Raw genomic sequence first — 144,179 nt, 5'->3', positions numbered from 1 at the left:
CCAAAAATTTAAAAAGAGTTTTAAGTCTCAAATTCTCTTCTTCCCTCCCTCCCAATCCCCCATTCTCCTTGATATGGTAAGCACTCTCTTTTAGATTTTACATGTGCAATCATGTAAAACATTTCCCCATATTAATCTTTTTTGTATAAGAAAACTAATAGAAAAAAATTAAGAAAGTGAAAAAAGTTTGCTTTGGTTTGGATTTAAACTCCATTCTTTTTCTCTGGAAGTAGATTGAATTTATCACAAGTCCTTTGGGATAGTTTTGGATCATAATATTCCTGACAATAGTTGTTATTCACAATTGTTCATTGTAAAGTATTCCTGTCACCATACAAAGTGCTCCTGGTTCTGCTTGTTTCACTCTGTTTCAGTTTATTTATGCCTTTCCAGGTTTTTCCGAGATCTTCCTTCTTGTCATTTCTTGTAGCATAATAGCATTCCATCAAATCATATATTATAACTTACTCAGTCATTTCCAATTGATGTGTATCCTCTCACTTTCCAAATCTTTGTCCTGTTAAAAAGAGCTGCTTATTTTTTTTTTGTACATATAGGCCTCTCTCCCCCCCTTTTTTTTTTTGAGTCTCTTTGGGATACAAACCTAGTAATGGCATTGCTGGGTCAAAGGGCATTTACTGTTTTATAGTTCTTTGGGCATAGGTCCAAATTGCTCTCCTGAATGATTGAATAAGTTTACAACTCCCCCAACCATGCATTGGTGTCCCAGATTTCCCATATCCTCTGCATGCTTTGTCATTTTCCTTTTCTGAAATAATATCCAATCTCGTAGGTGTGGGGTGGTACCTCAGAGTTGTTTTAATTTGCATTTCTCTAATTAGTAGTAATTTAGAATATTTTCCCACAAATATAGTAAGCTTTAATTACTTGTTTGAGAATTGCCTGTTCATATCCTTTGGCCATTTATCAATTGAGGAATAACTTGTATTCTTATATATTCAAATCATTTCTCTATATATTTGAGAAATGAGGTCTTTATTACAGAGAATTGTAAATTCATTTGCATCATTATGATTACTGTGTATTACTTTCCATCCTGCTTATCCTTCTTGTTTCTGACCTCCACCTCCTCCAATTTGCCCTCTTTTCTATTAGCACCATCCCACTTTTCTTACTTTCTCTTCCTACTTTCCTGTAGGGTAAGAGCTTTCTATACCCAACTGACTTGTGTGCTCTTCCCTCATTGAGCCAATTGCTCTCTTCCCCACTTCTCCTACCTTTGCCTCCATTGTGAATGCTCTTTCATGCCTCTTTAAAGTGCAATAATTTACCCCATTCTATTTTTCTCTTCCCCCTCCTCTCAAAGTATTCCTTTTTCACATGCCTTAATTAATTTTTTTTATATCATCCCATTATATTCAACTCACATCCTTGCCTCTTTCTATGTATATTTCTTCTAACTGCCCAAATATGAAAAATTTCTTTGGAGTTAAAAGAATAATCTCCCCATGAAGGAATATACACTTTAACCATATTAATGTCTTTTGATTTCTTTCTTATTTACCTTTTTATGCTTCTTTTGAATATCTTGTACTTGATGGTCAAATTTCTCATTCATCAGGAATGTTTGAAAGTCCTCTGTTTCATTGAGTACCCATACCCCCTTTCCCCAAAGGATTATGCCCCGTTTGACTGGGTAAGTGATTCTTAATTGAAGTACTAGCTCCTTTGCCTCCTTTTGGAATATCATATTCTAGTCCACTGATTCTTTAATGTAGAAGCTGCTGAGTCTTGTTTTATCCTGACTGTGGCTCTATGATATTTAAATTGGTTTTTTTTGGCTGCTTGCAAGATTTTTGCCAGTGTTGATATGAACAGTACATGGTAGATTCTGACAATATATTTCTTCTGTTCTTATTGGGAAGTTTTTGCTTATGTTTTATTTTTTTTTGGATTTAATACACTTTCCTCTCTTTGTGAATCAAGTGAGGCTCATTTTGTCTTTTCAAAGAAGTAAGTTTTAATTTTATATGTGAGTTTTATAATCCTGTTGCTTTCCAATTTATAGATTTCTTTAATTTTTAAGATTTCCTCTTTTTTACTTATTTTTGTTTTTTTTTTTTGAGTTTCTAAATTTTTAAATGCATAGCTATTTCATTGTTTTTCTATTTTCTTACTGTATTTTATTCAGGAAATAATTTTTCCTCTGGTAAATATAGATAACATTTATATGTAAAATATATATAAATATAAAAATTTACCTGTAGAAATTTTTGTATGTTGTCCCACTATCATCACTTTCACATAATACTAACAAAAACAAAGGTAATGATTGATTAAAATAATAATGATGTTTATTATTATTTCTATGATTTGTTTTTTGAACCTTTGGTTATTTATGACAATTATTTAGACTTTAAGTCTATGACTTTTGTTTGTCCTCCCTGAAATGAAAACTTTTTATTTTTTGCTTCATGGTTTATAAAAGATGTAATTAGTGTTTCTGCCCTTTTATGATCATTTGCATTTCTCTGTGCCCTAATACATAGTCAAAAGTTGTAGAAATGCTGTGGGCCTGAAAAATATGTATATTCTTTAGTACTATGTGAGAGAAACAATAAAATTTTAGCTTTAAATTCTTCTACAATTTGTTCAGTTTTCTCTTTTCCCTGTTGCTTATCTTTGTTAGATTTGTTCATGTCTATAGGAAGATCATTAAAACCTCCTGCTCTTATTGTTACTGCCTTTATCTTTTGCAACTAATTTTCCCTTTACATATTCAGATGCAAAGCCATTTGGTGCTTATAAGTTTAATACTGATATTTGTTCATTGTTTATGTTTCTTTTAATCTTCATATATTTCATACCTTGCTTGTTTTTGCTGTCTGACAATGATTGCATCCTCTGCTTTAGTGGATTCAGCTAATGCATAGAAAATTTTGTTTCAGCCTCTCATTTTTATTCTACACATATCTTTGATTTACAAGTACATTTCTCATAAGCAACAGATTGTGCAGTTTTGTGTTCTTATCCAATGTGTCAATTTCTTGTTTGATTGGACTGCTTAATCCATTCACATTTAATGAAGAAAGTTAGGTTTTTTTCTTTTATTTGTGTCTCTAGAATTTTTATCAATTAGAATTCTTTTGTTCTCCAACCTCTTTAAGTTAAAACTTTGTCCCAACAATTAATTTTGCCTTTTCTTTAGTCCTCCCCACCAATTTGTCAACCCTTACCCTAGTTTTAGAGTTTTACTCATCTTACTGATTTCTTTCTCCATAGTTATCCAGTTCTTCCCCTCTTCTTCTGATACTCCTTACCCCTTTCAATGAAGTGATTACAGATAGATCTCCACTACATAAATTAGACTTTATATGTAAAGAATTCTAAAAGAAATATGCATTTCCTAAAAATCCCCACTCTTATTAACTTTCCTGTCCATTTGGGTGCCCACCCAAAACAAACAAACAAACAAAAACCCCTCCCAAGTAAAAGCAGAAGATGGAACTAGAGGAGAGACTATCATTTTCACCACTGCTAGGTCAGGGGCTTGGCTTGAGCACTGAGGGAGGAGACCTTTGTCCTGCTTTGCCCACCAGCCCCTCTGACTGAGGGTCTCCCATTCATCTTTGTTCTTTTACTAGGTTCTGGCCAAGACCAACTTGGTTGGCCCTACCTCTATGTATTCTTCTTCCTATTTCTTGCCTGCCTCTCTCCTTGGCTCCCTCTCATTCCCAAGACAAATTCACATTACAAAGAAGGCTTTAGAATGATCCCCTTACATAAAGCTAGAACTGCCCATTTGTAGTTCAAATCTCCCTTCTCTTGTTTTCTTTCAAATTCTTTCATATATTAGGTATTTTTTTTTCTAAAGAGCATTTATTTACTTTCTCTGCATTAATTCCCTTCTCTTTTTTTGTCTATCTTGAACATATATTCTTTAATTTGTGGTCCATATTCTTTTTTTTTATTCCTTCATATCTTTGGTTTCCTCATAGAATTTAAACTTTTAAAGTACCAAATCTGAGCTGCCTTTCCTAGCCAATTTAATGTTATTTCTTTTGTAGGTTTTTTTACAATTTTTTCAAATTGTATCTTGATTGCTTTTATTTTTCAAAATATATTTTTCCATTTCCTTCGATTGTTCTAAATGGATGCAATAGTCACTTATATTTTATTTGAGTTTCCTTTTTTTGGTAGTATTTGAAGTTAGTTTCTTGGAGTTTGAATTGTAGGATTTTCCCCCCTTAGAGACACTTAGAGACATTCTTTTAATTGGTATTTTATTTTCTGTATTCAAAAGTTATGAGCAGTTTTCTTGCATAATTTCTCATATTATGGCCTTCAGGTATTTGATTTTTCATGTTCTTCTGGGAGACTTTCAGTCTTTAATTTGTCTCTATGCATTCTGTTTTTGAGATCAATGTATTTTCCTTCTATGTGTTCTGTGAGCATTATTGCCTTTTTTCTTCTCTTCTATCAGATAGTTCTTAATTTCTGCATATTTGTCTCTTCTGCTCATTTATACACTTGTGTACTAGTTTTTAATTAAATTTTTTCTTTTGAAATCTTTTTTTAGCCTTTTCCTGAAACTTCCCCTTTCACTCATGAATTCTTTCCCTTTGATGAAGGGGATATATCCCCAAGGCTAGATGAAATCCTGCCTTTACCTTCACCAGTGTTGGGGAATTTACTTTCAAAGTCTTTGATCTACCTGTGTTCCAAACTGCTTCAGCTGGAGAAATAGAATGGACTCCAGGTTGATTTCTGTCCACTTTATCTCAAGCCCACTAAAGCCAGGTATGTTGGACCCATTCTCTCTATCACTTCTCTGGCTAGGTTAAACCAATATTTGCTGCTTTTGTCAAAGTTGTTGGAGGACAGAGTTTCTGTACTTTGTAGTTCTCTAACTTAAGTACCACCTCAATTTTAGGGAAACCAGAACCCTGCCCTCTTGATTCTCCTCCTTTTTCCTTTTGGATGTAGGCAGAGCCAATTTCTGCTGCTTAGTGCAATGGGATGAGGCCTTGGCAGACTGAAGTAGGAGCCTTTGGAGTCAGATTGCACATTGGTCATAGTGTAAAAGTTGGTGAATGCCTTTGTCAAAAGCAGCAGATACTGCTTCAACCCAGTCAGAGAACTGAAACAGAGAATTGAGGTAGGGTCCAACGTATGTGGTTTCAATGGGCCCAAGATAAAGTGGACTGAGATCAGTGTGAAGCCATTTCTACTCCCCTAGAAGCATCTTGGAGCAGGGATCAAGGGCTTAGAAAGTAAATTCCTCCCAACACAAGAGGTGATAAAGGCAGGCATTAGGGGGATGTTGACCCCAAGTAGGTGAAGATTTCCTTAACCCAGGTTAGGGAATTTAATAGGGTATCTCTGCTCCCTGACAGAATGGGCAGATGAGAAGAATTTGTTCCACTGACCATGAAGGTGGCTGAATCAGGTGCCATGGAGTTCTATAATATTGAAAAATTAATATTAAGCCAGGTATAATATGCAAAATTTAATATTTAGAAATTTGTTTAGAAATATAATATTAGTAAAAAAAGATTATTGTGGTCACTCTTTATAAAAATAATTAATCCTTAAGTCATGAGGATGATAGTAGCTTTTAACAATTTAATTTTAATATAAATTTAGTCTAAGAAAGAAATAGAGGGAAAGAAATAAAAAAAAATCCTAGCTGTTGTAAGGAAAGTGGTGACATTTGCAGAAAAGTGGCATGAGAACAGCAGAAGATTCTAGAACTTTGGAAGGTGTTTAGACTGAGACCAAGACAGTCAGTGGCCTCTCTGGAGAATCTTTGGAGGTGTCAGCTGCAGTTTTCTTGGTGGCTATCCTTTCCTGATTCCTGTTTGCTCTTTTCCATTGAGGCAGTTCCTGGTGAACCTGATCCAGCTAAAGAGACTATGAGATCAAATCTGATCCTTTGGGATCTAAGACCTTCCCTGGCCTTAGCAAAGCCTTACACAAAACCTTTCCTTAATTCAAACAAAGCAGGGTTTAGTTGAGCATTTTAGTTAAAATTAGGGATTGCAGATTTAGGTTAGGGAGAAGTAGAGTAGGAAGTTCTCTAAGATGAAATTCCTGTTTTTTTAGATTATTAGATCTGGTGGGGATAGATAAAATTTAATTTAGATGATCCTAAATCCCCTTTTCACCTTTCCTTATTTATGAAACCCAAATTATCCTGTGATTATATATTGTCTGTGTTTATTAGCTCAGGGTCCGGCTCTGCCTGCCCTGGGTTTGTCTCCAATTCCCAAACTAGATTACTGGCCCTAAAATATTATACCTGAATCTAAAAGTTAACTCAGATAGCATATATAAGTGGAAAAACAGTTATATCATAGCCTACCAGCCCATAGGAGGATCTTCTGCCTCAGTCACTAATCTTCAGAGAGAGGGAGAGTCCAGCCCAGAACACCAGTCCAAAAGGTCCCTTTTCTCCACATCACTTCCTTCCACTGTGGGCTGCTTTAACACATCTCAGGAACCAATCAAAGTCTCTCTGATGACTTGTAACTCTATGTTCCAGGTCATGCTCCTAGGGCTTGCTCTGACAAGTAGAAAGTTCACAAAGAGGAAAGGGTACCTTTTACACAAACCCCCCTGTGATTCTTTGGAAGACAAGCATGTTGAAATCTCCCAGATTTCCATACAGTGTCTCCCCAATGAATCATTTCACATAATAGCTTATATCTTTAAAGATCTCTTACTAGGGGTGCATACAATATTGCACTTTCTAAGAAGAAATTACAATAATTTAGGGATCAGAGGGAAATAAAAGAGAAAGAGAGCAAAACCAATGCCTGGCAGGCGCACTGACAAAAAGCCAATTAGGAGGCAGCTCCCTTTGTCATAATAGTTTACATTCAAAATAAATATGTTCAATCCTTTTCTGTTTGATTCATTATATCCCAAAGTTCATTCTGGATCTTTTGATGCAGTGTGTGGTTTCTGCAGGCTTCTTTATGGCACCTTCTTCAAAAAGTTTACTTTCTTGATTCGGGGAATTAGTGATCCTTTCCTGAAATTTCTCTCAAATTTTTTTTAATTTTTAATTTTACAAAAATTATACAATGACACAATAATGATTTATTATGAATATGTAATACATTATAATAAATTTGCTTATCCAAAAGAAACAAATTCTCACATTAACTATGTCCAAAAATCTATCTCATTCTTTCCTCATAGAGCTAACACTGGACCCCCCCAAAGCTAAATAATTCGAGCACAAACCTTGGTAGGAAGGAACAATTTGGAAAGGTTTACAATAATGATCTGTAAAGGATCAGCCTCATTAATCTCAGAAGAAAGTCATCATCAGAATGGTGATCTCAGCACATTTTTTTTTCCAGTAAAACCTCATGACCCCCTAATGCATTTGAGTCAATTTAGGGAGTACCTACAATGATGAAGTCATAGAGTATGGGATCATTAATATAGAGTTGGCAGAGACCATAGAGGTCATCTAACCTAATTTCTTAATTTTACAGATGAAAAAGATGAGCCTGGGAGAGGCTAAGCAATTTGTCCAATATCACACATACTTTAAGTATTTGTTGCTTAATATATTCAAATTAATTCCAAAGAAGAAGTATCTTATATTTCTATTTTATTCTATCATACTAGTACATATGTTTCTGCTTTTCTTCAAATAATGAATGTATTAAAATGATTAACTTGTTCATTCTGAATGTGATAAACTTTTCTTAACAAATTAGAAAAATCCAATTCCACTATTTCCCAACTTCTCTTTGGATAAAAACAATGAAAATATCATTAGATATGAAAAAAATTCTATTCAAAAGATTTCTGGATGGAGATGCTGAAATACAAGACTTAGGGCTCTAGGGATGGTAAACTTTTAGAAGAAGAGCTTTGTTGTAGGGATCCAACAATTGTTTTCAAGTATTTGTTGTTCAGTTGTAGCTGAATCTTTGTGACCCCACATGATGTTTTCTTGACAAAGATCTGGAATGATTTTGCCATTTCTTTCTTTAGCTCACTTTACTGAAACAAACATGGTTAAGTGACTTACCTATGGTCCCACAGGTAGTAGGTGTATCTGGCTGGATTTGAAGTGATGAAGAGTCTTTCTGATTTGAAGCCCACTGCTCTATTTGAGGCCACCTAGCTACTCACATTCAGTCATTTTTAAAGGGCTATTATTTGTATTGAGGGATTGGACTTGTTCTGATTGGCCTCAGAAAGAAGAAGTAGCAGGAATAAATGGAATAAATGGAGATTGAAGAAAGGGAAATTTGGGGTTAATTTAAGGAAAAAAATCCTAATAATTGGAGCCATCCAAGAGTAGAGTAGTCTGTCTACTAGAGAGGCAGAATGATATAGCGGATGGAATTCAGGAAAATCTCAGTTTAAATACCTCTGTTGCTATTTATCAGCTTTGTAACAATAGGCAATGTGACTTCTCTGAGCTTGTTTCTGAACCACAAAAATGAGGGTACTAGTAGTTATAGTACCTACCTCATAGGGCTGTTAGGAGGCACAGACAAAACAATACGTGGAAAGTATTTTTCAAAAATAAATGTCATTTGTATGCTGAAAGAGGATTCTTGTTTAGGTAGGGATTATGGGTTAGACCAAGTGATCTCTAAAGTGTCTTCCAATTCTGTGATTACATGAAATTCCATGAAATATAGCAATGAGGAAAGGGAAACACTGGATCAGATAGAGTGTAAGCTCATATTTTAGGCAGTAATCACCTTGAGAACAGAGATTTTTTTCTTTTTTCTTTATGTTTTTGTATTTCCAATGTGATCCCAGTGTCTGGCACTGTTAACAAATGCATGTTGGTTGATTGGTTAAATTACTTGTTCCAGGTCACATAGTCAGTAAGTGGTAGAACTAGACCAAGAACCTGGGTCTGTTGACTTCTGATACTAAATATTTTCCTCTACAATGCTGGGTCCCAATGGTTTTTTGTTATAAAAACATTTTTTAAAACAAAAACAATCACAATATTAACAAAATGTGTTGGGAACTCCCAGGATAATTCAATATACTGCTCACAATTCTGCATTATTTACTTTTTTTTTGGGGGGGGGGATTCTTTTTTTTTTTTAATATATTTTATTTGATCATTTCCAAGCATTATTCGTTAAAGACATAGATCATTTTCTTTTCCTCCCCCCCACCCCCCATAGCCGACGCGTAAGTCCACTGGGCATTAGATGTTTTCTTGATTTGAACCCATTGCTTTGTTGATAGTATTTGCATTAGAGTGTTCATTTAGAGTCTATCCTCTGTCATGTCCCCTCAACCTCTGTATTCAGGCAGTTGCTTTTTCTCGGCGTTTCCACTCCCATAGTTTATCCTTTGCTTATGAATGGTGTTTTTTTCTCCTGGGTCTCTGCAAGTTGTTCAGGGACATTACACCGCCACTAATGGAGAAGTCCATTACGTTCGATTATACCACAGTGTATTAGTCTCTGTGTACAATGTTCTCCTGGTTCTGCTCCTCTCGCTCTGCATCACTTCCTGGAGGTTGTTCCAGTCTCCATGGAACTTCTCCACTTTATTATTCCTTTGAGCACAATAGTATTCCATCACCAACATATACCACAGTTTGTTCAGCCATTCCCCAATTGATGGGCATCCCCTCGTTTTCCAGTTTTGGGCCACCACAAAGAGCGCAGCTATGAATATTTTTGTACAAGTCTTTGTGTCCATTATCTCTTTGGGGTACAGACCCAGCAGTGCTATGGCTGGGTCAAAGGGTAGATATTCTTTTGTCGCCCTTTGGGCATAGTTCCAAATTGCCCTCCAGAATGGTTGGATCAGTTCACAACTCCACCAGCAATGAATTAATGTCCCTACTTTGCCACATCCCCTCCAGCATTCATTACTTTCCTTTGCTGTTATGTTAGCCAATCTGCTAGGTGTGAGGTGATACCTCAGAGTTGTTTTGATTTGCATCTCTCTGATTATAAGAGATGTAGAACACTTCTTCATGTGCTTGTTAATAGTTTTGATTTCTTTATCTGAGAACTGCCTATCCATTTCCCTTGTCCATTTATCAATTGGAGAATGGCTTGATTTTTTGTACAATTGATTTAGCTCATTATAAATATGAGTAATTAAACCTTTGTCAGAGGTTTCTATGAAGATTTTTTCCCAATTTGTTGTTTCCCTTCTGATTTTAGTTATATTGGTTTTGTTTGTACAAAAGCTTTTTAGTTTGATGTAGTCAAAATTATTTATTTTACATTTTGTGATTCTTTCTATATCTTGCTTGGTTTTAAAGCCTTTCCCCTCCCAAAGGTCTGACATGTATACTATTCTGTGTTTACCCAATTTACTTATGGTTTCCTTCTTTATGTTTAAGTCACTCACCCATTTTGAATTTATCTTGGTGTAGGGTGTGAGGTGTTGATCTATTCCTAGTCTCTCCCACACTGTCTTCCAATTTTCCCAGCAGTTTTTATCGAATAGTGGATTTTTGTCCCAAAAGCTGGGATCTTTGGGTTTATCGTATACTGTCTTGCTGAGGTCATTTCCCCCCAGTCTATTCCACTGATCTTCCTTTCTGTTTCTTAGCCAGTACCAAATTGTTTTGATGACTGCTGCTTTGTAATATAGTTTGAGGTCTGGGACTGCAAGGCCCCCATCATATGTGTTTTTTTTTCATTATTTCCCTGGATATCCTTGATCTTTTGTTCTTCCAAATGAACTTTGTTATGGTTTTTTCTAAATCAGTGAAGAAGTATTTTGGTAGTTCAATGGGTATGGCACTAAATAGATAAATAAGTTTGGGTAGGATGGTCATTTTTATTATATTGGCTCGTCCTATCCATGAGCAGTTAATGTTTTTCCAATTGTTCAAGTCTAGTTTTAGTTGTGTGGCGAGTGTTTTGTAGTTGTGTTCATATAGTTCCTGTGTTTGTCTTGGGAGATAGATTCCTAGGTATTTTATTTTGTCTAAGGTGATTTTGAATGGGATTTCTCTTTCTAGTTCTTGCTGCTGAGCTGTGTTGGAGATATATAGAAAAGCTGATGATTTATGTGGGTTTATTTTGTATCCTGCAACTTTGCTAAAGTTGTTGATTATTTCAATTAGCTTTTTGGTTGAATCTCTAGGATTCTTTAAGTAGACCATCATGTCATCCGCAAAGAGTGATAACTTGGTCTCCTCCTTGCCTATTCTGATACCTTCAATTTCTTTATCTTCTCTAATTGCTACTGCTAGTGTTTCTAGTACAATGTCAAATAGTAGGGGTGATAATGGGCATCCTTGTTTCACTCCTGATCTTATTGGGAATGCATCTAGTTTATCCCCATTGCAGATGATATTAGCTGTTGGTTTTAGATATATACTGTTTATTATTTTTAGGAATGACCCTTCTATTCCTATGCTTTCTAGTGTTTTTAATAGGAATGGGTGTTGTATTTTATCAAAGGCTTTTTCTGCATCTATTGAGATAATCATGTGGTTCTTGCTAGTTTGCTTGTTGATGTGGTCAATTATGTGGATGGTTTTCCTAATGTTGAACCAGCCCTGCATCCCTGGTATGAATCCTACTTGATCATGGTGAATGATCCTTCTGATCACTTGCTGGAGTCTTTTTGCTAGTATCCTATTTAAAATTTTTGCATCTATATTCATTAGGGAGATTGGTCTATAGTTTTCTTTCTCTGTTTTTGACCTGCCTGGTTTTGGAATCAGTACCATGTTTGTGTCGTAAAAGGAGTTTGGTAGAACTCCCTCTTTGCTTATTATGTCAAATAGTTTGTATAGTATTGGGGTTAACTGTTCTCTGAATGTTTGATAGAATTCACAGGTGAATCCATCAGGCCCTGGGGATTTTTTCTTAGGAAGTTCTTTGATGGCTTGATGGATTTCAATTTCTGATATGGGATTATTTAAGAATTCTATTTCCTCTTCTGTTAGTCTAGGCAGTTTGTATTTTTGTATATATTCATCCATTTCTCCTAAATTGGTGTATTTATTGCCATATAATTGGGCAAAGTAATTTCTAATGATTGCCTTAATTTCCTCCTCATTGGAGGTGCTGTCCCCCTTTTCATCTTTAATGCTGTGAATTTGCTTTTCTTCCTTCCTTTTTTTAATTAGATTGACCAGTACTTTGTCTATTTTGTTTGTTTTTTCAAAGTACCAGCTTCTTGTCTTATTTATTAAATCAATAGTTCTATCACTTTCGATTTTATTAATTTCTCCCTTAATTTTTAGGATTTCTAATTTGGTTTTCTGCTGGGGGTTTTTAATTTGATCGCTTTCGAGTTTTTTCAATTGCATTTCCAATTGATTGATCTCTGCTCTCCCTTGTTTGTTAATATGAGCTTTCAGGGATATGAATTTGCCTCTGATTACCGCTTTGGCTGCATCCCAAAAGGTTTGAAAGGATGTTTCGCCATTGTCATTTTCCTTGATGAAATTATTAATTGTTTCTATGATTTCTTCTTTAGCTAAACGGTTTTGGAGTATCATATTGTTTAATTTCCAATTGGTTTTAGATTTGGTTTTCCATGTACCATTACTAATCATTATTTTTATTGCCTTGTGATCTGAGAAGGCTGCATTCATTATTTCTGCTTTTTTGCATTTGTGTGCTATGTTTCTGTGACCTAATGTATGGTCAATTTTTGTGAATGTGCCATGTGGTGCTGAGAAGAAGGTGTATTCCTTTTTATCCCTATTTATTTTTCTCCATATGTCTATTAATTCTAATTTTTCTAAGATTTCATTCACTTCTTTTACCTCTTTCTTATTTATTTTTTGATTTGATTTATCTAAATTTGATAATGGTTGGTTTAAGTCTCCCACTAGTATGGTTTTATTGTCTATTTCTTCCTTCAATTCTCCTAGTTTCTCCATTAGAAATTTGGGTGCTATATTATTTGGTGCATACATGTTGATTAATGATATTTCCTCATTGTCTAGAGTCCCTTTTAACAAAATATAATTACCTTCCCTATCCCTTTTGATCAGGTCTATTTTTGCATTGGCTTTATCAGATATCATGATTACCACTCCTGCCTTCTTTCTATCAGTTGAGGCCCAGAAGGTCTTACTCCATCCTTTAATTCTGACCTTGTGGGTGTCAACCCGCCTCATGTGTGTTTCTTGAAGACAACATATGGTAGGGTTTTGGATTCTAATCCATTCAGCTATTCGTCTACGTTTTATGGGTGAGTTCATCCCATTCACGTTCAAAGTTATGATTGTCATTTGTGGACTCCCTGGCATTTTGATTGCCTTCCCTAATTCTAACCTTTTCTTCTTCGGCTCTACCTTTTAGTCCAGTGATTTACTTTGAATCAGTCCCCCTTGTCCCCTCCCTTGATGTTTCCCTTTTTAGTCCCTCCCTTTTTGTTCCCTCCCCCTCCCCCCTCTCTTTCCCTCCCTTTTTGTTCTCCCTCTCCCCCTCCCCCCCTTGGTTTTCCCTTCTCCTTACCCTTGTTGGGTAAGATAGAATTCAAGATCCCAATGGATCTGGATGTTTTTCCCTCTCAGAGTTGATTTCCCTGAGATTGAGGTTTAAGTAAACCCCCCCCCCCCCTCTCTTCCTCTCCTTCTTATAGGAGTTTTCTTCCCCTCCCCTTCCCCTGTGAATCTTTGTGTGAGAACCATTATTCTATTTGGTCTTTCTTTACCCCCTATTTATACATTACATTTTCCCCACATATTAGTATACATAGGTTGGTATAAATGTAGTCCTTATAGAAGAGAGTTTGAGTAAAAGAAGATAACATTTTTCCCCTTTCCTTAATATTTACCTTTTCAGGTATTCCTTGCTCTTTGATTTTCGGTATCAAACTTTCCACAGAGCTCTGGTCTTTTCTTTGCAAAAAGTTGGAAGTCTTCTATTTTGTTGAATGCCCATACTTTCCCTTGGAAGTATATAGTCAGTTTTGCTGGGTAGCTGATTCTTGGTTGGAGACCCAGCTCTCTGGCCTTTCTGAAGATCATGTTCCATGCCTTACGATCATTCAGAGTAGAACTTGCAAGGTCTTGGGTGACCCTGATTGGCATTCCTTTATATCTAAATTGTCTTTTTCTGGCTTCCTGTAGGATTTTTTCTTTTGTTTGATAGCTTTGGAATTTGGCAATTACATTCCTGGGAGTTGTCTTTTGGGGGTTTAGTGTAGAAGGTGTTCTGTGAGCTCTGTCAGTGGATGTATTGCCCCCTTGTTCTAGAATCTCTGGGCAATTTTCTTTGATTATATCTTGTATCACCATGTCCAGTTTGGTGTTTATTTCTGGCTTTTCTGGGAGTCCAATTATTCTTAAATTTTCTCTTCTCCCCCTGTTTTCCAGATCTATCACCTTGGTGAGATATTTTATGTTCTCTTCTAATTTCTTGGTGTTTTGGCTTTGCTTTATTAGTTCTTGCTTTAAAGCCTAGTTTTCTTTTACAGTTTGGTCAAACTGGTTTTGTAGATGCGTGAATTTCTTTTGCATCATTTCCCACTTTTCCTCCCAGAGGGCTTCCATCTTTTTGGTCCTTTCTGATTCAAATTCTTCATGGGTTTGTGGAGAGTTTCTATTTCCTTTGGAAGATTTTGGAGAATTTTCTTGTATATCTTCTTCTATCTGCTCTGTATTTTGTATTTTGGCTCCATAGAATGTGTCCAGAGTCGCCCCTTTCTTCTTATTTTTCTTGGTATTTTGGGGCTTCGGTGCTTCTGTGGAGTTTGTCATCTCTGAACGTGGAGGATTGGCTTTTCTTGTCTTTGTCTGGTGATCAGAGGCTTTAGTCCTGGGCAGATGTTGGTTCTATGAGCGTTCCCTGGGTTAAACTGAATATGCCTCACTGGAACTGGAATGGAAGGGTTGGACCACGAGGCCACACTCTCCCCCTGGCTCGATTTCCGGAAGTTGCCTTCAGAATCGCTGGCCGTGAGGCTGTTTCGTTGGCCTGCGGGGGGATGGGCTGCCGCTTCCCCAAGCTCCGAGAGCACAGACTTTCACTGAGACTTGGATAGCAGGATCCAGCCCGTGAGGCTGTCTTGCCCGCCCTGAGGGTTGCTGTTGTTTTGACCAGCTCTCTGCAGCGGAGGCCCCAGGCAGTAACTTTCACCCGGACCGACAGGCTCTCTGCAGCGGAAGCCCCAGGCAGTAACTTTCACCCGGACTGGGACTTGGGTAGAAGACCCTGAGGGTTGTTGTTCCTCAGACCCTGCTCTCTGAGCCCGGCCCGGCTGCCGCTTCCGGGAGCCTTGGACTCTGCGCTCCTACCCCTGAGGTCCGAGGGATCTTGGGTTCTGGCTTTTAAGGGGAGCTGTACCTTTTGAACCGGGTCCAGGTCCAGGAGGAGGGTTCCCAGGGTCTGTGCTGTTGATCGTTTTGAATTTCGGCGCCTTAGGAGCTTCTAGTTTGAGATCGGTCGGGAAGGGTTTTCAGGAGATCTGAACTTCAGCTTTCTCTAAGCCGCCATCTTAACCCTATTTACTTTTTTTTTAAGCTCTTATCTTCTGTCTTGGAATCAATACTGGGTATTGGTTCCAAGGCAGAAGAGTGGTAAGAGCTAGGCAATAGGGGTTAAGTGACTTGCCCAGGGTCACACAGCTGGGAAATGTCTGAGACCAGATTTGAACCGAGGACCTCCTGTCTCTAGATCTAGCTCTCAATCCACTGAGCTACCCCGCTGCCCCCAATTATTTACTTCTTAATGAACATTATAGTTTTTTAGTGTATATTCCTTGGACCATTGTTGTGAATCCCCAATGGGTTTGTAAACTCCTTAATGGAACTCTAGACTACAAAACTTCCCTTTAAAAAGAGTGATAAGGGGAAGCTAGGTGGCTCAATGGACAGAGAACCAGATGAGAGTTCCTGGGTTCAAATTTGTCCTCAGATACTTAGCTGTGTGGCTGGGGTAATTCCACTTGCCTAGCCCTTATCACTCTTCTGCCTTGGAAACAATTCTTAGCATTGATCATAAGATAAAAGATAAGGGTTTAAAAAAGAAAAAAAAGTAGTCATGAATTTTAGCATTTGACTTGGGAAAATCAACTAGCACAGCTCTATTCTCACTGAAGCCCTGTGAGCTCCAAATTTTAAAAGCCAATATGTTTTTATTATAAATATGTTTATAATAAGTGATTTTTAAACTTGATTTTAAATTAAGTTTATTGAGAAGTTTGATGAATTTTGGATATTGTTTCTGGCTTTCAGGGAAATAATTCCTGGGCTACAGGAATATTTTGTAACTCTCAATTATTTTTTCTTTTTTAATTCTATAAAAGTTTGCACAAACAATATATCCCACAGGAGAAACTTGTGCCAGATCCCAGATGTCCAACACATTTGCTTCAGATATTAGAGTTCATGACCTCTTGTGTTTCTAAAACCATAATGTAAGCCCAAGGAAATGATTTTTAATAACAAAAAGTGCTGTGAGGTCTGCTGGGATTTTTGGCAATCAATGACTTCACACTCTTACTGAGACAGGCTTTTTATGGTTGGTGTTTTTAAAAATTTGATCAGAGTGTTCAATTGGTAAAAATTTTATTTTTGACCAAATTTTAGCTCCAAATATAATGATTCCACATAGGAATGCCTGGCAGCTCCAAACCTACTAATTCCTCACTTAGGCTGTCCAGAGACTGTCAGTCATTTACACTGCTTGAATAGCTGCCAGGTACCAAAGTTCCTCCCCATCTTAGGCTCATAGATCTGGAAGAGACTTCAGAGAGCATCTAGTCTAGAGCTGTCAAACACAGGACCCAAAATACCAAGGCTAGAACTAATTAAATGTAATTGGGATTAAATTAAAATTAAATTTAAAACATTTTAATTGCCTAATTAAAATTAAATTATAATGTAATTGGGAAATATTTAACCAAATAAATAACAATACAACAAAATTTAGATTATGTTAATACATTGCTTTCTAAGTCATTATGCACTTGAAGGGCAGCCTTATGTATAGTTTAGTGATTCTTTTTTATGTTCAAATTTGACACCAATCTAATACCCTCATCTTATATATATATGGAAACCGAGGTGCTGGGTGTGTGTGAAATGGTTTGCCCAGGGGTTACAGGAATAATAAGTGTCAGGGTTGAGATTTGAACACAAATCTTCTGACTACATGACCAATTCTATCTGAGTTTGACACTTACTTGTAAAAGAGGTTGATTTTTAATGCTGGGACAGGAGAAGTAGGAAGAAATGAGAACTTGAGTTTTATGATCACAAATAGGTCATGGAAAACTAATATTGCTTAATTTTAAAACAGGTGCTAGACTAACAGACCAGGGCAATACTATAGGTTTTAGGCAAGAGTTTGACAAAATTTCTCATAGTATTCTTCTAGAAAAGATAAAGTGATATAGTTATGGTTATTCAAAGAGAACTAGCACCTCTGGTGTGAGGGTTTGATGAGCTCTTTTCAGGGTTACTCATCGACTGTCGATGTCCAACTGGCTCTCAATGCTCACCTGTGACTCCAAGAAACTAGTGTGCACAGTGGCACATCCTGGTAAACAATCTTGGCGGATGGGCTAAACCAAGTTGAGAGTAACTGATGAACCACAAACCCATCAGTGAATCAGGGAGCTGTCTACCCCAAGCATTTGAAGACTTCCCCTGGTGGAATGGATAGCTGAGAACAATTTTTCCAATGGCCATGAAGGTGGATGAAGCAGACACTGTAGAGCTTTTAGATCTTGGTAAGAAATCAAAGAAACCAAAGTCATCCCCTGCATCCAGTCATCACCAAGAATCCTGACTTTTGTCTTGGCACTAGACTTTGATGACTGGAAGAAAAAGTGAGGCTGATGACTTTGTGCAACTTTGCTATATTTGAATACAATTTATGCACAAGTCATCACCCCTTGGTGCCATTGGTTCTCTTTGAAAATGAAAGACAAACAACATAAATTAGATGATAATACAATTAAGTGAATTCAGAAGTGGTTCAATGAATAATCCTCCCCCTCCAAGCTGGCCTACCCCCCCTCCAAATAATTATTACAGGATCTGTATTAATTTGGGAGATGTCTAGAAGAGTGCTCTAAGGATCTGTCCTATTTAACATTTTTATTAATGACTTGGATATACATATATATAACATGTTTATCTAATTTTTAGAAGAGGCAAAGCTGGGAAGAATCACTAACCCTCTGGAAGACAGCCCAGGTTCAAAAACATCAACAAAAGCTAGACTATTACACCTAAACTAATAAGTTTACATTTAATATTAAATAAATATAAAACCTTAAACTTGGATTGAAAAAAATCTCAGCTATGGAAGAGCAACATGGGTTAGACAACAGTTGTATTGAAAAAAGAATGTGGGAATTTTAGTGAAGGAAAAATCAATATTAGTCAAAAGTGCCATGAGGAAGCCAAGAAAACAAACACAATCTAAGGCTCCACAGAGAGTTACAGTGTCTAGGGCAAGGCAAAGAATAATCCCATTTTACTGTGCTGGAGTCTGAACAAAAGTGGAAGACTTGGATGCCATATTTCAGTAAAAAACATTGGCAACCTGCAGTGAGTACCCAGAAGAAGATGATAAGAAAGACAAAGGGCTTCAGTATTTTTTACTTTGAGGATCAGTTGAAGAAACTAGAGGTGTTTAGCATGGAGAAAAGGAAAATTAAGCAAGACATGAGAGTCATCTTCAAATGTTCAAAGAGCAGGCATATGTGAGAAGAATTAGATATATTCTGCTTTGCTCCAGAGAGAGACAAAGATTAGGAACCTGGAGAAGAAGATTCAAGGAGTCAGATTTAGTTTCAATGGAAGGAAAAAAACACTTCCTTTCAAGGAAAGCTACCTAAAGGTGGAAATGGCTGCCTTAAGAGATGGCTGGTTTCCCTCATTGGAGGTCACTAAGCAAAGTGCAGATGATCATTTGTTAAGTGTGTTTCCTCCCTCCCTTCCTTCCTTCCTTTCCTTCCTTCCTTCCTTCCTTCCTTCCTTCCTTCCTTCCTTCCTTCCTTCCTTCCTTCCTTCCTTCCTTCCTTCCTTCCTTCCTTCCTTCCTTCCTTCCTTCCTTCCTTCCTTCCTCCCTTCCTTCCTTCCTCCCTTCCTTTTCTCTCTGTCTCTGTCTCTGTTTCTGTCTCTCTCTGTCTCTCTCTCTGTCTCTCTCTGTCTCTCTCTCTGTCTTTCTCTCTGTCTCTTTCTCTGTCTCACTCTCTCTCTGTCTCTCTCTGTCTCTCTGTCTCTCTCTGTCTCTCTGTCTCTGTCTCTGTCTCTGTCTCTGTCTCTGTCTCTGTCTCTCTCTCTCTCTCTCTCTCTCTCTCTCTCTCTCTCTCTCTGTGTGTGTGTCTCTCTCTCTCTCTCTGTGTCTCTCTCTCTATTTCTCCTTCCCTCACCTTTGATCTTAGAATCAATACTGTATATTGTTTCCAAGGCAGAAGAGCAGTAAGGGCTAGACAACCGAGATTGAGTGATTTGCACAGGGTCACATAGCTAGAAAGTGTCTGAGGTCATATTAGAATTTAGAACTTCCCATCTCTAGACCTGTCTCTTTATCCACTGAGCCACTTCTAATTCTATAATCTTTTAATTTTGACTATGGATATGATTATAGGCTCACTGAATAATACTCCAGGAGTCTGCCATAGCCTGGATAAAATATCTTTCAAATGCTTCCAGTTCCAATCCATTAAAAAACTAATGTGTCTACTATATGCAAGGTAGTACACATTGTACTGAACCGTGGATATAAAGATGAAAAGAAAAGAAGATCCTATCCTCAAGGAGCTTATTATATTTTAATGGTAAGTTAAAACTTGAGAACAGATAAGAATGAATATGATAAATTAAATAAATATTATATAAAATATTAGGGAAACTAAAAACATAACAGATAACATTAACAGCAAGATGACATAAAATTACACAATTATATCAATACATGCAGAAAAAGCTTTTGACCAAATCAAGCACACATTCATGTTAAATTCATTAAAAAGTATAGAAATAAATGGATTTTTCCTTACTATCCTAAATTCTACCCATCTAAAACTAAGAGTTAGTATTATTTGTAATGGAGAAATTCTAGAGGATTTTCCAATAAAAACAGGGGTAAGGTTAGGATATCTATTATTTGACATAGTTGAATATTAGTGATAGAAACAAGATAAGAGGAAAGATATTAAGGGAATAGAATAGTCAAAGAAAAAAATAAGTATTGGGTTTTTTGCCAATAATTATAATGATCTATTTAAAGAATCCTAGAGGTTCAGCTAGAGACAATAACTTTAGCAAAATATATTTTAAGATATTAAATATAAACATGGATATAAAAACATCTGTTAGCCTTCTTATAGATTTCCAGAAAAAGCCAGAAGAAATAGATTAAAAATAGAAAATCTATTCAGAATAACTACAGCATATATAAATGTCTATCGATTAGGACACACACAAGAATCATGAGTACAATTATAAAACTATTTATAGAAATAAAGACCTAAGTGACCAGAAAGATAACTGTTCACATTGAGCCATGCCAATATAACATAAATGACAATCTTACCTAAATCAACTAACTTGTTCGGCATAATCAAACTACACAAAGGTTATTTTATAAAACTAGAAAAACAATAAATAATTAATCTGAAGGAACTAAAGGTTAAGAATCCAAAAGGAAATAACAAAAAAGGTGACCCACCATGTCTTAAATTACAAAACAGTCATCATTAAAACTACAATATTTGGTACTAGTTGTAAAATTAAAAGGTTCATTAGTGAACAGATTATTAGGGCAAATAAACATAGCAGTAGAGTGTTTGATAAACACAAGAACCACAACTATTGGGGTAAATACTCCTTATTTAACAACTACTAGTAGGGAAACTGGGAAAAAACCTGGCAGAAATTAGATTTAGATTAATAGCTCACATCTTATACCAGGATCAGAGTCTAAGAGATAAATGACTTTATTTTAAGTTATCATTTCATAAAGAAATTAGAGAAATGAGATTTTATAGTGATGGAAAGGGGGGAAGAGTTCTTACTAACAATGAAAAGAATCACAAGAGATAAAATGGACAACTGTTTTCATATAAAATTGAAAAACTGCTGCATAAAAATCAATTAAATTTGGAAGGGAAATATTTTTTATCTAAGGAAAATCTTCATAGTAAGTTTTTCTGATAAAGGTCTAAAGTGTTAAGATATATAGGAAACTGGTTCAAACATGTAAGGACAAGAATTATTCCCCAAAAGATAAATGCTCAAAAAATAGGAATAGATGTTATCTAAGATATTTACAATATGAAAACTGCTTCCATACTACTAATAAGAAAAATAAGAACTAAAACAACTGAATTTTCTCATCATCAGACTGGCAAAATTGTCTGATTTTATATCATGTGGTTATTAATATTATCTATTGTGCTTTTAGTTTTCCTAACATTTAATTTAATTTTTTGACTGTAATCTTGGTAGAAATTCAAAATAGTTATATGTTGCCTCTTGATTGCTATTTTATTAAATAAGTTTGTGTCAATGTGCATTAGGGCTATTTCTTTCTCTGCTTTATTTCTTCCTGATATCAAGGACCTACTTGTTTCATAGAAGGCAAGGAACATCCCCCCTCATTTTCCTATTTCTCTCCTCTTCAACAGGTCTTCCATACAGTTGTCAAAATAATCTTCCTAAAGCATAATTCTATCTAAGTATGTCACTTTAATTCTGAAGAACTTTTAGGGGTTCATTATTGATTCTAGGATAAAGTCTGATCTCTTTAGGCTGACCTTTAAAGCTTTTTACAATCTTATTTTTCTTTTCGTGATAACAAGATATTGCATATGACAAGTTTATAAAAGCCCTAGCAAATACGCTCACTCTTTTCTTGCTTCCCTTTCACTAACAAACAGGACAGAGCTGAGATATTAAATAGTTAAGATAACCCTTCTTTATCTCTTGTGAGCTCCATTTCCCCAGGAAGTAGTATTTTCCAGACATTTGATAAATGGATAGATAAACTGGCAGAGCAGTTGTTAAGTACTAGCTACTATGTACTAGCTATTATACTAAGTGCAATGTTCTAAATTGTGTTCCTCCTCTCCCACCTACAAAATGGGAAAACATTTGTGATCATCAGCATTTAAGCAATTTATGCCCCTTGGTGGGTTCCCCCTTATCCAGGGATTTATAGAGTCTACCTGACATAGTTTTACCTTGGAATTAAAGCCCCTTTGTTAAGTAAAAGCAGCCAAGATCAATTCAGTTATTGTCTTTCCTTGAACCTCCATATGGGAAGTAAAACAGTACCCCTCAACAGGGGTGTATGGGGTTTTCAGGAAAGATAAATACCCCCATGTGTAAGGTCTTGCTGAGCCCTTTTCAGGGCTGCTTATCCTTCCTTTGGTGTCCAACCTTTTACCCAACTCTTACCATGGCTATTTTTTGACTGGCTTTTCTCTGGCTGACTTCTGTAATGAATGGCCAGTAAGAAGATCACACACACATACAATGGGAAACTGGAGAGAGGGAGAGAAAGGGTTGAGAGAATGAGGGGTAAAAGAGGTTGATCTTCTCTCTTCCCCTTGGGGAAAGTAACCTGGCTTTGTCTCCTTGAGGAACAGAGTAAGTCTCTTCAGAGTGGTTCTGGAAGGTGGAGGTTAACTTAAGAGTCAAGAGCTTCGGTAAAATGACTCACTGCCTCCCTTTTGATCTCAGCTATTGTAGAGAGGCTGGATAGACTTTCCTGCCTCTGGGTCCTTCCAGTACCCCACCTGTCACTTCTTCCCCTTAAGACTTGATGTTACTCCTCAGTCCAGGGGAGAAGATTGCTCTTTGGATCTAGTTGTTGGATCCATAGGATCCTGAACTAACCTTCCTCCTTGGGGAGAGGTATGGTTCTCCCCATATCTTCAGTCCCCTTCTTTAGTGTCAGAAACTAGGTTGGCCTGATCTAAGTAGTAACACTGTATTTGGGATCACTCAGGGAAGGGAGAGATGGGGATATCAGGTGAGGAAAGTGGGTAGCAGGAGTTCCTATTGATTGGCAGACTGACCCCTACCCCCCAAATCTTGGGAGTCCAGGCTCTCAACCTTGCCCCCTCTTCTGGTCAACAGCTGGCTTGGTCCTTACTCCTGATCTGATCTAGTTAGAGTAATGGAGTTCAGGACAAGTTGGGGAGAGAGATGGAGAATAATCTTTAGAGAAGAGTTTTCTCAGTAGACAGTTTTCTTTGAGGTCCCAGTCTATGATGTCTCAAGCTGAGTAAGAGATTTCAGGGCTTCACTGGGAAGCAGTTGATGTCCAGAGGGACCCCCAGCCTCAGAGATCCTCTTTTCAGGCTCTCAGCTGGAGGATGGAGGTGATCTGGCAGTTTCTGAGTTCTCTCAGCTCCTGTTCTCTCACTGGAATCTTGAGTTTTTTCCTTCTGCCCTTTCCCCACGTGGGCTGCTCCTTGCACCACTAGATCTGATTTCTCTCGTTTACAAGTTCTTTTCTTATACCTCTCAGGTGTTTTTCTGATGCTTTTCTTCTTTTTTAAAGACTAAGGCCAAGGATAAAGTTCAAATGTAAGAACTGTCTTTGAATCAATCAAGATGGTGTCAATATGGCAGCCCAGGACAGGACTAGGAATTTACAGCTAACCAATAATTACTTTTTACCTTATACAGGGAAACATGCAAAGCTAGAACAAAGTCCTCATCAGAAAGGGGCAATGAAGGTTTGGGGTAATCCATAAGCATATCTATTATTTATTTTTATTCTTTCCATTTTTACAGATTAGAAAAATGAGACTCAGAAACACCTAATTGATTTGATGTTGGCCACACAAGCTATTAAATGTTAGACTTTCTTACTCCATATTCAGTCTGCTTTCCACTGTACTACTAGGCATTGTGAATATACAGCTGAAATGTATGATATGATTATGGTCATGGCTTTTGAAAAGCATAGAGCTGGGAGCAGCTAGGTGCCTCAGGGGATGGAGAGCCAGGCCTAGAGATGAGAGGACCTGGGTTCAAATTTGACCTCAGACACTTCCTAGCTGTATAATCCTGGGCAAATTATTTAATCCCCATTGCTTAACCTTTATCACTCTTCTTCCTTGGAACCAATACACAGTGTTGATTTTAAGGAAGAAGGTATGGTTTTCTTTTTTAAAGCATAGATAAAATTCTTACAAATGAGATAATTAGGAATAATACAAAATAGTCTCTAAATTTTAAATAATATTACATTCCGTAACTACTGTAGTAACAGAGAATACAGAAACCGATAAAGGTTAGAGTAGCTTAAGGTTTTATGGAGGAGGTTGAACTTGAGGGAAGAGTTGGATTTGGATAAGAAAAAGGAAAAAGGTGGGCATTTACCTGGAACTCAAAAGAATAATAAGATTACTGATGGTGGTAGTGGTAATGTTCATTTTCATTGTAGTTCCTATAGTTTCCTAAAATTCCTTACCCCTATTTGCCTCAATTTTTCATCCATAAAATGAGCCAGAGAAGGAACTGCCAAACCCTTTCCAGTATCTTTGCCAAGAAAACCCCCCCAAAATAAGGTCACAAAGAGTCAGACAAGACTGAAATGCCTCAGTAGCAACAACAGGTGATAAAATGGATAAAGTACTGGACTTGTAGGCACAAAGGTCTGAGTTCATTTGATGCTCAGATTTTTTTAGCTATGTGACCTTGGAAAATTGACATTCCTTTTCTCAGCCCTACTTTTTTCATTGATAAAACAGGAATAATAATTGCATTATCTCACAGAATTACTGCCAGGATTAAAGAAAATAACAGAAGTAAAATTCTTTGCAAACCTTAAAGCACTCTATAAATGCTATCATTATATGTACATTTACATTTTGTGTGCACATATGAGTTTAAAGAAGGATTTTTGACAGGGTTGTTTTTTCAGTTTGTTTTTTTCTCTCTTCCTATTAAGCTATGTTCAGTTTGTCCTCAGATGTGAGTTATTATCATTAGTCAGTCATGTGGTATGAGACGAACAGGGGTGATGAGTTCCTTCTGCTGACAAATGAGTTCTTGCTTTGCAGGAAACATTAAATTCTTTGCCAAGGAACAGTATCTAGGGAGAATGTTTTTCAGCAATGTAGTGGGTACACTTCACCCGCCTTTGCTGTCACAACTTTGCTACCCTCCAGCTCTGCTGTCACCTCAGGGATGAAAATGGAAGTCCTTAGTGAGTCATTTCTTTGGAGTTGTTGTACAGCTGTATTGGCATCAATTTTCATACTCCCCAACCCCATTCCAGTAATGTAATCCATAACTACAAGGCATTGGATTTTGAACCTCCCACATTGCCTCAACCCTCCTCTACTCCCACTCAGTATTATCATCTTCCCATTTCTCTCCCCCTCAAAACAACAGCAAAACCCCAAACACAATCAAAACTCAGTCCTCGGAGGAAAGGGAAAGGGATGTCTGAAAGATGACTTTAAAATTTAATTTTTTAAGGATTTCAATGAATGTTACTGATTTGATTGGTGACATGATGGAAAATATAACAGGCCAGGAGTAAGAATCCTGGATTTTTCTATTGGCTCTGATATTAACTAGCCCTGTTACCTGGGACAAGTCACTTCACTTGTAAAGTGAGTCTGTTAGACAAATGGTCTCACATGAATCTCCTGTCTATAGTCATGTTGAAACTGTGATTAGGTCTAACGTTAAACTTGAAAATAAAATGCAAGGATTGTTTAGTTCACACAAAACAAAATTCTTTGGCTCATCGACTAATTGTGTTTACTTATCAATCTTCCTTATTAATTTGGAACAGATTAAAGCAGGGGTGGAGTGTAGTTGGGAAGTTCTGGAATTAAAACTTTATAAGTTTTATGTAGAGTCCAGAAGTTTTCCTGAAATACTGATGAAAACAAAATATGAGATGATATGTTTCAAATTTCATTTCAGATTGTGTTTTTGAGTATTATTTTCAAAACAACACATGATATTCAAAACAAGCATGTAATCAGTCAGTAAGAGCTCCTCCAAAGGGTTTTAAAAAGAAAGTTTTCTTTCTCTAAAATGACACATATTTGGATTTTACATTTATTTCAAGGCAGAGCAGATGCCAGATGATACTTATTGTGGAAAGCATATTGCATGTAGGGAATAAGTGGCTAGAATAATGAATTCATAGTCATATGGATTATTAGATACTATTTCTTTTGTAGAGGGCTCCTTGTGGATGGATGTGTCCAGAATGTTAGGCCCCGAACCAATTTTTGGGGACAGGTTTATAAACAGAGACTAGCCCAACTTGGTAAAATAAGATTGAGAAAATCTGGTTTCCAGTCCTCATTATCATTTACTGTGTAGCTTTGGGCAAGTTAGTTTTTTGTTTCTTAGAACCCAAGGCTCCATCTTTAAAGTAGTAGTGATGCTTATACCAAGGCAGCATTGGTTTAAAATATAAGATGATTTTCTAAATGCTATGCAGATAGCATGGCAAAGAGGATAGAGGGCTGCCCTTAGAATCCTGAGGTCCTATGATACAAGATCTATTTTTAGCACAAACTTGCCCTACTATCTTGGGCTAGCTATTTAATCCTTTGGTGACCTCGGAAAACTGTCTAAGACCAAGGATAGGCAAACTACAATCCAGGCTTTAAAATTTAATTTTTTAAGGATTTCAATGAATGTGACTGACTGATTTGTGGCATTATGGAAACTATAATGGGTTGGGAATCAGAAATCCTGGATTTTTCTATTAACTGAGCCATGTTACCTGGGACAAGTCACTTCATTTGTAAAGTGAGTCTGTTGGACTTGATGGTCTCAAAGGAACCTTCTGACTGCAGTCTTGTTGAAACTGTGATTAGGTCTAACTTTAAACTGGAAAATAAAATATAAAGATATTTAGTACCATTTTTTGTATGACTGGAATTTCTACTTACAAATATAAAAACAAACAAACCCATTTTTACTATACAAAAAAAGGCAGCAGACTGGCTTTGCTTCAGTGTTGTAGTGTGCCTGACCGCTGTCTGCTCTAAGGATTTAAGTTACAGATGAATTGATCATTTCCATCAATGATGACTATTTCCATACATTGATATAACTGTTTGGTTTCAGGGGATGGTAATTTTGGCCAGTAACCTGGTTTGGGAAGGGCAGGAAGAGACGGTCTCTGATCTTAACGAAAACCCTCAACTAAACCCCCCCTTTGTCAGATTTAAGGAAAGGGTCTGTATAAGGCTTTGCTAGGGCCAGGGAAGGTATTAGATACAAAAAGGATCCAGAATCCATTTCACAATTTCTGTAGATGGATCAGGTTCACCAGGAACTGCCTCGATGAAATATAGCAATCAGGAATCTGGAAAGGCAGGATTAGCCACCAAGGAAATTTGCAGCTAATCTCTCCAGAGGTTCTCCAGAGAGAGCCAGCTAACAGTCTTGGTTTCAGCCCTAAATCCCTTCAAAGTTCCAGAATCTTCCTGCTTTTTCTCTGCAAACGTCAACACTTTCCTTACAACATGAAGTTCTCAAACAATGAAACCACAGGTTTGGACCAGGTAAACCAATATCAGACTAGCAAGCAAACTAAATAAACTAACACAGATAAAGAACAGATCAGATAACATCAGATCATGAGCAAAAATTGCCTCCCCAAAGAGTGTATATCAGCCCATTCTCTGAACTACTTTCTAACTTGGACTCATCAGCTGTGCTCCTTTGGGGATGACTATTCTGGTTAAAGGTACTCCAGAGGTCTGGATTCCTAAAAGAATTCATATAGTTTCTTTTCTTAGTTTGCTGATACAATTAGTTCAAACCAAGGACATTTATTGAAATAATATAGTAAAAGCAGTAATTATAGACCATTCCCCCTTATAATCCTGGGGCACACTCTCCCACAAATACAGTCAGCATCAGTGGAAAGAGTGGTTGTGTATGCATAGAGTATACTAGTAGAGAGGCAAAAATATAGGGAACATGTGTGGCCAGGCTAACTCACACCTGGAGCACTGCAAAGTCCTGGCTTTTTTCTTCTTGTGGAATCCCCCTGAAGTTCCCTCTGGGGACAGTTTATCGCTCTGCTGGGGCTACTCTGCTCTACAACTCAACTGGAAGACTGGATTTTTTTGAGTCTACTCTGCCGGGCATGCATCTCCTACAGGGTGGGTTGACAATGAGAAGGAAGAGAGAAATTTCCTCTTCCCAGTCTCCATCCCAACTCTGGAAGAGACACAAACAAATTTTTTCCCACTTAGCTGTCCCTCTTGTGGACTGCCAGGGATGAATCTCTTCTCAAAGAGATTCAAAACTCATGAATTTTGAAGGCTACCAGAAATATGACATTCCTTAACCAGCTCATGCCTAACTGCCCTAACAAAGTTTCCCCTGCACCCTTTATATTAGTAGTATCAAACTCAATTAGAAATGGGGGCCATTTAATCTATATAGAGAGGCAGCTAGGTGGCTCAGTGGATAAAATGCTGGACCTGGAGTCAGAAAGACCCTGGATTCAAATCTGGCCTCAAGGCACATTAGTTGAGTGACCTTGGGTAAGGCACTTAACTCTGTTTGCTTCAGTGTCCTCATTTGTGAAATGAGCTGGAGAATGAAATGGGAAACCACTCTAGTATATTTCCCAAGGAAACCCTGAGGGGTCAATTGAATAAAAACAAAGGAAAAAATGTCAAGGAACTACATTTTTTTGGCAGTGAGATTTGCTGAGGTTTTGAATGCCCCCTAGTAGTCAGAGGGGATATTGCAGTCGATTATAAGGGGGAGATGTCCAGGCAGTAAAATTGGGGCAATCTGATGGCTAATTCAGTTATTGCATTCAGAGGTAATTCAAACCTCTTGATTGAATTTTTACTGTTACAGTACCAACCACCCAAACCTAAATACCTTTATCCCAAGCAGATATCACATCAGTCTACTGTTGAAAGATTACCAGCAATTTTAAAGGGAATTCAGAAAAATATTTGAGTACCACCAGGATGCTGTTATAGAAGGGCTGGGTATCAAAAATAATGCCTCATTTTTACCTGGTCCCCTCTGGCATTTCTAAGGGAGTTCAGGGACTTGAGAACTGTTTTGGATGAAGTCTTGAAGGGAAGGTTGAGGGGTGAGCTCTAAGAGTGCTTCATAGTGCCTTTACCCTGCCTCTGACAATCTGATAGACCTAACAACATGCTTGTCTAGTTAGAGAGGGCAACCAAGGAGAGAAAGAGAATTGTATCCTTAGACCATCACAATTATTCATAATCTATACTGAGGGAGGAGCTACGTATTATTCACAAGTAAATTTTAGTAGGTACTTTATACATAGCTCATATGATTTCCTATGTTATCTGTGGGGAGTCTTTTAGTCCATTAGTGTTTGGGGGTTTAGTCCATTAGTCCATATGGAAGATGAGCTCCTATGGAGAAGAAACTAGAAATGTTCGTGATGGGTAGGACAAAATTTTAAGTTCCCTAGGATGTAGTCATGTAAGATTGTTGCATATTTTTGATGTCAGGGGTTAGAGTACTTCACTTTCTAATATGAGCAATGTTTTTGTTGTTATTGTTCATTTGTTCAGTTGTGTCTGATTCTTTGTGATCCCATGGAGTATAGCATGTCATACCCATCTCTCCTCTATTTTATCCCAAAGTTTATCCAAGCTCATGTTCATTGCTTTCATGACACTGTCTATCCATCTCATCCTTTGCTATCCTCTTCTATTTTTGCCTTCAAGCTTTCCCAACATCAGGGTCTTTTCCAATTGGTCCTATCTTCTCATTATGTGACCAAAGTATTTAAGCTTTATTGAGTATTTACTCTTCTAACGAGTAGTCTGAATTAATTTCTTTAAGTATTTTCTGATTTGATCTCCTTCTTATCCCAGGGACTCATAGAAGTCTTCTCCAGAACCAAAATTTGAAAGCATTTATTCTGTGGCACTCAGTTTTCCTCATAGTCCAACTCTTAGCCATACAAGACTACTAGAAAAATGATAGATTCAACTATACTGGTTTTTGTCAGCAAGGTGGTGTCTCTGCTTTTTAGGATACCGTCCAGATTTGCCAAGACTTTCCTTCCATGGAACAAGCATTTTTAAGTTTCTTGGCTGCAGGCACTGTCTGCAGTGATCTTTGAGCTCAGGAATATGAAATCTGACATTGATTCCATGTCTTCTTCCTCTATTTTCTGAAAGTGATGGGACCAGTTGCCTTGATCTTAGAATTTTTTTTTTAAGTTTAAGCTTCAAGTCATCTTTTACAGTCTCCTCTTTCACTCTCATTAAAAGGCTTCTTAAATCTTCACTTTCTGCCATCAGAGTGATATCATCTGCATATCCAAGATGTTTCTCCTGGAAACCTTAATTCTGTCTTTGGATTCATCAAGCCTGTCATTTTACATGATGTACTCTGCATATAAGTTAAATAAACAAGGTGACAATATATGTCCTTGTGGCATTCTTTCCCAATCTTAAACCAATCAATTGCTCTATGTTTGGTTCTGTTGCTTCTTGACCCATGTACAGGTTACTGAGGAGACAAGTAAAATAATCTGGTATTCCCATCTCTTTAAGGGACTACTACATTTTATTGTGATCCACAGAGTCAAAGGCTTCAATGTAGTCAATGAAGCAGAAATAGATATTTTTTCTGAAACTCCTTTGCTTTTTGCATAATCCAGGAAATGTTGGCAATTTGGTCTCTAGTTTCTCAGCCTCTGAATTTTCAGTTCACATATTGATGAAGTCTGTCTTGTAGAATCTTACATAATATTGTTGTCATGTGAAATGAGCACAGTTTGGTCATTTGAACCTTCTTTGGCACTATTCTTCTTTAGAATTGGGGTGCAAACTAATCTTTTCCAATCCAGGGTCCACTGTTGAATTTTTCAAATTTCCTGGCATAATGAGTGTAACTCTTTAATAACATTATCTTTCAATATTTTAAATAGCTCAACAAGAATTCTGTCACCTCCAATAGCCTTATTGTTAGCAGAGCTTCCTAAGGTCCACTTGGATTCAATCTCCAGCATGTCTGGTTCTAACTCACTAACCACATAGTGGTTATTGGCTATGTTAAGATCTTTCTTGCAGAGTTCTTCTTGCCACCTCTTCTTAATCTCTTTTACTTCTGTTAAGTCTAGGTTTTGTTTTAACTGACTATATAGAGCTTCTCCATCTTTGACTGCAAATATATAATCAATCTGATTTCTACACTGATTATTAGGATTTGGATTTGGATTTGAACAAATATCATTATATCATTTTTGAGATTATACCCCAGTTTTTCTCACCCTTTTATCAATAATGAAGGATACTTCATTATTCTTCATATTCATTTCTTCCAAAGCATTTTTGCTCATAATAGTAATGATCACCTGAATTAAATTTACTCATTCCTATCCATTTAAGTTCATCAGTACCCAAGATGTTGACTTTTAATGTATCCATCCTGTTTTGTCACATCCAGTTTATTTTTATTATAGTCCCATTCCAAGTTTTCCCTATAACACTATGAAATATTGATCTTTACTATTGATCTTTATAGCATTGAACTTTCCTTTTGTCACAATACACATATGTAACTGAGCTTTTTTTTGGCTTTGGTCCAGGAACTTCATTTTATCTGGAGCTACTTGTAGTTGTTCTTTGATTTTCCCCAGAAACTTGTTGGACACCTTCCAACCTAAATGGCTCATCCAGTATCATATCATGTTAATACTGTTCATGGGGTATTTTTGGTAAAGATACTGGAGTGGTTTGCCATTTTCTTCTCCTGTGGATCACCTTTTGCCAGAACTCCACTATTCCAATCTAATAATACATTTTTAGGTTTGTATCCTGAAGAGACAAAAAAACAAAAATGGGAAGGACTTATATGTACAAAAATATTTAAAGCAACTTTTTGGGGGCAAATAATTGGAAAGTGAGGGGAACCTCTTTAATTGTCGAATGGCTGAGTAAGTTGTAGTATATTATTTATTTTTCCCCCCATTTGAATTAGTTTATTTAATCAATTTAGAACATCATTCCTTGGCTACAATAATCACATTATTTCCCTCCCTCCCCTCCACCCACTTTTCCCACAGCCAATGCCCAATTTCATTGGGTATTACTTGTTTCCTTGATCAGAACCTATTTACATGTTGTTGATGTTTGCACTAGGATGTTCATTTAGAGTCTACATCACCAACTATATCCCTTCGATCCATGTATTCAATCAGTTGTTTTTCTTCTGTTTCTACTCCCACAGAGTTTCCTCTGAATGTAGATAGTGGTTTTTCTCGTAGATTCCTCCAAGTTGTTCAGGATCACTGCATTGCCACTAATGTAGAAGTCCATTACATTCGATTGTATCAGTTTCTGTGTACAATGTTTTCTTGGATCTGCTCCTCTCACTCTGCATCAATTCCTGGAGGTTGTTCTAGTTCCCATGGAATTCCTCCACTTTATTATTCCTTTGAGCACAATAGGATTCCATCACCAGCATATACCACAATTTGTTCAGCCATTCCCCAATTGAAGGGCATCCCCTCATTTTCCAATTTTTTGACACACAAAGAGAGCAGCTATGAATATTTTTGTACATGTTTTTTTCTTTATTATCTCTTTGGGGTACAAACCCAGCAGTGCTATGGCTGGATCAAAGGGCAGACAGTCTTTTATCGCCCTTTGGGCATAGTTTCAAATTGTCCTCCAGAATGCTTGGATCAATTCACAACTACACCAGTAATGCATTAATGTCCCAACTTTGCCACATCTCCTCCAGCATTCATTACTTTCCTTTGCTGTCATGTTAGCCAATCTGCTAGGTGTGAAGTGATACCTCAGAGTTGTTTTGATTTGCATCTCTCTGATTATAAGAGATTTAGAACACTTTTCCATGAGCTTAATAGTTTTGATTTCTTTAACTGAAAATTGCCTATTCATGTCCTTTGCCCATTTATCAAATTGAAGTGGTTTGATTTTTTTGTACAATTGTTTAGCTCTTTATGAATTTGAGTAATTTGACATTTGTCAGAGGTTTTAGTAATGAAGATTATTTCCCAATTTCTTGCTTCCCTTCTAATTTTGGATGCATTAGTTTTGTTTGTACAAAAATTTTTTATTTTGATGTAATGGAAATTATTGATTTTACATTTTGTGATTTTTTTCTAGCTCTTCCTTGGTTTTAAAGTCTTTCCTTTCCCAAAGATCTGACAAGTATACTATTCTGTGTTCACCTAATTTGCTTATAGTTTCCTTCTTTATATGCAGGTCATTCACCCATTCTGAGTTTGTCTTGGTGTAGGGTGTGAGATGTTGATCCAAACATAATCTCTCCCATACTGTCTTCCAATTTTCTCAGCAGTTTTTATCAAAGAGTGTATTTTGGTCCCAAAACTTGGAACTTTGGGCTTATCATAGATTGTCTTGCTGAGTTCAATTACCCCAAGTCTATTCCACTGATCCTCCTTTCTGTCTCTTAGCCAGTACCAAATTGTTTTGATGACCACTGCTTTATAGTATAGTTTGAGATCTGGGACTGCAATTCCTCCTTCCTTTGCATTTTCTTTTTCATGATATCCCCGGACATCCTTGATCTTTTGTTCTTCCAAATGAACTTTGTTATGTTTTTTTTTTCTAATTCAGTAAAAAAGTTTTTGGTAGTTCAATGGCTATGACATTAAGTAAGTAAATTAATTTGGGTAGCATTGCCATTTTTATTATGTTAGCTTGTCCCACCCATGAGCAATTAATGTTTTTCCAATTGTTTAGATCTAGTTTTAATTGTGTGGAGAGTGTTTTGTAGTTGTGTTCATATAGTTCCTATGTTTGTCTCAGCAGATAGATTCCTAAGTATTTTATAATGTCTTGGGTGATTTTAAATGGAAATTATCTTTCTAATTCTTGCTGCTGAAATGGACTGGAGACATATAGACATGCTGAAGACTTCTGCAGGTTTATTTTGTATCCTGCTACTTTGCTAAAGTTGTTGATTATTTTAACTAGCTTTTTGGTTGATTCTCTAGGATTCTTTAAGTACACCATCATATCATCCACAAAGAGTGATAGCTTGGTCTCCTCATTGCCAATTTTAATACCTTCAATTTCTTTTTCTTCTCTAATTGCTACTGCTAGTGTTTCTAGTACAATGTTAAATAATAGAGGTGATAATGGGCATCCTTGTTTCACTCCTGATCTTATTGGGAAGGCTTCTAGTTTATACCCATTGCAAATGATGTTTGCTGATGGTTTTAGATATATACTGTTTATTCTTTTTAAGAAAGGCCCATCTACTCCTATGCTTTCTAGTGTTTTCAATAGGAATGGGTGTTGTATTTTATCACAGACTTTTTCTGCATCTATTGAGATAATCATATGATTTTTGTCAGTTTGCTTGTTATTATGGTCAATTATGTGGATGGTTTTCCTAATATTGAACCATCTTTGCATTCCTAGGATTCCATAGGATTATGAATCCTACCTGGCCATAGTGAATAACCCTTGTGATGACTTGCTGGAGTCTTTTTGCTAGTATCCTATTTAAGATTTTTGCATCTATATTCATTAAGGAGATTGGTCTATAGTTTTCTTTCTCTGTTTTTGACCTGCCTGGCTTTGGGATCAGTACCATATTTGTGTCATAAAAGGAATTTGGTAGAACTGCTTCTTTGCTTATTCTGTCAAATAGTTTGTATAATATTGGGATTAGTTGTTCTTTGAATGTTTGATAGAATTCATTTGTGAGCCCATCTAGACCTGGGGATTTTTTCTTAGGGAGTTCTTTGATGGTTTGTTCAATTTCCTTTTCTGATATGGTGTTGTTTAGGTAATTTATTCTTTCATCTGTTAGTCTAGGCAGTTTATATTTTTGTAAGTATTCATCCATATCACCTAAATTGCCATATTTGTTGCCATATAATTGGGCATAATAGTTTTTAATGATTGACTTAATTTCCACTTCATTAGACCTCAGTCTCCCTTTTCATCTTGGATACTGTCAATTTGGTTTTCTTCTTTCCTTTTTTAAATTAGACTGACCAGTACTTTGTCTATTTTATTTGTTTTTTCCCCCAAAGTACCAGCTTCTAGTCTTATTTATTAAATCAATAGTTCTTTGACTTTCAATTTTATTAATTTTTCCTTTGATTTTTAGGATCTCTAATTTAGTCTTCATCTGAGGATTTTTAATTTGTTCACTTTCTAATTTTTTAATTTGCATGCCCAATTCATTGACCTCTGCCCTCCTTAAATTGTTAATATATGAACTCAAGGATATAAATTTCCCCCTGAGTACTGCTTTGGCAGCATCCCATAGTATTTGAAAGGATGTCTCATCATTGTCATTTTCTTTAATGAAGTTATTAATTGTTTCTTTGATTTGTTCTTTAACTAACTGGCTTTGGAGAATCTTGTTGTTTAATTTCTAATTAATTTTTGATTTATCTCTCCATGTACCCTTACTAATTATGATTTTCATTGCATTGTGATCTGAGAAGATTGCATTTAGTATTTCTGCTCTTTTGCACTTATTTGTAATGCTTTGGTGCCCTAACACATGGCCAGTTTTTGTGAATGTACCATGTTCTGCTGAAAAGAAGATATATTCCTTTTTGTTCCTATTTATTTTTCTCCACATATCTACTAACTTTACTTTTTCTAATATTTCATTCACTTCTCTTACCTCTTTCTTATTTATTTTTTGGTTTGATTTATCTATTTCTGATAGAGGAAGGTTCAAGTCTCCCACTAGTATAGTTTTTCTATCTATTTCATCCTTGAACTCCACTAGTTTCTCCTTTAGAAATTTGGATGTTATGCCATTTGGTGCATACATGTTGAGTACTGATATTTCCTCATTGTCTATACTGCCTTTTATCAGGATGTAATTACCTTCCCTATCTCTTTTAAGTAGATTTAATTTTACTTTGGCTTTGTCAGATATCATGATTGTGACTCCTGCCTTCTTTGTATCAGTTGATGACCAATAGATTTGGCTTCATTCTCTTACTTTTGCACTATGTGTGTCTACATTCCTCATGTGAGTTTCTTTTAGACAGCATATGGTAGGGTTTTGAATTCTAATCCACTCTGCTATTCACTTGCATTTTATGGGTGAGTTCTTTCCATTCACATTCAGAGTTATGATTACCAGCTGTGTATTTCCCAGCATTTTGATTTCTACTCCTAGTCCTGTCTTTTCTTCTTTCACTATTTCCTTCTACACCAATGTTTGCTTTTAATCAGTCCCCCTAGTTTCCATGCTTATTTTACTTCCCTTTCTACCCACCTCCTTTCTTATGCCCCCCTTATTTTCCCTGCAGTCCTTTTAAAACTACCCCCCCTGCCTTTCCCTCCCTTGTACTGATTCCCTCCCCACCAGTCCATTTGTTAACCTACTCCCCTATAGGGCACAAATCTATTCTCTGCCCCAATGGATTGGATTGTTCTTCCCTCTTTGAGTCAATTTCAATGCATGTAAGAATTGAATATTCCCTATCTCCAACCTCTTTACCCTTCCAGTGTATTGATGTTCTCCCCCCTCCTACCACAAGCTTCTTTGTGACATAGAAATTTATCCCCTTTTGTTTCTTTTCCCATTTCTTTTAGTATTAACCTATTTTTTAACTCTAATTGTATATATATATACACACATATATATATATATGAATTTATGAATGCATATATCTATATACCTATCTATGTCATATCATTTCATCCTATACAGTTTGTCACTGTTCCCTCTAAGTGTAATTCTTCTAGCTGCCCAGGTGATAATAACATTTTTTAAGAGTTACCAATGACTTCTTTTCTTATCAGGATACAAAACATTTTAACTTATTGAGTCTCTTACAAAAAGGTTTTTTTTGTTTGTTTTGTTTTGTTTTTCTTTTTTCCCTCTTTTAAAATTACCTTTTGATGATTCTCTTGAGTTATGTGCTTGGGCATCAAATTTTCTGTTCAGGTCTGGCCTTTTCTTTACAAATTCTTGGAATTTTTCTATTTTGTTGAATGATCATACTTTGCTATGTATGAATATAGTCAGTTTTGCTGGGTAGTTGATGCTTGGTTGTAGACCTAGTTCCCTTGCTTTCCAGAATGTCACATTCCATGCCTTTCGGTCCTTCAGTGTGGATGCAGCCAGATCCTGCATTATCCTCACTGTGGTTCCATGGCATCTGAATGACTTCTTATTGGCAGATTATAATATCTTTTCTTTGGTCTGGTAGTTCTTGAATTTGGCTATAACATTCCTGGGTGTTGTCAGCTGGGGATTAAGTACAGGAAGTGATTCCACAGGAAGATCTGTGGATTCTTTCAATTTTCACTTTTCTCTCTTGTTCTAGAATATCGGGGCAGTTTTCTTGAATAATTTCCTGAAGTATTATGTCCAAGTTTTTTCTTTTGTCATGGTCTTCTGGTAGACTAATGATTCTTAAATTGTCTCTCCTCGAACAATTTTCTAAATCCTCTGTTTTGTGAATGAGATGCTTCATATTTTCCTCAATTTTTTCATTCTTTTTTTTTATAGTGTCCTGCTACCTTGTGAGGTCACTTAATTCTAGTTGTTGTATTCTGGATTTTAAAGATGATCTCATCCCTGGCTTTTGGTCATCATTCTCTTTCTGATCTGATTTTTTTTTGAGGTCATCTTTCATTCTCTTTACCTCACTTCTCATCTCCTTTGCCTCATCTCTCATCTCCTTTGCCTCATTTTCAAGTTGGTTGATTTTGGCTTTCAAGAAACTATTTTCTGTTTCCAGATGACTTATCTTAGTTTTTAAATTCTTTCCCCAATTGTCTTCAGCCTCTCTTAATTGTGTTTTGAATTGCATTTTGAGTTCTTCCAAAGCCTGTATCCAATTTGCTGGGATTTCTGATTTTTCCTTTGCCGATCCCTCCCCTCCTGTTTCGTTCGCTCTTTGCTCGTTACCTGTACAGAAGCTGTCTATTGTAATTTATTTCTTCTTTTTCTGTCGTTTGCTCATATTTACCCCTTCTTTTCTACCCATATTTGTCTGTGCTCTTGCTCCTCTCATTTTTTTGGTTTGGGGTCTTTCTGTCAGTTTCCCCTCTTGGAGCTTTGTCTGGAGATCTCTCCATACACTCTGGGAGTGGGTGGGAATTGGAGTCTGAGCTTCCCTATCCTTTGGAGGCTTTTGATTAGATTAAAGTCCAGCAGTCTGTGGGGCAGGGGTGTTGGAGCTTGAGGTTCCCTGACCTCTGAAGACTTTTGATGGGATTAAGTTCACCTGGATTGGACTGGATGTGCTCTGAGGCCAAAACCTCCTGGAAGGCTAGAGCAATATGGAGGGTCTTTGCAGCTCTGACCAGGCTGCCCGCTCTATGCTCCCTCTCCAACTCCTTCCCTGCCTCCTGTGTTTTGACACTCTGAGCCTGGCACAGCCCTGTCCACAAGGTACACCCTCCAGACCAGTGCCTTTGCCCACCCAGAGGTTTCCGCTGGTGCTGGAGGCTTATTGCTATAAGTGGGGAGTGGGAGGGGTCCTGTGACTTTCCTTCTTCCTTCCCCTTAAACCTGAGTGTTCTCAGATTCTGGCTTTTGGGGGGCATACCTTTTGAATTGAGTCCAGCAGGAGGGTTCCTTGGCTCTGTCTTGTTGTTAGGTTTGATTTTCAGTCTCCTAGGAGCAGTCAGTTTGTGATCGCTAAGGAAGGGTTTTCAGAGGTCTGAACTTTTGCTGCTTCTAAGCTGCCATCTTGACTCCACCTCTTCAGTTATAGTATATTTTTGTAGTGAAATACTACTATACTTTGAGAAATGACAAGCAAAAGAACTCAGAAAAACTTTGAAAGACTTACAAGAACTGAAACAGAGTAAAGTAAGCAGAACCAGGAAAACATTGTACACAGTGACAAGACTATACAATAAATACCTAGGAATAACCTAACTATCCTCAACCATATGTGTAGAGGGAGTTTCATCCCCATCCCCCTCCTGGATTGCCAACCGGATACATCCCATTTTTTACATGCCAGCACTGCATCCATGAAGTTAAATTGTATAAAAAGAGATTTTGAGCCTTTGGACTTCATCCCCCAGAAGTCCCCTTAGTATTTCTCAAATTTCCATTTTCCTGCATCCCCACATTTTGTGTGATTTTATTTAAGTGGCTATAACTCCTCCCTCATCCTCTTTTGAACCTGTGACTGGGCTGAAGTCAGGCAGTTCTTTTGCTTTATTTATTAATAAAACTTTATAAAATATAACATTTAGTTATTGATTATTAATTTAAAAACCCACAAAATAAAATGGTGTGTTTGGACTCCATCTGTCTCTACTTCCCTGAGCAGGCAGGTGAGACAGATGGAAAATCCTGCAGGATGAGTAACACATGGTCAGATTTAGAATAAGAAAGATACTTTAAATCTATGCTCATCTGCTTTCTCTATTTCAAGTGATTATTAATAACTTTTATGGATGATATGAACTTGGAAATATTAATTTCAATATAACACATACATTAATCCAAAACAATCCCAAAGGTCTCAAGATAAAAAAAAGGCCATTTACTTCCAGAGAAAGAATTGATGGAGTCTGAGTCCAGACTAGGTCAACTTTTTTTCACTTCTTTCTTAATTTTTTTGTTTGAGTTTTCCTCCTCAAAAGAATTAATATGGAAACATGTTTTACATAATTGCAATGTAAAATCTGTATCAGATTATGTACCCTTTTAGCAGGGGTTGGGGGAAGGGAGAGAAAGAGAGAATTTGAGCCAAAGTTCTTTTGAAAATGTTCGAAATTCTTTTTACATGTAATTATGGCAAACTGAAGAGAAAAGAAAAGAAAATCATCACCAATTACCTTTTGAAAGAGACCCTAAAATAAAACATCCCTGGTCTATTATGGTCAAATTAAAAAACAACAACAACAACAACTCTGATACTAAGGAATAATTACCGTAAGCAGCCAGAAGGAAAGAATTCAAACATTGTAGAACCACAGTCAGGATTACAGAAGACCTGCAGCTTCTATATCAACAGACAGGAAGTTATTGAATATGATATTCTGAAAGGGAAAGAATGTAAGATTGTTATAACAAAGAGTCACGTACTCTGCAAAACTGAACATAATCCTCAAAGTGGGAAAAATATTTAATGAAATAGGGGACTTCCAGGCATGCTTGACAAAAATAAAAAAGATGAAAAGAAAACTCATTGAGCAAATTAGACATCCAAAAGAAGCATAAAAAGGTAAAGAGAAGAGTGAAAACTTAAGGATTTCAATAAAGTTGCATTGAATACATTCATACTTGGGAATATTTGAGATACTTAAGATATCGATGATACTGGAAATACTAAAGTACTCAAGATGTATCAAGCATTTAAGATACTTAAGAGCTTTATCATTATTAGGGCAGTGAGAAGGAGAATACATAGAAGAAAGAAGGGAATAAGCTAAATAGGATAGGGTGATATCCAAAAATGATAATAATTAAGGGTTTAGAAAGAGGAACTTCCATAGAAAAAGAGAAAAGGAGAGATATAAGGGGGCAAATTATTTCACATAAAGAGGTGAATAAGAGTCTATAGAGTAGAGGACAAGATGAGGGGTGGAATGGTGGGCAATGCTTGAATTTTATTCTCACTGGAATTAGTTCAAAATATAAATAACACCCACAGTCCATCACTAATAGAAACCTCTTTTGGGAAGTATGAGGGAAGAGGAAATAAATAAAAGGGAAGGGAGAATGGAAAGGAGAGCAAATTCTCAAATTATATTACAAAATAGTAATCATCAAAACATTCTGGTACTGGTTAAGAAATAGAATAGTTGGTCTATGAAATAAGTTAGTTAATCAACACAGGGTAGTTAATGACCATAGTAACTTAATATTGAGAAAACCCAAAGATCCAAGCTTTTGGGGTAAGAACTCAGTATTTGCCAAAACCCACTAGGAAAACTGTAAAACAATACGGCAGAAACTAGTCAAAGATCATCATTTCACACATATAGTCAAACATAAAGTCAAAATAAATACTTATTCTAGAAATAAAGGATGATAACAAACAAATTAGGAGAACATGGAATAATTTATCTTAGGGACAAGGGGAAAAGTATGATGAAATAAGGACAATTATAAAATTGAAATAGATAATTTTGATTAAGTTTTTATACAAACAAAAACAATGCAACGAAGAAGGGAAATAATAAATTGGACATAAAATTTTTATTGCAAGTGTCTCTGACAAAGACCTTGTTTTTCAAATATATAGGGAACTGACTCAAATTTATTACTACAAAGAATTCCCCAATTTATAAGTGGTCAAAGGATGTGAACAGATAGTTCTCTGATGAAGAAATTGAAACTATTTTTAGTCACATGAAAAAATGCTCCAAATCACTATTGATTAGAGAAATGCAGATTAAAATAACTCTGAGATACTATCTTACACTTATCATATTGGCTAAACTGACCAAAAAGGAAAATGCTAAATGTTGGAATGGGATATGGGGAAATTGATGGAGTTCTGAACTCATACAATTATTCTGGAGAGTAATATGGAACCATGTCCAAAGGGACATAAAACTAGGCATACTCTTTGACTCAGCAATACAGCTACTGGGTCTATGTCCCAAAGAGATCAGAGATAGGGGAAAGGGACTTACTTGTTCAAGAATATTTTAGCAGCTCTTTTCGCAGTGGTAAAGAATTAGAAACTGAGGTGTTGTCCGTCACTTGGATAATGGTTGAACAAGTTGTGGTATATGGTTGTATTGGATATTATTGCACCATAAGGAATGATGAATAGGATGAGTTCAGAAAAACCTGGAAAGATATATATGAATTGATGTAAAGTGAAGTGAAACAGGAGAACCCTATATATAGTAACAGAAATATTATATAATGGTCAACTATGAAGGACTAAACTATTATCAGCAAAACAAAGTTCCAAGATAAACCCAAAGAACTCATGATGAAAAATATTATCCATAACCAAATAAGGAACTATTGGAGTATAATTGCAGATCAAAGCATGCCATTTTTTACTTTATTGCCTTCATGAGTTTTTTTTTAATTGTATGTGTGATATGTTTTTTCTTTCATGGCATGAGAAATTTGAAAGTATGTATTGCATGACAGTACTGGTTCAACTTTTTAAAAAAATTAATTTAATTGATTAATTAAGAATTTTTTCCATGGCTACTGTGAAAGAGAATTCTTTACTCTATTGTCTGTCCTCTGTTAATACCAACTTAGATACCTCACTAGATTGTGAAGACAGGATTAACTCTCTTTTGTCTACCTTTTGATTGAATCAACACAAACTTGAACTAGGTAGAGGAGATCACAAACCACTTAGTGAATTCACACCCTACTTAGTGTGAGGTGAGAAGACAGCAAGATACTTGGAGAACTCCATCCTTTTTTTTTTTAGCTCAAACAGCCAGAAACTTTTGAATTCTTTTAAGAGTTCACACCCTCAGAAATATGTGAATCCAAACTGGGTGACAACTCAAACATGTGAATCCTAGGAGGAAAGTTAACACCTTTTAGAGGTGAGAAGTCAATCCCATAGTCACTGCCCTTGAACAGTGCTAGACAATTTGGAAGTTGTGATTGAACCCTATGAAGAGGGGAGGAGACAAAAAGCCACTGAAAAAGGCCCTGAATTTCTGGGGCTAAGGAAGTTGACTCTAAGAAAAAAGTCAGCTTCAGGAAAAAGGTCCACTCAAGGGAAATAGTCAGTCACAAGAAGCACCTTCAGTTCCAGTCATTATTTTGACCTGCTTCTTGGAGGGAACTTGGTTGAGTGGATAGCTGGCTTTCCCTTCCTGTCTTCTGGAGAGAGTTTAATTCTAGTTGAAGGTTAATAAGTCCTGGCTGAACCAAGTACTAGAACAATATTTAGTTAGATAGTTTAATGTTTTCTCTACCCTTTTGTATTTCTCCACTTTCACTCTTTCCACCTCTTTTGTAAATAAAAGATTTATAATTTTCATATATTTAGCCAAACCATTAATCTTGACAGTTACATTACATGATTCATATTCTTTCCCTCCTTTCCTCCCTCCCGTAGCCAACAAGCTATTCCACTAGGTTTTACATGTATCATTGATCAATGCCTATTTCAATATTATTGATATTTTCACTAGGATGATCATTTAGAGTCTACATCCCCAATCATATCCCCACTGACCCATGTGATCAAGCAGTTCTGTGTTTCTATTATCACAGTTCTTTCTCTGGCTGTGGATAGTGTTCTTTCTCATAAGTCCCTCAGAAATGCCTTGGATCATTGCATTGCTGCTAGTAGAGAAGTCCATTATATTGAATTGTGCCACAGTGTATCCAGCTCTGTGTATAAGGTTTTCCTGATTCTGCTCCTTTCACTCTGCATTAATTCCTTGAGATCATTCCACTTCACATGGAATTCCTTCAGTTCATTATTCCTTTTAGCACAATAGTATTCCATCACCAACAGATACCACGATTTGTTTAGCCATTCCCCAATTGAAGGACAGCCCCTCATTTTCCAATTTTTTGCCACCACAAAGAGCGCAGCTTTAAATATTTTTGTACAAGTCTTTTTCCTCATTATCTCTTTGGGGGGGTATAAACCCAGCAGTGCTATGGCTGGATCAAAGGGCAGGCAGTCTTTTAAAGCTCTTTGGGCATAGTTCCAAATTACCCTCCAGAATGGTTGGACCAATTCACAATTCTACCAGCAATGCACCAATGTACCTATTTTGCCACATTCCCTCCAATATTTATTACTTTTCTTTGCTGTCATTTTGGCCACTCTGCTAGGAATGAAGTGGTACCTCAGAGTTGTTTTGATTTTCATTTTTCTAATTATAAGAGATTTAGAACACTTTTTCATGTGCTTATTGATAGTTTTGGTTTCTTTATCTGAAACTTGCTTATTTATGTCCTTTGCCCATTTATCAATTGGAGAATGGCTTGATTTTTTTATTGGTTTAATTGGTTTAGCTCTTTATGAATTTAAGTAATTAGGCCTTTGTCAGAGGGTTTTGTTATGAAGATTGTTTCCCAAGTTGTTGCTTCCCTTCTAATTTTGGTTGCATTTGTTTTGTTTGTACAAAACCTTTTTAATTTGATGTAATCAAAATTATTTATTTTACATTTTGTAATTTTTTCTAGCTCTTGCTTGGTCTTGAAATCTTTCCTTTCCCAAAGATCTGACAGTTATACTATTCTGTGTTCACCTAATTTACTTATAGTTTCCTTCTTTATATTCAAGTCATTCACCCATTCTGAGTTTATCTTGGTGTAGGGCATGAGATCCAAACCCAATCTCTTCCATACTGTCTTCCAATTTTCCCAGCAGTTTTTATCAAATAGTGGATTTTTGTCCCAAAAGCTGGGATCTTTGGATTTATCATAGACTGTCTTGATGAGGTCATTTACCCCTAGTCTATTCCACTGATCCTCCCTTCTGTCTTTTAACCAGTACCATATTGTTTTGATGACTGCTGCTTAATAGTACAGTTTAAGATCTGGTACTGCTAGGCCCCACTCCACATTTTTTTATTATTTCCCTTGATATTCTTAATCTTTTGTTCTTCCACATGAACTTTGTTATAGTTTTTTTCTAATTCAGTAAAAAAGTTTCTTGGTAGTTTGATAGGTATGACACTGAATAAGTAAATACTGGTTCAACTTTTATCAGATTATTTATTGCCTTGGAAAGGTGGGTGAGGGAGGAAAAAGGGGAAGGAATCTGTATCGCAAAATATCATATACTGATTGTCAAAATTATACATGTAATTAAAAAATAAAAAATATCAAATAAAAGATGTACATAAAATATTTGCAAATTTTAAAGCACTATATAAATGCTCTGCTACTATTACTATCACCACCACTATCATTATTTTTATTGTTACTATTACCATTATTAGTGTTAAAGTAAAAAGGGTAAGGTGTAAGAACACATTTTATTGTGGTATACCTGGAGAGCTGATCAAAAGCAAATGGGCTGTAGAGTATAGGGAAGAGCTGATTGTTTTTTTCTCCTTTCCCTTCTGCTCCCAGTGGATATGACTTGTGATTGTTTCTAGATATATTCCTTTATTCTGCTATAAATTTTATTTTGCATGATTAGTTTTACTTCTCATCAACTTCTGTGTTCCACCCAGATTATGTGTATTTCCTTGTGTCTGTTTCATAGCCTGAGTGTGTGTGTGAGGATGGCAGTTTTAGGTCCCCTGAGGAAATAATTGCTTTTCCTATCCCAGGGCTGACATTCCAACCTCCATTACAGTTTTGGAACACTGTGTTCCTGAAACTGTGGTCTGGGACCCTTCAGGGTAAGGTCCATCAGGTCAAAACATTTTTTATAATGATATGAAGATATTTTAATTTCCATGATGGTAAATATTGAATGATATAATCCACACGAACAAAAACTTTAAGATGCTCAAAAATATTTTAGGAGTGTAAGAGGTCCTGAGACCAAAAAGTTTGAGAATCTTTATTAGAGTATCTGTTTCATTCTTTTATTTATTTGGAGTGTAATAACAAGCCACTCATAGGTTTCTGAACTAAACTCCCAAGGGCAGAATACGAGCGAAGCCTTTCTTCCGTCTGTTCCATGACAGTGTGAATCTAACCTTTTGGGTTGCCATGTAACTCAAGTGTCTGATTTAATAAAAGTAGCACAAGCCCTAGTGCTCCACAGTGATACCTAGTATCACAGAAGTAATAATGGTGGATAGAAGATTGGGGCTGTGCCTACATGTGACTGCCATGATTCACAAATAGGACTAGACAAAATGCCCAGGGATAAAATAATGTGAGTTAAGGTGTTGGGTGATTTGAAACTGCTGACAGGATAAAGTTGTTACATGAGATTGTATGATTATGAATTGTAAAGGGCATTTTTGTACTAGGTTGGACTAGATGCCCTGCACCTTAAGATTCTGTCCCACATGATTCTTTGAACATTCAACCAAAACTCTGCTTCTATATCTCACAAGTGTCATCCTGATCTGCCATTCAGCTCAATTGATATTATCTAAATAACATTACATAAAATGAGCCTTTTAAAAATAGTACTGTTATAAATGATGTAAATGGTTCCATTTGCCCTTTTGATTTATTCCTTATGAAGTTCACAAGAAACCCATGGACTCCTGGGAATATGCTTTGTGAATGAAATGTTACAGATTTAATTCAAACTCAGTAAAGTGAACCTGGCAGGGAGAAATAAGCAGAGGTATGGGGTTTTTACTCAGCTCTCACTGACATGGGCACTGTACCCCAGAAACCCAGGCAAACTATTATCAGGGAAATTCCTTTGCTCCCTTACATCTTCATGACTCCTAGCCTAAAACATCCAATGACCCCTATAGGACCCTGACATGATTGTCCTCCTTTGATCCTCCTTTAGATTTAAGATGGACAGAGAGATGCACCTCCAGGCTACACCTTGATCCTATCAGGCTACATCTCAGACATCTGTCTGTTCCCTAAAACTAAGGAATCTTTATGAGGGTCATTCCCTATGTCTCCACTGTGAACCTTAAAAAATTCTTGGACCCTACTTCATAAGGTTAGGATTGTGAACCTTAAAAATTTCCAGACCCTACTTCATAAGGTTGGGTTAAGACCATTCCCCATTGGGACCATACCCCATTTGGGCAGTGAAGGTACTTAGATCAAGAATGTGAGAACTCTACTCCACCCCTACTTAAGTCTGCCCTAGGGGAAGATAAAGTTGTAAACTCTTTGCTGAACAATGAAAAGTACTTCAACCCATACTTATAGTAAGACAAAAAGTTCTTTAAGCCATGCCTATTTTAGGACTAATACAAAAGGGTGCTAAGTACCTATAAAGGTCAGGCAACTTGTGAACTTACAAGGAGCAAAGAGGTAAAAACTTACTCAGGGATTTTAGTCTACTCAGGTGTGAATTACTCAAAAGATTAGTCTACTCAAGTGAACTAAGAATGGTCTGTCCTTTGAAAAACGTCTACTGTGATTGGTAGATGTAAGAACTTAGGGGAGGTGACATAGGAGAAAATTCCCTTTAAAAGGAGACAAAAAGCTCTCTCTTGGGACAGTCAGCTGGGAAAGGCTGAATTGAAGGAGGCAGCTGGCCAAGGCTGCCTTGAAGGGTCTCTCTCGGGACTCTCTCAGGGACATTCTGAGACATTGAGATTCAGGATTGAGTTGGTGGAGTCATCTGAGATGAAGCTGGTCTGGTGTCACTAGAATCCTTGCTTGAACAAATCTTGTGGTGAGTGATTAAGGACTGACTGATCTTTCTTTTAAGGCTTAACTGGGTTGGCCAGGGCTGCCCTGGGCCGACCTATCCTTTTCTCATTATTTCCTTTTTCTCTCTTTCTCTTTTTCTTTAATTCCTCATTGTATTATTAATTAGATTCTCTATAAAACCCAGTTGACTTGGGTATATTCATAATTGGGAATATTTCCCTGGCAACCAACTTATATTTGATTTGAAACAACACACTGTAGTGAAAACATATTTTCTGCGGTCACAATTTACTCATCCACTCTTTTATCTACAATAATTTAATTCTTCCACTATTTTAATCACTACAGTTTATGACAACCAATTATTTTAACTATTATACCAGGCAGACCCCAGTCAGATGATCAACCCACCCCACCAAAGTGGGGGTGATACCTGAGTGATGACCACTCTAGAGTCATGTCCACACTATGATCAAGAGTATAAAATCCCCAGAATTGATGGGTTCTGGAAGCAGCCTTCCATCTTGCTGTTCTACTTTGCTATCCTCCTGGCCATTCTCAACATTATTTTCCTAAATTAATAAATTTCTCTTTTTATTTTTAAGCTAAGTTTTGGAGCCTTGCATTCTTGCAAAAGGTATCCTTCCCGAACCCCAGGGGTACACATCTGAACCCCATAACATTATCAATGGCACAAAGCCTAGGACTATCTCAGTTCAGTGGGCAAATAGCTTGTTTAGGGTTCCTGGTCCCTTTTCTCTTTCCTCCTCTCCCAGTAATTTTTTCCTCTGTTAATTCTTAGTAATATACCTAAGAAGAAAATTTGGCTTCATGTAAAATATCCTTAACAACTGATCTTGAAAATCTGGTGCCATGACTAACTGGTAGTAAGAACATTCTGGAGTAAGAACATACCTTGAGGCTATTTGGAGACAATACATATTGTGCCCAATGAAGTAATTTGTTGGTTGTAAATAGTTTTTATTTAAATATACCCAATAAAATTCAGAGAAAAGATTGCCTTTCTAAGAGCATCACATGAAATGGATTTAGATTGTGGTAAGGGGGAAGGAGCATTTTCCTGACTTAAGGATGGGTTCTGGACCCATTTCTGCTAAGAACTCACTCGTACAAATTTAAATATATATTTAATTTAAGTAAGTGAATACATTTAAATAAGTAAATAAAGCTTGTATTAATTATTTAATCTTCCAGAGTCTTAGTTTCCTAATTTATAAAGATATTTACCTTTGAATTCCTTCTCCTGCTCTTCTGGCTCTGTCAGTTTCCAAACTGAGGGTTCCCCAAAAACGTCCTTCCCTGCCCTTGCTTCTCAGAAACCAAATATTGCTGGATACTGTCATTCTGATTGGGTACCCCCAAAATATATCCTTTCTAGCTTCAATGGGGCCCTTAAAGTTCCCAGGTAATATTTTTATTTATCTCTTTAACTTCACAGAGACTGTTCCCAAGCCTGTTTTCTTTAGGTATTCAATTCAATTCTTGTTCTTCTCACCATTGGCAGATAACCTGCTTTTTTTCTTTATTCAGAGCATAAAGCCCTTGAAGGAAGAAACTAAGCCTTATTTATCTTTATCTGTTTCATCATCTATATGTGCATTGCATATAGTAGGTGCCTAATAATTGTTTGAATGAATTAGCTCACATTTATTTAGTGCTTCAAGGCTTTTAAAGGTCTTTCTTTGGCATAACTATGACAGGTTATCCCCATTTTACAGATGAGGAAATGAAATTATTTGCCCATGATCATAACTATTCAAACGCAGACCTACTTATTTCAAATACAATCCTTTTCCCACTATTCTTTGCCTCCCTTCAATGAATATTAGCACCTACTACCTTTTCAGTATCTCTATCTTTTAAAAACACTGTAGCTTTACCAATCCTTTCCTTCCTTCCAGACACAGACTATGTTTTATTCATAATGTTTTGCATATAAAACCTGTTTTTCTAATTGAATTGAATGATCTGTATTTCATTTTATGGTATAATATTGTCAGTCCTTGAGATTGATACACAAAATGACCTCTAAAAGGTTATATAGTCTGAATTTTCTGCCACCTAAAGTTGACCTCAGGGCTCAATATAAGACTAAATTGCTAAACTTGGTGTCAGGAAAAAAATAATGCTACCAGGATGTCATTACAAATGTTTTATTAAAAGAGATTCAAAACAATAGCACAAAGAAAGGTGTGCAAACTTCCTCCATTCATCTTAGGATAATGCAACTTTTGAAAGTACAAGAGGGAGGAGGGCAATTTCAATGGAAATTCAGTAAGTGATTTCTCAGTTGATTGTTTTCAAAGAACTACTTGTTTCAGGAAAGTTCTGAATGAGGTTCTTATAAGAAGTGTTCTGTTACCTGTAAGTGAAAGCAGGCTAAGTAGAATCTTGGGAGGTGTCTGCTCTTAGGATTTCAGTTTCAATGAACAACTTAGTGATCAATTACCAAGAAAGAATTCATTGGTCTTAATTCAATGAAAATATATTAAAGGAATATCTCTTCTAGGTTCTGTAGGATATTAAAGAGAAGTATAACACTGGGCATGACTATTTCCTCAAGGAACTTATAATTTAGTTGAGGAAATAAGTCTCAAACTCAAACAATAATAATTCATATTTGTATAGACCTTAAGATTTACAAAGAATTTTCCTCACAATCACTTGTAAGGTAGGTATTTATTGTTTTATTTATCGTTCTTACCTTATAGAGGAGGAAACTGAGAAGCTAAATGACTTCTGGCAAGTATCTGAGATAGGATTTGAATCCAGGTATCTTGGCATGAAGTTTATTACTGTACCTACTTTGATCTCCCACTGTAAAGTGAGAACAGTATTATTTTTTCCAGTTCATTTTTTCTTTTTTTTTTAATTTAAATTAATTTATTTAGTAAATTTAGAACGTTATTCCTTGATTACAAGAATCATATTATTTCCCTTCCTCCCCTCCCCCCACCCTTCCCGTAGCTGACACGCTAGTTCACTGGGTATTACATGTGTCCTTGATCAAAACCTATTTCCATGTTGTTGGTGTTTGCATTAGGATGTACATTTAGAGTCTACATCCCCAACCATATTCCCTTGACCCATGTAATCAAGCAGTTGCTTTTCCTCTGTTTCTACTCCCACGGTTTTTCCTCTGAATGTGGATAGTGTTTTTTCTCATAGATCACTACAAGTTGTTCAGGATCACTGCATTTCCACTAATGGAGAAGTCTGTTACATTTGATTCTACCACAGTGTATCAGTCTCTGTGTACAATGTTCCCCTGGTTCTGCTCCTCTCACTCTGCATCAATTCTTGGAGGTTGTTCCAGTTTATATGGAATTCCTTCACTTTATTATTCCTTTGAGCACAATAGGATTCCATCACCAACATATACCACAATTTGTTCAGCCATTCCCCAATTGAAGGGCATCCCCTGTGAATTTCAAAACTACTCCACCCTATTCAGACCATTCTTTAGAAGATCGGATTTTGCTATTTCCTGATCAATAAGAGTAGAGATACTTGGAATAACAGAATCAGGTCTTGGAAACTACATTCTCCACCCTACTCAGTGTAACAAGATTAGGAAGGGCTGCAGCAAACTCAAGATTAATTATTTGAGAACATAGCCTTCAACAGACATGTGCAAAAAAAGGACAGACTTCTGGGCGGTCCTAGGTCAAGCTAGAACCACCATTAGCACATGTGAGACGCAGGAAATAAGGTAGAGAACAGCCTCTGGAGTTCTCAGGACTTCCTGTGAGGAGGGCTAGAGTGCAGTTTGAGGCTGGTGCTTGAGGGTGGAGGAGCCCCTCAGACTGCTTTCCTTCAGATTGGTCATGTGAATGATAAGGACTTATCCCTTTCCCTGCCTTGGCTGCCAAGGCTTTAATGCCCGTTTTGGCTCAGCCTGAGTCAGAGTGGTTCTGAGTTAAACTTCTTTCCTTCTCTCCCTCTTTCCTTCTCTCTCTCTCTCTCTCTCTCTCTCTCTCTCTCTCTCTCTCTCTCTCTAATACTTTCTTCCTCCTGTTGTAATTAAAACACCATAAAATTTTGGCAGCTGACTTGAGTATTTCATTTAGAAATTATATAAGTGAATTCCTTGGCGATCTTAAATTAATATATATCAGTCTTTTACAGTGATTTCAATATCACACCCCTCAATTTCCAATTTTTTTGCCACCACAAAGAGAGCAGCTATGAATATTCTTGTACAAGACTTTTTCCTTATGATCTCTTTGGGGTACAATCCCAGCAGTGCTATGGCTGGATCAAAGGGCAGACAGTCTTTTAGCACCCTTTGGGCATAGTTCCAAATTGTCCTCCAGAATGTTTGGATCAATTCACAACTACACCAGCAATACATTCATGTCCCAAATTTGCCACATCTCCTCCAGCATTCATTACTTTCCTTTGCTGTCATATTAGCCAACTTGCTAGGTGTGAGGTGATACCTCAGAGTTGTTTTGATTTGCATCTCTCTGATTATAAGAGATTTAGAACACTTTTTCATGTGCTTATTAATAGTTTTGATTTCTTTAACTGAAAATTGCCTATTCATGTCCCTTGCCCATTTGTCAATTGGAGAATAGCTTGATTTTTTTGTACAATTGGTTTAGCTCTTTATGAATTTGATTAATTAGACCTTTGTCAGAGGGTTTTGTTATGAAGATTGTTTCCCAATTTGTTGCTTCCCTTCTAATTTTGGTTGCATTGGTTTTGTTTGTACAAAACCTTTTTAATTTGATGTAATCAAAATTATTGATTTTACATTTTGCAATTTTTTTTTCTAGCTGTTGCTTGGTTTTAAAGTCTTTCCTTTCCCAAAGATCTGACAGTTATACTATTCTGTGTTCACCTAATTTGCTTATAGTTTCCTTCTTTATATTCAGGTCATTCACCCACGCTGAGTTTATCTTGGTGTAGGGTATGAGATGTTGATCCAAACCGAATTTCTCCCATACTGTCTTCAAATTTTCCCAGCAGTTTTTATCAAATAGTGGATTTTGGTCCCAAAAGCTGGGATCTTGGGGCTTATCATAGACTGTCTTGCTGAGTTCACTTACCCCAAGTCTATTCCACTGATCCTCCTTTGTCTCTTAGCCAGTACCAAATTGTTTTGATGACCACTGTTTTATAGTATAGTTTGAGATGTGGGACTGCAAGGCTTCCTTCCTTCGCATTTATTTTTCATGATTTATATCTGGGACTTCAAGGCCTCCTTCCTTTGCATTTTTTCACATGATTTCCCTGGATATACTTGATCTTTTGTTCTTCCAACTGAACTTTGTTATGGTTTTTTCTAATTCAGTAAGAAAGTATTTTGGTAGTTCAATGGGTATGACACTAAATAAGTAAATTAATTTGGGTAGCATTGTCATTTTTATTATGCTAATTTGTCCTACTCATGAGCAATCAATGTTTTTCCAATTGTTTAGATCTAGTTTTAATTGTGTGGAGAGTGTTTTGTAGTTGTGTTCATATAGTTCTTGTGTTTGTTTCAGCAGATAGATTCCTAAGTATTTTATATTGTCTAGGGTGATTTTAAATGGAATTTCTCTTTCTAATTCTTGCTGCTGAGATGTGTTGGAGATATATAGAAATGCTAATGACTTATGTGAGTTTATTTTGTTCCCTGCAACTTTGCTAAAGTTGTTGATTATTTCAACTAGCTTTTTGGTTTATTCTCTAGAATTCTTTAAGTAGACCAGCATATCATCTTCTAAGAGTGATAGCTTGGTTTCCTCATTGCCTATTTTAATACCTTCAATTTCTTTTTCTTCTCTAATTGCTAGTGTTTCTAGTAAAATGTGTTACCGCAAAAATGTGTAAATGGCCAAACTGTAAGATTTTGGCCACACTGGTAAAGATAATTTTTAGCGTCTTGATTTTATATAAAAAATAAGTGGTAGCCATGTGAAAAATTCCCCAATATGAAATACCCAAGTCAGCTGGGTTTTTATTGAGATTTTCATTAATAAAAGTGAAGGAATTAAGGAAAGGGAAAGAGACAGAGTAAGAGGAAAAGGAAATAGTAGGAAAAGGCCGAGGCCAGCCTAGGCCTAAGCATTAAGAGAGACTAGTCAGTCTTTAATCACTCACCACAAGATCTTTCCAAGCACAACTCTAGTGTTCAGGGACCAGCAGCCTCCTCTGACTCCTGACCTCCAATTCAGCTATCAAAGCTGAATTCATTAGAACTAACTTGAACTGGTTCAGACAGCTCCTTTTAAAGAGAAATTTCTCTTGTGTCACCTCCCCTAATTTTTCACATCTACCAATCACAGTAGACACTTTTCCTAGGACAGAACATTCTTAGTTTTTAGTTCTCACCTCCTCTGGGTACATTATAACTTCTGAGTACTTCACACCTCTTTGTTAAGCTTGACCCTTGCAAGTTGCCTGACCTTTTAGTGATTAATTTGACCTTTATAGGTACTTAGCACCCATTTGTATTAGATCTAAAAATAGACCTAGCTTAAGATTTTGGCCTCACTATAAGTATGAGTTAAGTACCTTCATTGTTCACTAAGGAGTTTTACAACTTTATCTTTCCCTAAAGTATGCCTAAGTATGGGTGGAGTAATTTTAAAGTTCCCAATACATTCCTGACCAAGTACCTTCATTGTTTAAAATGGGGAATAGTCTTAACCAAATGTTCCAAGGTAGAATCTGATAAATTTTAAGATTCACAAATGTTAAATAATAAAGGTGATAATGGACATCCTTGTTTCACTCCTGATCTTATTGGGAAGGCTTCTAGTTTATCCCCATTGCAGATGATGTTGGTTGATGGTTTTAGATATATACTGTTTGTTATTTTTATCAAAGGCCCTTCTATTTCTATGCTGTCTAGAGTTTTCAATAGGAATGAATGTTGTATTTTGTCAGAGGCTTTTTCTGTATCTATTGAGATAATCATGTGATTTTTGTCAGTTTCCTTGTAAATATGGTCAATTATGTGGATGGTTTTCCTAATATTGAATCATCCTTGAATTTCTGGTATGAATCTTACCTGGTCATAGTGAATAACCCTTGTGATGACTTGCTGGAGTCTTTTTGCTAGTATCCTATTTAAGAGTTTTGCATCTATATTCATTAAGGAGATTGGTCTGGTCTATAGTTTTGTTTCTCTGTTTTTGACCTGCTCGGCTTTGGAATCAGTACCATATTTGTGTCATAAAAGGAATTTGGTAGAACTCCTTCTTTTCTTATTCTGTCAATTAGTTTGTATAATATTGGGATTAGTTTTTCTTTGAATGTTAGGCAGAATTCATTTGTGAATCCATCTGAACCTGGGTATTTTTTCTTAGGGAGTTCTTTGATGGCTTGTTCAACTTCTTTTTCTGATATGAGGTTGTTTAGGTAATTAGTCTAGGCAATTTATATTTTTGTAAGTATTCATCCACATATCATAGATTGCCATATTTGTTGCCATATAATTGGGCATAATAGTTTTTAATGATTGACTTAAATTCCTCTTCATCAGAGGTGAGGTCTCCCTTTTCGTATTGGATACTGTCAATTTGGTTTTCTTCTTTCCTTTTTTTAATTAGACTGACCAGTACTTTGTCTATTTTAGTTGTTTTTTCAAAGTACCAGCTTCTAGTCTTATTTATTAAATCAATAGTTCTTTGACTTTCAGTTTTATTAATTTCTCCTTTGATTTTTAGGATCTCTAATTTAGTCTTCATCTGAGGATTTTTAATTTGTCCACTTTTTAGTTTTTTAATTTGCATGCCCTCTGCCCTCTCTAATTTGGCATTGACCTCTACCCTCTCTAATTTGTTAATATATGAACTCAAGGATATAAATTTCTCCCTGAGTACTGCTTTGGCAGCATCCCATAGATTTTGAAGGGATGTCTCATCATTGTCACTTTCTTCAATGAAATTATTAATCATTTCTATGATTTGTTTTTTAACTGATTTTGAAGAATTGTATTGTTTTATTTCCAATTAATTTTTGATTTCCCTCTCTGTGTACCCTTACTAATTATTATTTTCATTGCATTGTGTTCTGAGAAGGTTGCATTTATTATTTCTACTCTTTTGATTTTGTTTGCAATGTTTTTATGCCCTAGTACATGGTCAATCTTTGTGAATGTACCATGAGCTGCTGAAAACATGTATTCCTTTTTGTCTCTATTTATTTTTCTCCACATATCTACTTACTCTAAATTTTCTAATATTTTATTAATTTCTGTTATCTCTTTGCTATTTATTTTTTCATTTGATGTATTTAGTTCTGATAGAGGAAGGTTCAGGTCTCCCACTAGTATAGTTTTTCTATCTTTTTCATCCTTGAAGTTTCTCCTTTTGAAATTTGGATGCTATGCCATTTTTTGGCGTATACATTTTGAGTACTGATATTTCCTCATTGTCTGTACTTACTTTTGTCAGGATGTAATTAGCCTCCCTATCTCTTTTGACTAGATCTATTTTTACTTTGGCTTTTTTAGATATAATGAGTGCATCTCCTGCCTTCTTTTTATCAGTTGATGCCCAATAGATTTGGCTCCATCCTCTTACTTTTACCCTCTGTGTGTCTACCTATCTCATGTGTGTTTCTTGTAGACAGCATATGGTAGGGTTTTGGATTCTAATCCACTCTGCTATTTGCTTGAGTTTTATGGGTGAGTTCATTCCATTCACATCCAGAGTTATGATTACCAGCTGTGTATTTCCCAGCATATTGATTTCCACTCCTAGTCCTGCCTTTTCTCCTTTCACTATTTCCTTCTATACCAATGTTTTGTTTTTAATCAGTCCCTCTAATTCCCACCTTTATTTTACTTCCCTTTCTGCCCCCTCCCTTATTATTCCCCCCTTATTTTCTTTACAGTCTTTTAAAACTACCTCCTCATCCTCTCCCTCTCTTGTATTACTTCCCTCCCCACCAGTCCACTTGTTACCCTTCTACTTCCCTATAGGGTACAAATCAATTCTCTGCCCCAATGGATCTGATTGTTCTTCCCTCTTTGAGTCAATTTCAATGCACATAAGAATTGAATATTCCCTATCTCCAACCTCTTTACCCTTCCAGTGTATTGATGTTCTCCCCCTTCCTGCCATGAGCTTCTTTGTGACATATAAATTTACCCCCTTTTGTTTCTTTTCCCATTTCTTTTTGAATTTACCTCTTTTTTAAGTTATAGTTATATATATGTATATATGCATATACACTTATATATGTATTTATGCAGACATATATCTATATACATATAGATATATGTCTTGGTATTTCATCCTATACAGTTTGTCACTGTTCCCTCTAAGTATAATTCTTCTAGCTTCCCAGGTGATGATAACAATTTTTAAGAGTTACCAATGACCTCTTTTCTTATAGAGATACATATCATTTTAACTTATTGGGACTCTTAAAAAAAGTTTTTTTGTTTTATTTTTCATTTTTCATTCTTTATTAATTACCTTTTGAAGATTCTCTTGACTTCTGAGCTTGGGCATCAGATTTTCTCTTCAGGTCTGGTCTTTTCTTTACAAATGCTTAGAATTCTTCTATTTTGTTAAATGACCATATTTTCCCCTGTAAGAATATAGTCGATTTTGCTGGGTAGTTGATTCTCGGTTGTAGACCTAGTTCCCTTGCTTTCAAGAATATCATATTCTATGCCTTTCAGTCCTTCAGTGTAAATGCAGCCAGATCCTGTGTTATACTCACTATGGTTCCATGGTATCTGAGTGACCTCTTCTTAGCAGCTTGTAATATTTTTTCCTTGGTCTGATAGTTCTTGAATTTGGCTATAACTTTCCTGGGTGTTGTCAGCTGGGGATTAAGTACAGGAAGTGATCTGTGGATTCTTTCAATCTCCACTTTTTCCTCTTGTTCTAGAATATCAGGGCAGTTTTCTTGGATAATTTCCTGTAATATGATTTCCAGGCTTTTTCTTTTGTCATGGTCTTTGGGTAGACCAATGATTCTTAAGTTGTCTCTCCTGGGATGATTTTATAAATCTTCTGTTTTGTGAATGAGGTGCTTCATATTTTCCTCAAATTTTTCATTTTTTGGATTTTCTTTTATATTGTCCTGCTGTCTTGTGAAGTCGCTTGTTTCTAGTTGTATTCTGGATTTTAAAGACTGGATTTCATCCCTGGCTTTTTGGTCATCCTTCTACTTCAGGTCTGATTTTCTTTAGAGGTCATCTTTCATCTCCTTTGCCTCATCTTTCATCTTCTTTGCCTCATCTTTCATCTCCTTTGCCTCATTTTCATGCTGGTTAATTTTGGCTTTTAAGACATTATTATTATTATTATTTAGTTCAAGTGCCTCTGTTTCCAGATGACTTATCTTACTTTTTATGTTCTTTTCCCAATTGTCTTTAGCCTCTCTTAATTGTGTTTTGAATTGTATTTTGAGTTCTTCCAGAGCTGGTATCCAATTTTCTGAGGCTTCTGATTTTTGTTTGGTGATCCCTCCTCCTTCTCTGTTCTGTTTGCTCTTTGTTCATTGCCCATATAGAAGCTGTCAATTGTAATTTCTTTTTATCTTTTCCTGTTGTGTATTCATATTTACCCCCTTCTTTACTCCCTGCAATTGCCTGTGTTCTTGCTTCTCTCTCTCTCTCTCTCTCTCTTTTTTTTGTTGTTGTTGTGGTTTTGGGCTTTACTTTTAGCCTTCACCCTTGGAGCTTTGTCTGCAAATCTCTCAGTGCAGTCTGTGATGGAGGGGTGTTGGAGCTTGAGCTTCCCTGCCCTCTGAAGGCTTTGATGGAATTAAATCCAGCTGGGTTGAGCTGGATGTGTCCTGAGGCCAAAACCTCGGGGGGGGGGGGTGTGATATGGAGAATCTCCCCTGTAGCAACTAGGCTGCCTGCTCTGAGCTCTGTGCTTCTTTTCTAATCGCTTTCCAATACCTGTTTTCAAAGCTCTGAGCCTGGCAAAGCTTTGCCCGCAGGGTCCCTCCAGACCAGCACCTTTGCCTGCCTAGAGGTTCCAGCTGCCTTGGAGGCATATAGATATAGGTGGGGGAGGGGTCCCAGGACCTTCCTTTTTACTTCCCCTTAAACCCAAGTGTTCTTGAATTTTGGCTTTTGGGGGCACACCTTTTAAGTTGAGTCCAGCAGGAGGGTTCCTTGGCTCTGTCTTGTTGTTAGATTTGATTTTCAGTCCCCTGGGAGCATTCAGTTTGTAATTGGTAAGGAAGGGTTTTCAGAGGTCTGAACTTTCCTGCCTCTGTGCCACCATCTTGACTCCACCTCTAGTCTTTTGCACCTGAGAACAGTATTATATAAGTGATTAAGTATGAACTCTGTTCTATTGTACCTCACTAAGGTGAATAAATCGGCCTTCAGAGGAGTGAATGAAATGATGTAGTTTGGAACCATTTCATGGAATAAATAGAAATGATTAGATGTTGCTGGATAGAGAAAAAGATACTGGAAATATTATAGATGATATTTTTAAAAATTAGAATAATTCCTGGGATAGAATCCTCTTCTCACACCTCCTTCCTAGATTAACCATCCCTTATAAGAAAGGAAAACAATTAGGCAAAAATACCCAATACAGTGATTACCTCTGATAATGTACACTCAATATTCTGATCTAGTAGACCCTCAACCCAGGATCTTAGAAGATAGAAGGAGAATGCAATGCTATTATCTGTTCTTCTGGACCATTACTGGTTTTTCATTTATTTTGAATATGCTTCTTGCTGGTGATATTTTAATTCATATCACTGAAGTTATTGAAGATATCGTTTGTTTGCTTCTGTTTATTTCACCCAGTATGACTGCATATGAATCTTGTCATGTCTTTTTGAATTTCTCAAATTCAAAAATTTCTTATTGTACAATACATTTGGACCCTGTATTTTTTCAACCATTTTTGAATCTCTGGGCATGAACTTTGTTCCAGCATTTTGAGAGGAAGATTTGTTTAATTTTTTTTTACTACATTCCTTGTGATCCTCAGGACAGTGTCTATAAATAATAGATGATTAACAAATGCTTGTTGATTGACTGAAATCATTGCTTTCCCAGAGTTTGTCTTTGAATATACTAGACCTTGGTTTCTGTCTTGGAGCATATGTTTAATAGTGAGGTTACTGGGTCAATGGACAGCTTATTATAGATAGTTTTGTCATTTTTCTTGCAGAATTCCTAACATTTGAATAGTTGTTGGAATCATTCATGGGTCCAGGAGCATTGGATTAAATGGCCTTGTCTTCAGATAGTCCTTCCAACGCAGATAAGTTTTTGTCACTTTTGTAAAGTCTGGGAGTTTTAATTTGTGGTTCTTTTACTATTAGTGAATTAGAGTCTGTTTTTATATGATAATTTATAATTTGCAATTCTTTTGAAAATTTTGTATCTTTATGTAGTTATCTATTGGAAGAATGACTTATTATACTATACATTGGTGATATTTGATGGGAGTAGTTTTTTCCACTCTATAAGCTGACTCTAGGGTCTGAGGAATACAGAAATATGTATTCAAATCCTGCCATTACAATTTTCTTCCTGTGGGACCATAAACAATTAGACTCTGTTAACTTCAGTTTTCCCCCTATGTAAAATGAAGCAGTTGGACTGGATGTCCTCTGAGGTATTTTTCTGGGACTGATTAATGATTCTTTGAAACGATTATTTTAATCATTATTTTGAAGGGAGTGTGGTTAAAGCTTTTGAATTTTATATAATTGAAATTTGACTTTTTAAATCTCCTATATGCCTTATTGACATAAGAATTCCCCCTCTAGTCAGTTATGAAAGGTTCCTTCTATCTCCTAATTTTCATGTTGTGATCTTTTACATTTTATACATGTGTCTACTTTAAGTTTATTATGCTATGTGCCTGGAATAAATGTTAGTCCAAATTTATTTATTCTGAATGATTTTTTAGTTTTTTTTTCCAGTAGTTCTTGTCAAAAAGGTGGTCCAGATCATAGTGATATATATTTGAGTGTATCAAACCTCTGCCTACTGGTTCTTACTGATTTGATTTTTTACTTATCTAGTTTTTTTAAGTTAATGATTTTACTGTTTTTGAATTAGATAACTTTGATGATTATTGCTTAAATAACACAGCTTGATGTCTGGAAACATATCTCCTTAAATCAAACTTTAAAAAATTATTTCCTTTAACCTTATAGACTTTTAGTTCTTCCAAATGAATTTATTATTTTGTTAAATAGTCCATTTTTTTTAGCCTAGCATTGTGTGTACATTCATTTAAGAGGTATCATCATTTAATTTTTGACATAATATAGCCCAAGCATGAGTAATGAATATCTTTGCAATTATTGAAGTCTCCTTTTAGTTCTGTATAGTATTATATATTATTATAGTATTATATAACTATTTAGTATAATCTTTGTGTCTTGGTAGATTAACTCTGAAATGCTTTATACATTTAGGAGTTATTTTGAAAAGATAATTTCATATTGTTTCTTCCTTTATTTTATTATCATAATTTAGAAATGCTGATGGTTTTTGTGAATTTATTTTGTATCTTACTGCCTTTCCAAAGCTAATGATTTAAATGAACTTTTCCCATAGATTCTCTGAATATTCTAGTATAACATCAAATTATATGCTTTGTTGTTGTAATTCAGTTGTTTCTGACTCTTCATGACACCATTTGGAGTTTTCTTGGCAAAGACACTGGAGTGGTTTGCTATTTTCTTTTTCCAGCTCATTTTACATACGAGGAAATGGGGACAAATTGGGTTTACCTTTGACAGAGTCATACTAAAGTAAATGTCTGAGGCCAGATTTGACCTCAAGAAGGTAAGTCTAGAACTCCAGAAGTGGCAGTAGCAAACAAAAATAATTCTATCTCCTCTTTGCTTATTATATTTTTAATTTTGTTTACATGTACTATTATTACTGTTAGATTTCTCAGATGATATAAAACAATAGTGGAAATAATAAGCAAATTTACTTTATACCTTTTGTTCTGGGGAAACTTCCAGTATTTCTCCATTGCAAATAATGCTAACTCATAGTTTTAAATGTGTCTTTTGGATACATAAAAAAGGATCCTTCTTTACTTATGCTTTTATTTTTTTTTAAACATAAATGAGTTTTATGTTTCTATCAAAAACTTTTTCTGTATCTGTTGAAATAATCGTCACTTTTATTACTTTCACAGTTCAGATGATTATATTGCTTTCCTGATGTTGAACTATCCTTGAATCACTCACATGAATCCAACTTGGTCAAGGAAAATTATTTTCTGACTATATTGCTATAATTTTTCATTATGAAGGCTTTACTTAAATTTTTTTGTTAATATTTGTTAGTGAGAATGGTCTATAGCTGTGATGGCGAACCTTTTAGAGATGGAGTTCTGGGCTTTACCCCAACTCTATCCCCCAGACCAAATGTCCCATCAACCCCCAAGTAATAAAATAAAAATACCCAAGGCAGTCTGAAATTTTATGGTGATTTAATTAATATAGTGGAAAGAAATTAAGAAGAAGGGAGAAGGAAAGGGTATAGGATTTCTCTCGCCTGACTTGTGCCAGGCAGGTAGATTAGGGGATCTAGAAAGTAAGATTTTGGAATGTGAAGGAGGAAGGAATCAGCCTGAACTCCAAGAGGACTCAGCCAAGATGCCTGAACCTGAATTAGCTCAAGGGCAAACTCACTGCCAAAACCCAGACAAATAGCTGCCACCACTCCACGATCTCAGAACACTTAGCACGCTGCCAGCCAGAGCCTCTTCTCTGGGGAAAAAGAGGCCAAAGAGAGCAAGTGACTTGCCCTAAATAGATGGTTTTATGTCACTTTCCTGCATCTTATCTGTACCAATGCTAGCTTAGCTTGACTTAGGATAGCCCAGGGGTCTGTCCGCTATTTCTGCACATGCCTGTTAAAGGCCATTTTCTCAAATACTTAATCCTTGAGTATGGTGCAGACATTCCTGACCTTGTTAAATTAAGTAGGGTGGAGAAATGTAGAGTTCCCAAAACTTGATTCTGTTAAGCCAAGTATCTCCATTGTTATTAATCAGGAGATAGCTAAATCAGATCTTCTAAAGTACAGTCTGAGTAAGGTGGAGTAGTTTTAAAATTCACAATATGTATGCCATTTAAAAGTTGGCATATATTGAATATGATTTTTCCAACATTTAGTTCAGTGCTGTAATTTCATTTTTAAGTATCTTTTTGTTAGATTTTATGAGCACCAAGAGAAAAACGCCAGTTTTCTACTATTATTATGGTATTAAAGTCTTTTACAATTGTTTTTCTCTATTAATTTATCTACTATGCCATTTGTTGTACATATAATTCATATTAGGAAATTTTCATTATGAAAGGAATATTTAAACAATGTAATTTCTCTTTTTTGACCTTATTAATTTCTTCATTGTCTTAAATGAGATAATGATAGCATCTCTTTTTCCATAATTCTCTGAAATGTAACAGATGCTCCTCAATATGCTCATTTTTTTACTGTTTTTGTTTTAAATGTACTCATTTTTCTTTTAAACCCATACCTTCCATCTTGGAGTCAATACTGTGTATTGGTCACACAGCTGGGAAGTATCTGAGGCCATATTTGAACCCAGGACCTCCTATCTCTAGGCCTGGCTCTCAATCTACTGAGCTACCTAGCTGCCCCCTGTACTAATTTTTTAAACACTTACCTTCTGTCTTAGAATCAATTATAAGAGAGGAACTTAGAAAAGAGAGAAATCAGATCTAGGGGTACAAGGAGCAGCCCACATGGGGGAAGGGCAGAAGGAAAAAACTCAAGATTCTAGTGAGAGAACAGGAGCTGAGAGAACTCAGAAACTGCCAGATCACCTCCATCCTCCAGCTGAGAGCCTGAAAAGAGGAATCTCTGAGGCTGGGGGTCCCTCTGGACATCAGCTGCTTCCCAGTGAAGCCCTGAAATCTCTTACTCAGCTAGAGACATCATAGACTTGTTCTTTGAAGAATAATCTATGGAGAAAGCTCTTCTCTAAAGATTATTCTCCACCTCTCTCTCCAACTTGTCCTGAACTTCTTTACTCTAACAAGATCAGATCAGGAGTAAGGACCAAGCCAGCTGTTGACCAGAAGAGGGGGCAAGGTTGAGAGCCTGGACTCCCAAGATTTGGGGGGTAGGGGTCAGTCTGCCAATCAATAGGAACTCCTGCTACCCACTTCCCTCACCTGATATCCCCATCTCTCCCTTCCCTGAGTGATCCCAAATACAGTGTTACTACTTAGATCAGGCCAACCTAGTTTCTGACACTAAAGAAGGGGACAGAAGATATGGGGAGAACCATACCTCTCCCCAAGGAGGAAGGTTAGTTCAGGATCCTATGTATCCAACAACTAGATCCAAAGAGCAATCTTCTCCCCTAGGCTGAGGAGTGACATCAAGTCTTAAGGGGAAGAAGTGACAGGTGGGATACTGGAAGGACCCAGAGGCAGGGAAGTCTATCCTGCCTCTCAACAATAGATGAGATCAAAAGGGAGGCAGTGAGTCATTTTACTGAAGCTCTTGACTCTTAAATTAACCTCCACCTTCCAGAACCACTCTATGAGGAGATTTACTCTGTCTCTTAAGGAAGCAAAGCCAGGTTACATTCCTCAAGGGAAAGAGAGGGGGAGGTCAACCTCTTCCCTGTCATTCCTTCAACCCTTTCTCTCCCTCTCTCTAGTTCCCCAGTGTATGTGTGAGTGATCTCTTACTGGCCATTCATTAACACAATGTATTATTTCCAAGGCAGCGAGGGGTAAGGTGAGACAATGGGGGTTAAAGTGACTTGCCCAGGGTCACAAAGCTAGGAAGTGTCTGAGGCCAGACTTGAACTCAGGATCTCTCATCTCTGGGCCTGACTCTTAATCCACTGAACCACCTAGTTGTTTCCTTAAATGTACTTTTTGTATACAACAAAGTGTTAAGTTTTTAATCTATTCCTCCATTTATTTCTCTTTATAGAAGAATTTAATCTTACAATTTTAAAATTTGTGTTTTTCTTTAGTTACACACATACATACACACACACACACACCCCACACCACACTTCCATCTTCTTTTAAATCAGCACTTCACTTCTATGGATTGCTTTGCTTACACTAATTTGATCCCAGATCTCTCTCCCCTTAACTGCCTTTTCTCCCATTATCTATCACAATGTCAAATTCCTTGAGTTTACTTTTATTATTCTTATTCTTTTTCTTTCTCTGTTTCATTCTTTCATGAAGTTTATTCTTCATTTCCTCAGTTTAGCTGAGTACCCATTCCTCTCTGTTCCTCCATTAATTCTTTTATTTCAATGGTTTCAATGTGTGATATCTCTTTTTAAGAAGTGCTATTTTTATTATACCCCCTTTCCTATTACTTTCTTTTTCTAGGATACTTTAGGATATTCCTAAAAATGTTATTAGAGATGGCAGAATAGAGTGAGAAGTTTTCTGTAATTTTATTATGAGGGCATGTTTATGTTTTGTCCTTTTTTCCATTTGGCTTATCCTTTTTGAGATTATACTATTAATCTTTGAACCTTGTTCACTTCTTTCCAAACTATCCATTCACTCTCTTACAGGCAAGATGGAATTTTTACTTAGACTCACAACTCCATTTTGTAGAAGCTCTTCTTCTGAAATCCAACCTTCATTCTCTCTAATCCATCCTCCCTAACTTCACTAAATAAAGTTTATTCCAGAACCTTCTCTCATTTATTCTCACCTCACCTTAGTCTCACCTTGTGGGACTGATTAATAACAGTGTCAGATAAATCCTTTCCTGCTAATGGCAGCCTTTGCCACTCTTCCTTCTATGATCTACCCCTTCAGTGTTCTACCCTTCCTCACCCACTCATGTATTTTTTTGATAGATTAAAAGCTTCAATCCACTTTTCTTCTTGTGTCTGAATAAAAATTTTCTTACACTCCCCCTTCCCATTTTCTCACACCATATCTGTATTATCCTAACACATATCTATGAATGAAAGAATTTATTTTCTCCCTTGAAATGTTCATTCATATCTTCTACTGCTTTGACTTTTTTCCAATTATATATTTATATATTTTGATTTTTAGATTTACTCCTAAACCCATTTTTTCTCTTCCTCCCTCCCTCCCTCCCTCCCTCCCTCCCTCCCTCCCCCCCCCCCTCTCTCTTTCTCTCTTTCTCTCTTTCTCTTTCTTTCTCTCTTTCTTTCTCTCTCTCTTTCTTTCTCTCTTTCTTTCTCTCTCTCTCTTTCTTTCTTTCTTTCTTTCTTTCTTTCTTTCTTTCTTTCTTTCTTTCTTTCTTTCTTTCTTTCTTTCTTTCTTTCTTTCTTTCTTTCTTTCTTTCTTTCTTTCTTTCTTTCTTTCTTTCTTTCTTTCTTTCTTTCTTTCTTTCTTTCTTTCTTTCTTTCTTTCTTCCTTTCTTAGAAAATTAAATGAACCAAACTCCCCGACACTACCTTCATGGGGGTGTTTCATTTCTCAGATTTTCATTACTATCTAGAAGTATTTAATGTTCTTCTTTTGAAGAATTTTGAAAGATTAATACTTGCTCACCTCCAGGTGTTTTATGAAATGATAATTTGAATTCTTTGATTTTTTGAATGTTTAATTATCATCTTTTATGTTTTAACAGAGTTTTTTCATGATGCTACTGTTGGAATTTTGTATATTCTTTCAATATGTATTCAAGATGTACCATCTATTTCCATGGAGAAGGAAGAACTTTCTGCATAGTTTCAAAACTAAAGTATTTAGATGTTCTTTTTCATTATTTTTTTCCCCCTGGGATGATTATATTCCTTCAATATTTTTCTTTGGATTCCATTTTCATGTTTTCTTGTTTTCTAGCCTTATAATGTCTTCTTCTGAATTTAAATTTAATTAAATTTATTTATTTAAAAATATATACTATTATTTTTTCCTTCTGCCTCTGCTGTTATTTCTGCTTTGTTTTTTAGAATTTATTCTTATGTAGTGCTCTTCTTTTCTTTTTTCTGATAGCTTTTTCAATGGCTTTATTTCTTCTTCTTTTTCCTTCTTTTATTGAGAGCTTCCTGGTGAAAAATTGCCTTCATAAATACAGATTGAAAATTTCTCTGCAGTTCCTAGTCTTAGAGATTTGCCAGTGACATTGGGGTTGAAAGATCCCCTTCATCCACCCTCAGAATCTTATTACTTTGTACTGTCTCTTTTAAGGATCTTTTCCTTTAAAATCCTAATTTCTTTGATAGTTTGAGTTAATTCTTTTTTTTTTTCAAATTTATTTTTAAAAATTTAATTAATTAATTTAGAATATTTTCCCACAATTCCATGATTCATGTTCTTTCCCTCCCCTCCTCCTTCTCCCCTCCTCTAGCCACATTTTCAGTTAATTCTTGGATTGCTAATAAATCATTCTCTAGATTCTTGGAACTGTTCAATTTTATTTCAGTCACACAAACTTTGTTGTAATGTCTTCTTCTTCCCCAATGGATTCTGACTTAATTTCCTTTTTCCCATGAAGTACTTGTCCTTTGACATAACTGTTTCCTTGAATGTATGTTCCTTCCTTCTATTCAGCTTTCTCCTGTCTTTATCAGACATTTGGATGACTTTTATATGGTATTTTGGATGTAAATATGATTCTCGCTCTTTGCTCACTGAAAGTGCCGCATTGTTGTATCCCTCTCCCAGTCCTGGTGTTTATATTATGTGCTATGACTTCTTTCAAGTCTCAGCTAAAACCCCACCTACTGCAAGAAATCTTTTTTTTTTTTTGGCTGAATTCATTTATTTTGAAAGAGAAAAGCAAAAGAAACAGGAGTCGAATCACCCAGGGATTAGAATCCTGCCCCCTCTTCCTTCCCCTGCATTGTGCCACCAATAAATAGTTTCCCCATTCCTCAAATAATTATTAGAACAGTGATCCATATTAAACGAAATTAAGACTCAGGCCTAGGAAGGGATAAACAGCCCTGTGGGGTGGGCATCAAGGGGCCCCACACTAACGTGTGCACCCCCCCACATCAAGGTGACCACCATTCCGTTGAGCCCGTCTAACTATTCTAGAGTTGGAGGTAGGGTGGGACAAAAGGTCTTGCTGCCCTTAGCTTAGAACCCAAGTCCACTTCTTCCTATCACCCTACCATGTTAATGTTTTCTTTCTGAGATTATCTCGAAATCATCTTGCATATATCTTAGTTATACATAATATTTTGCTTGCCCTCTCCCTTAGATAGAAATCTCCTTGAGGGTTGGAGCTATTTTTGCTTTTCTTTGTACTTCCAGTTCTTAGTATAATACCTTGCACCTAGAAGATGTTTAATAAATGCTCATTGCCTTTTAAAAATAATTATTTTTATTTTAAATTCGTGCCCATATTGTTCATTTTTGTAAGTAATCTTATAAAACAAAAGCCTAAAACATACACCCAAATAAAGAATTGAAAAATCATATACTTTAATCTTTATTCTGACACCAATAGTTCTTTCTCTGGAGGTGGGTAGTATTCTTTGTCCTAAGTCCCTCAGAGTTGTCCTGGATCTTTGTATTGCTGAGAGTGGTTAAGTCTATTCCAATTGATTGTTCCACAGTAAATGCTCATCATCTTGATTTGACTCTTTGATCATTGGTTGGATGGACTGTATAGGGTTTATAGTTCATAATGGGTGAGAATGACCAGGTAGTGATACTATTGCAGAGAGAGACTGCACAATTCTTGGGTCTATTCTTTGATTTTCCTCAATTCTACTTCTGGGCTCCCCTTTCCTCTCTGATACTCCTTCATTGTAATGGGATTGGCTGAGCTGGTCAGGAATGGGATGGGATGGAGGGTTTCTCTAGGAAACTGTTGGGAGGTCAGGATCAGAGATCTATTAATTAATCTGTTAATTTATTGAACTATCAATCAATAAATAACAAATTAAATCTCCAGTATGTACTAGGCAGTGGGCTAAGTGCTGGGGATAGAAATACAGTGAATGAAATCATCCAGGAGTTATATTCTAATGAATGAATAAAAACAGGGGATACAATTTCTTCACAACACCTAAGAATCCCTTCACACTGATTTGCTGACATTTTTATATTTGTAATAGCTATCTGAATTAAAAACTTGAATCTGCTTCCAAAATGAATGGGGCAAGGAGGAACACAAGAAATGGTGATCAGAGCAACCTTTTGCAGGATGGAGCACAATGGCAGCTCATGCTAGATGGAAATAGAAAAAGGAAGGAAAGGAGGGAGAACACTTTTCTTAAGCAAAAAAGGAGGCCTTAAGCACGTTGGACCTTATCTCATTTTTGATACTTTCATGCTATAAAGTCAAAGACAGAGAACTGGAAAGAACCTCAGAGATCACCTATTCCAAAAGTTCTTAATCTAGCGTCTCTGAATTTGCTTAAAAAAACTTAGATAATTGTATTTCAATTTCATTGGTTTCTTTTTTGTAATCCTATATACTTTATTTTATGAATTTGAAAATGTTTTTTCTTTGAATGGGTCTGTAGGCTTTACCAGCCTGCCAAAGGGGTCCATGGCACAAATAATTATATAGTTCAACTTCTTCATTTTACATATGAGAAAATTGAAGCTCTAAAAGAGATTAAGTGACTCACCACTAGCACCTGGCAGAGCTAGGATTCAGTTTTTTTTTTTCCAGTACTTTTTACATTATATTATGCTGGTAGGTTTCCTTAAATTTTTTTTTCAGTGAATGAGAAACTGTCTTTTAAAGTAATGCTTAGCAGAACCAGGAGAACATTGCATATGGTAAAAAAACAATAGTATGGAATGAGCAAGTGTGATAGACTTAGCTACTCTTAGCAATACAAATATCCAGGGCAATTCTGAGAGACTCATGAAAAAGAATGCTATCTACCTCCAGAGAATGAATTATTGGAGTAGGAATGCAGATCAAAGCATGCGATTTTTCACTTGTTTATTTGGGGTTTTGGTTTTATATAATTATTTAGATAATTATATAAAACCAAAACCCAAAATGAATAATATGAAAATTTGTTTTACATGATAATACATGTATAACCCAGACTGAATTGCCTGCCAGATTTGGGAAAGGGAAGGGAGGGAAGGAGGGGGACAATTTGGATCATATAACTTTGTAAAACTTATGTGGAAATTTATTACCTATAATTGGTAAAATAAAATATCTTTATAATAAAAAGATAAAGATGACCAAGGAGAAAAAATAAAGTAATGCTTAGAACACACACACACACACACATATATATGAATTCACTTAGCACGCCCTATACAATGAAATATTTATAGCAGCACTTTTTGTGGTACCAAAGAACTAAAACTAAAGAAGATATTCATTGATTGGGAAGTGCCTAAACAAGTTGTGGTACATAAATATAATGGAATATTACTGTGCTGTAAGAAACAGAGAAGTCAGCTGAGTGTCACAGTAGAGAGAGTTCTGGAGTCAAGAAGACTCATCTTCCTGATTTCAAATCTGACCTGAGATGAACTGTGTGACCCTGGGCAAAACATTTAGTACTGTTTGCCTTAGTTTCTTCATCTGTAAAATGAGCTGGAGAAGGAAATGGCAAACTACTCCAGTATATTTGCCAAGAAAAATCCTAAAATGGGGTCACAACGAGTTGGACAAGACTGAAACAAGTGAAAAACAAAGAAACAGGGAGCCGGATGAATACAGAGAAGCATCTAAAAAGTGACTCAGAACTAATTCAAAGTAAAGCAAACAGAGTCAGGAAAACAATATACACAATGACCATAACAGTGTCAATGGAAAGAACAATAACATAAAACAATTGAAACCACAGATTGTGAAATTTAAAAGAATAAGCTTCAACTCAACAGAGACATTTGAGAAGACATTATGATTATGAAATATTTCATCCATTATCAGATTTTTTTTGATAGGTTGATTGGTTTTGCTGAACTTTTTTCCCCCTTAAAAATGTCTGTTATAAGGTACAGTTTTCTTGGTGGGGACAAGATGATATAAGAACAAAAGAATATTAAAAACAAATATATGTAGAATCATAAGTTTAGAAATGACAGAATTATAGAATCAAAGTTGGACAGGTCATATAGACCAATCCTTACCTGACCAAGAATCCCTTTGCAACATATTTGTCATCTAGCCTTTGCTTCATGATTTTAATCTTCATATCTCTAGTCTTACACATACCATCTGCCACCTTACCCATACCATTTCCCACCTGGACTACATGGGAAAGAAGTGTAATACACCTGTTAGTCCCAGTGAAATCTTATCTGTTTCTCTCCAGGCAAGAAGGGTACACACAGAGGGGCAAACAGGTAGGGAAGAAGATGTAAAGAGGAAATGTATGAAGGAGGAGAAGAGGATATTGTGGGAAGAGGAGAATGTTGTCAGGAGGGTTGCTAATAAGATTGTTTTGTTCCAAATCATAAATTAATCATTTCAATCAACAGATTAGCACTTTAGACATTGGGATTTGTCAACTGGACAGTGATGAAGTAATGCTAGAAATTAATTCAGCAAATATTTACTTAACACATGTGTGAATCCTTATGCTACTGTTGGTGTTAGGTAAGATACAAAGAAGTATAATATTCAGTCTCTGCTTTCCAGATATTTACAATGTAGACATAAAGTTGTAAAAAGTAAAAAAAAAAAAAGCTTAAAACAATTCTAAGACTTTAACGAGGTAACATATGCTAAATGCCAAATGACAGATTCAAAAGGACTTTAGAAGTTTGCTGGACAGAGATTGTTTCCCTGGAGGTTGTTAGGGATTTATTAAAGAAGTAGATTTAAGGAAAGGGCTTGAAATTGGGTAGAATTTGAATTAGCAAAGAAGAGAAGCTATGAGACAATTAGGAGGGAGAAAGTCCTTGGCATATTTCACTTTGAACACACCAGCTTACCTTTTTAGGTTTAAAATAAAGACATAACTCTTCCATCAGTTCATGCTAATTTAGGCTAAAGTGATACGGAAGAGGGCAATTATGGCATAACGGAGAAAACCTGGTATTTGGAACTTTAAAATCTGGTTCAGATTATTATTCTGCTACCTCTATGATCTTGTGCAAGTCACAATTCTTTCTAACTCCTAGTATCCTCGTCTTTAAATGAGGGAGTTAGGGCTAGTGATCTTAAAGTTCCACTCAGCTTCAAATTTTGTGATCAGAAGTATGTTGTTCATAGGTTTGGGGGTTGGAGGGTTCAGAAGCGGGGAGGATTCAGATCTAAATTATAACTACTTAGAAGATCCTTTCCAGATCTCTACTAGAAACGAGCCCAGCGATAAAGGCTTCTCTTTTGACAGAACACATTTTCCGTCAGGAAAAGGATCTCTAGGTGGAAAGACACTTCCTCGTATTCGTAGAGCCCACTGAATAGCAAAGTGCTTAAAGCTTCAGTGACCCCAATCCCCTTTGAGTATCTTAGCATAGTAAAGGTTCTGTGTGTGTGGTTTGGGGAGTGGATGGCGGAGGGTGGACATTGGGGGTGGGGTAGGGAGAAAGGCAGAAAGGACGCAGGCGCAGCTTCAGGTAGACGACTGAGTTATTCTCAGTGATTCCTGGCCACACCTCCCTTAGGGGAGGGACCGGGAGGAGCCCTATGGGCGGGGTTCGTGGAGCTTTCGGCTCCTGGCTAGAGTAGGTGTGGTATTAGATTGTCCAGGCTCCTGAGGTGGAAGCATCAGGCTTGTGGTCTCCATCGAGCGAAGCAGGTAACTAACTGAAGTCGGTCCCGACTCGCGCTAGCCCAAGTATGAGGACTAATGCAGGTGGGACAAGAGGGGGACAAGACACCTCTGGGAGCAACGAGGACGCAGTCCAGAAGTCTAGTGAAGCAGGAGGGAGGAGGGGTTTGGGGTGCGGAAGCGTTCGCTATTCTAGCGAACTTTTCCTTAGAGGAGGCGAAAAAAGAAAAGAGGCACTCCCCACCCCTTATCCTCTCGGAAGCCTCCTAGTTTGAACCTGAATCTGTGGGCTCTTCCTCTGAAGATATTCTTCACCCCCCACCCCCAGCGAGGCGGGGCTCCTTTCTCCGCCCCTCTCCGCTACCTAGACTGGTATATTTCCTCAGGCGATTTTGTACGTGGAGTTTTAATCTTTGGAAGCCTCGAGGTCAGTCCCTGAGTTTTCCACTTTGGTCAGGAAATTTAGCCCTGATAGATGTTACGACGTAGGAAACCCGATCAGAGAGTAAAGAAGGGACTTGACCAAAGCTACATAGGCAATAAAGTAGCGTGGGCAGGGTTCGAATGCTGGATGTTTAACGCCAGATCCAGAGCTCTTAGGTCTACCTCACTTTATCACCTGTCAGCAATCACCTTTCACTTAGGCCTGGGGGAGGTGAACAACCCAGTCTGAGATTACAAGAGTAGGAACTTGTGGAGTCGCTAGCACCCAGAACCTGATTTCCTGCTGCCTGCTCGCAGCTCTCCAACTCTCTTTGACAGTGTTGACTTTTTACCCGCCCTCTGCCAACAACCTCTTCAGCATCTGCAATGTTTCGAGTAGCTCAAGATCCTAGACATCTGGGCGACTTCAGAACTCAGTCCAACTCCCTCACTTTACTGCTGAGGAAACTGACGTCCAAGGGAGGGGAACGGACTTTTCCCAAGGTCCCACAGCTAGAAACCAAGCAGGACTCACTTTCAGCCTAGTGCTCTTTCTAAATACACCTGACCTCAGCCACAAAAGTAGTGTACCTCATCAGTACTAGTCCTCAACTCAACCCTGGCTTTATTTTCATATCTTACAACTTGCTCATAGTCTATATCGTAATTTTCATTAATTTGGAGTTTTTTTAAAAGGGCAAAAGAAGTTTCGTGTTTACTATTTTTAAACTCATAAGAAATGAGTACTATGTATTATACTCTTCTATAGAGTCCTAAAACAACAACAACAAAAAAACGAGGAAATCCAGCTTCCACTTTCAATTATCACTGATTTGCTCCCTCAAGCTTAAATTGCATAAGCATAAATTTCTAAAGGATTCTTAGTTTTTGTTCTTTTCTTCAGCTGTAAAAGGCAGAGAATGATAATAGTTAGGCATTTTGCTAGGCTGTTTTGGGAAACTCAGAAGTAATAATAGAGGCAAAGTACCCCAAATCCCAAATGGAGTGAGGCAAAACCTGATGTGACTGAACAACAAGAAGCTTGAATTAGTAGAATTGGAATTTCTAAGCTATTAGAGATAATTTTGTCCAAACTCCTACTTAAGAGGAAATTACAACTTTCAGCATCCCTTTTTCCTTCATCCTTTTTTAATCTTGGTTTCTGCAAGGAAACAAATCAATATATCAGTACTGAGAACACAGCTTGAGCATTCTGAAACAGTTTCTGTATTAAGATGCTTTCTTTTAATAGCCTTGATATGGCATAGTCACTTGGGTTTTGTTTTCTGAATCACCTTACTGTAAGTACCACTTAATCAAAGTAACTGAATCACTAAATATTTTAAATAGATATCTAAGCCATCAAATCCTCAGTCATTTATAGAAGCCCCAAGAGAAAATATGCTTTAAATTGATATTTCTTAAAAATTATGTCTTGTTTAAAATTCTTTAAAAAATTAGTTTTTAGATTTAAGTTTCATAACAAGGTATAATTTTATTAGATAATATTGTTTGGTTAGGAATATGGTCAAAGTGACAGTATTTCATACCACTAACAGAAACAGAATATGTAGTTAGTTGAATTTTCTTCATTGTGCAATAACATTATTAACGTAAAGGTGAAATGAAATTAGTACTTTCTAAAATGCAAAGGCTTGCATTATTTACCTCTTTAATTGCATTGTTTTAATAATAAAACCATCAATTTGGAAAATTGTGATGTCTTCTGAAGGTCACTTCTAGAACCTGATTGTGTTGCTATTGACACATTTTGAATGTGACTATCCTATCATTTCTGTGTTAAGAATGATAAAAGTGTTGAAAGGGCATTGTTTTACATAAACTAAACTAGTAGTCTAGGTAAAAGTAGGAGATACAAGTGAATATTGTAATCATTCCTAGTTTTCTCTGTGCTCTTTCCTCCATGCCACCTCCCATAAGTGAGCTTCTGACCTGTCCTGTGGGAGAGGGGCAATCTTGGTGGTGATGGTATTTTTTTTTTATAGAAACGACTCATCAGAGAAACATAAATTGGAGTATTTGGTACCTATATTTTGTGTAAGTTGATCTGCTGAATGTGTTCCTGTTACATAGCATGAGTTATAGAAACAAGAATTGCTGGCACTAATGCTTGTTGAATAAATGATACTAGCTCAAGTATCCAATTTGTTCAGTCTAATATGTTTATGTCTGAGCCATTGATAATCTTTAAGAAGTTGGCATTTTTTCCCCTCACTTAACTATAAACAAGTATATAATAATAAAATCTTCAGCATATAAATATATTTTCTAAAATATGGTCAACACCTATTATTGCTGACTCCTCAATAATTGAAACATAACCAAACTGAACTTCTAAAAGAGCATGTATTACATTAGATTAGTGGTTCCCAACTAATGGTTCCACTATGTTTCTAGGGAATCAGGTTAAAAATTCTTTAATGGCACTTTAAGCAGTAAATAATTATAAAGAATATTATGAATAGTATAGTAAGTTACTCTGGAGGTTCATTATGCTTTATTTGGTTGTTGTTGAAAGGGGTTTGCAGGAAGAAAAGAAAAAATGGGGACCAGTGCATTAAGTAATGACTTCTTAGTCACTTCTCTCTAGTTTACTCTATAGTTGGAAACTCAGTGTTTCATTGTACTCCTAATAAAAAATGAGACTCTATCCTAGTATTTGAAATACCTTCTACTAAGAGCTCTATTACCTTTGGCTTTTATATAGTGTATATACATGATCATCAAATGGTGGTGTTTGTTTTTAATCTGCAACTAAATTTGAAAATAGTTTAAAGAATTTTGATCTCTAGAATTTTTGCAAACAGCACCCAGAAGTAAAGTTTCTTTGAACTGTGTAATTTACAGAAGTATTTTGTACTTTTCAGTTTATTCCACAGTAAACTTGAAGGTATTAACTGATTTTGACCAAATTTGTCATCATTAAATGATGTCAAGATGACTTGGTATAATTTCTTGCTCAGGCTATGATAAATTAGACAAATTCTTTTTTAATGAACAAATGTATACAATTAAATATTTAGATAGAGTTTATTATGATTACTATGACCAAGGTCTATAGTTCAGATCCACTTAATATAGAGTGATTGTGTGATTAAGTACATATATTATTGCAATATCTCTTTATTACTGATGTAAGATGTAGTTTACCCTTCCCCCAGAAGAGACTACACATTGTTTCTTATGTGTAATTAATGGATTGTAATAACATTTAATTAAGATTACATTTATTACAATATTGCATATTTCCTTAAATGAAACTTAAAAAGTTATGATACTGGTTTTTTATCAAAAGGTGCTTATTTAATATTAAGAGTTTCTTGATTTATTTGAGATTTAGCTTAAGTCCCATCTTTTTCAAGAGGACTGACTACTAATTTCTACAAGCTAATGCTTTCCCCTCTCAGATTGTCCTCCATTCTAAAAAAAGCTTTGTCATTGCAGAATCTATTTTTATCTATTTTTGTATCCCCAACACTATGCTAAATGCTTGATGAATATTATCTCATTAGAGCTTCCCTTAGCATGATGCTGAGAACATAATAAGGATTTAATAAATGTTCCTTCCAGTGGAGCCTAGACTTCATAGCTGTGCTTAGAGTCAGGAAGACCTGAGTTTAAATCCAGCCTCAGGCACTTAGTTGTATGGCCCTGAGCAAGTCACCTAACCCTGTTTGCCTTATTTTACTCATCTGTAAAATGAGCTGAAGCAGGAAGGGGCAAACCATTCCAGTATCTTTGTCAAGAAAACCGCAAAGAGAGTTAAGAAGAGTCAAATGTGACTAAATTGACCAAAGAACAGCAACAAAGTGCTTTTAGTAGAAAGAGCAATTCAGCACATTTGTAGGGAATAAAAATTCCCAATAACTAAGTAATTTCTGTGTGGGGTGCTTGTGATCTGCTTCTCAAACTTTTCATCTCTTTCCTCTTCCTGTCCAAGTGGTCTCTACTATTGTCCAAGAACAATATTGTTTTGGTTTCTATCCCATTCTTCTTTACCTTACTTAGTGTTCTATAGTAGAGGAATCAAACACACAGCCTCTGTGGAATCAGATTAAGTATACTTGGGAAATATTTAACGAAATAAAGATATGGTAGAACATAGCTAATATATACATATGTAGTTTTTTAAGTCAGTATGACTTGCAAGGATCCTTCTATAGGGTTAGTAGCCCTATTTCTATTTGAGGTCGTTTCCACTGTGACATCACTGCTCCATAGCATGTGAAATCATGACTACTCCTATCTCTGTTGCTGTTTTAAATTTGTCCTCTTGTTTAGGGTTCTCTACTAACTACCCTTGGAGGGTTGGGTGTATATAGTTATTGTCATTAATGCAAGACTACCACATATTCCTTCAATTTTAGAACCCCAATTCTATTTAACCTCCTAACAATTGTTAACTTTTACAAAAGAACATTTACTTCAAAAGGGTAAGAGGGTTAAACATAAACATTTCCTCGAACATCCATACACCCTCTAATCATTATTCACCCTCTAATCATTTGGTAAAGGGGGGCATTAGGTTCACATTTTAGCCCAGTTTTTATGAAACATTAATCCCACCAAATCTCTAGTGTCCTTGGGTTGCCTTGCTGTCCTGGAATTTTGACAGGGTCCAGTACTGTGGTCTCTACACTTAAAACTGAAAAGGACAAATGAAAAAAAAAAGTCAAAACCCAATTTTGTTTCTCCAGGCTTAAAGGGAGATAAAAGAGAAGGTGGACCGAGAAGGATCTGCCCCATTTAGTGCATTGTCCATGCTTTGGATAAAGAAAATTTGCACTACTGGAGGCTACCAGTATGTGAGAGAATGACTGTGCCTACAACTGATAGATGTAAACATAGATCCAGGTCTGACTACACAGTCAATGGAAAGAAGCTTCTCCTACTCATGTAGTAGGAGAATGCAAAAATGTTTTCTTGCTGAAGCAGGTGCTTGGTGTCTTCCACAGCATTGCTACCATGTAGTGAGCTGGTTATGCACCAAAGCCTAGTTACACCTGCTTCCCAGATTTCTTCACGTGAGAATATGTCCATAAAATATCACACCTCTTCCCCTCCTCTCTTTACTTATCCCTTTCTGTTTGAATAAGATATGCCTTTCCATAATTATATTTCATTTATATATCCTATCCTACATTATCAGTGATCCTTATCTAGGCAAATCAACTTCATTGCATTAGGGTCTCTAGTTCATCTTCCTTATTTGTACACATCCGTGTTTCCTTATACATTTGTATATAGACATTTGAGGCCAATGATTTTATTGCTGGTTCCTTTCTTGTTCTCTGGAGATTTCTAGGAATCTGTTGCCCTTTTTTTTTCTTTCCCCTTTTCTACATTCTAGGAACATTCTTTGTTATCAGGTTTGTTGAGCATACTTTGGCATTTTGCTCTCTCTCCCTAAGTCTTTTTTATATTTTTTCCCCAGTAATATTTTATTTTTAAAGTTTTTTTGGTTAAAATTTTAAGACTTTTAAGCAGATGTAGTTTTATTATATTTAATTAGATACATTTCTGGTCAAGAGATTCATAGTCCAGATATCCAAATCTATTCTCAACTACATCTGTTTAATCAGCTCTGGCTTTTGAAACTTAAAAAATTAAAAAAAAAGCTTAAAAACTGTTTTTCAGTTGTATAGCTTTTAATACTTAATAGTGCCTTCTTGATTTTTCTGGAATTTTCAATTGTGAATACATGAGTCAGCAGAAATAGCCTAAAGATTTGCTCTTTTATCCATGTACAGGTCAAGGTCCTAGTTCAAGCCTTTCATCACTTCTCACTTGTACTATTGAAATAGCTAATTTGTCTCTTCTCTTCTCCTATGAGCCGCCAAATTAATGCCCTATAGTACAGGTTTGACTATATCACTCTTTTGCTCAAGAAGCTCCATTGGCTATTACCTCTAGGCTAAAATACAAGCTTCTCAGTTTGACTTTATAAAACCTCCATGATCTGACTCCAACTTATCTTCCCAGGTGTACTGTACCTTACTCTTTTTTTACCCACTCTCTATTCTAACCAAACTGATTTTTTTTTTGCTGTTGCCCATACATGACATTACAATTGCATTCCACAAATTTGTAGCAACAGACAGTGATTCTGAACAATTTCTTGTTTGCTTTTGTTTCTTTACTCCCTAATAAGTTATCTATTGCATTATTTGTTACCAAATTAAAATGAGTAAAATTGGGATTTGAGAAAATTTCCATCTTGCCTTTTGAGATAATTAAAGGTATCTTAAGGTGTCGGGAAGAAACAAACTAATGCTCTGAATGTGTAGTTCATGGTTTGTGAAATGAGAAGGGATAGAGGAAATGGTGGAGCTTTTAGGGGAATAATGAAGACTTAAAAACCAAGCTGGAGGAGCTATTAGAGTCCTTCAGAGTTAATGTCCTGGGGATATGAATACCTCAAATATGTCCAATTGACTGACTTTTTGGACTCTGTGAATAAATAATATAAATGGGAGAAAAAAGCAAAAGCAAAGATATGGCTTACTTAGTTCCTTTAAGGGATGAGGGCCTGAACTATGGTGGTGGCTATGTGAATATAGACAAAATGCATTGTGGAGAAAGAATCACAGAGTTGACAAGTGATTGGATGTGAAGGTTCATGGAGAAAGAAATGTTGAGGTTTTGAACTTTGATTACCAGAAACATGGAGGTGAACCCAAAGAGAATAGGGAAGTTAAGAAGAGAGCCTTTGGACAGAAAGCTAATGATTAAAATAAAACAAAACAAAACTCAAAATATGTTGCCTTTGAAATGCCTATGGGTACAATTGATGCCCAGTAGACAGGTGGTTATATGGGGAGTAGAGTTCAGAATAAAGATGAACTCTCTCTCTCTCTCTCTCTCTCTCTCTCTCTCTCTCTCTCTCTCTCTCTCTCTCTCTCTCAGCTCTCTCTCTCTTTTTCTCTGTCTGTCTCTTTCTCTATCTAGGAATTGCTTGCATAGAGGTGCTACCTAACCTGTGGGATTTAATGAGATCATAGAAATAAAATATAAAGAGGGAAGAGAAGGTCCAGGACAGAGCCCAGTGATATATCCCACACATAAATAATAAGGCAAGGATAAAGATCCAGTTTAAGAAATTTAGGAATAACCAGACAAGCAGGAGGAGGATCAGGAAAAGAGCTGTGTCAGAATATCCTAGGGAGAAGAGATCTAAACAGATTCTTAATCTTTATTTATTTATCTATCTACCTGTCTATTTATTTGCTTGTTTTTTTGTTTATTTATTTATTTGTTTATTTTATGTCTTATCTCCCTTTGGCAGGCTATTAAAGCCTTTGCCACCCCTTCTGAAAATAATGTTTTTAAAAGCATAAAATAAATAGGATTGTAATTATATTGAAATAAAACATAAAATATATTTTCTAAAAAACATATTTTAAAGATTCTAGTTATGGAACTACTTCTAGGTAGAAGGAATAATCAAAAGTATTAAATGTTGCAGTAAAGTCAAGAAAGGTAAATATTGAGAAAAGACTATAGGATATGGCAAAAAAAGATCATAGGTGATGTTGAAAACAATCTTTCCTTTTTTTTGAAATTACTTTAGCTTCTTCTTTTTGAAGTTTTAAGGCTGAAGTTTTCCTTTGAGATTGAGGGAAGAGAGGGGAGTCAGTTAAAAAATATGCAGGGTATTTTTAATCAAAATAACCTGGGAAGCCTGAAAGTGTAATACTGAATTAAGTAAACACAATTTCTTTCTTCTTCTTGTAATTAAATTTTAACACCTCACTTTCAGGGAACAAAATTTTTAAAAGTTAATATTGATTTTGAGGAACATGGGATTATCACTACTTTAGATTCTCCAAAAAATGTTTAAAAGCAAATTTTAATTTACAAAACCAAGTGTATACTGAGGTCCCTTGTTCCAGTGTAGGTCAGTCATATCATTGATGAATAAAACTCCTGCTGGGGAGTCCTATCAATGTAGATAACACCTTCTGTTGAACTTGAGTGTTAGAGAGTTGCCTAGGGCAACAAAAAATTAAATGATTTACTCAGCTAATTTGCGTCAGATGTAAGACTTCCTGTTCTGTGATATTACCTCTATATCAAAAGGATATAGGTAGAGGAAGGTTTTTCATTAAATCAAAGAACAATAAAAAAATTAAATCAAAATGTTTCATTAAACCAAAATACAATGCTGTAAAACCACATTGTAGTGTCATTTAGCTTACTTGAATTCAGCTATACCTGTTCACCTGGAATGATGGCTCTCCCTGAAAAAGGGCCTGCCAACTTTGTTCTGTTTTTCTTGCCAGCTGCTGGGCTAACTAGCAGAGATAGCATGTTCATTTTTTGCCTTGGCAGTTTTTGGGGCTTTCTGTGTTCTTAATACTTTAATTTTTCTCTTTAACTGTTTTCTCTTTTACTCCTGCTTATAGTGCCAAGGACATTTTGGGTTTCTCTTATTTCCATAGCCTCTTTTGGAGGTTTTGTTATGGCTTGGGGTGGTGGTAAAAAAGAGAGAATGTCCAAACAAGGAAAAAGCAAACCTGGTTGCCATGGGGAGGAAGCCAACTTGTTGCTTACTTACTTGCGCTAGGGACAGAGGGGATGGGTGTGGGGTGTGTGTGTGTACACTGTTATTTGTTTTCAGAGTTGGGAAGACAGTCTTTTCATGAAATTTAACCCCTTCTTCAGCTCTTCATCCTCTTGAATATGTCTGTTGGATTATGGGGGGGGATTTCTCCTTTAAGATTTCATTTGAATAAAGTATTTACATTTCTAGCTAATTAAAAACTGTGAAAGCATTTGTGATGACTGAAGGGTATTAAATTTATTGTTGGATAACATGAACTATTACTGATGGCAACCTAGTACCTAAAAAAGCTATTGATCACTATGCCTTGCTTATACTAACTTCCACCCAAAATCAGCTTTCTCCAGAAGAAAGTTCTACTAAGAAAGAAACCAGTGAATTAAATGAATTTGGGCTTTTTATTATTTTTACTTTATGTGCTAACTTTACAACCTAACCTTTATGCAAGATCTAATTCTACTGTCAGGATAGAAACTGGACTTGTGATTTAATTCATATACAGAGCCCCAAGATAAAACTGCCTGTATCAAAGACATTTGGCATCTTCTCTGCAACTGATGGTCTTAGAAAGTTGTCTAGTACAGAGTGGTGTATCTTTGCCTAGAATCACACAATGAGTATATGTCTGAGGTAGGACTGATTTTGTGATCATTTAATATACTTTAAAAATTTGAATTTTAGATATATTTTGGAGGATAGTGAGTGCTGTCTATATTGTTGGGTAAAGGAATAGGAAAAGGGCATAACATTTTGGGAAGAATTTCAGTGGAAGTCTAATTCAGCAGATAAACCAGAGCTGTATCTGCTAGGGAAAACCATAGTGCTACTTTATACTGGTGAAACAATTTTTTCTGCTATAGAGAAACCTTGTCCTAAGCATTTTAACTAACGAGTTAATGAAAACAGAAGCAGGATAAAAGGTAGGCAGTAGAAGGAAGGAAAAAAGAACTGACAGTTGCTGATCTGAAAAGTAGCCAATCTACTAGCAAGTTGCAAATTAATTATAATCCTGTACAACTGTTATATCTTATTTGTCAATCAACTTAAATTTTTTCTTTATTTTTTTGATAGAATGGGCAGAATTAACTTCACTTCAAGAAAAGGAAGCATTGGTCCCTCTCTCTGGTAGGTTTTACTTCTGGTATCTAGAAATGTGTAGGAAAAAGGGGATCATTTCTATGTATTTCTGCTAAGGCTTTGTTATCTTTCCAGTTTGACCCTAGAAGTGGATTTAGGTTCAAATAGCTTTATAAAAGCAAGGAAGACAGAGTTTTCTCCCACTATTTTTTCAGTTTTAATATCTAGACATTTTGATGACTTTCAGTAAGTGAAACTATCCATAATTTATTAGGAAGAAAAGCTTATAGAATTCTAGAAGGGGCACAAAGAAAGTGCTTTTAATTTCTTAAAGGCATTGACCTTAAAATCTTCACCATGCTTCCAAAGTATAGATATGGTTTATTTAACAATAACCTTTGTGTATTTTATATATTAAAATGTTAGAATATAAACTCATTGCTAATAGGAGGGATTGTTCCATACTTTTGTACTTGTATTCTTAGTGTCTACCATCATCTTTGGCATATAATTGTCACTTAATAAATACTTATGGATGGACTGATGAATTAATAATTAAGTATTGTCATTTTGGTTTCTTCTTTATTTCTACCAACAGATACATTTACGTTTGGAACTTTGTTTTTATTGCTATGAGACTGGATTTTAAAAGTAATGGCAACAGAATTTCTAAAAAGCTGCTGCAGAGGCTGTTTCTATGGTGAGATGGAAAAATATAGCTATGAGTTACATATGCAGCTATAATTTATTATTAAGCTAAATATCAATTATTGCCAATACTAATTTGTATATATTACTAAGTACTAATATTATTAGTAAACAAATTAAGGTAGTCCTTTACTTTCAAACACTTGACTTAAGGACCTAGAATACATGAATATCAAAGGACTCACCTTGGCAGTTAACATGGCTAATATTCTCTTCTTTGGTTATGACTAGAAAATTCATTGCCCTTCCTGTATCAACTGTTATTGGAAACTATATATTTTTTTATTGCTAAAGTCTTCACAGGGCTTGTCACTGACAGAACCCCCAGGGGAACCACTGTTACCAGAAATGCTTTCCCTACATACTGGGGAGCCACCTATGGTGGACACAGATGTAAGGGAGCTTAAATGCTTTGCCTGTTGTCAATGGTTGATAGGGAGAGTCTTTGTGTGGGCTTTGCCTATTAAAGAAGTTTTGTTCCTGATAATCCCTACTGTGTAGAAGGCTTTTTCCATAGAAGCAATGCTATAAATTGAGTCTACATTTCATTGTATTATAGTTCAAGGTACTTTTTGCAATTTAAAAAGCTTTTTATGGACTGCATTGAGAAACCTAATGTTATTTCCTTTGGGTCCCAATTCTTGGTTCAAAATTCATGGATTCCTTTTGGAGAAGAAATTGAGAATAAAAGCATCTTAGATTCTCATTTATCTCAAGTTACTGTAGTTTTATTTATAATGTATCACTTATAGTAATTTTTTCCCTATGCAAAAATGTTTTGAATACTTAGGTTAGAATTGTGTGGTATAAATTATCTTAAAATCTTAAGTCATTATTAGTTACACAAAATTGGCATTTTATTTTATGTATATATATATTTTTTCAGTCTGAAACCATGGTTCTCAGACTTTTTTTTGCAGTGAAAGAATCCTTTATTTTATTTTTAAAAACGGTTACCTTCCATTTTAGAAATCATCTCAGAAAGCCATCCCATATTATAAATAGTACTTTTTAGAGAGAAAAAAAAAATCAGTACAACTGATCAGTACACGGAAAAAGTCCTAAGACATGTGCAATGTGTAACATCTGAGGACCTCCCACCCTCACAAAGGGGAGGGTTCACGTGTTTTCTCACATCTCTTAATTTAGGTCCTGCTTAATCTTAATAATGTTATTATATTTACTTTTGATTTTTTGGTATGCAATTCTTTTCATTTGCATTGCTTAGTTACTGCATAGATTATCTATAATATTATGCTATGAATATTATTTTCTTGACCCTGCTTACCTCAGAAACTTGACTTGTCCTTTTTATTCCCTGTAAAGAGATTAGCAGGAGGCTCAGAGCTACTACCCCTATCAAATACTGTTTGCTTGGCCTCATAACAAGCCCTTCCTGCTGGCTCTTTTCACACCAGGTGCTCCCTGGTGACGCCTGAGAATATTGAATTGAACAAACCAGGACAAGGTCACTGCAAAAACCCACTGTGCCTCTCCAGGGGAGATTACTCAGGACTATCATTAGGGAGTCTGGAGAAAAATGAATTGCAAGTGGCAAAGCTGTGCAGGAAGACTTTGGTGCATAGAATAAGGGAGACCTCTCCACCTTTGCACTCCATGCAGGAGCTAGGCAGAATTGAACATTTTCCATCAGAAAGAACTAGCTTCAGAGCTGCCTTTCTTGACATAAAGAAATAAGTTGAAATAAATAAAAACCAGTGTAGTATGTAGGGGAGTATGAGATTTGGGAATGTGGCCCATTAACAGGTATTCCTTGAGGTGTAAGGAGTCTCTGTTTCAAATAATGAAATCTTTGGTTCGAAGAGTATGGGCAGCTTAGTCACTTGAATTGCACAATTCCAAATTGCCTTATGAATTTTTTTCTTTTTTTACCAATTCAGAGCTCTACCAATAAGATATTTGTGTGCTTGTTCTACAATCCTTTCAATATTGACTGTTGCCATTTTGGGGGTCATTTTTGCCTTTTTTCAGGCTGTGAGATGAAATGTCAGGGTTGTTTTGATTTGCATTTCTCTTCTTAGTGATTTGAAGTGGAACCCTTTGTTTTTTTTTAAAACCTGTTAGAATTCTTGTAAATCTTCAAAAGTTATTTTAGAAATGCTTCTTGATAATGGTACCAGATAAAACTTTTGTTTCAAAGAGGCTATTGAATATTTTTCTTGACTCACAACCAGCTCCAAAAGAGTGGATGAATTTACAGTTATTTCTTCCTTTTCCTGTCCAATTCACTGAATCTTAGATCTGGAAAGGACTTCAGAGACTATCTAATTCAACCTGTAGTTAAGGAACATAATGATAATAGGTAGTATTTAAATAGTGTTCTAAGATTTGCAAAGTGCTTTACATATGCTTTTTCATTTTATCCTCATAACAAAACTGGGAGGTAGGTATTATTATTAGCCTTATTTTACAGATAAGGAAACTGAGGCAAATAGAGATTTTTTTTTTTAAAAGTGATTTGCCTACAGTCTGTGACTGCTACCTCTCTAACTACCATTAGTGTCTGAGACAGGATTTGAATTTAAGATTTCTGGACTTCAGGTTCAGCACTCTATCTACATATCTTGGTTACCTTAAAACATCCAACAAATGTCTTCATCTTGACAGTTTTCAATGAGGTGCATTTGCTACATCTTGAGGCAGCCTATTCTATTTAAAAAATTTTTAAAAAATTTTATTATTATTTTTTTTAAACCCTTACCTTCCATCTTGGAATCAATTCTCTGTATTGGTTCCAAAGCAGAAGAGTGGTAAGGGCTAGGCAATGGGGGTTAAGTGACTTGCCCAGGGTCACATAGCAGGGAAGTTTCTGAGGCTAGATTTGAACCTAGGACCTCCCGTCTCTAGGCCTGGCTCTCAATCCACTGAACTACCCAGCTTCCCCCTCCCCCATTCTATTTTTTTAGATAGCTGTAATTATTAAGAAGTTGTTTTTTTCCCCTTAAATGCGGCTTATACTTGCCTCTTTGTTACTTTCTACCTACTGTTCTTAGCTCCTTGGTTATGCATACACATAACAAATCAAATGTGTAACAATAAGTCAGTCAACAAACATTTAAGTGGCTACCATGTGCCAGGTTTTGTCCTAAATGCGCAATAAAATCTAAGTCTAATCCTTTTTCCTTATGGCAATCTCAAATATTTAGCGAAAATTATCTTTTCTGGGCTAACCATCCTTGATTCCTTCAATTGCTATTTATGGGGTCTGACTTGTCACTCTTCACTACATAATCTTCTATTTATCAATGTTGTTCCAAAAATATGCTATTTAGAACTGAACTGTATACTCCATGTATGATATAACCAGTTCAGAACAAAGTGACTGCTACCTCTCCAAATCTGGAGAATATCTTATTTACCGCAGTCTAAGAAATAATTTTGACTGCCATAAAAATATTGTTGATTTATTGCACTTGCAGCCCCCAGAGTGGAGGCTTTAAAAAGAATGATTTTGCTTCTCAGACCAACTTTAAAATGGGATCAATGGATGAATTAAATTGGGATGTATACCTAGATGGTCCTAAAACAGTATAAAATTGACACAAAGAAACCAATTTTCTTCTCTCTAAGAACCAATATAGGAGGAAAGTTATAGCAGATGAAGGTATATAAAAGTCTAAAAGAAACTTTCTTAAATTATAAATTTCTTCTCCAATTCTTTTAAGGCTACATGAGGTTACCTTTATAAGGTGACCATTTTTGCTGAACCAGGAATTGAGACATGTGATCTGACATAGGTCTATCACCTTCCATTTATAAATGACATAGAATATTTTAAGTTGGAGTAGTTTGAGGGAAAATATAAAATGTATGACTTCAGTCCCCATTGATCTTCTAATGAGGATGAGCAGATTGGCAGGAGGAAAAGTGAAACAATCTAAAAAAAAAGGAAAAATAATGAGGAATAGTGGGATTTGGAGAAAATGTAGAGTATTTCCAAATTGGAACAAGACTTTTTGGATTATGGTAATATGTAAAAGATCTATGAATAAGCATGGGGGAATTTGTTTACCAATTCCTATAGAGTTAGTAGGAATATGTATTTAGGGAGTTGTCTAAAACAAGTATGGATAAGTTTGCCTAGGGTAATATAATAATAAGATAATATCAGAAACAAGATTTGAACCCAGATCTTTCCATCTAAACCTAGCACTCTGTCCTCAATGTCTTAGATACTCTATACAACTTTTTATTATTACATATAAATACATGTATATTTATCATTTTTTTCTTTTTATCATCATTTTTATTATTTGCATACAGCTTCCCCAGAAAAAGACTCTAAAGCAGCAGCTCCAAATGGACAAAATATTACGTGTCTACCTCCAATGTCTTCAGTGTGTGTTAAACGTCAGGTTGGTTGTACTGAGGATTATCTCCTTTCTAAAATTCCATCGGATGGCAAAGAAGTGCCTTTTGTTGTGCCCAGATTTAAATTATCTTATATTCAACCCAAGCCTCAAGCAACTCCCTCACATATGGAGGAACTTCAAGGTAAATGGCAAAATAACATAAATTAGAAGTTCACAGTTAGGTGTGGATGTTGCTACTCTTTTTGCATTCCTAGGAGCACAGATCTAGAGCTGAGAAGGTCCTCAAAGGATGTTTAGTACAATCTGCCTATTTTCATATAAGGAAACAGATCTAAGGGGGTTGTATGCTTTTGAGGTGGAATTTGAACCTGTCTTATGACTACAGAGCCAGTTCTATCTCCATTTTACTGTACTACTTCCTTTAATTGTAAACCTTTTCCAGTGAAAATTTACCGAAAGAATAGCAATTTTGATTTGAGTGACTTTCAAGTTATATTTTAAAGATAATAGAAAATAGGAGAAGAATCACCATATTGGAGAAGAACAAATGCCCCAATTTAAAAAAAAAAGGTAGAACAGACTCTTCATTTGAAGAGGACAGTAAACTTAACTTATCCTGAGTAAATGTCCCAGTTTTCATATAAAGGAGGAGAACAGAATCCTACTTTTAATAGGTCAGTGAACTTGACTTCTGTTCTTATAATAAATCTAGAGTATTCTTAAATAATTAATATCTAACATGAGATAAAGTGACTACCAAGAGTCAGCACGACTTCCTTAAGAAAAGATGATCACATGACACGACTCATTAATTTTGCTTTTCATGGAATTATTAAACTAATAGATGAGAGAAATGTGGTGGTTATAGTTTGCTTTTTAGCAAAGCTTTTATTAAAATATCTCACCATTCTTGAGGAAAGGATGGAGAGATATGGACTAGATGATAATATAATTAAAATGGATTCTGAAATATTTGACTTGGAGAGTAGTTTCCTATAGTTCCAAGTCAGTATAGTAGATGGTTTCACCATAGGAATATGTGCTTTGCCTTATGCTGTCTAACTTCTTTTATCAATGATTTAGATAAAGGCATAAGTGACAGTCTCATTAAATTTGCAAATGATACAAATCGTGGAAGGATCACTAACATCCTAGATGACAGAATTATCAAGATCCAAAAAAGAACTTGACAGGCTAGAGCATTAGGTTGAATCTTATAAAATGACATTTAATAAGAATTAACCAGTCAGCAAATCAGTAAGTATTTATTAAATACCTACTATGTTCCATGGCTTGTGCCCTGGGGATACAAAGACAAAAAAGAAAATAATCCTTGCTCTCAAGGGTCTTAGACTTAGGTACAAAACAATCACCAATGTCACAAGTTTAAAGTTGGAGAGACATTTTTAAATAGAATTTGTTGTGGAGTTTTAGTGGACTATTAAGTCTGATATGAGTTAGCAATGTGAAGTGGCAACCAAAAAGACTAATGTGATCTTATGTGGTATTGATAGGCATAGCTTCCAAGATGGGAGGTAATAATGCCACTGTACTTCTCCCTTGCCAGACCTCATCTGAAATATTGTTGCCCAATAAGTATTTAGAGGGGGCAAATCAGGATACTGAATTGCCTGAAAGATTGGTGGAAGAAACTGGTGGCATTTAGTTTAGAAAGGCAAACAATTAAGGGGTAGTTGATAACTATTTTCAAGTTTTTGAAGAGCTGTCATGCAGGGAATGATTAGACTTGTTTTGTTTGACCTCTGAATGAGAAATGAGCAATGAGTGGAAGTCACAAAGTGGCAAATTCAGGCTAATGTCAGGAAAGCATATGAACAAAAGCTCTCAAAAAGTAGAATTGTCTGACTCAAAAGGTGGTAGGTTCCCTCCTTATTGGAGGTCATACATAACAGAGAACCTTTGATGAAGTCCAGGGCTAATCATCCTATCCCTGTTTTACAGATTAAAAAACCTCAAGCTCAGAAGATAATTTACTTACTCAACATCACCCTTAGTAGTGACTTTTGGGTGGTCATCAATGGCCTTGGCTAGATGTTGGGCTCTTTGTGGTATTTTAGAATCAAGTTAAGTTGAGAGCTCAGAATAAATATTTTCAGATAACTATTTTAACCCATCAATTTATTTTAACCTATAATTAAAATGAAGTCATTTCTCTGAGTATAACATTGTTTGTTAATAGGGGCATGCAATTTATTTATAAAGGATGGATTAATCACATCTAGTTCTGCGAAAGACCACAGAACAGGAAGTTGACAAATATGAGTTGTGTCTTCCTTCTGATTGGCCTGATAGTAAATAATTTGGACCTCTCCTGGCAGCCTGATTGGTGGATATTTTAAAGAGGAGATAGATTTAGAGATCTCAACTATTCCCCCATTACATCATCATAGGGAGGGGAAGGACTACTTTTCAGGTGAGTGGGTCCCTACAGCTTCACCAAGCTAGAGAAATGTGGCTGACCACTCTTCTGTGGTACTTGAAGAAATGGAATGTCAGCTAGTTCATGAAACCCAGCTTCCTCTAGCAAATTTTGGATAGAAAAATATGTTGTCTCAATTGAGTTTTCACTAATTCTTTCCCCTGTTGTAGACCAAATCACCCCACATCTAGATGAAAATCTGGCAAGGACAAAAGGGCATGTGCTTCCCAAGCCCTTGGGGAGTTTGGATTCTTTTTTTTTTTAATAAAGAATAGAGGTCTTTGCTGTGCCTTTAAAAAAAAGACAAACAAGGGTTTCTGACCAGTTAAATGCCTTGAGATATGAGAGTGATTGCCTTACTCAGTTAAGTCCTTGAGAGAAACTGCCTGACCCTCAGAGGCTAGAGTTTGAAGGAATGAATGAATTCATAGAAATATTGTTAATAAATATGATCTAACATTAATTTTCATCAGGTACAACCTTAGAATAATTCTACTTTCACTTTTCAAGTGGCTGAAAATTATTATAGCTCAGTGACCATTATGTTGGGTACCTCTCATATGAATTTCTATTTGGTAATTATATCAATATTCAATATATTGTAAATTTTTTGGAAGTCAAGAACTAGTCTTCTTTTTATCTCTATCAATAGCTTTTGCATGTAGTAGATGTAGTAAATGTTTGAATTGTATGATGAGAGGCAGCATGACATAGAAGATAGAGGGACATCCTTGCACGCAGGAAGATTTTGGTTCAAGTTCTACCTATAACAGATATTATGTGCCCATAGCCAGTTCCTTAACCTCTCGTTGCCTCAGCCAACTCTATTAGACTATATAAGAGAGTAGCTCAACTGCATTGTTGAAGTGAATTTCTACCCTAGGAATTTTCCTTAGTGAAGAAGATTGTTGGTTCCTAAGGATTTTTTCTTTTCTATCATTCTTGAAATTGATGATAATTAACTAGTCACAATTTTTAAAACTGATGAATAATTAGAGATTGACTTGTATTGTAACAAAAAATTCTACAAGCATCTACCTTTATAAAGTTACCAGGCTACTGTAATCTACCAGTGACTTAGTGCATTATATCGAAACCCTACTCTAAAGTCAAGGTTTCCTATTATATTAGTCATTTCCAACTCAACTGCTCAGCTTTGCTGCCTATTTTGAGTTTTTCTTTTCTTTTTTAACTTGGACTATTAAATATTAGAGAAATGCCAAGTACTTTATGTAAATATTTCACTGATAAACAGCTGCATTTATACGAGTCATGTTTTTGGCGTTTACAATAATCTAGCTGCTTCTGGAAACCACAGGAAAGGAGGAAAATGAGGAAGCTTCAAGTGGTTTACATTTATAGCCCAACTTTTGCAAGATAAAATTCACTGTACCACTGTTTCTTCTACTCCTATTTGAAAAAGGGGAGATCAGAATAATTTGTTTTTGAATTCCTAAGCTCCATTTCTGATCTCTCTCTTTCCCTACTCTGTTCTATGGTTCAGCACAATGGAGTTACATCATACATTATTTCATTCCACTTATTTAAATCCAACTTGAGGAAAACAGAGAGAGAAAAATAACAATTTCAATTGTTGCACTGTGTTCACTCAATAAACTTTTGCTTTGAAGTGAGAAAACACATATGAATCTGTGGCTCCCCCAGGCAAAATCTTAGAAATCCTTATGATGGGCACAGTGAGATACTAAGAAGGGCAACTTATCCTTGTTCTTTGTACTATTTTTTTTGAGCTCTAGAAGGGCCCCTCTAAGTATCTTTTGTTTTCATTGGTGAAACAAGAAGAAAAGACAGCTATGTAATGATATATATCATTATAATATGTATTATAATAATATAATTAGGTTTCCATGGTAGCTTTCCCTCTAATTTTCAGTTTTTCTGTTAGCTCTTGTTAAACATCTTTATTTGCATTCTTTTTACAAAAAGCATTATTCTGGTCTTATCATAAGGAATGCTTGAAAGTCCTATATTTCATTAAATATTCATTTCCCCCCTAAAGGATTATACTCAATTTTGATATGTTATTTTTTTCTTGGTTATAATCCTAGCCCCCTTGTCTTTTGGAATATCATATTCAAAGCCTTCTGTTCCTTTAATGTGGAAATTGCAGAATCTTGTTGGATTCTGAATGTGGCCCAACAATATTTGAATTTTTTTTCTGGGTGTTCAAAGTATTTGCTTTTCAATGTGGTTGCTCTGGAATTGGGCTATAATATTCTTAGGAGTTTTCAATTTGGTATCTCAGGAGGTGATCAGTGGATGTTTCCAATTTCTATTTTACCCTCTGAATTTAAGATATTGAGTCAATTTTTCTTAATACTTTGGTGAAAATGGTGTTTAGGGTCTTTCTTTGATTATGGCTTTGAGATAATCTAGTAATTCTTAGATTATCTCCTCTTGGCCTATTTTCTAGGTCAGTTGTTTTTCCAATGAGATATTTCACATTTTTTTCATTCTTTTGAATATTTTATTGTTTTTTGATATCCTGTGGAATCATTAGCTCCCATTTGCCCATTCTAATTTTTAAGAGATTATTTTCTTCAGTGAGATTTTGTATCTTTCTTTTCATTTAGCCAATTCTGTGTTTTTTTAAAGAATTTCCTTTCTTTAATGAATTTTTGTGCCTCTTTTACCAAGCTGTTAATTTTCTTTTCATAATTTTCTTGCCTCCCATTTTTTTTCATATGTTTTCCTTAATCACTCTACTCAACTCTTCCTTGAACTTTTCCAGAAATTCTTCTTGAGCTGCAGATCAATTAGCATTTTTCTTTGAGAGTTTTTGTATGTAGCAAATTTCCTTGATGCCTTCTAAATTTGTGCCTTGGTCTTCCCTGCCACTGTAGTATCTTTTTATGACCAAATTGTTGTTTTCTCATTTTTCTAATCTATTTCCTGACTTTGAAATTTATACTATCGTTGGGCTTTGTTCACCTGGGGAGTGGGGAAGCACTGCTCCAACCTTTAGGATTTTTCATGCTGCTATTTTCAGTTAGTTCGGGGTTTTGAAAGGTTTTGGTCTTCCAAGGTGTTATGATTTGGGGAGAGGTGTGCTCACTGCTCTCTTGACCTACTCTTATGTCTTTCCCCAAGAAGGGCTCCTGGACCTCTGAAGCCACAAGTGCTAGCACTTTTCTTTGCCTTGATATTGTGACTAGGGCCTCTGCTCCCTTTTGACTGACCCCTAGAATCCCTCGCCACCCTAGAACAGCAACCCAGAACTGCTTATAAGCTATAGTTGCTAATCAGTGCCAGTTGAATGCAATGCCAGCCAAGGATCCCCTATAATAATTTTCTGGCTAGTTGCTTGACCCCCCACTGTCTCTAGGCAGCTGTTGTTGCTCTGGGCACTGTTATTGCCACCACATATGTGAGCTCCAGACAGGCTTTCATCCTAGTGTCAAACTTCTGCTGATGTCCTGAATTTTCTCAGGTTAATAAATGTCTTACATGGACCCTTTATTGGTACTGATGCTCCAAAATTCGATTTGGTACTTTTATTTTAAAGCTGTTTGGAGGGGAATGTTGAGAGAGTTCAGCTGAGTTGCTTTTAATTCACTATTTTGGCTCTGCCCTCTACTAAGCTTTTTTTTTTTTAAACCCTTACCTTCCATCTTGGAGTCAATACTGTGTATTGGCTCCAAGGCAGAAGAGTGGTAAGGGTAGGCAATGGGGGTTAAGTGACTTGCCCAGGGTCACACAGCTGGGAAGTGTCTGAGGCCAGATTTGAACCTAGGACCTCCCATCTCTAGGCCTGACTCTCAATCCACTGAGCTACCCAGCTGCCCCCTACTAAGCTATTTTTAAGAGTAATTTTGACTATATCCTTAAAAAAAACTAATTATGTGAGCTTTAGACCTTAATCTCAAAATAAAATACAACCCCATGGCACTTTTTCATTGCTTTGTTCCCCTGGGAAGATGGATTATGACTTCCCCAACTGTGGTGGAGGACAAATGTACAAATAAACTAGTCAAGAAAAAATTCCTGAATTTTCCTTTCTTTCTACCTCTCTGTCTCATTCTACTCTTGTAAAGTTGTGTTTTTGAGGAACCAATGAATAATGTTTGATGGGGTGTGCCTATATATAGTTCTTTTAATGTTGTATATTTCTAAACATTGTGTTTTCCAGGTTCTGCCAGGGCCTCCTTTAGAGATCGAAAAACAGAACTTTGCAGTTCACCCTTGGATGGATCTAACTATGACATATATAATCCAGTCTTTATGCATCAACATGTTTCACCTGACTTAAGTAGGCGATTTCCTCCTAACTCTGAAGCTCTGAGGCTGTATGGGTCAGGTAGGAAGTAATATTCCACTATCTTTACTCTGTTCCTTCAACACATATAGAAACAAACTAAATCAGTACTATGCAGCAATATTCTTGTCATTGGAAATAAAGTTGAAAAAGTCATTATTGCTTGAGTGTAATTAAAATAGATGTTTTTATTTAGCAGTTTACTACTTTCAAGGTAGCATGGCAGTGTGGAAGATCCTAATGACTTTGGAACCAGAGGCCTTAGGGCTGGTTTTGCCATTTGCTACCAACTAGTCTCTATGATTTTTGATAAGTCTTTTTATTTCTTTGGAACTCAGTTCCTTCTGTAAAATCAGGTTGGTCTAGATGACCTCCAAGGTCCCTTCTAGCTCTAAATTTCTGATTCTGTGACATTCTTTATGTATGATAAGCCATGTAATATGGGCAAGCTTTAGTTAATTTTGATTTTCCTCAAGAGAAAGAATTTTGTTTTAATTTGTACATTCATTTACAAATCCTCCTGCAGAAATGTTAATGTTGTCTTTTTTCTTATGCAAGAAGAATGTTGCATAGCATGTTATAGTAGAAATGCCATCTGTTACATTTTGATTACTTTATAAACCTTTGGTTTGTGTAAACAAAGGTAGTAGATATTACATAATAGAGAATGGAAATTTTCCATTTTGTTTTTGTAAAGGTGAATTTTTGTAAAATGTAACCGTTGCTACTTAATTTCCTTTTATCGGTATTTGCCTTATTTATAAAATTCTAGCTTGTTTTCAAGGATGTATCAATCTATAACCTAATTATAATAATAGCAGACATTTAGCAATTTAAGGTTGCAAAGGCAGTTATATGCACATTATGTTTTAATCTCCAAAAATGTAAGCATTTACTCTTGTAAGGTTTGGAGTCAAGAGAATTGGATCCTGGTTTCAAATCTTCTTTCACATTTTCTAGCTATGGAACTATGGCACGTGGTTAAATTTGGGCACATGGCACAAGTCATTTAACTTCACTGAATCTCAGTTTTGACATGAAGTTGTCTTGTTTTGTAATTTGTCATTAATTTTGACTATTGTTCTCAGTGGTCATGGCTTTGCTTGCATACATACAGCTAATTAAAAAAATTGTTTCCACACCGGTAACCAGCACTTTTCTATCTGTTAATGTACAGTTGATTTCATTTTTTGGAGATTTTGTATTTTGCCATATCCAGTGCCTTTTCATTCTTTCATCAAAGCAAGTATTCATGTCATTCAGATGCAAGGCTTCCAATTAATATTATAAAACTTTGCTTTTTTTTTTGTTTTTACAGTTTTCATATCTCCTCATTTGCACACTATGAAGGGACTGTTTGCCAAGGTTTATGTTGACTGGGTTTGGAGAATCTTATCTAATCCTTCATGTTATTTTTTGCTACTTTGTTCTCTGCAACAGATGGTTCAATCAAATTAATCCAATAAACCCAGAAAAATAGCTTTTTCTGGAAGGGTCCATTTGTCAAGTCAGTAACAAAAAAGCCCATTTTTCCTTCATGAGATAAATAAAATTTTCTTTACTTCTCTTTACAGTTTGTGACTTAAGGAGTTCTAAAACTCCTGGTTCCCCTGGCCTAAGCAAATCTATGTTTGATCTTACTGGTTCATCACAGCGCTTCATGCAAGTAAGTTGTTAAAATGCACTAAATTTGTTCTAGTAATTGACTTTTAGACTCAAGAATTCCAGGAGTTTATATAGTATAGCAAACTGCAATGGGACAATATATCATGATGGAATCTTTCTTTGATGTTTTTTGTTTCAATGTAGGTGAATAAGCTCTTGAAACTATTAAGATATATCATTAGAAGAAGTTTTCTTTTTTTAAAAATTTAGAATATTTTTCCATGGTTACATGATTCATGATTTTTCCCTTCCTCCTCCTTAACCCCCTCTCAGAGCTGGCGAACAATTCCACTGGATTTTACATTTATCATTGTTCAAAACCTATTTCCATGTTATTCATATTTGCAATAGAGTGATTTTTTTGAATCCCAAACCCCAGTCACATCCCCATTGAACTGCCTGATTGATTATGTTTTTCTTCTGTTTCTATTCTCACAGTTCTTTCTGTGTATGTGGATAGAATTCTTTCTCATAAGTTCCTCTGGATTGTCCAGGGTCATTGCATTGCTGCTAGTAGAGATTATGTTTGATTATGTTTGATTGTGACAGTATATCAGTCTCTGTATACAATGTTCTCCTGGTTCTGCTCCTTTCACTCTGCATCAATTCCTGGAGGTCATTCCAGTTCACATGGAATTCCTCCTTTTCTTTATTCCTTTCAGCACAATAGTATTCCATCACCAACAGATACCCCAATTTGTTCAGCCATTCCCCAATTGATGGACACCCCCTCATTTTATAATGTTTTGCCACCACAAAGAGCATGGCTATAAATAATGAAGTTTTCAATTGACAACTAAAAATATTCTTATTTTCTTGGACCTTCCATTTCTTCTTTGGTATATACTTAGGGAAGTTTGAATTGCCTGGAATTTAAACCTTTGGCTGAAATTTCTTATCTCATTAACCTTTCATTCTTAAATATAATTATGGATAAAAAAGTCATTTCATTGGGTAAAGTATTTTTACTAGGTACCATTTTAGACACCAAGAAACAATATTGTTGTTGTATGCCAAAGATCTGAACAATTTCATTTTTCTTTTTGTTGTATATAGAGGCTACTTAAGATTATAAATTTCAGAGAACGTACATTGATACATTGCATTGATAAATGAATATTCATTACTGAAAACTCCCATCATAGATCAAAGTCTATTCTTTCCTCTGCCCCCTCCCCAAAAACCCTATACATTTATTTAAACAGAGAATAAGGTCCATTGTCTTAAAGTTACTGAATTTTATGCATGGCTAACTGAGTTTTAGAGTATTTTAGTACTTTGGAAGAAGTTTTGATTTTCTCTGCATTATTTGTTACATATTATTAATGGCTTTAGCTTAATTTTATTTCTTCCTGTGATAAAGCTGAACTAAACACAGAACATGTTTTTCCATTTAATAAAAATGAGAAACTGTTTTTGAGTACTGAACTTGGAGTCAGGAGAAATATAGGTCAAATTCTGTCTCTGACACTTGTTAGCTCTGTTCTGTGACCACAAGCAAGCAGCTTAATCTCTTTGAATCTCAGCTTCTTCATCTTTAAAATGAAATACTAATACATTACTCTCTCTAGCGTTGCTATAATGATCACAGGAAATAATGTATGCAAAAAGGTATTTGTAAACCTTAAAGTACTATGTAAATATTATCAATTATTAATCAATAATAAGTTATTTAGTAACAATGTAAATGTATCATTTTAGGTGAAGTGGTTTCTCCGAGTTTCTTCTGCCATAACTGAGTGATAAATTTGGTGAGGTAGTCCATTAGTGTTCCTAAAAGTATGAAATTCTGATTGGTGACTTCACAAATTAGTTTATTTGCAGCATGGAACGAGAAGCAAGTGACATTTTTTCTCTTTAGACTTTTAGAATTTGTTGAAGTTTATGAATAATGAAAATTTTTTCCTTGTAGCGATATGATTCCATGTCTAGCGTACCAAGCAGTTCATCTTCAAGGAAGAATTCTCAAGGCAGTACTCGAAGCCTGGGTAAGGAATATAACTTGATTTCTTATACCACTGGATAAGTTTCAGATAGTAGTAATTAAAAACTACTTGTGATGTAGTGGGGGTTGGGGAGGAAAGCTTTATATGTCTATACAATAATAGGAGTATCCCTAAGGTTATGGATGATCTTAAGAAATGCAGTTGCCCCAGAGAATCTATTCTGCCTTTAGACTCCTAACTCCTGCACTGATGCAACATCATCAAATGAATGTTTTTGCTGGTTGTGTTCTTTTTAATGGAGGTTCTGAACCATGAATTCTAGTGTCACAGAAATACTAAGTCAGAAGTTAATTCTTGATCCTTTCTAATATATTCCTTCCACTGCATTTTTAAGATATCCTTTTATATCTCCTTAACTTTTAAGTCTTTTGAAAACAAATTCTATTGTGTGAATTTAGTTTTCTGAATGACAGCTTTTTTTCTTTTTGAGATATCAAGAAAACAAGACAAAGGAACAAACATTTAATAAGGGTTTTCTATATGAGTATTAAAATGGGTTTTTAAAGAAAAGCAAAAGGAACAGACCTTTACATTTACAAATACAAAAAAAAATTAATTCCTCCCCTCTACGACCTTACTTTCTAATAGGGGAAGTACCTGCTCAGGAGTACTGGGTGGAAAATCAAAGTGGATAAAATCAGAGTTTATATAGCGTGAACTTTTGAATGGCATTTCAAACTTCATTTGTAGTTTCTCACTTCAGATACAATCACATTATCTGGAGATGAAAGAGATTTTGGAAGATTGAACATAAAATTGTTCTATAATTCTTCAGTAGAACAGATCTGGATCACAATTCTACAGGTAATTGAACATAGTTGATTTCCTGCCTTTGTTACAAAATGAATTCTGAGGTACTATAAATTATCCCCTTATGGTATTCTATTATAAAAATAACAGGTTCAGATGCCTATTTGTGGAAGTTATCTTTTTTCCTGATATGCTATAAAATATTCAAACTTTGTAAATTATTCTAGTTTCACTGTATTTATTTACTGTGGTATATGGTTGCTCTGTAGAACCATCATGGTGTAATAGACTGTTGAGCCTGGAGTTAGGAAGACCCGGGTTCAAATTTTGCCTCTGACATTTATTAACTCTGTGACCCATGGAATGTTATTTAATTTCAGTTAACTACTTATAATTCATCTACTGAGGCACATAGCCAGTGTTGGGGGAGGAAGTTCCCTGAACTGTTGAAATTGCAGATTCTTTGTGTTTTTTTTCCCCAATGTTTATATTTGTACTTCAGCAAGAATCTACTTCTTTATTGTTTTAATATGGAAAACATAAAAAATCCTTAGTTTGATTAATTTTGAATCTATTTTTCGTATAGTTATTGCTGTGACACAGAGTTAGGGTACTAAATATGAATTACACATTTATATTCTTAATGATTCCTAAAAAACTCCATTTTGAATGTTTTAGTGCAGAGATTTGATTTGGTCTTCCAGTTATGGAGAAAACCCTACTATTTCTATAAAAGGAATATTGACTTTGCCCAAACCAGTACATTTCAAATCTTCAGCCAAAGAAGGATCCAGTGTAAGTGGCAACCATGTTTGTTAAATTTCATTATTTTGTTATTCATGTTTTCTTCTGTTGCATTCATAATCAAATGTGGGAATAAGTGAAAGAGTAATTTGTAACCCATACTAGTTTAATGCTGTTCTGAAGAATATTAGATTTTAAATGTTCATTATAAAGGTGTCCTGGGAAAAATATGCAGTAATAAAACTTTTAATGAATTTCCAAATTATTATCTTTGAAATTTTTATTCAAAAGTGCTATGGATTACATATGAACAAAGTCAGTAAAGAACTCAATTGTCATGATTGTTTGATTATAATAATTTTAAATTCATACAACTCCTTCCAAAACTACAAATATATAATCTGTAGTTTTTTCTACCTATAAACCTCTATATTATTGTTGTTTCATTCAGTTGTCTTAAGGTTGTAGTATGGTTTAGTAGGACCATTATACCAGGAGTTGTAACATTGACTCTCTAATTTTGGCTTTATTACCTAGTTAGTAACTTAGTTACCTAGTTAGTTACCTAGTTAGTAACTTCTTTCAACCTTAGTTTTCTCATTAAAAAATATATATATAATTATATATTAATACTTGCCCTTCCTGTTAAGATTAAAATGAGATAATGTTTGTGATAGGTGTTTGTTGTAAAATGCTTTCCAAAAATAAAACAAGTATAACTGTTTTAATTTTTACTTTTCTAGGTTATTGAATTTATGGAGACTTTTGTATTTGCTATTAAACTCCAAAGTCTGAAAACTGTTAGGCTGGTTTTTAAGATCCAAACCCAAACTCCTCGGAAGAAAACCATTGGAGAATGCTCATTATCTCTCAGAGAGCTCAATGTACAGGAAAGGGATTACTGTTTGGATGTAACACCTCCCTCAAAAATCTCAGTAAGTAATAATATTACATAACTTGATAAGTATCTTATACTTCATGGATTTTGTAGGAGAGAATTAGCTAATCACAGACTTAACCATTCTTCCTGTTAAATAAGCTTTGCCTATTTAAATTATAAGTGGTTTACACTAAGAACCAGTAAGTTTTTTGGTTTCATATTTTATTTTTTTGAACATTATTTTATTTGGTCATTTTCAAACATTATTCATTGGAAAAAAAAAGATAATTTTCTCCCCCCCCCCCACCTCTCCCATAGCCGACACACGATTCCACTGGGTATCCACATGTGTCCTTGATTTGAACCCATTTCCATGTTGTTGGTATTTGCATTAGAGTGTTCATTTAGAGTCTCTCCTCAGTCATATCCCTTCAACCCCTGTAGTCAAGCAATTGCTTTTCCTCAGTGTTTTTACTCCCACAGTTTGTCCTCTGCTTGTGGATAGTGTGTTTTCTTCTAGATCCCTGCAGATTGTTCAGGGACATTACATTTCCACTAATGGAGAAGTCCATTATATTTGATTGTACCACAGTGTATCAGTCTCTGTGTACAATGTTTTCCTGGTTCTGCTCCTTTCGCTCTGCATCACTTCCTGGAGGTTGTTCCAGTCTCCATGGAACTCCTCCACTTTATTATTCCTTTGAGCACAATAATATTCCATCACCAACATATACCACAATTTGTTCAGCCATTCCCCAATTGAAGGGCAAACCCTCATTTTCCAATATTTTGCCACCACAAAGAGCGCAGCTATGAATATTCTTGTACATGTATTTTTCTTTATTATCTCTTTTGGGGTACAAACCCAGCAGTGCCATGGCTGGATCAAAGGGCAGACAGTCCTTTTATTGCCCTTTGGGCATAGTTCCAAATTGCCTTCCAGAATGGTTGGATCAATTCATAACTCCACCAGCAATGAATTCATGTCTACTTTGCCACATCCCCTCCAGCATTCATTACATTCCTTTGCTGTCATTCATGTTAGCCAGTCGACTAGGTGTGAGGTGATACCTCAGAGTTGTTTTGATTTACATCTCTCTGATTATAAGAGATTTAGAGCACTTTTTCCTGTGCTTATTAATAGTTTTGATTTCTTTGACTGAAAACTGCCTGTTCATGTCCCTTGCCCATTTATCAATTAGAGAATGGCTTGATTTTTTGTACAATTGATTTAGCTCTTTGTAAATTTGAGTAATTAAACCTTTGTCAGAGGTTTTTTGAAGATGGTTTCCTAATTTGTTGCTTTCCTTCTGATTTTAGTTACATTGGTTTTGTTTGTACAAAACCTTTTTAATTTGATGTAGTCAAAATTATTTATTTTACATTTTGTGACTCTTTCTAAGTATTGCTTGGTTTTAAAATCTTTCCCTTCCCAAAGGTCTGACATGTATACTATTCTGTGTTTGCCCAATTTACTTCTTTATGTTCAAGTCATTCACCCATTCTGAATTTATCTTGGTGTAGGGTGTGAGGTGTTGATCCAAACCTAATCTCTCCCACACTGTCTTCCAGTTTTCCCAGCACTTTTTATCAAATAGTGGATTTTTGTCCCAAAAACTGGGGTCTTTGGGTTTGTCATAGACTGGCTTGCTGAGGTCATTTACGCCAAGTCTATTCCACTGATCCTCCTTTATGTCTCTTAGCCAATACCAAATTGTTTTGATAACCACTGCTTTATAGTATAGTTTGAGATCTGGGACTCCAAATCCTCCTTCTTTTACATTTTTTTTTTATGATTTCCCGGGATATCCTTGATCTTTTTTTGTTCCAAATGAACTTAGTTATGTTTTTCTAATTCAGTAAAGAAGTGTTTTGGTAGTTCAGTGGGTATGGCACTAAATAAGTAAATTAATTTGGGTAGGATTATCATTTTTATTATGTTAGCTCATCCCACCCATGAGCAATCAATGTTTTTCCAATTGTTTAGATCTAGTTTTAACTGTAGAGAGTGTTTTGTAGTTTTGTTCATATAGTTCCTGTGTTTGTCTCGGCAGATAGATTCCTAAGTATTTTATATTGTCTAGGGTGATTTTAAATGGTATTTCTCTTTCTAATTCTTGCTGCTGAAATGGGTTAGAGATATATAGAAATGCTGATGACTTATATGGGTTTTCTTTTTTTTTTTTGTATCCTGCAACTTTGCTAAAGTTGTTGATTATTTTGAGTAACTTTTTGGTTGATTCTCTAGGATTCCTTAAGTAAACCATCATATCATCTGCAAAGAGTGACAGCTTGGTCTCCTCATTGCCAATTTTAATACCTCCAATTTCTTTTTCTTCTCTAATTGCTATTGCTAGTGTTTCTAGTACAATGTTAAATAATAGAGGTGATAATGGGCATCCTTGTTTTACTCCTGATCTTATTGGGAAGGCTTCTAGTTTATCTCCATTGCAGATGATGTTTGCTGATGGGTTTAGATATATACTGTTTATTATTTTTAGGAACGACCCTTCTATTCCTATGCTTTCTAGTGTTTTTAATAGGAATGGGTCTTGTATTTTATCAAATGCTTTTTCTGTGTCTATTGAGATAATCATGTGGTTCTTGCTAGTTTGCTTGTTAATATGGTCAATTATGTGGATGGTTTTCCTAATATTGAACCATCCTTGCATTCCTGGTATGAATCCTTCCTGGTCATAGTGGATGACCCTTGTGATGACTTGCTGGAGTCTTTTTGCTAGTATCCTATTTAAGATTTTTGCATCTATATTCATTAAGGAGATTGGTCTATAGTTTTCTTTCTCTGTTTCTGACCTGCCTGGCTTTGGGATCAGTACCATGTTTGTGTCATAAAATGAATTTGGTAGAACTCCTTCTTGGCTTATTCTGTCAAATATTTTGTTTAATATTGGGATTAGTTGTTCTTTGAATGCTTGATAGAATTCATTTGTGAGTCCATCTGGACCTGGGGATTTTTTCTTAGGGAGTTCTTTGATGGCTTGTTCAATTTCTTTTTCTGATATGGGGTTGTTTAGGTAATGTATTTTCCTCTTTTAGTCTAGGCAATTCATATTTTTGTAAGTATTTATCCATATCACCCAGATTGCCATATTTGTTGCCATATAATTGGGCATAGTAGTTTTTAATGATTGCCTTAATTTCCTCTTCATTAGAGGTGAGGTCTCCTTTTCCATTTTGTCAATTTGGTTTTCCATATTGTCAATTTGGTTTATTTCTTTCCTTTTTTTAAAATTAGACTCACTAGTACTTTGTCTATTTTATTTGTTTTTTCAAAGTATCAGCCTCTAGTCTTATTTATTAAATCAATAGGTCTTTGACTTTCAATTTTATTAATTTCTCCTTTGAGTTTTAGGATCTCTAATTTAGTCTTCATCTGAGGATTTTTAATTTGTTTGCTTTCTAATTTTTTAATTTGCATACCCAATTCATTGACCTCTGCCCTTCTTAATTTGTTAATATATGAACTCAAGGATATAAATTTCCCCCTGAGTACTGCTTTGGCTGCATCCCATAAGTTTCGAAAGGATGTCTCATCATTGTCATTTTCTTCAATGAAGTTATTAATGGTTTCTATAATTTGTTCTTTAACTGATTTTGGAGAATCATATTGTTTAATTTCCAATTAATTTTTTATTTATCTCTCCATGTTCCCTTACTAATTATTATTTTCATTGCATTGTGACCTGATAAAGTTGCAATTATTATTTCTGCTCTTTTGCACTTGTTTGCAATGTTTTTATGCCCTAATACATGGTCAACTTTTGTGAATGTACCATGTGCTGCAGAAAAGAAGGTATATTCCTTTTTGTTTCTATTTATTTTTCTCCACATGTCTACTAACTCTAATTTTTCTAAGATTTCATTCACTTCTCTTACCTCTTTCTTATTTAATTTTTGGTTTGATTTATCTAGTTCTGATAGAGGAAGGTTCCATTCTCCCACTAGTGTAGTTTTTCTATTTCGTCCTTGAGCTCCTCTAGTTTCTCCTTTAGAAATTTGGATGCTATGCCATTTGGTGCATCCATATTGAATACAGATATTTCCTCATTGTCTATACTGCCTTTTATCAGGATGTAATTACCTTCCCTATTTCTTTTAACTAGATTTATTTTTACTTTGGCTTTGCTGGATATCATGATTGTGACTCCTGCCTTCTTTTTATCAGTTGATGCCCAATAGATTTGCCTCCACCCTCTTACTTTCACCGTATGTGTATCTACATTCCTCATATGTGTTTCTACTAGAGAGTATATGGTAGGGTTTTGGATTTTAATCCACTCTGGTATTCGCTTGAGTTTTATGGGTGAGTTCATTCCATTCACATTCAGAGTTATGATTACTAGCTGTGTATTACCCAACATTTTGATTTCTACTCCTGTTCCTGCCTTTTCTTCTTTCACCATTTCCTTCTATACCAATGTTTGTTTTTAATCAGTCCCCCTAGTTTCCATGCTTATTTTACTTCCCTTTCTACCCCCTCCCTCCTTAATCCCCCCCTTATTTTCACTGTAGTCTTTCTAAAATTAACCCCTTCCCCCTCCCTCCCTTGTACTGCTTCCCTCCCCAGTAGTCTGTTTGTTACCCTTTTACTTTCCAATAGGGTGCAAATCTATTCTCTGCCCCCAATGGATTGGATTGTTTTTCCCTCTTTGAGTCAATTTCAGAGCACATAAAAATTGAGTATTTCCTGTCTCCGACCTCTTTACCCTTCCAGTGAGCTTCTTTGTGACATATAAATTTACCCCCATTTTTTTCTTTTCCCATTTCTTTTAATATTAACCTATTTTTAAGCTCTAGTTATATGTGTACACACACACACACACATATATATGTACACACATGTATATGTATTAATGCATGCATATATCTATATACCTATTTATGTCTTGTCCTTTCATCCTATACAGTTTGTCACTGTTCCCTCTATGTGTACTTCTTTTTGCTGCCCAGGTAATAACAGTTTTTAAGAGTTACCAATAACTTCTTTTCTTATAGGGATACATATCATTTTAACTTATTGAGTCTCTTAAAAATTTTTTTTTTGTTTTGTTTTTGTTTTGTTTTTCTTTTTTTCCTCTTTTTTAATCACCTTGTGATGATTCTCTTGAGTTCTGTGCTTGGAAATCAAATTTTCTGTTCAGGTCTGGTCTTTTCTTTATGAATTCTTGAAATTCTTCTATTTTGTTGAATGACCATACTTTCCCCTGTAAGAATATAGTCAGTTTTTCTGGGTAGTTGATTCTTGGTTGTAGACCTAGTTCCCTTACATTCCGGAATATCATATTCTATGCCTTTTGGTTTTTCAGTGTGGATGCAGCCAGATCCTGTGTTATCCTCACTGTGTTTCTGTGGTACCTGAATGGCTTCATCTTGGCAGCTTGTAATACCTTTTCTTTGGCTTGATAGTTCTTGAATTTGGCTATAACATTCCTGGGTGTTGTCAGTTGGGGATTAAGTACAGGAGGTGATCTGTGGATTCTTTCAATCTCCACTTTTCCCTCTTGTTCTAGGATATCGGGGCAGTTTTCTTGAATAATTTCCTGTAGTATGATGTCCAGGCTTTTTCTTTTGTCATGGTCTTCTAGTAGACCAATGGTTCTTAAATTGTCTCTCCTCAAATGACTTTCTAAATCCTCTGTTTTTTGAATGAGATGCTTCATGTTTTCTTCAATTTTTTCATTCTTTTGATTTTGTTTTATAGTGTCCTGCTGCCTTGTGAGGTCACTTAATTCTAGTTGTTGTATTCTGGTTCTTAAAGACTGGATTTCATCATTGGCTTTTTGGTCATCCTTTTCCTTTTGGTCTGATTTTATTTGGAGGTCATCTTTCATCCTCTTTACCTCATCTTTCATCTCCTTTTTCTCATCTTGCATCTTCTTCACCTCATCTTTCATCTCCTTTGCCTCATTTTCCAGCTGGTTGATTTTGGCTTTCAAGACATTATTTTCTGTTTCCAGATGATTTATCTTAGTTTTTAAGTTCTTTTCCCAATTGTCTTCAGCCTCTCTTAATTATGTTTTGAATTGCATTTTGAGTTCTTCCAAAGCCTGTATCCAATTCACTGGGATTTTTGATTTTTCCTTTGCGGAGCCCTCCTCCTCTGTTTCATTTCCTCTTTGCTCATTACTTGTACAGAAGCTGTCTATTGTAATTTCTTTCTTCTTTTTCTGTTGTTTGCTCCAGTTTACCCCTTCTTTGCTGCCCGTATTTGTCTGTGCACTTGCTCCTATCATTTTTTTTTTTGTTTTGGGCCTGTCAGTCTCCCCTCTTGGAGCTTTGTCAGATCTCTTGGGACAGTCTCTAAGGGAAGAATGTTAGCTTCCCTGTCCTCTGGAGGCTTTTGATCAGGTTAAGTTCAACTGGGTTGGGCTGTATGTGCTCTGAGGCCGAAGACTCGTGGAAAGCTGGAGCTGCCCAGGCTCTCTCCAGTTCTCTCCAGCTGCTTCTCAGCTGTTGGCAAGGTACACCAGTGCCTTTGCCCTCCCTGTGGTTCCTGTCCTTGTGGGAGGCCCTGCACCCTAGGGGGAGAGGGGTCCTGGCCTCCCTGAGCTCTGAGGAGTCCTGATGGGGTTATGTTAAACAGGGTTGGTCTGGATGTGCCCCGAGGCAAACACTTCTGGTGAGACTGGAGCCAGATGGAATGAAGCAGCCATGGGGCACCCTGGTCTCTCCCTGGCTGCCTCCCCACCGCTGGCACTGGATGCTCCAAACCCGGCACCCAGCTGCTCACAAGGTAGACCCTCCAAACCAGCTCCTTTTCCCGACCAGAGGTTCCCGCTGCTGCTGTGGGCTCAGCGCTCTGGGTTGTGGAGGAGGGGTCCTGGGACCTTCCTTCTGCCTTCTCCTTAGACCCGAGTGTTCTCTGATTTTGTCTTTTGGGGGGCTCACCTTTTGATTTGAGTCCAGAAGGAGGACCTCTGACCTGTTGTTAAGTTTGAATTTCATTCCCCTAGGAGCATTCAGTTTGTGATTGGTAAGGAAGGGTTTTCAGAGGTCTGAACTTTTTCTGCTTCTAAGTCACCATCTTGACTCCACCTCCTGGTTTCATATTTTAAGAGAAAGAAATCTATTGAATAAATTTACATTATAGCAACAGACAGCACTGGTTGCTTATGGAGAACAAGAATCATAAATGGCAGAGCCTAAATCAGAGATTGTTCTTTAGCTATCTTAAGCACTTTGATATAATTACCAGAAAATAGCACACCTGCCTATAAACCTGTTATAGTAAAATATTTCCTGGTTTCATAAATGACCTTCCCATAAGAAGTATAAATGTCAATAGTACTGATTGCTTTTAAGAATTATAATTTGCTTTCATTAACTTGACAGCCATATGTTGGTAATAAATTTTTACCAATCCATAAGGATTTAATTCAAGAGTGACTATGTAGACATGTCATTGACTTCTATAGGAGATAAACATACCCAAGGTCAAAACTTGGACAATTTAGCATTTATATCCCATCTCCAAAAAGATTTGAAGTTTATTACAATTTAAAAATTAGATAAAATTGGACAATTTGTGATAAAGGCAGAAATGAAACTATGTAAGAGCAACAAGAAATATTTGTGTACCTATTAAAAATTAAAAATTTAAGTTTCTTGGAAGCTAAGGCACTACCATCTTTCCCCTCTTCCTATCCTTCACTGCAAATGAACTCATTTTGGAGGCACTTTTTCCCCCATGGATTTAAGCTCAAACCTTTATCTTTTTTATGTATTTTATTACCAAGGTGCTTTTTAGAAAAGGGATTATTTAGTGAATAATATAGTAGATAGAACGAATTTAAAAGTTTTGTAAAAGTCAGAGCCATGTTTAAAAGGGATAACTCCTTTTCAAATTGCATTAAAAGCTGGGTCTTAACATAAATAAAAAATAGTAAAAGTTGTCTTGGTGGATTTAGTTGCTTGTAGTTCAGGTATTTTGTTTTTTGATGATCTAATGTAATTCAGTGGGAAAATTTGGGAAATCTATCTGAATAGGAAGTTAACATGTTTATTCAAATATGACTTATAAATGTCAGCTATCTTAAGTAACCATTTGGTAAATGTTGAACCCCAGAAAATTTATAATTTAATCCTCTAAAAAGCATCTGATCAGATATTAAAGTGAGAACCATATCCTTTAGGTTGTAGATAGGAGCAAAAGACAGTTGTAATTCTGTTGTTTTCTATGATTTCTGTTAAAAATTTGAGCCAGACTTGTGTTACTGTTTAGTCAGTAGGTCCTGTAACTCTTGCATGGGCTGAAAGGAGTTTTTCTCTGAAAACTGTCCCAAATCTTGATTTCCTTGCCTCAAAACTAGGGCACACTCTAAATCATCTTGTACTCATCTATAAAAGTGATTTTTTTAAGGAGTAAAAGGGTTTTGATCATGTCACTCTCCTACTTAGTGAACTTTAGTGGCTCTCAGTTCCCTCTAGAGCAAAAATAAATGCCGTTGTTTAGTTCTTTCAAATCTGGCTCCAACTTGCCTTGGAAGGCTTATTACACAGGTAGATCCTTAGGGATGATCCTTACAAATAACAACTGACATTATATAGTATGTGGGTAAAGAAAGTATAAGGAATTGAGAACAAACTGCTAATACTCTAACATAATTTGGAAGTCCTCTCTGGGTCCAATCAAATGGTTCTTCTGTTCCTTATAAAAGGCACTCCATTTCTGAATTCTCTGTCTTTGCATTAGTTGTTCCCAGGTCTAGACTGTATTCCCTTCTCATTTCTGCCTCTTAAGATACCCTACTTGTTTTTCCAAGACTCAGCTTAAGATTCACTTTCCACATATTCCAAAACGAAGTGTCTTCCCCTCCTTTCACTTTGAACCTTTTTTGAATCTATGTGAGAACATACTCAAATTGTCTCCTTCATAGAATGTAAGCTCTTCGAGGGTAAGGACTGAATTTTCTTTCTTTTAGTATTTTTGTTCTCAGTCTTTAACACAGTGCTAGCAAATTACTCTTCTGACCTTAGGAAGTAATGAAAGAAAGTGTTTTGAAAATGGTAGGGATCATGAGATTATGTTATATAATAAGAAGAAACCCTTCAAGATGATAAATGACCAAATACTTGCTAATTTCACAGGGCTGGACAAAATTGAAATAAAAGAAAACATATGCATTTTCTGCAGAAAATAAAAAAGATATTCAGAAAGATAGATAGGTAAGAGATATAGATAGATTAGATAGATGGATGGATGGATGGATAGATAAGAGAGACAGAGAGGCAGAGAGATAGATAGAAAAAGCATTAATAAGACATTATGTATCAGGCATTGATACCAAGCGCTGGAAATACAAACACAACTCAAATGAAAGATAGTTTACCTTATGCAGAAAATACATAAAAAGGACTCAAGAAGAGGAGTGCAAAGTGCTCATGTGAGGAGCAAGGTGGAGAAAGTCATCTGGGCGTCTGTGCTTGAAATGAGCATGACTTGTAGGGGAGCTTGGCTTAAGGACACTCTCTGGATATGAGAAAAACTGGAATTTTAGGAAAAAAGTGTTTTGAGACTTTCTCCTAATGTTACAGGGGTTTTAATTGAAGTGGTTATTATATGTAAATGAGATGCTTAATTACATTATAGTGGTCTATTTTAGAGTTAATACTGTTCTAAGCATATGGCTAAGTATTGCCAAACAACTTCTCTAAGACCTTTCATAAATATTTGCCAATAATAACCAGGAAGTTATAGTCACTCCTATGGAAACAGTACTCCTGGATTTACATTTTTAATAAGGGAAAATCTTAGAAAAGTAATTTTGGAGACATTGAGTTACCATAAACTAAAATATTATTATATAATATTTCTTCTTATGTGGGATCTTCTTAAGTTTGCAGAGGTTTGCCTAGATACATGTAATTACTTGATATATGAAGTTGGCTGTACTGTGAGTTACATAGAACTTTAGTTAACCTGAAAGTATAAAGATTTCTAGTTTCACTCTTCCCCCCTTATTTTTCCTATTCCTCTATATATACACATTTGTATATGAAAGTGCATCCTACTGGTTTCTTTTGTGACTTTGCTTTTATTATATCTTTTACTTAAATGGACAGTTCCCAGTTGGATGATAAAAATTTTGTGTGGTCATTATTTTGTGGTAATAAATAATAGTATAAACTGAAGCTTTATATGCAATTATGTAAATGCAATTAAATAAAAACTTTCTCTGAGTCATCAAATGTTTTAAAATTGTAACTATATTCTCTTCAGTCTGATTATCAAAGTAATAATCATTTATCCAGAATGGGTAAAATATGGGTCTGGACTCTTGAATGTACTGGTTAATTGAGATTACTATATAGAAATAATTATATTTCCAAGAACTAGAGCACAATGAAATACTTTTAATACTAAAACTCTCCTGAATATTATTTCTTTGTGGATTCAAATGGCACTTTGAAGTATTAAAGTGTCTTATGATTACCCTTCCAAAATCAACATTTACAGTATATAGATTTAAAAAGTCACAAGGAATTGAGAACAAACTGTACTATAACATAATTGGCAGTTGATTAAAAAAACAACCCTTCTATCAGCATGTTATTTGTCAGTTGTCTCTTTGGCATATAACTTCATTGGCAATGCATGTCTTTCTGACACTCTGTTAAAGATTGAAGTCAATTTTCTCTGCAGTCTTTTGTTTTCTTTGAGAGAATAGTCCTTACTGTCTTTTATGTCCTTTAACCTCTTAGCAATTAGAACCTTAGTAATACCATGTAACATTTAATCATCTTTTCAACTTCCAACCTGCATTTCTATATATTCAATACTATAAGACACACAAAAAAGTAATGATCTATCAGTGTCTTGTCTTGAGAAACATGCAGTTTAGCTAATGCTGTTGATTCCTGGAAGAAGTATATTTTTACTCTTGAGAATTATTTTTCAAAATGCTTATTACACTTTCAATAGAGATATGAAAATTAAAAATTAGCTCCATAATTGTATATAGCACTTTAAGGTTTAAAAATCTTTTGTTTCACAACAACCTCATCAACAAGGTAGTAAAGTGTGATATGATACATTTTTTAGATGAGCAAATCAAATCCCTAAAATTGTTAAAAAGCAAATCATTATGGGTATTTGAAGAAATTTGACTTGGTATTTTTTAAGTCTTGTAAGCAAGAAGGAATGCCATTGAACAATCCAAGAATTTGTGCTATGTTTTTTTTTAATTAGAAAAAGACACCTTTGCAAAAAAGTTTAGTTTTCCAGATTTTTGTTAAAATTTACCTCTGTCAAATTTTAGGCATGAACTCTTTAGTAATAATAAATTTTATTAGGAATGATCTCATATTTCTTTATATCTCAGGTGATATTGAAAAGCACTTAAATACACATAGATTAAATAAAATTGGATTTCTTTTGTTATGATTTTTAAAACTGTATGTTATCTGTATGACTGACCAATTTTCTTATAAAAGCTTTGATGTTAATAACCCTATATGCAATTCTCTCATTCACAAATAAAATCTACTAACATTGGCAGATAGGAATATAATTTTTAAAAAGTTTGAGAAGAAATGATTTGGAGTTTTTAGCTGTTTTTGTTTCTAAAATGTTCTTTCATTATAGGTATAAAATGTAAATATATATTATGTATATATACATAAAAATAAGAGATATAAAAATAAAACAAAACTAAGAAGTGAACATTTCTTTTATAGTTTACCTTATGCACTTAAAGGAACAAGTAATATGTATGGATTTTGAAAATTCTAGGGCCTTGCTGACCTGAACTGAATCTATGATTACACTACTATTAAAATGAAATCTCTTTGAAAGAAGAAAGTGATAGATTTACAATGAAAAATAATTTAGAAAAATTGCTATGAAGTTTTCTGATTTTAAAAATTTCTCATACTGCTTTGATTTTGAATATTTAGCCAGAAATAGGGTTACTTTCTTTACTGACTTTATGTAAGCATATGCATTGTTCAAAAATGATATTTTAATCTACTAGCAAATATTCTGAGAACCTATCCCTGATTTATAATGTGGACAGTCAATATTGTACTCTCATACCAAAATTTTCATATTACCATTTCCCCCCAGATGTATTATTTATTTTCTCTTATAATTTGTACATATATTTTTTAAAGTTTATTTTTCACTGGAGCTATTTTTGAAGCAGGGTGATGGGATGGCTTGTACTATATTCACACAATTGCATCTTAATTATTTCGGAGTTCCATGCTGACTTTTTCTTCTTGCTTCTATTTTCTCTCTATTACTTTCTTTGTGTATTCATTACTGCTCCCTGATTTTCCACTACTCTTTTTTCTTCTGCATCTTGCCTATATTTTTACATGAAATTTCTTCTCTTGTCTAGAAGTATTTCAGTTTTTCTAGTCTTTTCTATAGCCTTAAGTAATCTATATGTCATCAAGTGACTTCTTGATTTTCCATTCTTGGCAATAAATTCTCTCCTTGGTATATTCTTGGTAGGGGTGGGGGTGTGTGAGGAGAAGGGGATGACTGTTTGAACTTTCAGGTATTTTGGTTCTAAATCTAAATTATCTTTTATGTCCTTTGTAGAAAATCAGCTTTTAAAAAACTTGTTCCTTGCATTATATCCAAGTATATTATTTATCAAATGAAGATCATTCTGCATAACATTACTTAAGGATCATATTTCTTTTTTTTTCACACTGTAGATTAAATTATCCTTTCTCTCACTAATATAAGAAGAGATCTATTGTATTTATAGAAGCAGTAGAATTTAACTCCATAATCATTACAAGCAACTTTGGTTTTGAATATTTGTAGAAGTCAATGCTTTCTAGGTATACATATTTTAATTTTCTTCAAACCACACACACCTTAATTCCTAACTATAAAGAAACCCTCTTTTGTTACACAGATGTGTCATGCAGAACTTGAAGTGGGGACTTGTTTTCAAGCAGTCAACAGCAGGATTCAGTTGCAAATTCTTGAGGCACAACACCTTCCAAGCTCATCTACTCCTCTAACTTTGAGTAAGTTCAACATTTGGTAAAAGAATATTTGAAAAACTTTAAAATAAGAGACCTTTTATATTTGTAACATCTAGGATATAATGCTATTGTCTTATAATTTTTATGTTGATGTTTTAAAATAATCAGTTTAGAAATCTTGATCATGGTTCTCTTAGATTTTATCCTTCTTAACCCCCAATAGCTATGTTGGTGAACCTATGGCATGTGTGCTAGTGGGGGATGATTCCCTCTCCCTATTCCACACACACCTGAACACATTTCTGTCATCACCTGCCCCTCTGCCCAGCAGCCCAATGGGAGCACTTCCTCCCTTCCTTGTCTGGGTAAGGTGGTGGGCTTCATGTGGCATGAGGGTTGCTTTTGGGCACTCAGTCTCTTAAAGGTTCGCCATCACTACCATATAGTAATTGGCACCATTTTTTTTATGAGTTTCCAGTCTAGGTAATACTAAAGATGGATACTTTATACTTTCCATTTTTTCTGATTAACATGGAAGATTTGCTAATATCAGAAACTTAAATGTAAAAAACAGCCAATTCATTTCCCAACCATAGCCCTCCAAAATCCAATTTATTGAATTTTTCCACTACCTTTCCTATCTCCTATTTCAAAATTATAATCAGTCTTCTGACCTCTTTATCTCCCATATCCATTCTTTTACCAATTTCTTTAATCTTTCCTTAGAATAACTCTTGGATTCATCTTTTTTTTTTCTGTTTCCACAGCTAATCCTAGCCAATGGCTAACACTTATATTATACTTTAAGGTTTGTAAAGAGCTTTAGAAATTTCTCATTTTATCCTCACAACAACCTTGGGAAGCAGGTGCTATCATTACCCCTATTTTACAGAAGAGAAAAGTGAGGCAGAAAGCGATTAAGTGTCTTGCTCAGAGACACAGCTAATAAATGTTTGAGATCAGATTTGAACTCAGATCTTTCTTTTTGACTTCAAGTCCAGTCCTGTATTCATTGTTACCTACCTGCCTAGTTAGTCAATGCTAATTTTATCTGTGTTCCTAATCCTTTCAGAATAATAACTTGAATTTATAATGCACTTTATGATTTATAAAATATTTTCTCATATAATGGCACATTTGAGACTCAAAACAACTCTTATAAGGTAGGTAAGGCAGGGAATATTATCATTTAGATAATAGATAAGATTATAGAAAACAGATAAGGACACTTGAGCTCACAGATGTGTCATACTTCTTTTAGTTCCTGTTCTTGTCTCCTATTCTGTATACAGCTATTAGAAGATGATTCTTCTGACATAACTTTTATCATGTGGAAAAATTACTTTTAAAAATAACAATTTTAAATTCTCAACCTAGACTTCAAAGTTCTTCACTGAATGCTATGTCTTCTTATGAAGTCATCCCTTCTCCAGTCTCTTATCACAGGAAGCCCTCAATGTTCTACTCTAAGTGTCTTAATTTATTTCTAAGAAGTTGGAATATTTAAGTCATGCTCAATTTTTTGTATACAAGCTTAGCAACATATAAGGAATAATATGTTTGCAATAGTAAAAAAATTATAATGCCAGTAATTTTTTTAAAAGCAAGAAATATTAAACTGCTTGTAGGAAAAAATTAATTAGGAGTGGAAATAGTTGTAGAATTGTGAAGATTTTGAAGGAGGCTTGGATACTTTAATATATCAAAATTTAGTCAAAAATGTAATAAATGAAGCAGCTAGATAGCCCAGTGGATAGAGAGCATTGGACCTGGAGTCTCAAAATCTTGAGTTCAAATCCTGCCTCAGATATTTTATGGGACTCTGGACACATCCCTTCAACTCTGTTTGTTTCACTTTCCTCATCTGTTAAACTGAAATAATAGTAGTGCCTACTTTCCAAGATTGAAGTGAGAATAAAATGAGGCTAAAATGAGGATTAGGTAATTGCAGTTAAGTTATTTACCCAGGTTCACACAGCTAGGATGTGTCTGAACCCAGGATCTCCCTTCTCCAGACCTGGCTCTCTGTCCCCTGATCCACCTGGCTGCTTTGAAATAATAATTTTTTAAAAGGAAAAAACAAATAGTTAATTTTCTTTTGCTTGATTCAAATGGATTGCTAGCCTGATTCTTAAGCATTCTTAAAGACAGGATAATGTAATATAATGTAAAAAGAATTGGACCTTGGAGTCAGAAGATGTCTATTTGAGCCCTGGTTCTGTCAGTACACATTTTTGGGCAGGTTGCTTAAACTCTCTAAACTTCAGTTTCCTTGTAATTAAATTAGCATTATATTCCTTGGACTACCTTCTTCAGAGGACTGTTTGTGGCTGAAATGAAATAATGTAAAACTCTTTAACCATAAAGCAAAAAATAGATATCAGTCATTATAGTATTATTATGCTTGTTTTTTTTTTCTTTTGAGGGAGTGTGGCAGATGGGCTCACACATGAAAAAGATAAAGAAAGATGTTCCTTATATAATTTGGCAAGGTTTCAAAGAGAATAAGTTATAGAACAATTGTTGTTCTTTATTGGTAGAGGGAATTACCTGACTGGTATGCCAATCAAATCACAGGTGTGGACAGAAAAAGATTATTTTGGCTCAATGTAAAGGAAATTTCTCTAAAAAATTAGAGCTGGTTGAGGATGCAAAATTGGCCATCTGAGTAGATAATGAATTCACCATCACTAGAGGCAACAGTTTAACAACTAGCTCTCCAAAAATGCATGAAACATTCTTTAATAATCTGCATTATTAACCTTTCTCTATCACCTTTTAAAGTTTAGACAAGCAACAAAATAGTAAATCAAGTTCTAATTTGTTGATATTTGCCAGTTTCTGAGGTGGCAATGCTTACATTAAAAATATAACAACTAGTTCTCATTCTGGTTTGAGCCGACATATTGGATGGAGTGTTGGACTTGGTCCTTTCCAACTCTACTCATACTATTCAGAGGTGATATGAATTAGAGAGACCTTTCCAAATCTTGAGATTCTTTGATTCTGTGAAATCCCTATTTGGTATATCAGAATCTGAGTAGAAGTATAGATATTTACACATAAGGAAACCAGAGTCAACTTGATTGACTTGCCACCTGTTCTGCAGTTACTGTTCCCTTCTTCCCCACCTGGAACAGCAACCCCAGGACCAGACCTCTAGAGACCACGCTCCACTTTCTTAAGGAAGTTTATCTATTAAGCTTTGGAACTCTATCCTGGGATCTGAACTCTTCTGATAGGTTGGTGAGTTAGTGCAAATTTAATTAAGCTATTATATCCAGCTGGCTCTAGGTATTGCATATGATATCCACTAGGAAACTAGGGTTTTCTTCCTGGCCATCTTGTCTCTGCCTATCTCCCCTTCCATCTCTTTTTCTACCTCCTGGCCTGGGAACAATATGGAATTTAAAAAGGTTAGTTTTACCTTTTATGGTGTATTCTCTTCCTTGTTTGGTTAAACATTCTTCCTCAGCCATAGTAATCAAAAGGGCCTGATCTCATTCTCTTCTAGTTTTTTTTTTGTTGTTGTTATGGATTAGCCTTTTAATATTAATATCATATATTCATTTTGAGCTTACTGTAGAATACACTGTTAGAGGATCCACTTTGTATTTTTTCAGCAGTTCTTATTAAAAGAACAGTTCTTTCCTAGTAATTTGTGTTCTTGGATTTATCAACCACTATTGCTATTCAGTTGTTTTCTGGTGACCTTATTTGGGGTTTTCTTGGCAAAGATGCTAGAGTGGTCTGTCATTTCCTTCTGCAGATTACTATTATTATTATCTTTAATAGATAAAGAAACTGGGGCAAACATGGTTATTAAGTAAGTTGCTCAGGGGGTCAGATTTGAACTCAGGAACATGAATCTTCCTGACTCCAGGCCTGGAATGCTTATCTACTCATCAAACTCTAGACTATTGTTTTTGGTTATTTATGTTTTTTGCTTATCTACCTAGTCTGTTCATTAATTAAAACATTTTAAACCAATTTCAAATAGTTTTTATGACAACTGTCATGTATTGTCGTTTTAGATTTGGTAATGCCATGAACTCTTCATTTGGACTTTTTGCCTTACTCTTGAAAATTTAGATGCTTTGTTTTTTCTAAATGAAATTTCTCATTATATTGTCTAGTTCTAAAAAGTATCCCCTCAGTAATTTAATTTCTAATTCAATTTTAGAAAGTAATGTTTTAGCATAGCCCAGCCGTGAGTAGTAAACATCTCTATAATTGTTTATGCCTGTTTTTTTCCTCCTTTAGCCTTTCAGATTATCAGTATCCAGAAACCCAATGACTTATAGCATCACATCCCCCTCAAAAAAAAAACCAAACATAGTTATTATTGCATGTTAGATTTCATTCTTACCCATAATCCTGAACTCTGAAATTTCACTTTCTGATCATAACTTTTTGGTCCTCTATTTCCTCACTCTTTTGTATAATTTTGAACTCACTATGATGTTTAGTATTTTCATGGAGCATGTGACTTTAGAAGAGATATAAGGGAATGCCAGCCAAGTAAAGGATCAAAATAAAGGTGATTTGGGTGTATGTATATAAGTAGCATGAAAGGGAAGGACACTGGAGCCAGTAAATTGATTTTAAAAAAATTCTTATTTTTCTATTCTCCCAATCCATTACCTTTGTTATATTCTAACTTATTTCCCTTCACTGACTGGACTATAGTAAAGCAGTTCCATTATCCTGTATTTTTGAATCCCCTCTCTCTTGTCTTATTGTCTTGCCAAACCACAACTGTTGGAAATCCTGTTTGTCTCTTCTGCTCCTACTCCCCTATTACTGAATACTGCTGGAGGAAGTTACAAAACCTTGCTGATTTAGGTCCACTACAAATTTGTTATGTAAAATGCACCTGGATTTTCACTGATACATAATAATCCTTTTATTTATTTTTCTTACTGTGGCAGGTTTTTAAAACTTTGTTCTCCCTAAAGCCCTCTCTTCTGCTTCCCAGCAGATGATGTCAACTCCTAATTTTATTGAGAAAATAGAGGGCATGTCTTGGGAGCTCCTTTTTTCCCCTTTAGTTCATATTTCAAAGTTCTTTTTTTTTGTTGTTGTTGTTCCACTGTCTTATCTTTTACTCCATTCTCTGAGCAAGACAATCCTTTTTGTCCAAGGGCTTGTATTTGAGCCCTTGACCCTGTCTTTTTTTTTTTAACATTATTTTATTTGGTCATTTCCAAACATTATTCATTGGAAACAAAGATCATTTTCTCATCCCCTCCCCTGCCCCCCCCCCCCCCCCCCCCGCCCCACCTCTCCCATAGCCGATGTGTGATTCCACTGGGTATCACATGTGTCCTTGATTTGAACCCATTTCCATGTTATTGGTATTTGCATTAGAGTGTTCATTTAGAGTCTCTCCTCAGTCATATCTCCTCAACCCCTGTAGTCAAGCAGTTGTTTTTCATCGGTGTTTTTACTCCCACCCCTGTCTTTTCTAGGAGCTTTCCCCTTCAATTATTCTGTTTTGTTTTTTTAAATCAATTTACTGGCCCCAATGTTCTTCCCTTTCATGCTACATCTCCTTTACATGCCCAAATCTCCTTTATCTTAATCCTTTACTTGGCTGACATTCCCTTATATCTCTTCTAAAGTCACATGGCTTAAAAGATACTGCCTACACTCCTTGCCTACTACTTTCTGACCTTCTACTCACTAGCAGTTGCCTGACATTGTTTTCTACAACATTACCAATTATCTTTTTTAAAGTAAATTTTTATGTTGCTGTTTTTATATCACCTAGATTTCCCTTACATCCCTCCCTTTTTCTTCTTCCAGAGATCTATCTTATAATAGGTTTAAAAAAAATAAAAAAGGAAAACAAATAAAAAAAACTCAATAACACTAGCCAATATACCAACTTCTCATTCTTAAACGTTATATGCAATTTTGTTACTTTTTGGAGATATTTCGCTATAAGAATGGAAAATAATATTTCTACCCAGATATATATTTTATAAGGTTTATTGGAAAGGTAGACAATGTTCCTATAAGTAACCTCATCATGTGGTGCCTAGCCTGCTAGTCTCTTCCTCATTCCTTCCCTCACCTGCCTGCTTTGTTCCTGACTTCTCCATTCTCTCTCGATTCTCCCTCAATTCTCCTGCTCAGAAGCCAAAACCTTGACTTTTATTGATGTACCAAACATACATAGATGCAAACCTAGTGCAACTATGCTATGTCGTGATTGTTTGATAGACAGGTAAAGTTCCTCAGGAGGGGCAGGGGATAAACTTCCTTGACACATTTCTCCCTATGATCCCTTGGGAGACCCATCTCCCCAATGCATCATTTAAATATAACTATCTTATACTCTAAATACCTTCTAGCCAAAAGTACATAAAATATTGCATTTTTCTAAGAGGGAGTTGCAATAGTTAGAGATGGGAGTAAAATACAAAAACTTATTGATAGACACATTGACAAAATGTCAATTAGGGGACAGTCCCCTTTGTCATAAGAGTTTACATTCAGAATAAGTATGTTTAATCCCTTCAATTCAGTTCATTATATCCCAAAGTTCATTCTGGATCTTTTGATGTAGTGTCTTCAGGCATCTTTATAGCACCTTCTCCAAAAGGATTCACTTTCTTGAGTTAGAATGTTGGCAAGTTTCTTTTCCTGAAATTTCTCTGAAAATTTTAAACCTTGCTTTAGGATAATTACACTATCCCCCCTGCGGAGGGTGTTGACCAACACCAGAATCACACTGGGATACGTGACTGAGTTATGAGGTATATGAAACAATTGTCAAAAGAAAAACAAACAAACAAAAAAACAAACCAACCCAAAAAATCCCAAATAAAAGTAAAAAATGAAATTCTGTATAAAAATAAGAATACAGAAATGATAAAAAATAAAATAAAAATCTTATGTGTATAAAAGTCTGAGTAAAAAAAAATTAAACCTGTAATTGGTTCTTGAATCACAGGTAAGGTTCAATTAAAGTGACTTATCTCCCACAAGTCTGTAGGACAATAGCAGAAATAGAGTTCTTTACCCAGTTGCAGTCAGGACTACAGAAAATTGCCAAGCTATAAGAGAGAAAGGACTAAGTTTCAGCAGCAAATAGGAAAAATCATTCCCTGGTCTGATTTTACTGTCACTGTCAGAGATAGGGGGAGCCAGGATGATAGCCAATATGAGGCACTTGATGGAATATTGCACATGGGGTGTGGTTCAAGGAAGTCCTGCATCTTAGCATATGTCAAGTGCCACAACCTCGATTCGCACACTATGTTCAAGTCCTTTTGTATTGACATAGAAGTTCAATAATCTTCCCTGCTTTGGGTTTGGTCTATTTTGACCTTGTGCTACTTGGCAATGTATAGTGGCTCTTTTATTCCCTTCTCCTGGAATCAGACAAGATCATTAAACAAAGTCCCATAACATTTATCAATAAATGGCAGGTTTCCATAATTGAAAGCTTTTTGGGTATGCATATTACTAGGGCCAATGGATACTGTAAACTTATACTGTAAACTTTATCCTTCAGGTAAAAAAAAAAACCCATTAATACTGATTTTATGTACTTGAAGTATCACCAAAGTTAGGAAAAAAGAAAGAAGAAAAAAAATAAATATCCTATTACAAACATAAAGAGAAAAAAATAATTTAAAAAATCCTAATTTTACAGTTCACATTCCATGTGACAATGTGTTACCAAGCAGAGGCACAACCCAAAAGGTGCTCACTCAAAAATGAAATGTATATCACTCTTAACTTGGCCAGGATCCATAGTGTGAGTGAACATAATTTTTTCATCAGGTAAAAACCTTTTTAAAAAAGTAGCACAACAACTAATACAGATTCTAAAAAGTACCAAAATCCCCAAATTTGTAAGAGCCCATTTAATGATAACTGCAAACAAACCAACTATCATTATTAAGGTTTACATGAGTTTCTGCATGACATGTAAAAAAACTTTGGAATCATGAATACTTGTCACATATTCCACAGATTTAGCCAATCTTTCAACTTTGGCAAAGATATTTTTTTAACAAAGTCTATTATTACCATCATTCCAAAATTTGGTGGGAGAGAAGTCCAGAAAAAAAAAACCCCAACAACCTCTGTACAGTTGATGAAGAATTACAAAACACAATAAATCCATTTAGAAGCTAGTAGGCTTCACAGGAAAAAAATATCATTTCCACCTCCCAGATGAGATTATAATGCATTACAGGGTAACTAAGCCACTTGGGCACCTCCCTCCCCCTTGGTATGAGACTGTAACAGTATACCAGAACTGTCTTGAATATGTCCCAACCATTTGTACATGGAGCCTAGGACTAAAAAGCAAAAGTCACTGCAGACATGTCATCCATTACATTTACAATGAATGCAGAGATGGGAAATTACAACAATACCATTTCACTGTACTTCAACTACAAATAGATCCTTACCTCTTATTACAAACAACTCAAGAGGCAGGCAAATAATCAGTTAAATGTAAGTATGTTCACAGATAGCTAAAATCATGTCTGAATACTCGTTAAAATCAATTTAAATTATTAGACAATTAAATTCTTCAAAACTTGTATACAGGTTGAAACCAGTTCAATGTAGTTCATCCATCAGTTTTGTGTGACAATTAACAATAGCAAAAAAGGAACAAAATGTTGTTCATGGAATCTTACAAAAATATTCTATAGTACAATCATAGTCATAGGGGTGGTACAAATAAAGACAATGTAAAATAATATTTCAATTTTGATAATTTACAAATCGGTTAACATTAAATTACATACATCATGTATTTAGAATTGAGTTACAGAGATTTCTTCATTTTGGAGAGGGGAACAAACTGAAACAGTTAATATCAATAAGGCAATGAGGTCTGAAATGGCTTAAACATTCACCTCCAGACTCTTTGAGGTTCCTTCCCCTCCAAGTACCATTATTCATCATAATTTCTTTGTCCACACCTCTGGGGTCTCCCATACTGAGGGGAGTTCCTTTAATCTTCTTCATTTGAATAACTATTCCTCCTATTAATATTACTATTCCTAAAACTTCTATTCCTATTTTCCTGATTTCTCTTCTTACAGTTCATAATCACATGGCCAGCTTTTCCAAAAAAGTAACACGTTAGTGGTTGCTTTGTGGATTCTTGTAAGGGAGCTATGATCTCTCCTTGCTTTACCTTTACAACTGTTTCAGTTAATTCTTTTATTTTCTTCCTCAATGCCTCTACTAAAGTAGTATTCTCTTTATCCTTCTCACCCTGTTTAGAAGTCAATTCCTTTAATTCCTTCCTTAATGCTTCCACTAAATCAGTGTTCTCTTTCTTCTTTTCCTTATGTCTCTTAAAAGTATAAAGTGCTACTCTTTTCAATTCTTCAAGGTCCATAGTGAGCCAGTTTGGACAGCTAGTCATAAAATAATTCCTAACTACCTTACAACTGTTTTTTACAAATTGTATTCTGATTTGTCTAAGGTCCTGTTCCCTATCAAGATCAAGCTCAATATATCTTCCTCCCAGCTCAATAAGTCTATTCATAAGTTGGGCAGAATTTTCACTATCTTGTTGCTTAAGATTTTCAAATTTAGTTCATGTATTAGGCCTATCAGAACAGGCTCTCAGCTTTTATCAATGCATTTTGAGTCTGGCATAGTTGTAAGTAATCTTACTTTGAATTTGGGTCCCATTTGGGATTTTCAGTTGGCCAATGAGCTGTTCCCTCTCCTTAGGCCTGATTAACAAGAGAAAGAATCTTATTCCTTTCCTTTTCTATTAGCAAGGCCTAGAGAAAATCTACATCAAGCCATGTGGGATTATATGTGTGAAAAATGCTTTCAAACTTATTTATCACTCCACAGGCTCAACTTCATATGAAGGTGTTTTTTTTTTTAATCTCTCAATGTTCTGTGGAGAAAAAGGTGTATGATGTCTAATGTTTACTAAATCTCCACATCTCTTATATGTAGGGACAACTCTTAGAGGGAAAAGACCTTAATTTGAATCATCTGTGGCAACTGCTACTTGGTCTGTGTTCTGGAGTTCAATGGAGTGTTTTGTAGTGAGATTGGTAGGGGAAAGGGAAGGGGTGGTGGAATGGAGCTGGTCAGCAGGTGGGGAGGCAGAGCAAAAAGATTGGGGGTAGGCCTGGGGGTGGGGTGGAGAGGAACAGGGGAGGGGCTGGGGACAGGGTGGAGAGGAATGGGGAAGGAGCTGGGGGCAGGGTGGAGAGGAACAGGGAGGGGCTGGGGGCAGGGTGGAAAGGAACAGGGAGGGGTTTGGGGTAGGGTTGAGAGAGTAGGATGGGTGAGGTCGAGAGGAGTCATAGTAAGGTGGGTAGGAAGGAGGAAAAGCATTGAAGTAGGGATGGTATGGGTGGGGATATGGGAGATGAGTGGGCACTGGGTAGTTAGGGTAGAAAGGTGGATTGGAGGAAAGGGGATGGGAGGAGTATGGGATGAGCAAGGTATGAGAGGGAGAGGAGCTGAGGTGTTCAAGTCCTGGTTTTGGTCAGTATGAGGAGAAACATTCTCACAGGTCAGGTGGGATGATAGAGTGTGTTTCTTGCTAGATTTTACTGAAGGAGTTAAGATAGAAGTTTTGTTCCAAAGTAAGAAAGGTTTCCTCACTGGAGGGAATGGTCAATTTATCAACATGATATGCCCACAAGTACCAGTATTTATAATCTTTAGACTTTTTAATGGCTAACTTCAAATCTTTTAAGATCTTGAAGTCAAAAGAGCCATATTTTGGTCAGGTAAAAGATCTGCCCATCCATGCCTTACAAAGCTTTCTCACTTTTTTCTTTGTCATCCAATTCTCCTTAGGCAAATTTGGATCACTCCAGGAAATTATACATTTTTGCAGGGCTGAATCAAGAGGAATATATCCTTATTTCCTTTGATGTGTTGCAGTATTTCCCACATATTCTAGTCTGTATGTCCTATGCAAGCTAGTTTGAGTATTGCTAAATAGTCAGCTGAAACAATGAAAAGTTCCTAAACCATAAAAAAAATGGAGACACAAAGTTCTTCGATGTTATTGTGGAAGGTAATAAGAGGAGGTTTAAAACAAAAAGCTAATGTAAGGAAACAACAATTGTTTCACAGCAATAGTATCAATAATGAATGTGTATTTAGTGTAATAATTGTTGTTATCAATAATTAATAACAACATGCATTATAATTATTAATGATGTTAATAATGAACAATATAAATTTATTAAAATCATTGATGATATTATCAATTAATATGCATTTATTCCCATTGTTATTAATAATTAACCACAAACTATAAACAACAAATATTAATAATCAACAATAACTATTAGTAATCAATAATAATGAAATATAATAGTTATAAATTAATAATTATTGTTATTACTAATATTATTAATACTATTGTTCTAAAATTATTTCTCAATATTGCATGTAATTAATTTGATTTAATGTTGGCTTTGTTCAATTTTAGAAATTTGGTTTTAATTTAAATTCAAAATTATTAATATTACCTATTAATAATATTTTTATTTAAATGTATTCAATTTAATAGGATTATTTTATATCAGTGGTAGCAGTAGCAAAGGAATTCTTTTTATTTTCCTGCAGTTTTAATTCTTGATAGTAGGTGGAACTATAAATGCATGTAGAGAGGAAGGCACCTGTGGGTAGATCTATCTATGTAAGCAATTAGATAAAGCAAAAAAAAAAAAAGGCTTTTAATATGCTAAAGAAGGCAGACACTCTTCCCAGAAAGCTTTGAATGGCTTTTGATATGCTAAAACTTTTGAGAGTTAGGGAGGCAGAGAGAAAAATTTAAAGAGAACTTCCATGTAAAATTAATTTTCTCCTCCCACCAAGGTTAGGTAGTAGCCATGTTTTTTCAAAGTTGGGGAGGGGGGAAGGGAGCCCCTAACCCTAGTCCAAATCCTGGAAGGACCCCCAGGATTAATTTAATGGGTGTCTCTGGGCAGGTCCCTGCTGCAGCACTTTAGTGGGTGTGGTGTGCAGGGAAAGACCTGTTGGGTCCTAGTGTCCGTTGGTTTAAAAATACTCAGTCCTGTTTGGAATGGGGGGGGTCTTACACAAATTCCTAGGGGGTCACCCCTATGTGCTATTCCCCCAGTCTGCAAGGGCCATCCTGTGAGGGGGCACCATCCTTTACCGCTCCACTCTCATCTAAAATGGGTTGGGTGGGGGGGGTAAGTGGGGAGAGTACAGAGGCTGGGAAGAAACAGGAGTCTGCCTTTTTCACGCCCAGGGGATCCTATCCTTTAATATAAAGCAGCTGCTCCCCTGCCTGGGTCCCCAGTTCTGTTTCAGATGCACTGGGAAGTTAGGGGCTGGCTTCCTGTGCTCCAGCCAGGGCTTTACTGACCCACCCTGGGCTGAAGTAAGAGAATGGGATGGGGAAACTCAGGGAAGGGAGTTTTTCTCACCAGTCCATCTGAAGAAGTGCTTAGATGATTCTGTTTCTCTTTCTCAGCAAGTTTCTGTCTATGCAGGCAGGCATCAGTTGCTTCTATCTTTAAGCTTAACTAAGCACTAACTCAAAACTTCTCTCAGAAGAAAAATAAAGGTTCGTTTTCTAAACCAAAGTGGTTTTGCAATTCCATTTCTACCCAGATATATATTTTATAGTTTATTGAAGAGTAGACAATGTTCCTATAAGTAACCTGACCATGTGGTGACAAGTCTGTCAGTCTCTTCCTCATTCCTTCCCTCACCTGCCTGCTCTGTTCCTGACTTCTCCATTCTCCCCTGATTCACTCTCGATTCTCCCTCGATTCTTCCACTCAGAAACCCAAAGTCTTGACTTTTATTGATGTACCAAATGTACCCAGACACAAACCTGGCAAAACTATGCTATGTCAGGAATGTTTGATAGATAGGTAAAGGTCCTCAGGAGGGGGAGGGGATAAACTTCCTTGACACATCCCTCAGTAAAATCCTTGGTCCTTTCCCAAAGTGGAGGGGTGGGGAGAGATGACTTCTCATGTCACACTTTGGATTTTTCAACTTGTTATAACCTGATTCTCCTCCTATCTTCCTAATTACTTCTCAGTTACCTTTGCTGACTCATTATCATTCATATTCTTTTCCCCTTTTTCCCTTCCATCTACCTCCACAATAGGTATATTCTAGGGCTCTATTATGAATTCTTTCTTCACTGTGTATGTTCTCTTTATGATTTCATCAGCCTCATTGTTTCTTTTTTTTTTAAACCCTTACCTTCTGTCGTAGAATCAATATAACGTATTGGTGTTATATTCTTATCACGACCAATTATTCTAGGCACTTGAGTTTGAAACCAGTACAATAGCTTATATGAGTCATGTATGGAATCATATAATATTTGTGCTAATTGAAGACATATGATTCAAACCTATGTTCAGTGACTCCAAATTCAGAGCTCATTCCACCATTTCATGGTACCTTCTCACACATATACTCCTATGTTCTCCTGTGCCTCTCACTTCACTTTTATTTTTTTCCTTAAAACCTTATTGAGTATTTAGTATAAGACCTTAGATTTTGAGCTTCATAGGAAAAAATTTAGATCCAGAAAATTACATAACTTGCCCAAGGTGTCATAGGTAGTCATATGCAGTAGGTAGCAGAATGAAATTTGTGCTTTGGTCTTTTGACTGCAAATCAATGGATAATACAATTCTCTTCTTTCTAATTTGCCTCTTGGTCTTGCCCCACCTATGTCTTCCAGGATTTTATTCCATCATCTTCCTTTTCATGCATCTTTGATTTTTCTTTCCCTACTGGTTTCTTCCCTTTGATACATTCAGGTGTTTCACATTACAGAGAAACCTTACTTTAACTCTTCTATCTGTTTAGCCCTTTCCCCCTCATTTGCTATCATTCTTCTCAGAAAAAAATTGAACTCCCTACATTCATTTTCTTACCACCAACTTTTACCTTGTCATTATCAGATTTTGTATCTTTGTCATTTTATCAAACCTATTCTTTTCACATCTTTTAAATTTTCTACCTTTTCACCAAATTGAGTGTCTTTTAAAGAATGTGCATTATACTCAGTTTCTCTTTTTTATTTTCCCTTTCATGATAATCTCTCTTTGGCTTCTGTGATGTTGCATTTTTGTGATTCTGCTTCTCTGACTTCATTTCATCTGCCTATTTTACTGACTCTTCATCCTCCAGTCCTTTGAATGTGTGGTCTGGGACTTCATCCTTCGGAGTCATATCTTCTTAATTATATTCTTTTCCTTGTTTATTTTTATCTGCTCTTGTTACTTCAATTGATAATTAATCATTAAACATTTATTAAGCACCTACTGTGTGCCAAGCACTATGCTAAGTGTTGCAGATACAAAGAGGAAAAAGATAGTCTCTACCCAGAGTTTCTGTTTCTTCTAAACCTGGCTTCCTCAATCACTGAATGTGATTAGTGATCTTTGGACTGGGCACTTAACACATTTTACTATGTACCATTACTATTCGTGTACATGTTTTAGCACTCTCTTATATTAAAAGTTTCTGGAAGGCAGGGATGGAATCTTAAGGTTTTTGGATTTTTTTTTTGCATGCATAACTCTTTAAAGAGTGCTTTCAACATGTTTATTGAATTAAGTATTTTATAATCTTGGAAAAATTCACTCATGATTCCATCTTAGTTCTGGCATATTTGGAGGGGGGACATTTGTTTCTGGCTTGTCTGGTTTCTCTCTCTCTCTCAGATTGCAATGCTTGCCATTTATTTATTATTCTGTCATTTTTATAGAGATTTGTTTATTTTGGACAACTAGATAGTACAATAGGTAAAAGTGCCCAGCCTGGAATCAAGTAGACCTGAGTTCAAATATGGCCTCAGACATTTGACATCTGTGTGTAAAGATTAAAATTTAGGGAAACTGAGGCAGGTAGAAATTTGTTTCTCTCTGCAAGGAGTATTATATTTTTAGAGTTTTATTAAAGGTTGAGAATTTAAGAAAAATAAAGTAAGAAAGGCACATGCCAGGTGGGCCGAGAGGCCTAATTCAATTTCACTCACATCATGAGATGCATCTGCTTGCCAGCAGAGACAGCTTACAGCGGAAACACTTTATATCATAATTTGCTCTCGGCCCAGGTGAGAATTCAGTGAGATTACAAAGCATTCTGGGGAAGTGGAGCAAGGCCTTCTGTGGATTGAAGTACTGGATTCAAGTCTCCATTTTTAGTGTTGACTCTGGACAAGTCATTTAACTCTGTTTACCTCAGTTCCTCATCTGTAAAAAATAAGCTTGAGAAGGAAGTAGCAAACCACTCTGGCTTATTTGCCAAGAAAATGTCAAATGAGGTCATGAAGAGTTGGACATAACTGAAATGATTGAAAAACAACAACCACTATTTATTTTAAGTTCTCATTTTTTAAAAAAACCCTTACCTTCCATCTTGGAGTCAATACTGTCTATTGGCTCCAAGGCAGAAAAGTGGTCAGGGCTAGGCAATGGGGGTCAAGTGACTTGCCCAGGGTCACACAGCTGGGAAGTGTCTGAGGTCAGATTTGAACCTAGGACCTCCCGTCTCTAGGCCTGGCTCTCAATCCACTGAGCTACCCAGCTGCCCCCTTAAGTTCTCATTTTTATCGGCAAAAAACTCTTTGTGAAAGTTCTAGTTATTATATGTGGAATTTTTTGGTGCTACCAAAAACATAATAACTGATAATTTCTTTGATTTAATTTATATAATCTACCATTTTTATTTTATTAATTTTAATTTTTTAAATATAAATTTAACAATGACATCAATTTTGATGATATTCTCCCCTTCCTCCTAAGAAAAATTCTCAGGTTTTAATATTTAATCATTTCATATGCACATGATTCTATAGGAAGAGCATTAGACCTTGAAGTTAAGGGATTCAGGTTGATATCTCATATCTAACACTTAATCAGTGCTTGACCATGGACAAATAATTTAACTTTAGGGAAACTGAAGTATTTCATTTATAAAATGAGCACAATAATATATATATACTTCCTATCTTACAATATTCTGATAGAAAATGCTTACAGTTACAGTACAATGGTCTCTATTTTCTCTACTTAAAAAAAATAAAACAGCCAACTAGTCTTTTTCCCAATTTTTCATTTTCTAGATTTCTTTGTGAAGGTGGCGATGTTTAGTTCAGGAGATTTGATTTACAAGAAGAAGACCCGTCTACTAAAATCCACCAATGGAAGAGTAAAGTGGGGAGAAACAATGATTTTTCCATTTACACAAAATGAGAAAGAAATTAATTTTCTTATCAAGCTTTATAGTCGGAGCTCAGTAAGAAGGAAACACTTTGTGGGACAGGTTAGTTTTAATTTTTTTTTAACCTTTTGGGGCTTTTTCCATCTGTTCTCTGGCTACATTTCATTGCATTTCAAACTCAGTTCATTAGCAAAAGAAAAAAAAATTATGGGCTGTGCGGTGGGTGGTACATTGGCTAGAGTTCTGGGCCTAAAGTCAGGAAGACTCATGTTTCTGACTTCAAATATGGCCTGAGACACTTATTAGCTGTGTGACTTTGGGCATGTCACTTAATCTCTGCCTTAGTTTCCTCATCTGTAAAATGAAATAATAATTGCAGCACCTATTTTCCAGAGTTGTTGTGAGTCAAGTAAGATTATATTTGTGAAGTGTTTAACACAGTACCAGGAACATAATAGATGCTATGTAAATGTTGGCTATTATTATCATTAACATATGGTTCTTTGTAGTGAAAGTCTAGCAGTTCAGATTAATAGTATGAAAGACAAAATTGATTATTCCTTGTTAAAAGTCAGTTCTTATGAGAGCCATGTCAACTATGTACCTATACATAAAATATCAATACATTTGATGGAAATGCTTGAATCTGTCAGGATTTCTATTAAAATAGGATATATTTGTGTGTACATTTGAAAAAAATATATATAGTTTTCAATTTTAGTCAGTAAGCTAGAATTTTTATACTAGGAACTATACTATGTTAAGGGGATATAAAGAAAGGTAAAAAATCATCCTTGCCCTTGGGGATTTTACAGTATAATAGAAGAGATAATATGCAAATAATTATGTGAAACAAAAAAAATAATATTTGTACATATATTTATATAGGATCAATTGGAGATTACAAAGAAAAGGCACTAAAATTAGAACTTTTATAAATAAGGCTGTGACTCTAATGAGAATCTCTTAGGGAGAGGGATAGATAAGTAAATTCATATGAGTTTTCTATCAGACATTTGATTCTTTTCCAAATCACACTTTGTAATTAATCTGGGTCTGTTTACATAAGAGTAAATAAGTTATGTTAGACTTACTAGTGTGAAAAAAAGGTTTTACACTTTTTTCCAGTACATGAAATAATGTTTAGAAAATATGCCTTTTTCTATTTTATGACTGTTTCTACCATGGTGATCTAAATAATATAATTCACAAATATTTTAAAATGTTATTTAATTTATATGTCTGTTCTTTAATTCCTTGTAAAACGACCTTTATTTTCTCTATACGAGGCCAGTGATAGTTATTTTATGCACTTTTATGCTAATAAGCATTTCTACAGCTTTGCACTTTAACACAGGAAAAATGTCTAAAAATTTAAAATATATACCTCTAATTTTAAATTTTCATTCTTTAAAAATTTTTTAAGACATTTTATTTTCCCAATTACATGTAATAATAATTTTCAACATATATTATCCAAAATTTTAAGAATCTAAGTGTCTCTCTCCTTCCCTGCCCTCCCCCACCCCAGATATGGTAAGCAACTTAATCTGTGTCATACTTGTATTATTATGCAAAACACACTTCCTATTGGTCATTGCTATAAGGGAATACTCATATAAAACCAAAAATCCAAAATAAAAAGTATATAAACTAATGTGAAAAATAGTTTGCTTTGATCTGCATTTTGATTCCAACAGTTCTCTCTGGAGGTAGATAGTATTCTTTGTTACAATTTCTTCAGAATTGTCCTGGATCTCTGTATTGCTAAGATTAGTTAAGTTTTCATAGCTGATCATCATAAAATATTGCCATCCCTATGTACTGTGTTCTCTTGGTTCTGCTTATTCCGATTTGCAACTCTTTCTGAAATCATTCTGTTCATCATTCATTACCGCACAATAATATACCATCATCATACAAAACCTTAGTTTGTATCTATATCTTTATTTATTTATCTGTAATTGCTCTCCAGAATGGTTGGATTAGTTCACCACTCCACCAATAATATATGTGTCCCATTTTTGCCATATCCTCTCCAACATCTATCACTTTCCTTAATTTATATTTGCCAATCTGATAGGTATGAAGTGATACCTCAGAGTTATTTTAATTTGTATTTCTCTAATCAAGAGTGAGTTAGAACATTTTTTCTTATGATTACTGATAGCTTTGATTTCTTCATCTGAAAACTCTTTGTTTATATCCTTTGACCAATTGGAAAATGACTTGTATTCTTATAAATTTGACTTAGTTTTCTATATATTTGAAAAATTAAACCTTTATAATGGAAATTTGCTAGAAAATTATTTTTCCCAGTTTGTTATTTCTCCCCTAATCTTGGTTATATTGATTTTGTTTGTGCAGTACCTTTTTAATTTAATATAATACAAATTATTAATTTAATATCCTGTAATCTTCTCTATCGCTTGTTTGGTTATCAGTTCTTCTCTTCATAAATCTGCAAGGCAAACTATTCCATTTTCCCCTAATTTGCTAATGGTGTCACCCTTTATGTCTAAATTATATGCCCATTTTTATCTTATCTTGGAATAGGGTGTGCACACCTACATATTGGGCTATACCTAGTTTCTGCCATACCTTTTCCTAGTTTTCACAGCAATTTTGGTCAGATAGTGAGTTCTTATTCTAAAAGCTGGGGTCTTTGGGCTTATCAAACACTGGATTGTTAAGGTCAATTGTGCATTCAATCTATTTCATTTATTCACCATTCAATTTTTTAGCCAGTATAAAATAATTTTGATAATTACTGCTTAATAGTACAATTTGAAATATGGTACTGTTGGGTCACTTTCCTTTGCATTTTTTTCATTAATTCCCTGGATATATTTGAGCTTTTGTTTGTTTGGATGAATTTCATTATTATTTTTTCTAGTTCTTTAAAACAATTTTTTTTTTGGTATTTTGATTAGTGTAGCACTGAATAGATAAATTAATGTAATTAGAATTATCTTTTTAATTTTTATTAGCTTGGCTGACCCATAAATAATGAACATTTTTACAGTTATTTAGATCTAACTTTATTTGTGCAAAAATATTTTGTAACAATGTTCATAGAATTTCTGTGTTGATCTTATGTTTGTTAGGTACTTTATTGTCTAGTTACTTTAATTGGAATTTCTCTTTCTATTTATTGCTGCTGGATTTTGTTGTTAATATGTAGGAATGTTGATGACTTATGAGGGTTTATTTTGTATTCTACAACTTTGCTGAAGCTATTAATTATTTCAACTAGTTTTTAAGTTGATTCTCTAGGATTCTCTAATTACATCATCTGTAAAAAATGATAGTTTAGTTTCCTCACTGCCTACTTTAACTCCTGCAATTTCTTTTTCTTCTCTTACTGCTAAAGTTAGCATTTCTATAATAGTGCTACTAATAGACATCCTTGCTTCACCCCTTATCTTATTTGGAAGGCTTATAATTCATCTCCATGGCAAATGGTACTTATTTATGGCATTCGATAGACACTTCATTTTAATAGGAATGGGTGTTGTGTTTTGTCAGAGACTTTTTCTACATCGACTGAGTTCTATTAGATTATTTATATAGTTATTTATGCTGGTAGTTTTCCAAATATTAACTAGCTCCACCTTCCTTGTTAAATTCTACCTGGTCACAGTGAATGATACATAATGAATGATCCATAGTGAAAGTATATAAATTGCTATAATCTTCTTGCTAGTATCTTATTTAAAATGTTTGCATCTATATTTATTAATGAAATTGGCTTATAATTTTCTTTCATTTTTGCTCTTCCTGGCTTAGTTAACAATACCATATTTGTTACATAAAAAGAATTTGTCAGGATTCATTCTATAACTATTTCCCCAAATGGTTTATGTGATAGAATTCATTTGTGAATCCACCTGGCACTGGGAATATTTTTCTTAGTGAGTACATTGATGGCTTGTTTGTTTTCTTTTTCTGAGACGGGATTATTTAAGTATTCTATTTCCTTTTATGGTAATCTCAGCAATATTTTTATTTGTAAATATTTATACATTTCACTTAGATTGTCAGATTTATTGGTATATAATTGGGCAAAAATAGATTCTACTGATTGCTTTAATTTTCTCTTCATTGGTAGTGAGTTCCCTCTTTTCATTTTTGATACGAATTATCTGATTTTCTCTTTTCTTTTTTTAATCACATTAACCAATGCCCTTTTAAAAAAATAAAACCAACTCCTAATCTTATCTATTAGTTCAATTGTTCTCTTCTTTTCAATTCTATTAATTTGTCCTTTAATTTTTAGGATTTTCAATTTAATATTTAATTGAGAATTTTAAATTTGATCTTTTTTTTAGTTGCATGCCCAATTCATGGGTCTGCATTTTCTCCATTTAACTGAGGTAAACATTCAGAGATAAAAATTCCCTCTAACTATTGCTTTGGCAGAATCCCATGAATTTTGATATATTGTCTCCTCATTGTCATTCTCATTAATGAAATTATTGATTTTCCCCCTATAATTTGTTCTTTGACTTGCCCCCTTTTTAAAACTTTGAATTATTTAGTTTTCAATTAATTTTTGATTTGCCTTTCTGTGGAGCTTTATTGATTATAATTTTTATGGCATTATGATCTGAAAAGAATGCATTTGCTATTTCTGATGCTATATTGTATGTTCAATTTTGTGTAGGATCCATGTACTATTGCAAAGAAGATATATTCCTTTCTTCAATTCAATTCTCTCTAGAAATCTATTAGTTTTAACTTTTCTAAGATGGCATTCACTTTCTTTACTTCTTTCTTGTTTATTTTTTGTTTTGATTTATCTAGATCTGAAAGGAGAAAGTTGAGGGACCCACTAGTATAATTGTATTGTCTATTTTCTCCTGAAGTTCTTTAATTTCTCCTTTAAAAATTTAGAGGCTTATCATTTGGTGTATATATGTTTAGTACTGATATTACTTTACTATTTATAGTACCTTTTAGGAAGAAGTAATTTTCTTCTTTATCTCTTTTAATCAGATCTACATTTGCTTTTGTTTTGTCCGAGATCATGATTACTACTCCTGCTTTTTAAAATTTCAGATGACACACAATAAATTCTGCTACAGTGCCTTAACTTTATTCTCTCTGTGTGCGTATCTCTGCCTCAAATGTATTTCTTGTAAACGATATATTATAGCATTCTGGTTTCTAATCCACCTTGCTATCTGCTTCTGTTTTATGACTGAGTTCATCCTATTCAAATTTACAGTCATGATTACCAACTGTGTATTCCCTTTGCATCTTATTTCCCTCCCACCCTTTATGTATACACTTTCTAACTGCTCTAATACTGAATTAAAAAAAATTAAAATTAAGTTTATTCATTTAATTAATTAATTTAGAATATTTTCTGTGGTTACATGATTTATATTCTTTCCCTCCCCTCTTCTCACCCCCCTCCCATAGCCAATGAGCTATTCCACTGAATTTTTCACATGCCATCGATCAAGACCTATTTCCATATTATTAATATTTGCAGTAGAGTGATTGTTTAGAGTCTACATCTCCAATCTTATGCCCATAAAACCATGTGATCAAACAGTTGTTTTTCTTCTGTGTTTCTACTCCCATAGTTCTTTTTCTGGATGTGGATAGCATTCTTTCTCATAAGTCCCTCAAAATTGACCTGGATCATTGCATCATTGCTAGAAGAGAATTCTATTACATTTGATTGTGCCATAGTGTATCCATCTCTGTGTAAAATGTTCTCCTGGTTCTGCTCCTTTCACTCTGCATCAATTCCTGGAGGTTGTTCTAGTTCATATGGATGAATTTAAAAATTTTAAGAGTTTCAAATATGTTTCCATGTAGGAATATAAGCAGTTTGACTTTATTGAATCCCTTAAATTTTCTCTTTCTTATTTATCTTTTTATGCTTTTCTTACATCTTGTCTTTGAACATCATATTTTCTACACAGGTCTGGTCTTTTTGTCAGGAATGCTTTGAAATTTTTTTATTAAATAACCATCTTCCCTCTACATCCCCCCTCCCCCCCAAAAGTATATACTCAGTTTTGTTGGGTAACTGATTCTGGGTTGTAAAACCTAGTTCCTTTGCCTTCTGGAATATTATGTTCCAGCTTTTTGAACTTTTAATGTGAAAACCACTAAGATCTGTGTAATTCTGACTGTGGCTCCATGATATTTGTATTGTTTGTTTCTAGATGCACAGTATTTTCTCCTTTTCTGGGATTTTTTGAATTTGACTATAATATTTTAAAGAGTTGTCATTTAGGGATTTTTTTTTCAAGAGATGATAAATAGATTCTTTTAATTTCAATTTTATCTTCTTGTTCAAGAATATCAGGGCAGTTTTCTTTGATAATTTCTTACAGTATTCTGTATCAGATTTTTTTCTTCTTTATAATAGCTTTCAAGTAGTACAATAATTCTTAAGTTTTCTCTCCTGGTTCTTTTTTCCAGGTCATTTGTTTTTTCAATGAGATATTTCAAATTTTCTTTTCTTTTTCATTTTTTTTTGATTTTTTAAAAAATTGTTTCTTGATGTGTCATGAAGTCATTAGCTTCAATTTGTTCAATTCTAATTTTCAAGGAATTATTTTCTTCTTTGATATTTTGGACCTCCTTTTCCATCTAGTCAGTTCTACTTTATTAGAATTATTTTCTTCACTGGATTTTTGTACCTCTTTTTCCTTTTGGCTAATTCTGCTTTACATTGCTTTCATTTCTCTTCCTCATTTTTCTCTTACTGCTCAGTTGATTTTTGAAATCCTTTTTGTACTTGAGACCTATTCATATTTTTCTTTGAAGTTTTGTTGGTAGCTGCTATGATCTTACTATCCCTTTCTTTCTATGCCTTGTTCTTCTTTGTCTTCACAATAGTTTAGTATTATTAGGTTTACTATTTTTAAACATTTTTATTAGGCTATTAGGTTTTATTTTTAAATAAATATTATATATAAATAAACAAATTATTTTTTTCATTATATATAGTAGAAAATATATTTCTATATTATTAGGTTAAGTTTTTTTTGTTGTTGTTTGCTCATTTTTCTAGTCTTTTTTCTTGACTCTTACTTTTATCTTAAAGGTTGGCTCTGTTTTCAGGACAGAAGGGACATTGTCTTAAATTTCAGTTTTTCCTTGATGCTACCATTAACTCTAGTTCTTTGTTTCCACAAGTTTCAGATTTTTCAAGGTAGTAAGATATAAGATGGCTTGTAGACTGGAAGCTCTGAAACCTATCTCCTACTACTAATTTTGTCTCCCCCAAGAATTATTGATGGCTTTTAGGACTCAGAGCACTGTGAACTACCTTGTGCTTAGAGCCTTACTTAAGACTTGGGAAGGGTTTGAGACCTCATTTTGTACTTGCACTGGGGTTCAGGTCCTCACTACAGATTTGGGCAAGGGCTCTGCACCTCCCCAGCTAGGTGTACTGCCAACTGCCCTGCATTGGGACTTGAGACCTCACCTTGAGATTGGGTGGGGCTCAGAGCTTTATTCTGAGCCTATACCAGATAAATACACTATACACTACTCTGTTCTAGGACTTGGAGCCTCATTGCAGGCTTGTCCCAGGGCTAGGTAATTCAAGGGGTGAGTATGGGGTGCTCTGCTATTGGTGTAGTTAGGGTTTTCGAATCTCAAAATTGGCATGGGCCCAGGTTCAGAACCTGGAGCAATAGTTGTGGGGTAGAGTGGCTTGCTGTTGGCTTGTGCCAATACTCCCTGGTGTAGCCTTGCTATGGTCTATGCTCCCTTCTCACCTCAGTGAACCCCTCTCTGCCTATCTTTTGAATTGGTTTCTGCAGGAAAATTATCTTATTCCATCCCTATGTTGGTTCCATCACTCCAGCATTTGTTTTGAAGTATGAATTCAAAGTTGGTTGGTAAGGATTCTCAGACTGGTTCAAGCTTTCCCTTCCTCTATGCTACCATCTTGGCTCTGCCAAACACTTTCATTTTTTACTCAAATTTCAACATCTTATACTTGTAGCTTTACTATTTCTAGTGGTGTATAAGGTTCTCAAAACATATATATTCACTAAGACTTAGTGTTAACTTCAGAACATTTTAAAGCATATATTCGTCAGACCAAAATTTGTTTTTGTTGATGTTTTTTAACCTTATTTCAAAAATTCTTTCCTTTGGGGCAAGGGTCCATGCAACCCATAAATATTTAAGTAAAGAATAAAAGAAGTATAGTGCTGAATTTGAGACCTTAGAAAATCATAAAATTATAAAATATTAGAGTAAAAAAATACTTTAGAAACAATCTAGTACAGTGACAACAAACCTTTTAGAGACTGAGTCCCCAAACTGCAACTCTCATGCAGCATGTGAGCCATCCCTTTACCCCAGACAGGGGTAGGAGGAAGTGCTCCCATTGGGCTGCTGGGCAGAGGAGTGGGTGATGTGAAAAATGTCCTCAGGCATGTGTGGAGAGGGGGAAGGGAGCAGCCCCCTCTGGCACACATGCTATAGGTTTGTGTACAATCAAAGCCAGAATTATTCCTCATATGAAGCCCCCCCAAATCCCTCCTTTCTAGCCCCTTACTGCTGTACTTTGTAAAAATTATATGTTCTTCCAAGAAATTACTGATGTAGGAATTCTGGTTACATATTTACCTGTGTTTTATAATCCTATAGAAAACTGTCCAAGCTTTGGTGAGGTAAACTAAACCACTGTACCAAGAATATAAATCATTATTAATCATTGTCCCTTTAAAAACTTACCTAATCCCTTAGCATATGTCACTTTCTCTCTCAATATCTACCTGAAAACAATAAACTTTGTCACTGATCAGCAAGAGGCCTTGAGTCTCTCTATAAGTCTGTCTATGACCCTCCTGATACCAACCTCATTCTTCTTATCTCATTCTGTGATCCACAAATAATTTGTCAAGCTAAACACTACATGTCAACATAGCTTTAAGGCAAGTTGCCTCTCTTTATACTCCAGGACAGTGATGGCAAACCTTTTAGAGGGGTAGGTGATAAGAGAAATGTTCTCAGGTGTGTGGGAAGAGGGGAAGGGGAGCAGTCCAGCCTGTGACCCTCTAGCTTTCTAGTAATGAACTCTGGTGAACTTTGTACTGGGGCAATGGCATGCATGCCCACAGAGAGGGTTCTTAGTGCCCCCCTCTGACACATGTGCCATAGGTTTGCCACCATAGATTTAGCCCAACCCCATCATTTTTGTTTTTTTTTAAATATGAATGGATTTACCCATAAAAGAAAAATGGACAGCAGAATGGATCAAAACCCAAAACCTGACAATATGTCATTTACAAAAATATACTGTTAAAAATGAATGACACATATAGTGTCAAAATAAAGGGATGGATCAGAACATAATATGCTTTAGCTGCTACAAAGAAATGAGAGGGGGGGCAGCTGGGTAGCTCAGTGGATTGAGAACCAGCCCCAGAGACTGGATGTCCTAGGTTCAAATCTGGCCTCAGACACTTCCCAGCTGTGTGACCCTGGGCAAGTCACTTGACCCCCATTGCCTAGCCCTTACCACTCTTCTGCCTTGGAGCCAATACACAGTATTGACTCCAAGACAGAAGGTAAGGGCTTTAAAAAAAAAAAAGAAAGAAAAAGAAATGAGAGGCAGCAAGCACTGTCTTTAACAAAGTTAATGCTAAAATAAATCTAATCAAAAGGGATAAACAGGGAAACTGCATTATGTTAAAAAGTACCAAAGATGAAGTATTATCAATTTTAAATCTATATGCAACAAATATTATAGTATCAAAATTTTTAAAGGAAAAATTAAATGAGTTACATACAGAAATTAATAATTAAACCAATAATAGTGGGTTACTTTAATCTCCCTCTCTCAGACCTAGATAAATCTAACAACAACAAGAAATCAGGAAAATGAACAGAATCTTGGGTAAATATAATAGATAGCTGGAGAGAATTGTATAGGAATATAAATGAGTAAAGCTTCTCAGTGGTGCATGGTACTTTCACAAAAATTTACCACATATTAGGGTACAAAAATATTATAGTTAAATATAGAAAAGCAGAAAAATTAAATAAGAAATCCTCTCAGACCATAATGCAATAAAAATTGTATATAATAAGGGACCATGGAAACCAAAAGTAAAAACTAATTAGAGACTAAATAACTTAATCTTAAAGAATGGGTGGGTTAAAGAACAAATTTTTGAAACAATAAATGATTTCATTAAAGAGAATGATGAGACAACACTCCAAAACCTGTAGGATGAAGCAAATGCAGTAATTAGAGGAAAATTCATATCTCTAAATGCTTACATAAGTAAAATAGAGAAAGAAAAGATTGAATTGGGAATACAATTAAAAAAAATAGAAAAAGAACAAATTAAAATTCCCTGCCTACATACCAAATTAGATATCCTAAAAATTAAATAATTTACTAATTTAAATAATAAAACCAATAAAATCACATGTAAAAACCCAAAGCCATATATAGGTATATGAAAAAATGCTTTAAATCACTACTGACTAGAGAAATGCAAACCAAAAGTATCCTAAGATAGCATACCCATTAGAATGGCTAAAATGACAAAAAAGCAAAATGAAAGATGTTGAGGCAGGGTGTGGAAAAACAGGGACACTAATGCACTATTTATGGAGCTGTGAACTGATTCAACCATTTTGGAGAGCAATTTGGAATTACCCCCAAATAATTAATAAAACTGTATATACCCTTAGAGCTAGACATGCTATTGCCTGGTTTGTTTCCCAAAGAGATCAGGGAAAGAGGAAAAGAATATATTTTTCAAAAAATTGATAGTTACTCTCTTTGTAGTGGCAAAGAATTGGAAAATGCAGGGATGCCCATCAATTGGGGAATGGCTGAACAAATTGTGGTATATAATTGTGATAGGATACTACTGTACCATAAGAAATGATGAACAGACTTGTTTTTTAAAAACTTGGAAAGAATTACACAAGATAATGAACAATGAAATGAATAGAACCAGAATAATATTTTATATAGCTATAGAATTAATGCTGGAGGTGTAGACTTTGAAAATCACCTCTAGAAAGTGAGCAGAAAGGTGGAATATGAAAGACTTTAATTTATATGTACATGTTGGTTGTCTTGAGAATATCTTTTGTGATATGAGGAGGGTGTGAAGAGGCTAGGACACTTGTAGACTGAAATTATTACATAGATATGAAGAAAAGTAAGCCCAACATATAGATTTGTGATTTCATTTGTGTACTATCTCCTTTTTCTTGTATATGGAAATGCTTGTGTTGTTTGGTTTTATAAAATTTGGAATTAAAAAAAAACATAAAAAAAGTACTTGAGGAAAACCAAAACAAAACCCTCTTACCTTCTGTCTTGGAACCAATATTAAATATCGGTTCCAAGATAGAAGAGTGGTATGGGCTAGGTAAGATGACATGCCCAAGATTACATAGCTAGGAAGTGCCTAAGGTCATATTTGAATCCAGGATTTCCTGACTCCAGGCCTGCATTTCTATCCACTGAGCCACCTAGTTACTTCCAACCCTATTTTTCAAAATATTCTACAAATTTAGACCCATAAAGTTGAAATTATTTCTGCATTATTAGAAATGAATACAACTACCACCTGAATGGCAGGTAAGTGATCTTTTAGTTACAACATGGCTAGCTTTAAGTTGATTGTATTTTATGTCTGCCTTCATTTTCATTTTCTTTCTTCCAATTCTTGCACTCAACGTGGTCAAGGTCTGCTCTAGACTATACATACTTAGGTCTTTTACCAATTTCTCAAAATCTCAAATAATTCCAGGAGCAATTAAGATATGCTTAATTGAAAATATGTAAACCAAAATAATTTCAATTATAAGAATTTTTGACATTAGGACTATTAGTTTTGTTACTGACTAATTGATTTCATCATTAATTCCTTTACAGATTTGGATAAGTGAGGATAGCAACTGTTTTGAAGCTGTGAACCAATGGAAAGACACAATTGCAAATCCAGAAAAGGTTGTTATCAAATGGCACAAATTAAATCCATCTTGAAGATTGTAGGAATGAGTATAATAGAGGACTTTGGAATTCTTATAGAAAATATCTGTGATTTCAAAAATTTACTCTCGTTTTTGAAGGAGAAAATCATTGCCTTTCAACATACTTCATTCATGTGGTTAAACCTAATAAATAATGATTGTAACCAGAAAAAGAAAAATCTGTGTAAAATATTTTGGCTAGATGGGAAAATAGGCAATAAATTGAAATACAGTTATTAGTAAAGCAACACAATACATTTCAAATTAGATGAGAACACTGAATACAATTCTTGCTACTCTGCCATTTTCCTAAAACTCTAATCATGTTTTCAAAGCTTCATACATTACAATCAAGTCTCTGATAACAACTAATGTAGGATTGGAACACTTCTACTGCCAAATGCTTCTTTCATAGTAAATTGACTGTTTCTGTTTTTTGGAATATCTTCATATACATACTTTCTCCAAAAGGCCAAATATATTTAATGAAGTATTTTTCCCTGATTTTTTCATTCTCTGTGTATATGAAGAAAATTTGACTCATATATGTTGTAATCTTTTATTCATAATGCATGACATTGCACTTTGCAAGAGCTATGTGAATCTCCAAAAGCTAATGAATCTCTGAAACAGGAATTAAGTAAACCAAATTAATTTCCAGAAGACTGAAACTTAATTGAAAATCTAGAATCCATGGATTTTGAGTGGTTTCCCAGTTTGGCCAAATGTATGTGCTTTCATCCTTCAAGTATTTTACTCTTCATTTTGTATTAAGTTAAAATGAGATCAGCATTCATGTGGCCAATCCTAATTAAAAAGAATGATGTGAGGATGAGTGGAAAAACTCAACATTTGATATAAATCATTTCCATGTTTTTTTTAAAAACATGAATCACTTTTCTCATGGATTGGAATATTTGCCTGTGTTTCCATGAAGGCAGATTTGTACAAAGTATCAAGTAAATATTTATTTTTAGAACTTGTTTTCAAGTGTTCATTAGAACTCAGTATATAGGAAATTTGATTTTATTTGGAGATACAAGTTGTTGGCAGAGAGGAGAAATTCTATTTAGTTATAACGGCATATTGATCATGGAGAGATAGTGGGGTGGAGATATCAAACTCATGATTTTTTGCTCATTGCTAATATACACCAAGTGTTCTGTAGTCACTTTGGTTTGTTCTTTTGACAGCTAGTGATTATTTCATATAGTATGAGCTTTCTGACACAATTCAGCCACATATTCCATGTATCCTTTATGTATTCACAGGTCATTATTCTTCCAAATTCATTTATTAAATATTTATTTCCCATTTTAGCACTGGTTTATTACTTATTCTTTTTTCTCAAAATTCATTTTATTCTCTTTACTTTCCCTTCCATTGCTTTTGTGCCTCATATTTTGAAGTATTCACCAAGGAACTTGCCTACACAAGGGCATTGAGAGGGTCATGGAGGAAAATTCCCTAACATCATGCATGTTAATCTTATTTTTTTAATTTTGAGGAAAATAATCATAGAAAAGATAATGTGCACTTTGATCTTTTAAGAAGAGACATCATGTTTGTGATTGCTGCATATTTTTTTCAGAAATTAGAAATATGTAAATATATTTTATGGAAGTGTGCAGATAGATAAATCTGAAGAAAATTATTTAACAATTGTGTGTCATCTGTTTTTCTTTTTTGTATGTGTTGATGAATTTCTGTCAGTGCTTTATCTTTTATTTAATGTCTTTTCTCTTGTACTTGTATCCCTAGTGCACAATGTTTGGCATAGAGTAAAGCACTTAATAAATGCTTTTTCATTCTTTCATATATGGAATTATGGAATGTTCATATTGAGAACAGAAAACTGGAACATCTTAATATCCCATGCGACCTTCATATTTGGATTTGGATTGAAGGAGGGACCACACTTCATAGGATACTTATCTCTCCATACATATGTGCCATAGATATTTTCCAAAGTACCTGGAAAATAAACTTTTTTACCACCACAGATAATTCATTTCAATTTAACAGTGTTTATTAAGCCTCTAAAAGTTCAACTCACTGTATTAGATACTATGGATGAAATGATAAAAATAAATTAAATAGTCCTATCAAAGAATTTGCATTCTACTAAGCAAGATCCAATATGTACTTAGATAAATATAATACAAAATTGAATGTGATGTAGGTAAACAAGAAGCCCAGATAAAGGCAAAGTTGTTTCAGGTGAAGGGACTGGAGAATGTTTTATGGGAGCATAGCATAAAGGTTGGTAGTTTCAGGAAAAAAAGGGTTTTAAATGGGGAGATGAGGCAGGAGGACATTCCAGAAATAGCTGTCTATGCAAATCTATGGAGATGGAAGATAAAGTGGAATGTAAGCATATCTTATGTTCTGACTAGATATGAAATTCTGTACTAAGTACTAGGAATACATATAGTCTTCATTCTCTCACATGTTCTAAATGGGGGAATCAGTGCATATAGGAGGATCCATAATCAGTTGATAACAGATAGAAGGGCCAAGTATTATTTAGGAAAGTAGCAGGGAAGATGGCAAGGTCCTAAGAACTTTGGGAAGTAATGAGAGGGCAAATGGACAGCATTCAAGAGTTTGAATTCCATCTTCATTGCCAAAAATGTAAACTGAGGCATTAACTCTATGGAACTTAGGTCTCTCTTAGCCCCAAGGGAAAAAAAGCACCTTGGGGCACCAAGACCTCTAGAGACCTCCACAACACTTTCCCTAAACAAGAAGAAAACAAAGAAAAGTCTTTATTAAGCAAGACTTGTATAGAACAAATTGGTCTAATTCTAAAAACTGAGTTCAAAAGCAGCAAGGAGCAGGTTAAATAACTTCCTAGAGAAGGAAGGTGGGAGAAGAGGCTAGTTCAGGGAGATATCTGAGGTGGTATGGCTGGAGAATTCCCAGGAACAGGGGATGACATTGGCAGGTGCAAGGGGGAACAAAGACCCGTGGTGTATATTTTTGAGATGTAATAATTTTTTATTTTTATTTAAAAAAAAAGCTTTTACTTTTCATCTTGGAATCAATACTGTGTATTGATTCCATGGCAGAAGAGTGGTAAAAGCTAGGCAATGGAGGCTAAGTGACTTGACCAGGGTCACACAGCTAGGAATTGTCTGAGGCCAGATCTGAACCTAGGACCTCCTGTCTGGCTCTCAATCCACTGAGTCAGTTGGTGGTGACTGAAACAATCATGAAAAAAGAACATGAAAAGATCAGGTTCTTTAGCTTAAGAAACCACACCCACCAAGAGGCGCCTCTTATAGGTTAAATAATAATATCAAGCAGTTCCAAAATGACTTAAGCTTACACAGTTGAAGAGTCTGGGACAAGACATCTTTTTGTGAAGCACAAGGACTTCTGGCTGTGTCCTAGAGAGAGCATGAGAGCCGGTTGGAATGAGCCAGTAGCTGGCATGATCCAAATCCAATCTACTATCCCAGGACTAAAAAAAACTGGTTTCCATGGTCACTTCAGTCAAATATT

General features: G+C 35.4%; 1 protein-coding gene across 1 annotated transcript; it reads left to right on the top strand.

The window, feature by feature from the left end:
- The first annotated feature begins 71,526 nt into the window (after positions 1 to 71,526).
- On the top strand, positions 71,527 to 142,490 carry TC2N (tandem C2 domains, nuclear). The gene is made up of 13 exons (XM_007472548.3): positions 71,527 to 71,655; positions 81,707 to 81,760; positions 82,311 to 82,412; positions 86,705 to 86,935; positions 93,345 to 93,512; positions 95,045 to 95,136; positions 97,048 to 97,123; positions 97,845 to 97,945; positions 98,570 to 98,686; positions 99,379 to 99,570; positions 112,409 to 112,523; positions 128,584 to 128,783; positions 140,575 to 142,490. The coding sequence occupies exons 3-13, from the start codon at positions 82,367 to 82,369 to the stop codon at positions 140,683 to 140,685; spliced, it is 1,449 nt and encodes a 482-aa protein (XP_007472610.1). The 5' UTR covers positions 71,527 to 71,655; positions 81,707 to 81,760; positions 82,311 to 82,366; the 3' UTR covers positions 140,686 to 142,490.
- Positions 142,491 to 144,179: the final 1,689 nt, after the last annotated feature.

Source organism: Monodelphis domestica, chromosome 1 (genome assembly GCF_027887165.1).
Source record: "Monodelphis domestica isolate mMonDom1 chromosome 1, mMonDom1.pri, whole genome shotgun sequence".
Taxonomy (NCBI): Eukaryota; Metazoa; Chordata; class Mammalia; order Didelphimorphia; family Didelphidae; genus Monodelphis; species Monodelphis domestica.
The sequence above is the reverse complement of the archived record's forward strand: the minus strand, read 5'-3'. Positions and strand labels throughout refer to the sequence as shown.

Bases quoted from the DNA above. Each gene is read 5' to 3' on its own strand.
- TC2N (XM_007472548.3), top strand. From the start codon at position 82,367: ATGGCAACAGAATTTCTAAAAAGCTGCTGCAGAGGCTGTTTCTATG. The intron at 82,413-86,704 runs GTGAGATGGAAA...ATTTGCATACAG, and splicing joins CTGCAGAGGCTGTTTCTATG to CTTCCCCAGAAAAAGACTCT. The intron at 128,784-140,574 runs GTTAGTTTTAAT...ATTCCTTTACAG, and splicing joins GGAAACACTTTGTGGGACAG to ATTTGGATAAGTGAGGATAG.